Source organism: Bemisia tabaci, chromosome 5 (assembly GCF_918797505.1).
Source record: "Bemisia tabaci chromosome 5, PGI_BMITA_v3".
Lineage (NCBI taxonomy): Eukaryota > Metazoa > Arthropoda > Insecta > Hemiptera > Aleyrodidae > Bemisia > Bemisia tabaci.
This window is the reverse complement of record NC_092797.1, coordinates 15,015,933-15,125,022: the sequence shown is the minus strand read 5'-3', so window position 1 is coordinate 15,125,022 and position 109,090 is coordinate 15,015,933. Positions and strand designations below refer to the sequence as shown.

The 109,090-nt window shown below is 36.6% G+C and overlaps 8 protein-coding genes across 11 annotated transcripts; 3 read left to right on the top strand and 5 right to left on the bottom strand.

The window, feature by feature from the left end:
* Positions 1–1,427: 1,427 nt before the first annotated feature.
* On the bottom strand, positions 1,428–15,005 carry Ets97D (DNA-binding protein Ets97D). 3 transcript variants are annotated; one of them, XM_019058864.2, is made up of 11 exons: positions 14,747–15,004; positions 13,596–13,769; positions 12,763–12,860; positions 11,817–11,913; positions 10,688–10,811; positions 8,713–8,863; positions 7,570–7,698; positions 6,779–6,991; positions 4,173–4,346; positions 2,999–3,222; positions 1,428–2,340 (listed from the first exon to the last, which is right to left on the bottom strand). In XM_019058864.2, the coding sequence occupies exons 2-11, from the start codon at positions 13,631–13,633 to the stop codon at positions 2,188–2,190; spliced, it is 1,401 nt and encodes a 466-aa protein (XP_018914409.2). In that variant the 5' UTR covers positions 13,634–13,769; positions 14,747–15,004; the 3' UTR covers positions 1,428–2,187. The 3 variants fall into 3 exon arrangements, with proteins under 3 accessions (XP_018914409.2, XP_072156420.1, XP_072156421.1); XM_072300319.1 differs by lacking the exon at positions 14,747–15,004 and adding an exon at positions 14,443–14,692; XM_072300320.1 differs by lacking the exon at positions 7,570–7,698 and having other exon boundaries at positions 14,747–15,005.
* A 3,224-nt stretch (positions 15,006–18,229) lies between these two features.
* SmD1 (small ribonucleoprotein particle protein SmD1) lies at positions 18,230–23,394 on the bottom strand. The gene is made up of 4 exons (XM_019058890.2): positions 23,230–23,394; positions 21,759–21,835; positions 20,185–20,385; positions 18,230–18,904 (listed from the first exon to the last, which is right to left on the bottom strand). Exons 1-4 carry the CDS (start codon positions 23,241–23,243, stop codon positions 18,825–18,827), a joined length of 372 nt encoding a protein of 123 aa, XP_018914435.1. The 5' UTR covers positions 23,244–23,394; the 3' UTR covers positions 18,230–18,824.
* A 1,860-nt stretch (positions 23,395–25,254) lies between these two features.
* Positions 25,255–49,221, bottom strand: LOC109042119 (uncharacterized). Of its 2 annotated transcripts, none has more exons than XM_072300316.1 (14): positions 48,987–49,221; positions 46,446–46,726; positions 45,457–45,516; positions 44,815–44,856; positions 43,394–43,672; positions 42,537–42,762; positions 40,882–41,385; positions 37,511–39,927; positions 36,721–36,804; positions 35,314–35,838; positions 34,166–34,317; positions 33,570–33,765; positions 32,741–32,860; positions 25,255–28,031 (listed from the first exon to the last, which is right to left on the bottom strand). In XM_072300316.1, the coding sequence occupies exons 2-14, from the start codon at positions 46,608–46,610 to the stop codon at positions 27,738–27,740; spliced, it is 5,064 nt and encodes a 1,687-aa protein (XP_072156417.1). In that variant the 5' UTR covers positions 46,611–46,726; positions 48,987–49,221; the 3' UTR covers positions 25,255–27,737. The 2 variants fall into 2 exon arrangements, with proteins under 2 accessions (XP_072156417.1, XP_072156418.1); XM_072300317.1 differs by having other exon boundaries at positions 40,882–41,175.
* A 420-nt stretch (positions 49,222–49,641) lies between these two features.
* On the top strand, positions 49,642–65,305 carry LOC109042115 (uncharacterized). The gene is made up of 5 exons (XM_019058679.2): positions 49,642–50,185; positions 51,767–51,876; positions 53,773–53,887; positions 55,796–55,872; positions 56,409–65,305. The coding sequence occupies exons 2-5, from the start codon at positions 51,819–51,821 to the stop codon at positions 61,088–61,090; spliced, it is 4,932 nt and encodes a 1,643-aa protein (XP_018914224.2). The 5' UTR covers positions 49,642–50,185; positions 51,767–51,818; the 3' UTR covers positions 61,091–65,305.
* Positions 65,306–67,805: 2,500 nt separating this feature from the next.
* On the bottom strand, positions 67,806–70,432 carry RpL24-like (ribosomal protein L24-like). Its single transcript, XM_019058683.2, has 3 exons — positions 70,207–70,432; positions 68,912–69,248; positions 67,806–68,040 (listed from the first exon to the last, which is right to left on the bottom strand). Exons 1-3 carry the CDS (start codon positions 70,285–70,287, stop codon positions 67,946–67,948), a joined length of 513 nt encoding a protein of 170 aa, XP_018914228.1. The 5' UTR covers positions 70,288–70,432; the 3' UTR covers positions 67,806–67,945.
* Positions 70,433–70,558: 126 nt separating this feature from the next.
* On the top strand, positions 70,559–89,684 carry LOC109042116 (terminal nucleotidyltransferase 4B). Its single transcript, XM_019058681.2, has 6 exons — positions 70,559–71,033; positions 72,762–72,932; positions 73,554–73,674; positions 75,192–75,428; positions 76,902–77,048; positions 78,521–89,684. Exons 1-6 carry the CDS (start codon positions 70,711–70,713, stop codon positions 79,226–79,228), a joined length of 1,707 nt encoding a protein of 568 aa, XP_018914226.1. The 5' UTR covers positions 70,559–70,710; the 3' UTR covers positions 79,229–89,684.
* An 894-nt stretch (positions 89,685–90,578) lies between these two features.
* On the bottom strand, positions 90,579–99,591 carry YL-1 (Vacuolar protein sorting-associated protein YL-1). Its single transcript, XM_019058682.2, has 8 exons — positions 99,286–99,591; positions 98,062–98,179; positions 97,354–97,456; positions 96,488–96,667; positions 95,305–95,446; positions 94,645–94,860; positions 93,823–93,946; positions 90,579–92,328 (listed from the first exon to the last, which is right to left on the bottom strand). Exons 1-8 carry the CDS (start codon positions 99,417–99,419, stop codon positions 92,242–92,244), a joined length of 1,104 nt encoding a protein of 367 aa, XP_018914227.2. The 5' UTR covers positions 99,420–99,591; the 3' UTR covers positions 90,579–92,241.
* Positions 99,592–99,713: 122 nt separating this feature from the next.
* LOC109042190 (uncharacterized) lies at positions 99,714–107,799 on the top strand. Its single transcript, XM_019058817.2, has 7 exons — positions 99,714–99,807; positions 101,313–101,722; positions 101,886–102,137; positions 103,327–103,629; positions 104,355–104,455; positions 105,062–105,320; positions 105,647–107,799. Exons 2-7 carry the CDS (start codon positions 101,407–101,409, stop codon positions 105,934–105,936), a joined length of 1,521 nt encoding a protein of 506 aa, XP_018914362.2. The 5' UTR covers positions 99,714–99,807; positions 101,313–101,406; the 3' UTR covers positions 105,937–107,799.
* The last annotated feature ends 1,291 nt before the right edge of the window (positions 107,800–109,090 follow it).

Below are 109,090 nucleotides of genomic sequence, written 5' to 3'. Positions count from 1 at the left end.
CATAGGGACTGCATCCTTCAAGGGAATGGAGAGGAGGGGAGGGGGATGTGGTTATCCACTTGAATGTTTTAAATTCTCTGCCAGGAAAGTGATTCAGTGGCAAATTTTTGGTATTTATGTTCCACGAATGTTATACTTCCAAGAAAAGATCACTTAAGGTCACCAGTCATCTCATGTTACTCTTAATTTCACTTATTCACCTCGTCCCATAAGGTCCTGTGTAAAAACTCACAACCTGATGCACTCACACACTCACAGATGAGTTCCGAATGTTTAGGTATGGTCAGTCTAGGGGGTATTGGTTATCACTTATCGGGGATTCACGGTCATTCACCTGGTAGGTTTTTTGTTTACAAGATTGAGAAATGCAGCGTTGCCAAAAGAGGGACCCGTTCCGTACAAGTCTTACTATGATCAAAACCAAAAAATATCCGGTAAAATTACTTCCACTTTTTAAAGGAAACTTTTGAGCGGCGTTAAAAAATTTCAAAACATTTCAAATAACACTTTGGAGCACTATTAAAATAAATGCTACTGCATCAATTGACAACTGCGCAGTTTGCCTCCCCTACCCAAACATTATTCTCGAAAATCACTTCCCTTTCCGGTAGTTTATGCCTGAAAAGGTGTTAAAGTAATCAAAAAGGGATTGTTTGAAGATTAAAAAATCAATTTATGACTGACATGAGATTTGTTGCTTTCGGAAAATACTAATCTGATGAGTCAGCTGTCCCCTGTTGCTTTTCCTCGGGCCAGATGGTGGTGTGGGGGGGGGGGGGGGAGGATTTTGAACAATCAAGGCGGCGGATTTCGATTGATTTTTTTCCTAATCTCATTTCTTGTAAACCTAAATAACAAAAAAAAAAAAAAAAATCACTAGCAATTATATTCTAGAGATGGAAAATTGTGATCGCCCCCCCCCCCCCCCTCCAGGAAAAACAGTAAATCTCTCCATGCCTTTCCTACCCTTCAAACTGTTCCGTGGTGTTAACATTCGAAAATGACTCATATCGATGGCCAAGTGCAATACAACGTATTTCCGTTTGTGATGTCGCAGACTTCCTGTCAAACTTTACTTTTTCTTTGGGAAACTAGTCAACGTAATTTCTTGAAAACTTAATAGATTTTTCTTCTCTATTATAGCGGAATGTTGTGTGTAAATTTCGAGCAATATCTACTATAAGGTGTCTGTTTTCTCTCCGAAAAAATGAAAGAGAAGTGGAAATTTTGCAACATTGCAATTGTGATATCTTATTATTAATAATATTGTCATGAGAATGATGGAGATACATGATTTGCATCTGGTCCATCAATGTTCTTCATCACCATCCAATAAGAACAATAGAAGCTTGTCATACATGAAAATAAATATAAAAGGATATTAAAAACAGGACCGCAAAATTGAGACAAACAAAGGAAAGAGAGACTTATCAACCAAAAAAAAATTTATTTCAGGTAAAAAAATATTACATGGGTACAGAAAATATGAAATTATTCTCGGAAAATGTTTTAAGAAAGGGAAACGTAAAAAAATAATTTCCTCAAGATCAACTGAATAACAACGTGGCCACTGGCCACTTTATTTATATAGAAGTTAAGTGATACCTTCATTGTGAGAATTTAAAAGACTGGTGAAATATCTCACTAAAAATGAAAAAAATCCGCCATGTTCCTCTTCAAGTTATCAGTAACAAAAAACTTTTTAAACATCAAATTTTCTTCAAATTGTCATTAATCTACTTTAAATGATCTAAATGATTCAGTAAAAACAGCCAAAGTCTTTTTATTTGTTGGAAAAAAAAGTTGTGAAAGAACAGTAAGTCTGCACTTGTCTGCCAGGCAACAGTATCTTCTGCTGTCATGAGCCAATTGACACTTTTTTCTGCGAACTTCCAATTGAAAATTTCCGTACTTGCTTTCCTGTTATATTTATAGTTCTCTCACCACACTATGTCATATGTATTGTCAAAAATTACTTTCATAAGTTTCCATAATGTTTCATCCAGTCATTTTGTACTTAATAATACCTACATATAAGACTTAGGTAAGAGTGGAGACAGATCTAGACCTGAGCAAACAATTGCTTACAAGGGCATGGAGCGAGGAGACTACATAAGTGCAATCTAATTGAAAGTTAACATGAGAAAGCACGATTTCAATTACATACTTCATCATCATGAAATATTTTCAGAGATCCATCAAATCTTCTGGACTGTAATTTATTACTTTACCATGTTGTGCTGCACATTCTGTCACAAGATTCCTTAATTCTTTTGCATCGTATCCAATAATATCCTTCAAGTTACAGACAAACTTATAAACAAACCTTTTTGACTGAACCTGAAAAATTCAAACAGAGACATGAGCAAAATCAAAGTTAGAAAGTTACCAGAACATGGAATTTTAAATTCATTTACAAAATCTAGCATTGACAAAATATGGGTCCTTTTTTGGGACAATACAGTACGTAAGAAAAGTAAACATTGATTTTAGCATTTCAGAGCATTTTCAACAGAAAAAATAAAATGGTAGCAGAGACTTAAAACACTGCCAACATGTTACATTGTTTGGAAGTTTCATCATAGAATTGTATTTGCATAGATCGAATAAGGTATTGTACAGACCTATTAGGTACATCCTGAGTTTCAAAAAAACTTTCAAGTTTGAGAAGAGACAATAAGGGCATCTATGCATTGCCACAATGATGGTAAAGGAAGAGCGAAAACTTTTCAACTTCTTGAAAGCCCCTAATACTTCAGAACTCAAAAATGTACGAATAAGATTCATTATTCCTGTTTCAAATTTCTAGAGATGATGCTTATTTAAAAGACCTGTAAAATTTTCCCCGACAACAGTAAAATTTCATACATTTTTAGAGACATTTTAACTCACCTAATTTTTTCATGATGAACACATTCCATAAAAAAAACTATCGTTTTTCCTTAAAAAAATATAATTAATAGTGTAAAGTCAGTTTATCCTTTGATTTAATGCTCACCTTTGATATCATGTCACCTTCATAGTAATAACGCAAAGCACGGCTCAATTTTTCATAGTTCATAGTTGGCTTATGCTTCTTTTGTCCCCACAGCCTTGCAACTTCCTCTGGATTCACAAATCTGAATTCACCTTTTGCACCGCGCCATCGAATGATATCCACATGCTTCCAGTCAGTTAATAATTCCAGTAAAAATTGCCATAGTTGTATCTGACCGTTATTGCCTTTAAACAAGAGCAATCATAAATTTTCAGTGCTCATATTTTATTGAGGATTCTTCAACATTTTTTGCAAATTCAAAAAATATTTACTGCTACTCATTGGGTAATTACTCTTATTCAAATGCAAAACAATTGCAATACTTGTATGCGGCTACTTGCACGAAAAGAGACCTTGAATCTCAGGAGCAAAGTTTTCGGAATACCTAGCAGTTTTCGTTAAGTTGAAGCAAAATAACCATCAAGCAGTAACCCGAAGAATATATTACGTGAGGATTCCTCCATTTTTATCCTGGCAAAGGTCATAAAGCCCAATTCACACTATCAAACATTTCATCCGACTCTTGGATGTAACTTGTTGAATGAAAAGTTAGATAGTGTGATATTGACGAGAAAAAACGACAATTTGATGAAAAATTGGATGGAAACTTGAATTTGACGTCACATTCAACTTTTCAAAAATTAAAAAAAAAAAAAAATGGAACGAAATCTTCCAACCAACATGAGCCGAAGCTGTATCTTCACGAACCGCAGGCTGATAACGATATCACACTGCAACAGTAATTGAATCGAATTGTTTTGCATCCAACTTTCCATCCAACTTTTCGTTCAATTATGTCGGATGAAAAGTTTCATAGTGTGAATTGGGCTTAAGATTGCATTGCACTGCACTGCATTTTATTTGAACAATAATTTTAAGCCCCTGACAAATTAGATCTAAAGTTGCAACAAAACAAATATAAATTGATCTTGATTTAGGTCACCCACTTTTTGGTTTGGTTGTTCAACTTTTGGTTATTAAAGGCAGTCCCGGTAATTACACACACAGCTGATTATTGAACAGCGCATTTTTGAGCTTATTCCCAAACTTCTCGTACTCTAGACACGGCATACCAAAAAATAAGTATAGCTTTACTGATTTTACTACAACTATATAAAATAAAGGCTATAGCTACCTGAACGGTTTGGAGAGGGAAGACTGAATGCTTCTTCCGCTTTCTGAAGAACTATTCGAGGTTTGGAGAGCACTGGAGGTCTTGAATTTATGATGTCATTATCTAATGGTTTCTTTGCACAAGTTTTCTTGGCTCTTGCAACAGGTTTAAGTTCAGGTATTGCGTGTGTGACAGCTATTCAAAAATATGATAAAACAAGACTTAGAGTGATAATTGAAAAATCATATGGTTTCATAGGTTTTGCACAGTTTCCTCAGTCAGGTTTCTCTATTCTCCCCTTATTTTCCAACAAGTATAATTGGGAGACATACGTTTGAACTGCAAATTTTGGTTTGCCACACGTATAGAAAGATCCATAAATGAAAGGCCATCCTCCCACTGAGGATACTTTCCTAAGAGAGGGCGATGGCATACTACTTAAATTAAATCAATGTGGATGAATGCAGATTGATGACGTCAAAAAGTTGTTCTTACAGCTGAGATTCACTGAGAAAGTGTTCAAACCTAGGTTACACTCTGGACTAGAAACTAAGACTAGACTATGATGAAGGGGAGCTATGTGATTGGAGGGCTATGTTGATCAGAGGATCCACAGTCTTATTCCAAACCCTTCATGAGGCCAAATAATCAATTAACTAGAGGCACTTTCTCGCAAGGCAACGACCAGTTGATTATTCTGCTTCACAGAGGGCTAGTAACCAGTTGCCTTATCAACATGGCTGACCAATCATATAGGTTCATTCCATATTATGTGGTTTAATCTTAACCACCAAACAAACAAATAATTTCAATAATCAGCTTGCTGGCATGGAATACAGTTTAAGGGTTGAAATGCAGGTAGATTGGCTCATTTGAACGACTAAGGCTTGCCAAAGACAATCAACCCCTAAACTGACTGAGCCGTTCACTTGACTCCGCCCCTTACACACCACTTTCCTTGGCAAGGATTATAGACAGAGTGTTGGTGATTTTACAACGTACTTCAAAATGCAGTGTAAAATTGTCATTTTTGGAAATAAAATGCTCATTCACACAGAATTTCTCCTCAAACAGAAATGATGTTGGAAAGACCGCTTGCCTCGATTTTGTTTTAAAAACATCTTCGGTCTTGAAAGCAGAAAGTCTAGAGGTTAAGCTGCTCTGATAATGGGCCCAATTAGACCCAAAATGCGTCTGCGGTTGCCTACTTGATTGGTCATAACTAATGTTATACCATACAGCATTTCTCTCTAAGAGAAAATTATGCTCAGGGGAGCTTTTTTCCTCTAAAAATGAGAATATCAGTTTTCTACTGAATTCTAATGTAGGTTGGCAAAATCACCACCACTCTGTCTAAACATCTTATGCGACTTAGCACAATCTGTTTGTAGATTATATGTATTATGAACGGCTCAAGCTTAGATCAAGATTCAAAGGAAATTGAACTCGTAACTTGTTGGCATGTCTTACATACTTGCTTTTATGGCACAAAAAAAAACTTGAAATAAAAAAAAGCGTTAGCTGCTAATATCGTTCCGACTCATTTATCGGAGAATTGAGCGTTTCGTATCGGCCCCTCTGCAATTATGAGATTAGTCCAAAGATCCTGTAGGAACTTAAATTAATGACTCAGGTGGTGCTTTTGAGCCAACTTTCAAAGAATTAAAGGCATTTTTTCAAAATCTACAGTCCATGACCAAAGTGCTGTCCTCGCTGTATGACGCGTAACCCTTCAATTTTTAGTTTAGTCCAAAGACCTCATAGGAACTTAAATTAATGAACCAGGTGGTTCTCTTATGTCAACTTTCGAAGAATTAAAGGCATTTTTTTTTAAAATTTACACTCCTTGAAAATGAGCTGTTTGTGTCATGTCGCGGAGCAAAGTGCCCTACTTTTGGGCCTTGTAATCCCTTGAATTTTGAGTTTGGCCCAAAGATCTTTTAGGAACTTAAATTAATGACCCAGGTGATGTGTTTGATGCCCACTTTTAAAGAAGTAAAGGCATTTTTCAAAATTTACAGTCCCTCGAAATGAGCTTTCCGTGTGATTTTGCTGAAAATGGACCTCTAACCTAATTTGACCCTAGCCCCCCAAATTTTAGCGTACCCCAAAATCGTTTGACGTGCATAAGGAGACCATAGATATGGTGTTCTGTGCCAATTTTGAATGAAATCGAACAGATAGATTCTGAGATCGCTGTACACAGATTTGGGGGACATCGGACGGACGGACACACATTTTTTCAAGTATGGTTATTTTGACTCCTGGGACCTTAAAACGTCCAGAAATGATAAAATTTCAACTTCTTTTTTTTTCCTTGGAGGATGACAATACTTCCTCTCTACCCTAGGGAAGCGAGAAAGTAAAAATTAGCCAAATGACTGAGGAAACTCTAGATAAGGATAAAAAATATTTCATTTCCCACATTTGCACTAAATCGTTGCAAGTTTGCCATTGGTTATTAGTTTCTCCCATCAGCTTACTATCAGTTGACATCATTTTATTTGTGTTGGCTTCATACAACCAATATGGCACCACAGAAACACCTTTGTCTCAGGTTCAAGAGCCTGACACGGCTTGCAACACTCTGGATTGAAATAAAAGAAATCCAAGCATCTGGTGCTTACCGACTAGTTTGCATTTACGCAATAGTTCCAGATGAGTCCAAAACAGATCACCAGGATCATTAGGAACTCTCTTATGAAACTCTGATACGTTCATCTTGCACAGGTCTTGACCATTTATGTTCCAGTCTCTCATATCAATGCCTGACAAATTGAATTTCCTCATCGCCCATTGCAACCAGAATCCAACATGCAAAGGATTCCATAGGTTCGGATCTGAAAGAGATAATCATGAATTCAACAAGAGTAGATGAAGAATCATTCAAACTTTCATAGAGTTCAGTCTGCTAAAATGATGAGAAATTCAGCCAATGCAGAAGTCACAGTTGACAAGCTTATTGTGGAATTTCACTCGAAAAAGATAAGATAGAAATTTGAAATGAATGCTGTAGGAAAACGTCCTGTTCTTTCTTTACTTTTAATATTTACATCAAGATCAATTCACACAGGTTAGTTATTTCTGTGAACAAATTTTGAGGTCCTACTACGCAGTAACAGCAAGACGTTTAAATGTAATGCATTTCTGAGATCAGTTCGGGATGATGAAAAAATGGATAAATCAACTGATGAACCTCCATCTGCAAACCCCAAAGACAGAGGAGGATAAATATTTCTAATAAGCCCTCATTCTGATGTTGGATACTCACAAGCTAAATTTTTCCTGAGAAGTTATAGGGAGAAAGACTATTATGAATTATTACAAAAAAGAGAATAAATGGATAAATAAATAAATAAATACATGAACACTTCAGAAAGTCATGTTCGTAAAATGACAAGATATTCAGGATACCCACCTTCAGGTATGTTCAATTCCATCCTTTCTCTTTTAAACTGTGGATCTACTACCCAGCGAACAACTTCTTGATCTTTATCCTCCACGCCTTCTAAATCTGAATTGCTTGCTTCATCTACGTCATCAGATCCTATGAGAACCACAAAAATCAACAGTCCAACAACATAATTGGATTAAATTTTGCAATCATGAACTGCGATATGTGGCTTAGATTGGAAACAACATATGTGCTATTGGTTCCTCAAAGCACTTAAAAGTTTTTACAGTTGAACTAAAAATTGAAGTTCCTTTTGAAGCAAAATGTAGTCCAATTCATATTCTTGAGATGATTTGTGATTAAGAAGAGTTCTGGAGTCTGGTTACCATTGAATGAGCATTCAGAGTGTTTCAAAAAATATGTGGAAGAGCTAACTGAACTTGGAACTTTTTAGTCGAAAAAACAAAAAGGTGATAATCCTCAAGCATGAGGACATTACGTCAAATGCAATAAAAGCTTAGAAAGTGTTACTCTCAGACTTGAGTAGGAAGAAAGTTTTACACAAAGGTAGACTGGCCGCAGGGAAGAACAGAAAAATTCCCGGTGGGCAGATGGGTTTGAGGAGATGCGTGTGAAGGGAGGTGGGGGGGCTGTCACCAGCACATTCGGCTTCAGTACAATGTGATACATGGGTATAATAAATAACTAAGTGATGTTTAGAGCAAAGATAGTTTTTTTACAGTTCCAAATTTTCTCCTGAATTTTGATATATCCTGTCTCTCCGACAATTTCTTAACTAGTAACGTCTCCTTGACTGTACAAGATTTTACAATACACAATATCCTAACTTTTTCCTGACCTTCCAAGGGTAATGGACAGAAAATTATTTTCAGAGGACAAGTTTACTGCAAGATTTAAGTGAAATGGTGCAAACCATGGTTTCGGCTGGGCACACAAATTAAAGGTTTGACAGCAAAATTTCCTGTACTTTAACTTTTTTCTGGGTTCTCTCCAACTTCTCTGGAGCTTGTCGCCTTATTGCGATCTAAAAATATACTTTGGGTAATCATTGAATGATGTTTGAAAGTATATAAGTGTCAGCTAGAATTTTTAAATAGTATGATAAAAAATCTAAAAACATATTATTCCCAATTAAAAGTGACTGACCGTTATCCATGTTCAAATATTCTTCAGCAGGCTTCAAAACATCTATTATATTTATTTTTTTTACTTCATCCTCAAGTTTTAATTCAACATGCATTTGTACCATTCCGTCTCCTTCGACACCTTGCTCCACTAAATTCTTTTCATCATCTAGCTGTGAACATGATATAGAAAGTAAGTTACAAGCATGATGCAGTTTAAGTGTTTTCAAGAGAATAAATACATTAAATAAATAGATAAATAAATAAATACAGTAAATAAATACATCAATACAGTATTTGAAGCATTGGCGATGAAAAAAATTTAAAATTTTTTAGAGCCTAAAACATTCGATTACAAGTTGATTACCAGAAATACCTCTCAGATGGAATTCTTTCATTTGCTTTTGCCACCGGTTCTATAAAATTATTGTGTCCATCCCGTCAGAAAGATACCCGCACACACCTTATGGGAAATGGCTCTCTCTACAATCTGATGAAACTTGGATATGTTGCTCAGCTAGTCATACTGATCAAAAGTTCTCTGGGCCGAAAGAGATCCCACGAGCGGTTTTCGAGGTATTCGCCGTTTTATGTGCGTAATTTGAGGTTTTGCAGGCTGGACCATTGTGCTGTGCTTCTTGTGCCCTTCCCTTTCAGTCCACTCCGGCCGCTCTCCGCTTCCCCACCACCCATACCAGAGGCTCGGACTCTGACGCTCACAAGGCTTTGCTCATCGTTGCCGAGTCGGTTGGTCTTAATCACCGTGAGCGTCAGAGTCCGAGTGGCAGGGAAGCGGAGAGCGGCCATAGTGGACTGAAGGGGAAGGGCACAAGAAGCAACGTACAATGGTCCGGCCAGTGAAACCTCAATTTACACACATAAAACGGCGAATATTTCGAAAACTGCTTGTGGGATTTCTTTCGGCCGATGAGAACTTTTGATCGGAATGACTAGCTGAGCAACATATCCAAGTTTCGTCAGATTGTAGAGAGAGCCATTTCCCATAAGATCTGTGCAGGGTCCTTTCAAACACACATTAAAAAATATTTTGTCCATCTTTCAGAATTTTAAAGCTTGCAAGTACAAAATAAGAAAAATCAAGTAAATTGAAGTACCTCAAGCACTTATACAAACCATGGTAAATACTCTTACAGATCCTATCAAAAATGAGGTATTCATGGTGCAACAAGTAAGGTGCAAGCAATGGGCCTGTTGCTAACTTTTGCTAGAGCAAAAATAAGAGTTGTTCCTTACAGATAATGTCTCAAAAATCATGATGAGCATGTCGGCAAACTCTGAAACGCACTCCTAACTTCACTATCTACGTAAGAAATTAGCGTTTCTTTAAGATTCCCGCTTCAAAAAGGATACTATAGCACAAGGATACATGGCCAACGCTTCCGCGCGCAAGTTGAGGAGAGCACGAGATCAATCAAGGCGGATATCTAACAACACGAGAAAAATGTGAATGTAAACATGCCGATTGTTATCGGGTGGTTAGAATCATCGTCCCGTCACAAGTGTTTTGGCAGATTGGCGTCGGCTATATTGAATATTGCGTAGTATTCTTGTGAGCAGGGGTTGGATGGAATTACTCCTCTAACAAAGTGTTCACCTGTGCTGTGGTATCGTTTTTAAAGCAGGAAGCTCAAAAAAACTCATATTTCTTGCGCAAATTGTGAAGTAAGGGGTGCATTTCAGACTTTGCTGATGCGCTCATTATGATTTTTGAGACACTTTGTGTGAGTAACGACTCTTATTTTTGCTCTAGCAAAAGTTTGCAACAGGCCCATTGAAGTTGAAGCATGTCAGGGTTAATTGCTGTAAAAAAATGGAGATTTATGAAGAGATCGGACATAACTTTCAATTTCTCTTCAAAACTTTGACATTTGATGAGGCTTTAAATTAATTTTTTAGTGGGTTGCTTTGCTCTGAATTAACTTGGATTTGAATTGGAGGAAATGGATTTCCTTCATTTCGAAAATTTTTCAACTTACTTGCTGATTATCTAGAAGCCAAATTCCACAGTCAGAGAGGCTCACACTGACTTTTTCTTCCACTAATCTCCTCAATTTATACAATGGTTCTTCAATGTCTAAATGCACGACAATAAACGATTCCCTGAAAGCCGTAAATCAAAAATTGAAAATAAATAAGCATGAAAATCATATTTCAGACTCATGTTTGTGGCAGGTGCATTAAAATCTGAAAGAGCCACCTATTGCAGTGCTCCACTTGGTTTTGAAAAATTCGAATTTTTGACACCCCCCCCCCCCTTTCCAAAGGGGAGTAGGCACTTAAGTGGGAAGTGGGAGAGTTTCGGGATGACACTTTTGGACCATTCTTATTGAAATGTAGTTCAAAACAAAATGTTGAGGTGAAAAAAGTTGAATTATTGCTTTCAACCTCAAGAGAACGACATTTCAAGCAAAACTGGCAAATATTATATATGTACTTTAAATTCAGGTCTTTTTGGTCCACATCGGTCATTTACAATGATCACCCCATTTTGAAAAGAAAAAAGTGTTGGATATCCAAGGATTAAATGTTGCAAAACTGCTTATACAGTAATCATACAAAGATCAAAGGGGAGAGCAGCCACATTACGAAAAGTAAGTTTAAATATTGTATCTTAGGGTCAATCTTGCATTAATTATTATTAGTTGTGGGAAAAAATAATCTTAATGCCATTTGAAAGTAATACTAGAATAGAGCAATTACATAAAATCTTTTCCATTATAGAAAAATTGTTAACATCGTCTGATAGAGACTAATCTTTACCATTTTTACTCAATTCCGTTCTGCAGAAAAGTTTGCTTCAGGAACTGAGAGTGGTCTTCCTGAAAACATTTTGTTGATTCACATTTATTTAGGCGGATGGTGACATAACCCAAAGATCTACATTCACTTATCATCTGCATTTAAGACATTTGTCAAAGTTGACAACTGTGGTATTTAGAAAACTTTCTCCGACGTCTTGACGCCTTGTTATGACACTGATGTTGGATGGCTTGGCTCATCATTCATTCTAGTCCCATCCATTTGAATACGCACATCTACTAGGGTGCATATTGCTTGGTGGAAACTCTCAAAATAAAATTGCAAACGATGTACTGAAAAACTTACTCTGATGTTGGCTCTTCTTCAATTTGTGACTCATTAGTGTAATCACAACTTGTGTCCAATCTGCCACTGTTCGTGTCACTTTCTTCCATTTCTTCCGCTGAAAAATAAAATATGAAGCGCATTTAATAGAAAAAGATGAACTTCCACGTGTAGCCTGGTTCATTGCCTCCTAAGAATTCTTCATTAAATAATAAACATGCCGTCATTTTTCAATTAATGAGCTCCTTGGTACTCATCAAAATATCACCGATTTCTACATAAATTTTGAAACAGACCTCTATCTTTTCAGTTTTTTTTCCCAAGTTAAAAATTTTTCCGCAACTCTGTTCCAATTGCATGAAACCTTTTCAATAGAATGAATCAAGCAAGAGGAAAAATTGTTTTTAGGAAATTCTCAGTTTTCCTATACAATGACGTAACATTTTTTCCTCAGATTTTCCTGACTGGACAATATTCAGACAGTAGGTAGACGCATCCTATTAAAATTTTTCAGTTCTTATAGGATGCATGTTGATGCTGATCAAAGAGTAAGCGAGATGAGGATTTTTTGACAAGAGTTTTTCTACTGAATATTTATTTCAAATGACATATACCTCTTACACCTTCAGTTATAAGTACATACATATTTTATAGTTCGCATGAAAATTCTGTAAGAGATTTTAAATCTTTTTAGAAGTTAAAAGTCTTAATAAGAATAAGAGCCCCTTTGTTTCAGCATTTTTTGTGTCATCATTACTTTTAACTGTTCCATGACTTTAGGGCATACAATAGTCTTCTGTAAGCACGGATCACTACGTTGTTTTTGGAACATTATATTTTTTTACATACATTTTTTTTTTTTTTTTCTAAATGCACAAAATGTCATTGAAGAATACTGTTCAGCCAGAGAGGAAATAAAAAGAGATAAACAACCAACAACTTCAACTGAAGCAGACTCAATACTCACACTCTATTTTCATTCGTTTGGAGGAATCCGATGTAGAGGGAAGGTCATCATTTTTGGAGGCACTTGATGAATGCTGGTCTTTCAGGGTGACAGACCCACTGAAAAAAAAAATGAATGGTACCATTAACTCTTATTCATACTTATTTTTCAATTTATATGACTTGTACAAAATATTGAGATCAATTTAGATTCCTTGGACATCAACTTGCCAGCTGTATGACATGAAATGGCAATCAGGATGAAACTGAGAGTATGTGGGTCTCAATGGTGGTTTGGTGCTTTCTCTAGCATTGATGGGTCTCAAGCAAAGGAATGGGTCAATTAATTTTAAAATCCACCCTTGCAGTGCATGACAAAATTAATTTGTACAGAAGTCAGATTAATGAGTTTCAATCACTACAAAGTCCATACTAACTCAAACAAACTTAGTTGCTGTTAGCTCTCAAATGCTTATGGCAATATCGACAGTGAAACTACCATACTACGTATCTCATTTGCGGTGTTTAAAAATCTCCGCTTCCATTTCATTTTCTTTGAGAGCAAATCAATGTCATTCCGCATTCTTTTCACTGAGTTGCACAGAGTAGAACAATCTTGTAAGTTCTCAAGAATTGATGTTGATTAGTTTTCCATTTACAAAAATAAAGTGTGACAGGAAGTCTACAACGTCGCAAACCGAGATACATGGTACAGTAGTTTCAGCGTCAATATAAGCTTGGCAGCAAAATAATTCAGTTCACTTCAGGTAGAAGAGACTATTGATGATTTGATGATAATTGATGGGTTACAGATAAAAAGTTATTCTGTGATTTAGTAAGTTCTAAGGCTGTTACCCTGGAGTCCGTTTCCTTAGAATGTTAACCTCAGTCATTGGAATTTTATGCTCAGCAATGGCGTCAGATAGTGATCACATAGCTCTCCAAAATGCAGGAATGATGCCCTTGTTTCTCTGTTTGCAGTCACAGAAATTGCTTCAATTCATGAAAGTGAAAAACCAACTCCCAATTCTGTAAAACAAACAATGACAGAAGATCACAATTAAAGAAACACATGAAACTCATCAAGTAAAATCACATGAACTGAAAATCCATGTAGCAGGTTCATGCGTACACCTCCAGAAAATGTCCTTCGTCATAAAATGCTCTGGGTGCAACATTATGCTCTCAATGTGACGCCTTAAATTGAAAGAAAATTTTCTAACTCTACTTTATCCCTCCCTCTTTCAACCCTGGTAAAAACAAAAATCTGCTTGAGCACACAGCAATTAAATTCAAAATAATAGCTGCTACACAGTCAACCATAATTATAGGGTGATGTAAGTTCGGGTCTGTTATAGGATGCTAAAAATTTAGGTTCCAATTTGGCTCATTCTCACCTTGTAACGATCTGTTAATCAGAGAGATCTTCAAACTAGAGAGGTGCTGATGGACATCCCAAAAAGTACCGATGTAGAGCCTTCTGCAGAGAAAGCCTGCCACACTTCTTAGGACTAGCACGCTTTTCCAGACTCAGATTTTATCGTTTTACTAACTACACATCTTTTTGATCCTATGACACGTGCTGGCTGGCTGGCGTTGTAAATTTATGCAATACTCTGTCATCTCAGTTTATGTCAATTGTGCGCAATTTATTGCGTGTTTCGTGTCAGGATAAACGCCACGAGTGAGGATTTTTCTTTACCTACGGCCCACTTTCAGTTTCATTCCTAGTGCACAAAAATGTTAAACTGTGTGAGGAGGTCAACTCAGAGGGGAAGACAGTCACGAGTATACAGCATTGTCGTCTAATTCACTGGTTCCTCGTTTGTGAAAAGGGCATTCCATCAATTTGTCTTTCTGTTTGCAAAGAAGATAGCGGTATGGTGCAAAGATCCTTGCTCAGCTGGTTAAAATTCACTTGAGGAATCCAAATGCCCCTCGAAGAAAGCTCGAAATGCTTCCTTGAGACTAGTTAAAAATAAAGTAGGACTAAAAGTTACACTCACCGCGAAATAATAGGAACTGAAGGCCGACAGGAAGTAAAAGCACTTGTTCTTCAGTAAGGGATACTCTGGGTGCCAAATCTATGAAGGTGGAAATTTTTCAAAATTAGAGATGTACTAAAACCAGTTGAGTGAATGGTAGTGTTTTTTTCAAAATTTACCCTTTACTGCTGAATGAGCAGCTTCGGAAGAAAGCTGCTTCTTGGATTTCCTTCTGGATTTGCAATGTTGTCTTGTTCTAACCTAAAAAATTTTGTTGTCATTAGTAGGGGAGGGGGGGGCGAGGGGGAAGGGGGAAGTAAACAAACCAACGTGAAAGTTGAAAGTGTTTTCATGTACTTATGGTACTTTTGACGTTTTGAACCTTAAGTCTTTACTCTTCATAATTGCTTTCCTGTATTAATTAAATATTTTGTAAATATAGTTCCTAAAGATAATCTTCTCGTAAGTCACTACTGATGAAAAGCGATTTCAATGATCGAATCAACGATCCAATTAAAAGATGAGTTCGGAATCTGAAAGTATACTGGAGCAGGTTTGTAACAAGCTGTAGAAGTAAATCTTTTTGTGAACGTTTCCCATCAGTGCTACGCACAGACCATAACTGTAATGCTGTTAAACTGCAAACCCCAAATTTCTATTATTATAAATTACAAACCAAAAAGTTACAACTTTTCAATTTTCTGTGAAATAGCGGATTTTCCATTAAGTACTTAACGTCGCCTATGAGCAGCTGATTGGCTGACTCTAAGACTTTAAGATTTTAACCCCTCGTAACCTGAGAGAGCTACTTTAATTTTTTGCGGTTGAAGGCTGCAATACGCACCAAATAGTCGAAACACCAACCTTTTGAATCTTTGATCTTGGAATGATCATTTCGAAAAGTCATATTTATGCTTCTGTTGCGCTAGATTGAGATGTAAGCCTTGCCAAGAGGCTGGAGGGGTCTCTCTCAGTCACTTGGACCCCAAAAGTAAGGTGAAGGAAGACAGAGAATGTGTTAAGCATGGCAAAATCGATAACCAACTTAGAAAGTTTGTATCCTTCCTGTTTTTCATTTCTCACACTGGAAATGTTACTATTATCTTTCTCCATGATGTAGAGCCCTTGAGAACATCAAGTTGAAATTTTGCAGTCTATCAATGTTAGTTTTTTCCATATTTCAACAACTTTCCTTCACAGCTCCTTCAAAACGCATCTATTTATCTCTCATTTTTGAGAAAACTCAAAGAGAAGATGTCTTGCAATTGTATAAATGCTAGACTCAATTTTACATCACAGTCACTATCAATACTATTGATGAAAACGAGGCAGAAAACAGAGAAGCAAGCTGTATGTTGACTCAAGGCAAGTGTTCGATAACAGTACCTAATAGGATCTAGCAGTCACTAAGATTTTTGGAGCAATGAGTGCCAAAGGCTTGAAAGGAAATCGACGGTGCAAGTCGGCAATCACATAACTCGTTTGCGGTGTCTGAAAATCTCCGCAACTATGTTATTTTTTTAAAGGAGAACAAATGGACATGATTCCTTGAAGTTTTTGCAGAATTTTCCTCGCACATAGACGAAAAATCACGGCAGTTTTAAAGAATTACCGTTGAGTAGTTTTCCGTTTTAAAAATAAAGTATGACAGGAAGTCTGCGACGTCGCAAATTGAGTTATGTGATTGCTGACTTTCACCGTCGAAATGTGATTGGACCAGTAGCAAGAGGCTTCCTCCTCCCCTTCCTCCTAACAAAAATATTGTCTGCAGCACAATATCACATAAACTCTGTCAATCATCTTTCAAACAGAAAATATGCAAGTATTTTGCTTTCCCAGTCTCAAAAGTTGATGTTCTATTATATCCAGGATGGCAAAATTATCCTTCCTGTTTCCTCTATTTCCAGATCCAACTAGCCAATGATTTCATCGAAACTTGTCTTTTTCGGGTTGAAACAATCGAAAAAAGGTTGAAGTCGCAAGAACTCTTACAGACAGACAGGTAAGAATGTGGAAAGAAGCTTCCGTGCAAATATTCATCCAGTCTTTTAGGGCCAAGTCGCTGACATAGGAAAGAGCTTTCCCCTTAAAAGTGTCAAGTGAGTAGCCGGTAACAAGATTGGGTAGAGCATGAAAGGCAACATACCTTATCAGATTAATGGGAGCTTTAAAGATAGAACTCTTTTTGAAGGCAGAGTCCTCGCCAGCCAAAATTTGGTCCGGTTTATCAAGGGGTCTGTGCGCTAATTATCCCCTACTTGTTTCTTCCTAGTGGGTTCCTTCCCATCAAAATCAAATGTAAGTATGAATCTATCATTTAGTTGTAAATTAAACAGCGAGAGAGGGATACGTCAGTGTAGTCTTTTGCATGCCCTCCTCTCTTCTGCTCAAGAAATTCGCTTGTTGTCAAGTAGTCCCTTTTACATAATTATTTCAGTAAGGATTCTGGAATAAGAATTTTTTTCCTACAAGTACGCCAAATTAACATCAAAATTTTTTCAGGGAAGAATACGAAAAAGAATTGGACACTTTACGGCAGCAACTGGCAGAGAGTCAAAATGTTCTACGGAGTCTTTATCAACCTAATCGACAGTCATTTTACCTGGCAGCAATCATCTTGTTAATGTTCATAGCAGTTTATGCTGTTCTGTAAACTGTTCCTTAAACCGACAGATCCTTGTAAATATTGTAAATCATAAAATTAATTTGATTTAATTATAAAGTGAAACCAACAATGACCCCTCTGCTTCTGTTCTGAATCAAGAAAATTTCCTGAAACATACCTATAAAAACAAAGAGAGGTATGGTATTCCCTTAAACCTTTTTTCCTGAAAGCTTTGTCTGGCTAGCATGACAATCCTCTTATCACAGTGCATTGGCAACACAGAATTAATTTTGTTAATGGATCGGATCGAAGTATTATTCTGATCCAGATTCAGACTCTGTATTTTTTTCCCACCTAATCCTGAGATTTCGTGGGGTGCAAATTGAGGTAAATGCTGCAATTGTACAGAACCTGTAAAGACACGTTACTTGGCTGGTCTAATACTACACTCCTGTGATTGGTCCATTCTAATGCAGGTTGCATTGTTGTACTACCACACTTATGACACCATTTGTGTCAAATCTGAACAATCAGTCGGAACCAAAAAAATTCAAATCCAAATCATAGCCTTTGCAAAAAGTGAATTTGGCTCCTAAGGAATTGTAAATGGCTCCCAAAAATTGGGCTTTCCGGCCAGGGTAGCTATTAAATTTTTTTTTTTTTTAAAAAAAATGCAGAACGCTAATCTCTTTAAAGATTCAAAAAGAAGCTGCAAAATTTAGAAAACATAGTAATAACGTTGGCCAAATTTCCAGCGCTATCTTTCTTCTGCAACTTTCAGTTTCCCAGTGATTTTCGAAAGTTTGACTGGAATCGCAACCTTTGTACCCTGTGCCTAAGGGTATATTAAGATAATTTTTTTTGAGAGGGTAATATTATGAAAAAAAAAAGCCCAACAATTTTGCAATGGATCCATGACTTTTATTTTTTTACTATAGTAAGAAACAAAAATGGTTAATCTATTTTCTGGCAAGTCAGAATGTAACATTCTTTGTGGATAGGGTAGGACTGGTTATGAGTATGACAAAAGTGAGGTCTTCTCCTAGGTTATAAAAGGGACAAGTAGAGTCGAACACAAAAGAAGACAGGATAAGTACATACAAATGTGGACCGATTTTAAGTGTCGGAGCGTTTTTATTTAGAAAACTTGAAGTCACTACTTGGCTCTGAGAGGGTAATGTATAAAAAGATCACAAAAAATTCAAAAAAATAAATTGAGGAATCAGATGAGAATAGCTCAGAAGTGGGTGATGAAGCTAAACCAAAAAATAAAAATTCTCAAAACCTCATACGATTTTAGTTTACTTCTTGGTAGTGAGGATGAGAGATTAAAGCCGGATTACTTGCAGTGGATGCATCCATGAAGCGTCTTGCAATCCAAGCGCTGAAAATTACTTTCCGCTGAACATGCCTCAGCTTACACAGAGAAAAAGATGCAAGACACAGATGAACTTTAAGAGACTGTACATAATTGAAACTTAGGATCGTTTCATATTATCGTCGACCTCTTCCTCTGCCACGACCACCTCTTGCTCCTCGAGTTCCACGACCTCTGCCTCGTCCTCGAGCAGCTCCTGAAAATTTTTACAACCATTGAATTTAGAAAAACTGCACCGGAAGAGAACAACTTGTCTACAACTCATACATGAAAAACGAATACATTCATGAAAAAACGCTCATGGAATTGGTCTATACCACTCAAAGTTTGAAGTTCCGTTACAAACTCTTAACAATACTCTCTTAACAGTGCTGTCAAAAGACCCAGTATGAAAGACCACAGAATTCAGACCGGGCTAATTTATGTTTGTAATTAAAATGATATTTTTGAAGAACTGAACATAAAGTTTGAAAATCAAACTTTCTATGTGCCAGTTTTGAGAAAAGCAGGGCTGTAGTGTGAATTTATCAGTATTTTTACTTGCATTATCCAGTATAATGTTGGTGATAGAAAAGAGCTTTTCCCTCCTCCCAGCACACCGGCTGAGAAGATAAGGCAGACAGTTTCAAAACAAATAGATCCGCACACCTGACACAGCAGCAGTGCCTTGTCTAGGTAGAAAATTCTCTTTCCAGCCTTGCATTTTTCGTAATTTACACAGAGGAAGTTCAATTTTAAAGCTTATTTTGCTCAGAAAGCTAAAAAGAGAATATTGAGAAATAACAAAATTTAACCATCGTCGAATCCCTTGGTTTTCCATGCAGCATCATTTAATTTTAAAATACTAATAAGTTAAAGATCTACGTTTTTCCACCACACTGAAAAGCAAATTTGAAGGAACATTTCAACACTCAACGATACAGATTAAACGAAGAGCTCTAATGGGGCACTAGACAAAGTATGAAGTGAAGCACTACATTCATGTTAGATCTTCAAAATGTTAAGAAGAAAATGATTCATACAATGGAAGTATGGCAATCAATTCCGAAGAAAGATTAAAGTATTTATACATTATTAAAATCATTTACACGGCAAAAATACAGTAGGTGTCCTATTTGATCACTGTTCCAAGAACATGTTGGTGCCTCGCTTAGGGGTTGATTTTCAAACTTCTTCTTGTGCGAATCTCTTTCTACTTATGTATGATTTTGGGAAGTAAACTTATGATGTGAAGTTTCAATTCACATTCTTTCTAGTGGCCCACTACCTTGGGAGGAAAATATCCAGATTAAAAATATTGAGATGATAGGGTGCGCATGAGCGCAAAAATACCACAGCGCATTTCCCAAGAAAAGAAAACAAATTTGGAGAAATTTCAATAAATTTTTTGAAATAACTCAACTGAAAAATGGCCCTCAAAAGGATAAGGTCATTTTTCACAAATATGGTCTCATAGACAGAATTAAAATTACTCACCAGGACCTCGACCTTCTCTCTTCTTCCCTTTACCACGAGGTGTGTCATCAATAAGAAGTGTCTCCAGAGGTAGAGCATCGGGCAGAATGAAATACCTAATGTTATTTCCTCTTATCGTAATTGTGTCTAATCTAACTTCTGGTCTGTTTTTGATAGTCATTTTCACACCTTTTAAGTGAGTATTCATGGCAACATCCACACCTGAAATTCAGTCATTAATTGAAAAAGAGAAATTGATACAAAAATAGAAAACAACACAACGAAGAGCGTCTATAAAACTAAGTCTTGAAATAACTTCTTTTCTCTAGATATCCCCTTAAATTTTAATACTGTCAAATTGGCAATACAGACATTAGCAAACCAACCTGATCTTGGGTCTTGTCAAGAGGGTGATGAACATTTTATGAGAGGGTCACTTAAGGAATAAATTTTCTGGCATATTTCTTCAGTAACAATAAGGCTGCAAAAGGTTGAAACATGCTGCTGAGGAGCTCAAGCTACGAAGATAAGCTGTAAATTAGCTTTTAAATGATGAATACATTTTTGGTATCTGACCAAATTATCAGCAAAGGATAATATGTCTTACCAGTGGTTTTTAGGACTAAAGATTTGTTGAAAATGGACCTGTTTTGAATTTTAACCACAGATATTTTATAGCAGCCTTAGGTTCATGTCAAACATTATCTTTCACTGGAATCTCTTCAACCATGTATCGCAAAAAGGGGATTACCATTTGCACTTCATTTTGCAATTAAGAACTACAATTCTGCCATGCTAAGGAAAAACGCTGTATGAGCCTTCAGGCGTTGCCAAATATCCTTTGATAAAATGCATAATTCTTGGTAAACCTATGAATATTTTTCTTCTAATTTTTCGTATAATTTTTTTTGCAATTTCACCTAAAGTTCCTCAAAATTTCAAGGAAAAATATTCATAACTTGCCTCAAAAATAATCATTTTGTCGAGGGAAACTTGTTAACTTTCAGATGTTCTTACGGCGTTCTTCCTTGGTAGCATTCATGACTCATCGGTGTAAACACTCATGTGCATAGGGAAACTAATAGTGGGTACGAATAAAATTTTCCTACACTGAGCTGGAAACAGTACTTGATTCCAAATTGCAAAATGTAGTCCATATTCAAATTTTGATTCAAGAGGCAACCCCCAAGAGTTGGATGAGTCAAAAAGTAATGATTACTAACTGACCAAGAGACCTCCAAAATTTTGTTTTGATTTCTGCATGCACTCAGTAGTTAGGGGAGAAAGCTTCCAGAACTTTCCCAGCACTTTTTGTAAGTGTGACAGTTTGTTCTTTTGATTGATCGCTGGCTGCAATTTTGCCTCTCATTAGCAACCAAGGCTTGACCAGATGATAGCCCCACTGAGCGTAGGTACATGAATTGATCAACTACGCATGATGGATAAATGTAAACAAGTTCCACCTTATCTTACATTAGTTTTAAGGATATATACTTCTCCTGCAAGCAAGCTAAGTACTAATCATTCTATTGTTTAGTGCTGTAAAACTGACATACTGAATACTGAAATGACTTAATATCTGAAGAGGATTTTACCTGCTATAGTCCCTCGCACTTGAGTACCATTTTTCAACTCCATGCAGACAGATTCATGACTTAGTTTCATTAAAAACCTGGAAATAAGCAAAACAAAGGATTAAATAGGCTTCCATCAAACTGTGTCCAAGATATTAACCATGTTGTTTACATCAAGAGTTTCATATTTTTTGAGGAGAACAACTGGAAATTTCAGATTTCACCGTTGCCTACGAGAATGGAGAGGCCGTAACTAGTCAGTTTTGTGACGTCAAGCTAGTAGATATTTACCGAAAACAACAAGCATCTCCGGGTCATCAGTGCATCGATGAGTGAGGCAGTCGCTGCGTGGACCAATCAGAGTCGCTCTCGATCGGCCGAAGTTGCGCGAGCGGCCCGTTTGAATCTGAGTGGAGTAACGATTTTCGGTATTACGCATTCATTTCCTCGATATTTAGACAATGTCACAAATGAACTAGTTAGTTTTCTAAAGTGAAATTTCATCCTCTTTCTAAACGGTTCTTATGAAATTTTGCGTCAGATCAACCCTGAAAGAGATATCGGCGAGAAATCATCGCGCGGCAAGCGTTCTCCCATAAGAACGCGTGTTAAACCGCGGCCGAGTTTCATCTACTAGTGTGACGTCACAGAATCGTAGTTACGGCCTCTCCATTCTCGTAGGCAACGATTTCACTAAGATCTCTACTCAGTGTGCGGTACAAATCTGTAAAATATGAACGCTTAGTTACTGTTTTGAAAGTAATTAAGTAAAGTAAAGTGAAAAAAAGTGTTAACCCTTTTAAGATTACCTCACAGCCTGAGATTTGCTGCTTTGAGCTTCCTAGATGCATTCCAGTTGTATCTAGATTTCTGTTCTGACACTTGCCACATTCTCAGTCATCGCAATTTCATTTCTTCTACTTTTGCTCTACTGGTAGGGGCTCTCCTTTGACCATCATCGAGACCTCTAACTGTCCATTTTCTAAGCACATGATCCATCCATACAGATGCCACTACTGCTGGCCACACCAACAATGATATTGCTGATTTACTTGCACCAAGTGCCACCGCAGTTAAACCTAACCTAACATTTCAGCACTCATCTTTTCCGTAGATGTGAACATGGCGATTGATGCAAGACAAATACTTCTTGGACTGTGATAATGCGAACAACTCTTCCAACTACCATGGAGACTTTTCCTTTGCAAAGCAATGCAAGTTTGCCATGTTGACATCAATCATCTATACCGGCGCGATCTTAGTAGGTTTTGTGAATTATATTGTAATGAAGGAGGCATCCTTTAAAATGTAGAACAACTGCCGATGTCATCCATAATATGAGAGGTACTTAAAAGTAGTTGGTTAAGAGAGAGATGATTTAGATATTCAAAAAGTTTCGACAAGGAGAGCTTCCCTTGCTTCGCACAATCAAATGTTTGGGTAAGACAGCAGAGAACAACCATTGGATTGATAAGGAATCAAAGCTAATTACCTGACTAACTTCATGACGCTTTTGTTTCTTTATGGAACTAAGATAACAGCTGCACTAGAATTAAACTCAAAAAAATTTAATTAACATGAAACCACGCTGCGTTTGTTTACAACTTTTCTGCTTTTCTGGTCGATCGTATCGTAAGCTCAAGGCGGATAAAGAATGGTGGTCGCATTTCGATTTTGGCTGCCATCTTGAAGCGCTGTGACGTCAAGAGGGTACGGTTTTTGCCATGCAATTCGAGGTTGACCCGGCTCCCCCGGCCTCGGCCGGCCCATGTACCCAATACCGTGTGACGTCCAGAGGGTACGAAATGCGACCACCATTCTTTATCCGCCTTGTCGTAAGCTGTCGTTCTTGCCGGGAGAGAGAGAGAGGATGAGCTTCTTCTCTTCTCTCACTTCCTCAATACTTCAACAGCCAATCAGAGACGACTTTTGAAATAATGTGCTGTTTCCCAATTATTCCTCTTTTCGAACAAAAGGAATTTTAACGGCAAATTCTGAACCAGAAACTTTGATTGGTCCAGAGCGGTTCATTCCATTTATTCCTCGTTGAACCAAACGTAGCGGGAATTTCAAATCATTCCGGATATCCTGTTACCACGTGGTTTCCGTTTCCGGTAAAACAGTGTTGTCAGTTTTACCGACGTTCGTTGGGTAAAATTGACAACACTGTTTTACCGGAAACGGAAACCACGTGGTAACAGGATATCCGGAATGATTTGAAATTCCCGCTAATTTTGGTTCAACGCGGAATAAATGGAATGAACCGCTCTGGACCAATCAAAGCCTCTGGTTCAGGATTTGCCGTTAAAATTCCTTTTGCTCGATAAAAGGAATAATTCACCATTAGCGGGAAAATCCATGGACGTTTAAAACTAGAACTAGAAACCAATGCCATTTGCTTTTTACAGGAAATTGTGGGATTTACCTATCAATGACGCTGTTCCCGATACATTTCACATTCTGAGTGTTTAAATTGATTGATTGAGCAGCCTGTGCCTTCACTGCTGCGAGTTGATTATTGAAAAGATAAATCTAGACTCTATGTCGCCGCTTAGTTGTGTGACACGATCGACTAGAAGTGAAGTGTATTTCCTGATGAAGAGTTGTGCTTTACTGCGCTATGAAATTTATTCAAAAAATTATTTGGTTCATGACCTGGCATGTGACAAGCATGCAATTTATATAATTTTCGATATGTGGCTCACGTTTGATAGCACTGAGAGAGTGCGTTAATCTAAGCTTTAATAAAAAAAAGAGTGCCTCTCTTGGATCCTGTCATGTCTCTGTTTCTGCTTGTAGTACACCTTACCTTCCCCTCTGAGGCCTAAATCACACAGTTCAATTTTTCATCCAACTTTTCCTCCAATTCTGTTGAATGAAAATTGTTTTTTATCTGAGTTACACACACACTTAAAAAAAAAGTAAACATTTTCATAGATAATAAAGTATAGAGAGAAGTTGAATGAAGAGTTGAAACGTGTGAATTAGGCTTACCTTCTGAAATAGCATCGACTTCGTTTTTTTAATGGATTGGATATAAAGCGATTTTGCTGAACGGATGTATATTATTAGTGACCAGTACTTTGTAGAGAAAATTTGCGAATACTTCTTCCTTTTTTTTAAAGAAAAAACAAAAATTTCTTCATTCACTCGGAGATATTCTTAGAGAATTTCAACGAAAAATTTTCGTCAGTTTCCTTTTGCAAAAATAAAAAAGCTTTAAGCAATGCAATAGAAATACTTATTCTTTTACTCCAACCATCCACATTAAAGTTCAAAATTGATGATTCTCCTTTTCAATGATAAAGAACAATTAACAAGAGATTGATTGGAAGCCTCCTTTCATTGCATTACTTAAATAATTTCCTTGCTTCTCTAGCATTCAAGAATGTGACCACTGTCCTTCTTCATTTCAGTGCTGTAAAAGGAATTTCAATAATTTTAGAACACTTTTTTTTTTTTTTTTTCTTTGACAAAAGGATGATGGGTTCAGAAAAAAAAAGAAAAACAGATTAAATAATTTTATAATAATTTACTTGCAATTCCTCTACCAAGTTGAATGATTAAAATTGAAAAACATCAAAAATACAACAATATTAACTACAAACTAACATCTTACAACCATGATTAAAATTTTGAATGAGATGCAAATATAACGAAAAAGTAGCATCCATTTTGAAGAAACCGATAACTCACTAAACACCAAAAACACTTTGCGTATATCTAACTTTCAATCATAGCGATAAATAGGAGTAAATTTTTAAAACTAAGCCTTGAGTGTGACTTGGAAAATGCACAAAATAGAGAACTACAAGAAGGATAGTCTGTATGATTTGTGGGCTGAGCAGCATAAGGATAATTCAATCAATAGTTGATTTTAAGTTCTAACTGTGATGGGAAAGGTGGAAAGAAACTTATCAAGCACAATTCAAATCCTATTAATAATGATAAAAGATAAGCTATTAATGAGGGGGGGGGGGTGATTACAGAATAATAGTGGGATCATAAACAGGGTATTGGAGAAGAAAGAAAAAGAAAAAACCCCCCTACATGTCTGTTAGTCATTTGTTGATACGAGAATCAAGAAAATTTGGATGGCAATGCTTGACAGAGGCCTACTTTGATTTAATGCTTGAACAGTTGTTTCATTTTTTTCAAATCTTTTTAATAATTTATAAGTTTAAAAAATCACTAAAACTTTTAAGCTAAACATCTCATTAGGTAAGTCAGCAATTCTTTGTATTCTGTTTTCTGTATTTCTGAGCTGCTGCTGTCCATTATGATGGTTGAGAGTTGACCATGAGCGCAGATGCATAGATTAGTTGGCTGAAGATGAAAGACAAAATTAAACAACCGCCAACTTATCAAATACAAGTTTTCGCAGACCTACGTACTTCTCTAGAAATCAGAAAAGTTGATCATAATTTGCAGGGACAAAAATTCGAAGTTTTTGTACTCTGATTACCTGTCAATTATCTGCAGAGGTGATTATTTTTATGGGCAAGTCCTTCATAATGTTTCTTGATTGGGTAAATCAGTTTCATTAATTAAATTTATTTGATAAGAGAGCACCTTGCAAAAAAACTTCTGGGATTGCAAATGATTTGAGGTTGATTTTCTCCTATGATGAGTTCATAAAATGTAAAATTTACAGTCGATGTAATGAAACATCAGATAGCCATAATAATTAAATGCTAAGTTCATTTAAAAGAAGATGTAAGAGCCTACCGAGTCATAAAAGAGAAAGGATCTGCAGAAAAAGTACACTTGACTGTATAAAGTAAATCCTGTATAGAAATATAACTCTAGTGCTAGAAACAGCGAAGACTCTAGAAAATAATACTTTTCACTTGGACTAATTTCAACGATTCATTTTCAGTTTCTAAACCAGGTAGTATCATCTGAACAGTGAGGGTTAGGACATCTAACATACTGAATTAAGAGTAGAAATCCATGGGTGCGAAAATATTTTACATTATAAACTAACAGTGAGCAACTTAAGGCATACACCTAATCTATCTTGACATCCTGTTAATAGTTGCAGCTTGCAGTTAGGGTGAATGACAAGGGTATCACTGATAGCCAAAGCATAAAACAAAATAAGAACACTAAATATCATGGACACTACTACTAGGTTGAGCTCAGAATTAAACATATTACAAAACAGGATAAGCATTTAGGTAGCTTAATGATAATTAAATCATATAGTCTCGATAAGAATCAATAGAAACAGTTGATTTTAACTTCAATTTTATTCACAGAATTCCTCGATACGAAAGCAGCCCTTTGACTGGACCTTGACAAAGTGTAAATTGAGACCCTTAAAAGGAGGAAATACAATTTCAAACAATGAACAGGGATAAAAGAATTAATACATGAGACAGAACTTGAAATGAACTCTTCGGCGAAATTAACCTCCGATATATTACTTGTGCGACTTACTTGAGTGACACAAACATAATATAAAAACAACAAATTCATAGACATCAGAATACTTCGATACTTAGAATGAGCAGAGTCCTGGAGAAACATTCGACATGGATTTGTTCTCTTCCATGGGTCGTTCATTGATTTACGACTCTTCGATGGGGTTTTAATGAAATAACACAATACACTCATTTGTAATTCATGATATATCGTCTTGGTTTGAACCAATCAATAATGCAATTTGTCACAAATTGATGTTGAAGCCACTGATCAGTCTGTTATCAGAGAAAAAAATGGAAACTATGAAAATTGATCATGGAATTTTGACTGGTACCTGACAACTTCTTTTAGAATGACTGGTGAAGCACCTTATTACGATTAAATTATTATAGCAGACCAAGAGCCACTTTCAAAAATGAGGATGCTCTGTATTCTGTAAAAATGCACATAGCTCAACATCTTTTAAATGCATAAGGGATAAAATCTTATATCTTACACCTAGGGAACTTGAGTTCTACATTTAGGAATCTAAAGCAGTCTATGAGTAAAAATATCAAACGAAAAGAAAAACAACTAGGGAAGGAGAGAGGAAAGAGAAGAGAAGGAGTAGCCCGAACTATTTGTCAGGATGTCAACCACGTCTGACATATCTTCATTGTTCTGCATCAGCAGATTTTTTAATTTTTCTTCATCCTTGAATCCAATATCCAGAAGAAAGTTGATTTTATCCTGTAAGCTCTGCTCTGGTTGCTCAATTTCGGATGTGTCGGCTCTCTCATCTGCCACAGCATCCTCGAGTGCGGGGGGATTTGAAGAGGGCGTGCTTTCAAGTGTTGAATCTTGAGTAGCAAAGGCTGCATCAGATACCTGGCGAAAAAACATGAATTAAGACATACTTTCATACTATGGTGTGGCAAAACCTCACATACTATAATAATTTCAGTGGGAATGATGGAGGTACACTATTCATTGTTTCACACAGAAAACGTTTAAACCTGGCAAGATATTGTCTTTTAAAAAAGTGTGCATGGTGGCGATGGCGTAAGCCATATCAAGCATTCAAATACACGGTGCGTTTTAAACAATTTTAATGCGGTCAACATACCACCCGCGATTTTTTTGCGGAAATGTCAACTAGAAGGCCTACTGATTGAGGAACAACAAACCGCGAAATCTGTGATGGGGCCGTTTTTGAGAAAATGCGATTTTTCGCTTTTTTGGCGGGAATTTCGGGTCAAGGCGCTGAAAAAGTCAAGTTAGGCTGTTTTTGTAGTTCGTAAATGCATATCCTATACATTTTGAGTCAATCAAGTGCCAGTAGATAGCTATTCGTGCATATTGCCCAAAATTCATATCCTTAAATCCACGACTTTTGGGTTTTTGGGGGGTTAGTCAAGGAGAAATCCGAAAAAAAGAGGGTTAACCGGGAACAAATTGCTTAACAAACTTTCCCTACGTAAACTTCTTCAGTAGGTCCTATTGAACAACATACCAAAAGTTTACCACGGTTCGCTCCCGGAACACCCCCCCAAATTGCCTAAATTTCAAAATGGCGGCCATAATAATAATAATAATAATAATAATTTATTTTATTTGTAAATGCACATTTATAACGGCGAAAACAAATATGTCAAAATTAGTTAGGATAAAAGAAAAAAAATAAATAAAAAAGAAGGGAAAAGAGATTACAGAACTTAAGCTAAATAATCTGCTACACTATACAAACACTTGGCAATAAAAAATTGTTTTAGTACACTTAGAAAATTTGGGTCCCTGTATTTGGATTTCAGGTTTGCGGGAAGTTTTTCAAAAAATATTCGGCCGCGCCTTAGAGAGTGGCTGTTCCTTGTTGCGTTAGTCATGGCCTGGAATCTAGTGTTTATTTTATTATTACTGAGATTTGTAGGAGCTATGGAGCTATTCATATCGACTATAAAATTCGAAATGGACCTATAAATTACGAGGGAGGGAACGGATAGAATTTTGAGATCAATGAAATGATTTTTGCAGGACTCTCTTGGCGCTAATTTTAACATGGTTCTTAGAGCCTTCTTTTGGATGATGAAGACTTTTTCCAGGAGAGCAATTTTACAATTAGACCAAATAGTTACGCAATAGTTAATGTGGGACATAAATAGGGAGTGGTAAACTAACATAAGTACACTAATATCACAATATTTACAATATTTACAATAAGGCCTCTGGGAGTTCGATTTTTTTAAAAATACGCATACAGTGTCATGTGAGGTGTCAATTCCTATGTAATTTTGGTCGTAGATTTCAAATATGAAGTAAAAAAGTCCCTTGATCAAAAGTGGGTACCCCAAATCCAAGATGGCAGCCAATTTTGAAAGTCAAGAGGGTGGATTTTTAAAAAGTTCGCGTGATAAGGCAAGTGAGGTATCATTTCTTATGTAATTTTGGTCGTAGATTTCATTTATGAAGTCATAAAAGCCCTCAAGTCAAAGGGATTGCTCCAAATGCAAAGATGGCGGCCAGCTTTGAAAGGCAGGAGGGTGAATTTTTGAAATGTTTACGTGACATCCCTAGTAAAATAGAATCAACCTGACGTTTCATAAACTACCCTGAGTCAAACTAATTCAGGCTGATATCAATCTGACTCAGGGTAGTTTATGAAACATACCCTGACGTCAGGTTGATTCTATTTTACTAGGGATGTCACGTAAACATTTCAAAAATTCACCCTCCTGCCTTTCAAAGCTGGCCGCCATCTTTGCATTTGGAGCAATCCCTTTGACTTGAGGGCTTTTATGACTTCATAAATGAAATCTACGACCAAAATTACATAAGAAATGATACCTCACTTGCCTTATCACGCGAACTTTTTAAAAATCCACCCTCTTGACTTTCAAAATTGGCTGCCATCTTGGATTTGGGGTACCCACTTTTGATCAAGGGACTTTTTTACTTCATATTTGAAATCTACGACCAAAATTACATAGGAATTGACACCTCACATGACACTGTATGCGTATTTTTAAAAAAATCGAACTCCCAGAGGCCTTATTATGGCCGCCATTTTGAAATTTAGGCAATTTGGGGGGGTGTTCCGGGAGCGAACCGTGGTAAACTTTTGGTATGTTGTTCAATAGGACCTACTGAAGAAGTTTACGTAGGGAAAGTTTGTTAAGCAATTTGTTCCGGGTTAACCCTCTTTTTTTCGGATTTCTCCTTGACTAACCCCCCAAAAACCCAAAAGTCGTGGATTTAAGGATATGAATTTTGGGCAATATGCACGAATAGCTATCTACTGGCACTTGATTGACTCAAAATGTATAGGATATGCATTTACGAACTACAAAAACAGCCTAACTTGACTTTATCAGCGCCTTGACCCGAAATTCCCGCCAAAAAAGCGAAAAATCGCATTTTCTCAAAAACGGCCCCATCACAGATTTCGCGGTTTGTTGTTCCTCAATCAGTAGGCCTTCTAGTTGACATTTCCGCAAAAAAATCGCGGGTGGTATGTTGACCGCATTAAAATTGTTTAAAACGCACCGTGAATAATTATGACAAAAGAAACCAAAAAAAACCTGAGTTAACAAATTGTGAGTATCAAAACTGAGGACAAAACAACACAAATTGTATGAAATCAAAACAAAACATTCAAATTCTCAAAATTATGTAACTAAAAAAAGGGCCTTATTACTACATTTTTTTGTGAGTTCAAGTGTGTTATTTCGATTTCATAGAAACTATTATGTTTTTGCCTCATTCAAATATAGTTTTTTTTACTCAAGTTAATCGTGCGCATGGAAGTTAAACATCCTTTTTACATGGCCAGGCACATGACTTCAAACTCATAACAGTACCACCAACTCGAAGGATGACAATTAAATCAATGCAGCATCATATTGACATATATTTTGACTGCACTTTGCAATTTGGAACTATGAATTCCGGCTCATCTGAAAAAACACTTATGTGCATAGGGGAACTAATGGCACATACGTTGTTTTTAGATCGGACCATATTTTAAAGTTCCAAATTGCAAAATACAGTCCATTTGTTTACTTATTGTTTGTGAACTGATTTGTCTCTTTCAACAACTCTTTTGATGCAGATCTGAAAACCGAACATAGACAGACAGCTTGGATAGTTTAATAAAAATATATTTTGGTTTGCATATTTTCTTAATTTCAAGTTGAGCTAAAGGTGATGATGAAATGAGTAATATCGTATCTCCGGAAGTTTTCATAAACATTTTATATTTTATGGATGCCTGCTGTCTCTCGGTGGGAGGTCGCTTCCTGCACAGCATGGGTTAGGGATCTTGCACAATTTAAGCCGTGGGTGCCAGCAGCAGCGTAGACACTGATTATCATTGACATGGTGCGATTATCGACTGACAGCACGATAATAATCCACCATTACCGGGTGATGGAAATGCGGGAATGGAGAGGGATGATTAGCACCTCTATCAGGTAAATTAGGAAAACGACAACCAAGAGTAAAAGATGATGAGAAGGAAAGGATAGAGTAAGCAGATGACGAGAATGAAGCAAAAGAGAAAGAAGATGAGTGTGAAGAAGAAGAGAAGGACAACTATGATGACATCTACACTGTTACTTCGGAGCGGCTTGAGCAGTTGTCAAGATCGAAGGGAATTTCGAGGATTTCAGGACCATGGACGATGATGTCGAAATAAGCATGAACGAAAAACTGACAGAATTTAGTGACACTCAACCCCTGTCCCAACAAGCAAAAGACGAAAATGAGAAAGACAAAGACAACAAGGCCACCCCTCTCACACACTGCTACCAACCTCATTAGCTGCATTGATGGCTGTCAGTTGTTAAAAACCTTTCTCCTGCTTTGTTTGCCCACCTTAGCGCAATTGAAAACAAAGTTATCCGCAATATTAGGCGGGCTGACAGGAATCAAATGACTCTCTTTAAATTTGTATAGGAATGACAAGTAAATGTTCTCAAGAGGGTCAATAAGTGATTACTCATTGGTCCTAGATTGATTTTATTTTGTTACCCCGATATTTCTCACATTTTGTAGTCATTCTGAGATCAATATCACTTTTAATGAAATTCCGCTTTAAATAAAGTAAGATTGACCGCCTTTGGACTTCATTATACATAGGTTTCACTGTAAGTTAGCCCTAAGTTTTGGATATTGATCAGGGTACAGAAGCGCTAAGCCATAATGCTGAACTGAGGAATTAAAGGTTGGTCAAAAATCATGCCTTATACCATAGCCGATTAACTACAGGCATTTCTAACATCTTTTTGGGGAGTTTCAGGCAGCTAATGACAAAACCTGATAAGAGCCTGTCAATTCTCAGCTGAGTTTAACTAATTATTGCTGCAGACCACATTAAAATCAATTACAGCGGCAACTTTTAAACATACTCTTGTCCGGATAAAACTGATTTCTGGATTTTTTTATTTACTACAGTGATAACCATTAAACAGATTTTCATTGTGTTCTGTAATCGAGATGTTATTTTAAGCCAAGCAATACCCTTTTTCTGCTCTCTATCTTCATTTACATCATCGATAGAAAAGAAGAAAAAAAATACAAGCTGATCACAACAAATTACTTACATTTGGTGCTGCGTATATAAGCTCATAGATAGTCACATCTCCTTCTATTTTCAGTTGAGTGATTCCTTCTGGATTTGTTCGATGCTTGTAGTACAGTAATGGGACCTTGTTCAATTTGATCTGCAAAAAAGCCAAAAATGTACATTATTCACAACTTATTGGTCAATTGGAACTTTATTGGCTCTTTAAATCCTACTACATTAAAAACGTGTACATCACCCCCAGAAAGAACATCACCAGCGGACAGTTTATATCGTGCTTCATCACTGTGAGCAACGGAACTGTAACTGTTCTGTAACTGTAACTGTTAGAATTCATTTTAAGTAAGGATACACGACATCTAGTGTTGCTAGAATCGTGCAACTTAGTCATTCATCTTCCTCGGATAAACATCCACTTAACTTTGCATGAAATATTCAGAGAATTTACCTCATAAAATTAGGAGGCAAACATACAAAAATAAAAGCTTCTGATTGACAAAGAACTTTACCAAAAGATGCACAATATTTTCAGGTTCAAATGCATTTGTGGCCCTTTGCCAAACGGTCCTTATTCATGTATTGTAGGTTCACGAGTATAAAACTTGCAGTTTCTTACCCCCATCACATGTTTCCGTGATCTATCGGTTGCGTTACTATCTCACATTTTATGGCTTGTAAATTAGTCACCTTTCAATTCCTAAGTTACAACTATTGGTGATATTTTGTCTCCACATATAGAATAGTGCACTAGTTTGGATGATCCTAAAAAAGTAAGAATTTTCTCATCCTGACATTCTATTGAGCGTTGCAAACTTGACATGCATCAAATGAGAATCGAGGAAGCTTACATTGTATCCTTCTGACTGACATTCAATTTGCAGTATAAATTCAACGCCAGGAGTAAATAGGAAAGGTCCATCACGTTCTTCAATTCCCCACCATCCACAGTGTCTGGTGTTCCGAACAAATACTCCCTCTTTCAATCGGGGATTTAGATGCAACGCTATGTCTTCCTGGGAGCCACAATTGAGATTAATAGCAAACCTAGAAAAGAAATGATGATAAAATCAACATAAAAACAAAATGCATACATGTTGCTTACTTCATGGAGAATTTTCATTTATTTTACAGAGAAGGAAAAAAAGGAGCAAATTAGGAACATTGCTCTTTAAATTTGTACCAGCTCTCAAGCAAAAATTGATGGAGATTCTGGGAAAATGTAAAGACGTGTTTGAAAACTTATAAAAATACTTACAGGCTACCTAAGGAAAAAATCTGTTTAAGGATCGACTGTAAATATAGCCCTAAGTTTGGCTGCATAGTTACTGCATAAAATATTAAAAATAGAGAAGATCAGTACTATACCTCACAAGCTTTCAGTGAAAATAAATAAAACCTCTAAACTATGAAGACTATAAAACAAAACTATGAAATTCATCATTACCTGTTTGGATTGTTCTCAGACGGTGCACCTCTCAAAATTAATTTTGAGCCAGGAAGAAAACCTTTTGACAGTGGTAGTAATTTTGGGACAGGAGTTTTCTTCCCTTTTACACCAAATATTTCATAACAAGAGCCATCTTCAAGTTCCTCATCCTTGTGATAAACAAAAGAAGTAAGTTAATGACAAAAAGTCTACAGACATCATAGAATGAATCAGGCTATTTTACTCATTACTTAATTAATAAAAGGAATGTGACATACATCTTCCTTCACTGCTTAAAGAAATGTAACTTGATAGTGAAGTTTCAGTACTTCTATGAACATTTTATTTTATTATGAGAGAGCCATTGCACAGATTAGTCTGAAAAATTCAGATCGTTTTCTGACAAATGTAAGGAAAAGTTATGAGAAATTAAAAAAAAAGAATGACAAGATGATTCTCCTGTAAACAAATAAAATGAGAGTAAAGAGTACTAAAACAGAGCAATCAAGATGCATACCTCCGTGCAAAAGATTACAAGATAAGACAGCACAAAGACAGACTTTATAAGAGTAATGCTGAGTTAGTTCAAACTATAATTTTTTTATTTAGCCTGCTGACCTATTGAAAGGAAGTTCATGTAATGTAACTTTTAGATAATTTTTACTTTTGGATTAATGGAAAAGAATGATTAAAATTTAGATTAAACAAAGATTCCCACCATCAAGGCTACACTCCCATCAGACAAACGCATTTGTGTTGATGACCACTTGTTTTGGCAAGAAAATCATCACATTTAGCCAGCTTGCCTACCAAACAGCCCTTTTCAGGGCTACCACACTATAAGCACTCGCATACAACATGCTTAATGACCCTACAAAAAGCTAATGCTTTACAGCAAATCTTGGTGACGATCAACTTTCACAAGAGCACAAGAGCTTAACTTCATCTCATTGCAATTGCAATTGCAAGTCACACTTTCTTACTGACAGGGTTTAAAGAGGATAGGTTTAATGGTTATAGCAAACTGTCACAAAAAAGGAGAGTAAAAAGGATGAGTGAGGATACATTAGGATTGACCCTGTGAGCATTATGGAGATCAGGAAAAAAATGTAAACATCAAAATCAAAAAAGAGGAAAAATGAGCAAACTTAGAAAAAAAAACTTACCAAATGCGTTTCATCTGGGCTGTTATCACAGATCATCACATTTTGACGTTTTGACATTTTGACCGACCAGTGATTGGTCTTGGGGAAATGACGTACAAGTTGGATAAACAGAGGAGTTGGCAGAGAACTAGCAGCTCCTTCTTGGTCTCCAAAAACAACTTCAGCAACAAGAGGTGGCATGAATTGAAACTTCGTCGGTAATACTTTCAAGTTTCTGCGCTCACAGTGAACTATGACCCCAAAGTCAATCTTCTGTGCTCTAATTAAGGTTCCAGGGAACCCAGCTGCATCATCCACTGATAATATTTTCACTCTGCTGAAAGAATCTTTCCCCTCTTTTGCTTCCTGAATATTTTCATGCAGAGCGCAAATGTCACCTGACTGAAGATTAAGTGGTGAAACGTTTTGCCATCCTTCAGAAGACATGTAGGCTCTCAGTTCACTGTGAAAACTGTGCGACTCTCCTAATTTACTGACTGGTATCACAAAGTACCTTTGGAAAGAGCTTCGAGTGATGATGTGAACCTGTAAAGAGAAGAATTTTATTCCAACGAGAGAGCCGTGAGCAGCTTGAGATAGGACGACAATAATGAGGTACTTTGTCTTCGACATGCACCTTTGATTGATTTCAAAATACTTCTGTTCTGGAGGCCTTCAAAATAACTGAACAGGACAAGGAATCTTTGAACAGGACTGGTGCAGCAATTGGTGCATGAACTTGTTACGTTTTCTAGATAATTTTACCTAAATCAAGACTTTTCTTTCCTAGGCTTGACTCAAAGAACAGAATGGTACAGAAAAAATATTTGGCAGTGCTTAAAACGAGAAAAAAAAAATTGAACGATTATCAATATTATTAGGTGATTGTAAATTTTTCGGGTTTCCCTTGTTTGCCTGGCGAGTTATTCAGCAGCAATGGCTGATGGCGATAGGACTGTACTCTAGCGTCGTGCCTCGCGTCATGTTCATGATGACATGTTGATGCCATCTAGGATTTTGCAGAACACTAAGTTAGTGTACTGATTGTGTATGATCTACTGATGAAGTCTAAAAATACTCAAACCGGTTTAGATCTCTCAGCAAGATCCCAGCTTAGTATTTCTGTGTATCTGCTTGAGCTGAACACTCTCCCTCCCCTCAATTTTCTATAAAAACTCATTAGAGTTCATTTTGTGACTCTGATACTAATTTTTGGATCTTCTGGTTTTGATTCCTCCCCAGAATGGTGAGGACTCAGTACAATTCTACCATTCTGTCACTTGCAGTGCTTAAATAAAATGAATAAACTAAAGCATTTGCACAGATGAAAATACCTAATGCTTGTGAACTTGGGAACAGTCCCTTGCATAAGTTTTCAGTACTGATACTGAGACTTATAGAATATCAATATACTATAGATTTTTTTACCTGAATTGGTTCCTTTTTGATGAAAGCGGACAAAAATTCAGGAAGAATTTGTGAGGAATGAGCTCCAAAGCTATCTTTTTTTCCCTGGTAAAAATAAAATAAAATGATTATTGTAGATCTTCTTAATTTTATATACATATAATTAAAAGTGCAATTTGAAATATTTATAGCTAACTCCATCAAGTTAAACTTAAAAAATAGTTGGTATGGTTCCAGTGCAGTTGTAGCTAACATTTTAGACATCTCATAATCCTTACCGACTTCATGCTAAAGGGTTTTATTTCAAGCTTTTGAGCATATCATGATACATGTGTTTCAGCACTCATTTCATTTATTTTGGTTTCTTTAATTTTTCCTCTTGAAAAAGGCATTGCCTAACTTTCTAATTTAGTAAATTTGAAGTCAATTTTAATAAATACTAGCCTTGATCACTGATTTCTTTTGGTGCTTTGTTACTTATTATTTTTGTGGCTTACACCCTTCACACACACATTTATTGAATGCTCTGAGAGTGTTGAGTGACTTAAGACAGTTATGACATGCATTATTCTCTTTTCATAGCAAAATGGGAAAAAAAATCCATTTTGAGAAGTAAAAAAAGGTGTATGGAATGCCTTAGGAAGAGAAGTCACAAGTTAGCCATGGATTCCATCATGAAAGAATGCAAAAAATGGATTAGATTTAGTAATATGATTGTTACTGCATTGATGATTTGAAATATGATGCATTACTGCATTTTCACTTAAATAAAAAAAAAGTTGAGGCGTTAAATACAAATAAGTACGCTTACAGCCCGACTTGGTGCAAAAACTCCCTTTACATTGGTGGCCGCTGAATTGAGTGTGGTAAGAAGCCGCTCAGGAATTAAACCTGTGATGTTCAAACGAGGTGGAGGTTTCGGACTCCTTTCTGGTGATGACACTTCAATTCCACATGGAGCAGATGGGGCTGATGCTTCAGGTGTGGTGGATGAAAGGTCAGGCACTACTGATTGATTTTGTTGAAGTGTTTTGTTGCGGTTATTTTTTGCGACATAATCAGTCATCGACATTCCTTCATCAACAGGATCAGTGGCTTTGGTCATGGCAGCAACATTGTGAGGCAAACTTAAAGCAAAAGAGCCAGAAACATTGGAGGCTACTTGACTGTTCCCTGGCACAGGTATCTGTGTTAGATTTTTACTTTCAGAAACTGATGGTTGTCCTAAGACTGGCTGAGAGGAGTTTGGAAAGTTAATCACAGGATTTGGGACTGGAGGTACGACAGCAGTTAAATTGTTATGAGAGGTGTTCAAAGGAACATTTGATGGAGGGTAGCAGCTAGGGTAGACTGATGGATATCCCATAACTGGGGTCGTGTAAGTACCGGTCAGGTCACGTTTCAGTGCAGAGCAATTTTTCATTGGATCTCCTTTGCTCAAAAAGGCGTTGAGCTGTGGGTTCGTGTAATATGGATTTGTGTACAGAGCATTATACCCAGGCTGGAAGTAGAAATGTTTCTCTTGAGGAATTGGAGGTGGAATAACAATTGGTGGAGGAGGTGGGGCTAAAGTTGGTTTTGGAATCAGATTTTGCGCACTATGAGAACTTTGGAAACTCTGCGAACAAGAGAAGTTCTTTGGCAGGGGCATATGCGGAACATACTGGTATCCACTGGGGTTCAGAAAATCCAGGTAATACGGAGCACCTCCAAAAGCATAAGAGGAGGAATTATTCAAAGCCCCTCCCCCAGGATGGATTTGCTGAGGAGGGTACATTACATTCTTGTTTGTGTTCAAAAATGACAAATTTGCTGAATCTATGCCTGTAGACGTATTTTCTTTGGCAACTCCTTGAGATGCACCAAAAGGAGAAGTACCACAAGAGAAAAGTATTTTGGATGATTCGTTTGAAAGTCCTGAATTGCTGGTTTGCGATGCACGAGTTGACGATGACACTAAGTCATTCCATTTACTCATATTTGCCTTATTTACTGGCTCAACTGGAGCAGCAGTTTTTAAATTTCCTCTTGAGTCCTGAGAGCAATTGGTTTTGTTTGGTGCTGTCAGACAGGAGATACCTTTATGCAAGGGATCTTCTACAGTATTTATGGAAGAGGCAAATGATGTTTCTTTGCCGAGTTTAGGGGGCATTTCTTCAGTTTTCGATTCTTCTTCTACAGAATGAGTGGCAGAGGTAGGTTCATGAGCAATCTCTACGTGTGTCTTCCCACTAGATTTACCAGTTTCTTCACATTCCTCATAATCTGAGGAAGAATCATCATCTGATGAGTTCAATGATTTCAGCAAGAATTGTTCCTCTAACTTTGTGCATCCATTGGAGGTAGATTTTTCCCCTGCAGACGATTTTCCTTTTGGATGTGGAGCATTAGAATTGACTTTCACTCCGGTTTGAGTCTGACCTTCATTTGTGTCTTTCTTCAGAGAATGTCGTTCTTTTGCAGGATTTTTGCATATACGGAGCATCATGTCCATGAGCGTCTCCAAATCTGGCTCTTTCTTGCGTTTTCTTTCCTTCAGCACATCAGAATGCGGCGGTTCTCTGGAAAGTAACATCTCTGACACGGTCATTTTGGTTCCAACGTTTTCACTGCGCTGATCTGCATTAGCCTTGCTACCATCATTATTTTCATCAAGTTTCTCATCAGTGCTAGAGCTGGCCACTGATGAGCTTGCCACAGGTTTCAATTGATGGCCAGAGTTGAAGGGATTTTCGACACTGTTTCTGACCTTCTTGGGCTGCTTTGTTTCATTTAATGCTTCTTTCAATGCTGATAAAGCTTTGTGAGCTTCACTTATTTTAGGATTAACATTATTGTCCATGATACATGAGGAATCATTCAATAAATTCTTTCTGTCCGTTTCCTTCACAGTCTTTTTTCCATTTGCTGGATCTAAGGAGTGATTGATTAATTGCCAACCTATTAATTCTGCTTCCAAAACTTTCCAACGGTCTTCTTCGTTTTTACATGAATTTTGAAGAGTTTTAAACTTCTCCTCCAGTTCCCTCCAATACTTTTTCGATTTATCTGATTGTTTCTTGTCTTTTGAGGAATGATGAATATCTTCTTCATCTGCCATGGATACATTCTCATCATGTTTCTTGTCTTTTGACCTGCTTTTCTTATTAAAGGGAAAAGCACGACTATTTGGAATTGTGGATTTTAATCCTTTCAAGTCATTCTGTTTCAACTGCAAAGGTATGTTATCTGAAATAAAAATAGAGATAAATTACATTAATTACACATAAGAAATGAACGTTTAAAAAAAAAAGAAGAAAAAATCATTACAACACACACAGTGCACATGAACACACCTATGCCTACACAAAAGATGAGACAATAAATATGTGTCCTTCGCTGTAAGCCTTCTTTAAACTCTCCACGAGTGAACTTAATGAAGTGAAAAATTCATTTCTATTACTTCAGAAAAAGCAAAAAATTATTTTTGAAATTCTAAGTAAAGCAACCAAAGTCATATTTACTATGTTTAGAGATGCAAAGAATTCATTTTAAATACAACAGTAGAATTATCAACAAAGGCAGTTGGATGCAGAAGTTGTGTTGTTGGTCGTATAATGGGAGAACATTTTTGTGTTTCATGTATACCTGTTTTTCACCTGATTTCCAAAATCAAATATATTGAATTTGAAGGGTTGATAAAAAAGTCTTCATGGGTGTCCACTGTCCATTCACAAAGTACAGTATTGATTTTAGTCTTTTTTGTACCCTTTCAAGCACTGTTGCCATTCTGAGGATGTTGCAAATGCAACACTGAACTATTTTGACAATTCTTGATGTAAAAGAAAAGTATATGGGAGAAGTGTATTCAAAATGGGCATTATTGAAAATATAACTCAATACCTTCAAGATTAGATCGTAAAATAAGAAGTGAATTTCTGACTTTACCAATGTGCTTCACTTGATTTTTGAGCCATTTTCCGTAAGAAGCAGCTCTTCTTTCCACTTCAGCCACAGTTTGCAACAGACCTTACATCGATTATTTTCACATTAAAGCTACCCTTCAAAGGGATCCCTTGCCCTAAAGTATTTACACATGCTTCCATTAAGGACCAAAAATTACCTTCCAGTTTCATATTGATGGGCTCTTGATTATTGAGATACATTGATCAAAATGAAGAGTTGTTAAGCAAAATCATGTACCTTTGAATGTTACAGGTATCTCGGGGAAGAAGCATGGAGGAAGCTCAACATCAACGGCCTTTCCATCCGTGGGCATTTCTTTTGCAAGCTCCTCTCCATTTACGAAACTCAAGTCAGTGTCAGAAATCTCGTCAAAGGAGGAATTGAAACCAACGATCACAATATCATCAGATTCTTCCTGACCGTCGCGGTTGTCACTATCGCTGGAGGATTGGGAAAGATCACTACATTTGGTCTTAAGACGCTCAGTATCTTTCTTCTTGGAGTTGGTCAGTGTTTCATTGATAGCCCATCCTGAGGAAAAATCAAACAAAGCTTGGTTTTCCTTGGCAGAAAATGGTGAGCGGTTATCATATTTAGAGAGAGACTCCTTTTTGCGTTTTGCTACGGAGTGCAATTTGGTTTTCTTTTCTTCATTTAGATTCATCCGTTTTTGGCTCTGTGCAATGTAATCAAGGCATAAACTTTCATTGTCAAAACTTTTTGGATGTGTCATGTTGTGAGCTGGAAAAGGAAGGAAAAAAATAACAGCTAGCATTAGTCCGGGCTTATGGTACTTCTAGATTAGAAACACATGTTTTTCCTGAGATACCTCTGAGACTGCACAGGAGATAGAAGGTCAAAATTTAAAATATTAGAGGAATAATAGAGAAATGTTCATCCTTCAAATATTATCTGCTGTTATTGCTAGATGTGCTTTCCTTGAGACCTGCTGCTCGACTGACCTGATGCTCCTGATGTCTGCTCTTGTATCCCTGCAGCCTGATCGCTGAAATTTTGTGTTTGTCGGGTAGACATAGATGACATGGGTTAAAAGGCAGAGTGTAATTGGTTAGCTACGTCTTATCGCTGCTTTGTTGTGCCTATGTCAGGTGGAACTCATGAAAAGCTAACAGAGCCTCGTAAGTTTCCGACAGTATGTTGCCCATTCCACCTAACAAAGGCACAATAGAGCAGCGATAGGACAAAGCCGACCAATCACACTCCGCCTTTTAACCTGTCATCTATGTCTACCAGACAAACACAAAATTTCAACAATCAAGCTGCTGGAGGGGGGGGGGGGGGGGAGCGACCTATCAGGAAATACCATGCAAGTAAGACAACATTTAAGCCAGAGAAGAAAACAAATCAGCTGAGACTTCTGTCTTTTGCAAAATTTTTTTGATGAGAACAAGAAAATACAATAATTGCAGTTTGAGGGCTAAAATGCTGAAGAAGAGGAATACAGAAAAATTGAATTTTTACAGAGTATTGGTGAGAAAACAATTGCGAACAATGCGAGGCATATTTCTCATAAGTGTTTGCTTTTTTGAGGTTCTCCACTAAGAATTCTTTCAGGTGGATTGCTAAGGAAGTTCTGCACAGCCCAATTGCCGCATTGTGAATGAATCTGGACTGCGAGTTTCTTTCTAAGTTCATATTATATCATTAGACTTGATTGTAAAAGCATAAGTGCTTACATTCTTATGAATTTCATCAAAATTGTTCATACATCTTGGAATCATCAGAAGTATATTTCAACCGGTTCAAAACATATAAGAAATTTTGAAGTCTCAATGCTAAATTTTCAACGATGAAGGGTGTAAAAAAGGAGAAAAAGTAGTTAAAAAATTTCAGAGGTACTGCTTGAGTCTCCAAAAATTTTGATACTGTACCTTTCAATGTTTCATTGATTTTTGTTTGCTTGTCTTTCATTGTTTTGGATGTACTGGCACTCCCGAGTAGTTTGGTTTTCTCTTTCTTTTCACATCTCCTCTTTTCTTTGTTTTTCTTCAGTTTTTTTGGCTCGTCTCCTCTTATGGCTTTCTCCAAAGCAAGATGAAATTCTTTAGTGAAGCTTTCTAGGTGGGTGGACATATTTTTCATGATGTCTGCTTTAAACTGGAATAAGATACAAATGTACATTATGTCAAGAAATGAACACTGGCAGAAATTTCAGTATTCTTGAACAAGGAATGAGTGTGGCTACTCAAGCTTATTTTTAGTGTATTTTCTAAGGAAATACACTATTATAATCTCCCCTGATACCAGACCTATGCCGGAGACCTTCATAAGAGTACCAAATTAAGGCAGTAGAATATAAACATGACAGACATTCAGATTCTTCTTCCCATGATATTTACATATTCAGTGATCCAGACCACCCGTATCAGGCTTTTTCCTTAGTAATTACAGGTCAGATGAGGACAAGGAAGTACTTTTTGTACTCTTCACTCTCAATTCTATAAGTTCATTGCTATAAGGTTAATGGGAATGCAGATCCAATTTGACAACTATGTACAATATGCTCCTTTAATAATGTAATTTTTGTCGCTCTTTCATCCTGCCATTCAAAGTGATTCAGTTTTATGAAGTTTTCTGAGAAATGTACTCTTCGAGCATGCAACTTAAAGCTGGAAAATTGAACCAGTAGTTTCCATGACTTATTTCGTATGACAGTAAGTAAAATGTTTGATAGGTACCCAAAAGAAGTATTAGACTTTTTGGAAACAGCTAGAAATACAGAAATTACCTTATCCATCTCTCTTGAAAACCACAAAGGGGCTCCACCTGAGTTGACAAGATTGTCATCACTGATTTCACCAGAATTTTCATTTAGTGACATGTTGGTGAAAGCACTACCAATGTTAATTGAAGCTGCGTGCTCTATTGACAATTTATGTTTATGTGATGCTTTCATAGGTTGAGGGCTGTCATTGAAACAAAAGTCAATTCGATCCTTAGGCAACCCTTTATCATGAATGACCAAAGGACGAACTTTGCCTTCCGACAGGTGCGGAAGCGGGCATACCTGAAATATTTTTAAAAAAATTAGGAAAATTCATGCGCAAGGCTCATTGGACTGCAGGTGTAAAAAACAAATGAGTTTTTTCTAGCATCTACAGCTTTGTTTCCAACGGACATTTTCCCGCGATTTATCATAGCAAAAAGTTGGAAAAAATATTGTCCAGCTCAATATTAGTTGCAATACCAAGAAGGATCCTTGCGGAGCTTCAAGATCAACCAAAAGAGGAGGTAGAAGAGAATGTAAATTGGATGATATTTTGTTGTTCACTCAATTGTTCAAAAAGGTTTTAATAAAATAATTTGTTTAATTTTTAATTTCTTTAATTTAATTCCGTTTAAATAATTGATTTTTACTAATCTATCTCCACATGCAAACTAGTCGCTGAACCATGAGAGCCCTGCCCCATGAGACAGTGACTGCAAAAAATCGCCGAAGTTTCTATCCCGCAGTTCCATGCTGCCACATACCTCATGAAAACGCATCATCATGGAGACAAGGCCTTCATAGCTGCTTTGATTATGTCACTCATCCAGTGAAAGATCTAATGAGTTCAATGAAATGATGAAACTGAGTGATTTTCCTTAAATACTTTGTTCCATGGCAAATTTTCTTTTATATTTAAAGAATATAGTTTCTCTAAGAGTGAAATTTGAGAGGCTGAAATTATCAACAATCATGCAATGTCCGAAAACCCTTTCATGAGACTTGGGGACAATTCCTCATTTCCTCCATGAATTTGGAGAAGGAAGAGGCCTCATTACAGATGATGCTCGGGTAAAATAATTAAAGGAACAAAATAAAAGAACAATTACAAAAAAAGACTCCTGACTAGAATGAATCCAGTATGATTAAAAAAATTGAATGTAAATAAGATGATTTATTGTAGCATTTTTATGGTTTTTAATTTTCATGGTTTATCAGACTTTACTGACTCAAGATATGATGCTTCACACTCATCATTACTTAAATTCATTGCGACAGAAAGTAGTGCATAACAATGGAGACACCTGCTTCAAAGAGAAATCCCTGTTCAGAACTAAAAATCATAGCCCATAACAAGTGCAACCAGTGCTCACTGCTTCTTAATTTTAACTTTTGGGGAAAAGTATCAATTTAAAAGCAAGAATAATTAGCAGTTTACTTACTTTCAGGTATTCCGCAAACTCAGTTTCACTTTGCACTGGAATCTGTAAAGAAGGAAAAGAAAATTGAGATAAGATTTATACAGTGGATATGCTTCATGAGTGAGGACTTTTTTTGAATTATACAGTTACTGAGTTCCGAAATTCCACAGGAAAACTTGAAAGTTAATTCCGATTGAAACATTCCAATTGCATTCCAATTGGAACAGCAGCAACCACACAAACCTTTGGTTCATGGTAGCTGGATATGTAGGTAGTTTTAAAAAAAATGTAAAATTTGTAATGAAATGTATCAAATGATAAATTAATTCGTACGGAACTTGAACCTTGTAACAATTTTTTTAATGAATTCTTTCAAGTCCAAATTCAGCAGTCAATACTAGGTACTAGTGAGATTGCACAAGTTCCATGTTATGGCAGTTCTAGGTTGACCCATCTGATTCGCAGACCTATGTATTCAAAATCAAATGGATTATTTTTACATATCCCGAGTTGTTGTGCTGTGAGTGGTTTCTGGAAAGTTCTATTTTTTACTGATTAAACAGTCTATTATTCCATAACTACCACTTTTGCAGTAGAACACAGGGATTACCTAGAGAAAGAGCAACAAGAGTAGAAAAAGTTTAAAGTGAGGAAGTTCTTTACCTGATCATTATCCGTGTCAAAGTAACTGATAGTATAATCATCCTCGGTATATTTTGCCGTCTGAAAAAAATAATAATAATGATTCAGTTTTTCAAAATCCTCACACTGCATCATGTGTAGCTCTTGATGGGAAAAGAGACTTCAGTGCTAAAAAATGCTGAATTGAGATTTTGGTAGCACTGTTTAAATTTAAACTTGCTCTACACAGATACTGCATGTCATCAGCAGGCCAATTATTGAAATTTCGTGTTTGTCTGGCGGACATAGGTTAAACAGCGGAGCGTGATTGGTCCGCTATGTCTTGTCTTTGTCAGGTGCAATGGACGACATGCCGTTGGGAATTTTTTTTTTTTTGTACCAATTTCAAATGGCCTTTTCGCTAATCCCACGCTTATTACCCTAACCCCAGATGACCATTGCCTGAGATCATTAAACTCAGATCACCTGGCCGGGAATCGAACCCGGGACCTCTTAGTTAAAGGGCCAGCCCTACAACCACTACACCGCAGCAGGCCGAAAAACTAAAGAGGAGCCTTAGCTTGTCTTGAATTCCACCTGACAAAGGCACAACAAAGCAGCGATAGGACATAGCCAACCAATCATGATCCACCGTTTAACCTACGTCAGCCCGACAATCACAAAATTTCAATAATTGGCCCGCAGTTAATCCTTGTGAAACTTCAAGTTAGCAATGGGTTCTAACTTGTAGAGTTCAAGCAATACAAGTTACAGCACCCCCCAGAGTGTGACAGAAGATACACCATCTTACTTCTTAGCTGTACTTACAACCCTGAATCAAAGACATCTGATCTTCTGCAATATTTTGGGAGTGTGCAAATTACTTCGTATGAACTCCAATTCCATTTTACCTACCCGAACCTAATTGCCCCCATTAGAAGTTGAGAAGATGGTTCAGCAAACAACACTATCAAATACTTATGTGACACACTTCTGTATCAGTAAAGGTAGTGATAATCAAAGATATATACCTCTGGGAAACTCCGAATGAAATTCAGAAGTTGCTGATAGCTATTATGTTCATTCGGATGAACAAACACGGTTCTTTCGCAAGTCAGTAGTTCTTCAGATTTGAAGTCCTTATGGATTATAAGGATGGGAACTGGTATCCATCTCTCGGTGTTATTGACTTCCATATTTTTCAACAGAGCAAAGGAGAGTAATGCGTGAGGCAACAGAGACGGACTAGAAGTGGGAACAGATTCATTCAGCCAGTCAGAAAAAAGAGAGCAGCTGTCATCTTAACAGGCTAGTTCAATCGTCGACATCGGCAGAAGTCGAATTCGAAAAAAGGGCAGTCGTCGACTCGAAGCGAACGGGTCGAATGGTTCCGCGAACTGCCGCGAATGTCATGAACATTCGCCGGGGCGAGTTCGGACGAGTTTGTTATTGTTTCTCATTAAACTAACCCCTTTTGAGGACATTAGTAATAGTGATAGTACATCTACCTATTTAATAGTCAAGAATGTCTAATATTTTTCACTGAATAAATTTTCGCATGTCGTCGGATAAATTATTTTTTTGGCAGTGTGTCTGTTAGTAGTAATTTCTTGCCTAGCCACTGCTGTTCATTGTCGGAACGGTGGGAAGTTAATCGAAGCTGTTCAATCCGGAAGTGTTTTTGAGTCAGTTTAAATTAATTAATTAATTTCTTTTTCAGTCTGAGCCCTAATTGAGTGGACATTCTACGACTTTCGTGTAGGTAGGTGGAAAAATCCACTTTTTGAGGAAAAAGTAGTCTTTCAGCAGTTCATAGATTATCTCCACTCGCTACCACGCCAAAGGAGCATATCATTGCGTCTGATCATTGAAGGTTTCTTGAGAACCAAGTTGATGAAAAATGCAGATGAAACTGTAGCTTTTCTTGTTCTTGAAAAACTTTAATGGCAGATTTTCTCATACAGCGAGGGAAACGTCTCTGCTCCATGGTCATAGTCGCCATGACTGAAGATTTCTTCGATGGTAAAGTTCCTTATGACCTTTAATACGCTTTAATATCACAGGTCTTTACATCTACTTCATTGTAAGTTGCTTTCAAGCCTCTACTTTGACAACTTTATTCTTGATGTGGAAGCCAACGTTTTGTTACCCACAGGAGTTACTTGGAAATAAATACATTCATGTAGGATACCTAGAATTTACTACCGACACAGTTTCCTTTGCTTCAATCTGCTTTTGCGCAGTTCCTCATACTGTAACGTGACAAGACTGAGTCATAGAAGGGTGCCTCGGCTCCCTACTAAAGAGAGACAGGGTGCTGAAAACACGAACACAAAAAGATAAGAGGATGAAACACTAAGTATACTTGACTGCAAAAGTGAAAGAGCCGGCTGAGGCCCAGCCTCAAAGAAGTACAACTGGAACTTCTCACACTAGTCCTAATCGGAACATTTTAATTCAAACATGGAAAAAGTTATGACATAGGTACCTATCGAGCATTCTTTTTGCACATCGCGGTAGGACATGATACTTTCAAAGACGAGAAAAATCAAGTTTATTTTCCATGAAATTAAAAAAAAAATTAGGCATTTTCACCGCGACTTGTTTCTGAAAACACAGAAATGAGACATTGATTTTTACACGCAACTTCATAAGAGTTTTTCACTTTCATTGAAGAAATTTGAAGTTCATTTTATAAATCCTTCCATTTTAAGGGGATGCATAATGAAGGTGACATCACTTAACCACAATCCTATCTGCAGTTGCATCATTTCAGATGTTCTTAAATTTTTTACTATTTTGAAGCATAACGGATCAGTACATGAAGAAAAATTGCATGTAATGCACCGATTCTGAGATGCTATCAATCCATATTCCTTGCACAATGGAAATTTTTCTAGGTTCACCATTGATGTGTATGTCTAATCACATTAAAAGATAAAAATAAATAAAAAAAGCCACTTAGCGCCCCAGCTGGGTCTTATTAGAAAAGATATTAAAAAAACTTAAATTCCCTCCAAGTATCAGAATGGAAAAATCCTGAAGACCTTTCTCTTCAAATCATGGTGCAAAATTAAGAGGAGAACGTTTCTCCAAAGTTCATTTTCAATTAAGTCTATTATTGGACATAGCCTTTCTCTGATGAAGAAAAGGAAGACATTAATGGTGACGCTAGGCTTTTATTGCTCATCAGTCGAGGTCAAATTAAAAATCGAGACCTGTTTACTTAGGTATCTACTTTAAGGGTCAGAAACAAAGCATAAATTTAGTTTAATTTACAACCATTGATGGAATTTCCTGATCCATTATGGCTCTCGTTCTGCTAAGAGAGCTACTTAAACTTAGAGGTCTTTAGTGTCGTCCACGGCAAAGACAAGCAGCCTATACATAATGCTCCATTTGCAACAAACGATAAAATGAAAAGTAAAATAAAATGAAAATGCACAATGGTGAACTAGGTTCGATTGGTTCGGTGCGTTCGGGCATCGACGTATGACCGTTCGCGAATCGACCTCTGACCGTTCGCCACGAATCGACCATTGCCGATGTCGACCTTTGCTACTCGTTCGCTAAGCAGAATTTCAGAAGTCTCTTCACATAATCTTCACGAAGTTCACGAAGAGCCCAAGTCACCACTCACATGAGTCTCTTGGGTTACACAACACAAAGCTCAACATCAAATAACATCGCAACTTCACAATTACTTCAATTTCGGCAAAAGAAATTTTGAAGTCGTCTCTGTTTTACACTGTGAAATACGACGCAGTTGAGAACAAAAGTGCATGGCCGCAACTTTGCTCCTATGCTCCTAATCAGTGGTTACGCGAAAAACAAAGAAAGCATTGATTTGACAACGTTGAAAAAAGGAACACTATACTATTGCATCATCAAGATGGAAGAATGGTATTGGATGCTTCTACCTGCCTGCTAATTTTACCGTAAAGTATAGACCATAGCAAAATTAAGGGGTCGTATTCTGCCATTTTTATCGTGACGTAAAAGGATACAGGCCATACTGACCAATGAAATGAGAGTAAATCACGATGGTATGATGCTACTTCCCAGCAATGCTTGGTCCAATATTACCACAGTTTTGGTAAAACCTTCAGTTGTTTGTTGTGACAACGCAGTGGAGTCATCTTGTAGGTACTGGTACCCAGACTCTCTCCATTATAGTCTCCATTCTTTACTCTGTATTGGAAACATTGACGTATAATACAATCTAGACCGCGCGTTACGAAATTCAAGCGAGACGATAGGCAACCCAGCAACACACAGCAAGTGTACCGGCGAGACAATGGTGGAATTCGTGGAAATGCCAGTCTTGCCAGTGCCGTTGCCTGATACGGGTACACTTAGCTCGTATATCCGGCGGTATCAACTAGGCTGAAGGCGCGTCTTTACCCCCCTAGCTGTCTTACCTTCCCCGCCCAAAGTCGGGCCCAATGCGCGGTCTAGATTGTATTATACGTCAATGATTGGAAATGGAGTAAAAATGGACATTACGGCTTGATCCTGAAATAAATGTCCATGTTGGTCTACGAATTCTGTGTTTAGAATAATTGCGCCCTGCGTTTTTAAGTGAATTTAACGTTAAGTATGTTTGTTGTGGGAGAGTTCACAGAGTAATTCACGCGTTTATGCTACCAATTCTGTTTACAATATTGTAATAGACTGGCTTATCAGCGCTTCGTAATTTGCGGTCGTTCGGTTGCTACAGGCCAGCTATTCGGCCTGTGATGCTGTTTTAGTGGAATTATTGCTGTCACAGGTAATACAATGAAACTCCATTATCATGTAGTCGTCTGCTTATGCCTTTTATCCGTAATTTCCTCGCACTCCACGTCGGGTTAACTCCATGTTCAAGTCTGTTTATCGTCGCGCAAGCTTTCACTGTCGGCTATGTCTGGCGTTCCAAATTTGCAGACGATTGTAGTTTGCTCGCTCTCTGTCCTTACCATTGTCGCCTAGACTTGTACAGCCTTAACTGTTAGCACTTTTGCATTTTTAGTTTAAATATTCTGAAATCAAGTCTCACCAGTGAAAGAGGTATGTTCAAGTGTTGACGATCATTTGAATTTGTTTTTTTACGAACACTAAATTATCAATCTTTCTAACTCATCACGACATCGCTATTTCGTATTTGATAACTCATCTAATTAAAGTAAATACTAATGTGCCATTGATCTACTATGTAGCCACTCAAAACACTATCTGTTCGGTGAGTTGAATCCTAGTCTTCCTAGTGAGAATCATTTCAAACCATAAATTAGTTTTGGCTTCTAGATGTAGTGCTCACAGCCATTGCGAATTCGTGCGTGAGAGCAGGGTTACATTCTTTTCCATTGAAATATTCCAGAGCATAGTGGTTAACAAGCTCATCACCTCATCACGTAACGAAGAAATGTATGCACTGGCAGCTGTAAAGTTGCCTCAGTGTTGATCGTCTGAAATGAAGTTAATTTCAAATATTCATAATTTTACTAGTGCAATTGTTTATCAATCACATTTAATCCATCCCACGGCGCTTTAATTTTTTTTTGGGATGACCATAACCCCAAAGATGTAGTGCCAGCAGCAGAAATGAAAAGTCCAATTTCCAAGCGGTTGAAAGTATTGCAGCCAAAATTGAATGATCCTGATATTCAAGAAAAAGTGGGAATCATCTCATGTGTCTGAATGATTTCAACTGTCAGAGGGCAAATGGACCGAGTTAAACAGAAAGGAACCAAGCCACATCAGCTATTGCCAAATTTAATTGAACAATTCAATTATTTACACGAAAACGGTAGTGCGGATTTTCGTGCAAATTTCAGTGAATTTTCTCCATAGTACAAAGCAAATTCCCTGTCATTTTCACAGAAATCCGCACAAACGTTCTTTCATAAAAAATTGAATTGCCCAGTTAATTTTGGCAACAGCTGATGTGGCTTGGTTCCTTTCTGTTAAACACGGTCCAAATTATTTACTTTTTGGGATTGATATGAGTTAAGGAATTTTGTACTCTCTGATTTTGATATAACAGTTTCAAAATTTTGCTTGGAACCTTGAATTGTATAAACAGAATCCACACTCAACCCTCCAAGGGAGCCCCGGGGTTTTGGGATGATGAAATTTGCTCTCTATGGCATCGACTCCTCATTCAGATCCGCAATCCCCAACATTGTTGGACCTATTATAACATGAAAGGACAGCCTGTTAAGTACGGGTGGTCTGGATCATTTTGTACCTACATCCTTTCTAGAAACTGATCAAAGCACTCTGCTAATTTCTGTAATAAACGGTTCATTCAGATTGTGAGAGAAGTTATAATCTCGATGAACATCTTATTATGTTTCTTAATGTGTTCTAGATATCCTTGGAAGTATGAAATTCTCTCTGATGATGGCGTAGCCTTTTCCAACATGTGTGATCAGTCGGAAATAACTTACGCACCCAGCGAAATAGTGTGGGTAAAACTGGGTAAGTCGAGTGTTTAACTCTCTTCAAGGATCATAGTTCATTGATTGTTCCTACTGTATGGAATACCTGAATTTTCTATGGTATTAAAAAACCAGTATCCTTCTTGGATGGCCAGTATTTCTCAATCAAAGCTGTTTTTTGTTTTCTCACTTTATTAAAAGAAAACTGAACAAGGTTTTTTCAGTTATGTTTCACAAGATAATATTATTGATAGAATTTTAAAAGAATCCCAAAAGTCAAAACAATAAAGTGATTCATTTTGTCTTGAAATCTCTGAAATTAGTATGGCTATTAGGATGTTAATTTTAGATTCTGTCCATATTCGGATGTCTTGAAATTGGTATCGCTGCAAAAACAAGTTAGATTTTGGTTGTTACTTGCCTAGTTAAGTCTCAATATTGGTTAATCCACGATTGCGATTCAACTTGTATTTTTTATTACTTATCCACTAAGTATCTAGTGTTGCTCCCAGGTTAATTTCTGAAAAATCAACTTGAATTTTAAGAAAGTTATCCTTTCCTGTCAAGCTTACATGCTGGAAAGGTGAAACTGATAGTGAGAGTCATTAAACGTTGCTGTACGGTTGTAATTTCATAAATTTGAGTTAGTTTAATCCAAATTTGTTCTAAATTTTTTCAAATTGTTTAGACTAACTGATTACTGTTGCATCTTCGATCCTTGCTGATTGCTGAGTTGCAAGTGTCTTGCAATTTTCAGAGCACCACTCAGCATCAAACTGAGTTCCCATTTTCAGCGCTTAAAAAAGGCAACTTCTGAAATAAAAGCATTTTACCGTTAGAATGTAAAAGTAGAATTCTGGAGTATACCTACTTATACTTGCAAGTTGTTCGAATCGACCTTGTAGTTATCATGCTTTACCAAGTATTTTTACTGTTGGAATATAGTAATTAAAGGTAACTGATCAAAATGAGATTTACCTCCGGAAGTTTCCCCCAATCACGTCATCGTTTTCCTGTTATCATGAAGGGCGAAGTTTTACCACATGCCATGTGACTTATCAGACCTACATGTGACTATGTCTGTTTCTATTGGGAAGTTCCTTTACCCCTGTCGTAGACCTCGCTTAATCCTGGAGGTACCCAACAATCAAGGGGGGGATCTGCAATCTCCGGAATGGTAAACACACATCCATGCATCTTATGAGTAATAACAAATGTGAATGAAGGAATTACAAAGCATGGTACTTAAATGACACTTCAATTCTTTCAAATTATCAACTGGACCCAAAGTTAAAAAAACGAAATTTGAACGGTTAAATTGAATCACCTTAAATTTCGTTTTTTGAACTTTGGGGACTTGAAAACGCAATGTTGAACTAATTTTGAACTAACCAAGATAATGTTGAGGCAAAGAAAAGGGAAATTGGCTCAAATCGCGGGAAAATCGTATGACCTTTAAACTGATGTATTTGGGGGTCCGAAACCTCTCTTAAAATTCGTTTGAAGTCATACCTGTGATTTTTACTTAAAAGTGGTTACAATTTGGTAAATTTGCCCGTTTTTTTTTTCTCTACCATAATTTGAACCGGAGTTATGATTTGTTGAAAATAAGTCAAATTTGACCTTTGACCTGCCATAACTGGGTCTAAAATTAAGATATTGATCTGCGGTTTCCGCCAAAATTCTTAGTTTTTTTATGTTCTTTCCAATGATGTATCACAAGAGAGGGGTTGCTATTTGAAAAAAAAGTTGGGGGCCCCCTGCGCCCCCTAAGGGAGGGACAAAAATTTTAACCCCCTAGAAAATGGTCCTCTCAAGATTGAAACATTCCCAAAGTTTTGTTTTTCTATCTCTTTACCATTCAAAAGTTATGAGGGGGGGGGGGGCGTTTAAGGACTTTTGGGACATCCTGTATGATAGCACATTCTTGTTTCAGGACCTGTCTGGTGGCCAGGAGAGGTACAAGACTACAATTCTTTACCGGAGGAAATTACTAGCAACCTAAGAAAACAGCCTATAGCTGTTGTAAAATTCTTCCAAGAAGACAGCTAGTAAGTTCTAATTTTGTCAGCTAGTAAATTTAACTCTTGCATTGAAGCGTCTTCACATCCTTCATTTAATTGTGACGAAGATACATATTTTGTGGTACTCAACCTCTTACTCTGTCTAGATACACCAGTGACAGTAGATATGGTATAAAATAATGCAATAGTGTAGAATATGTTTTCAAAACACTGCTTGCTCGCCCCTTTGATACTTCCAGGGGCTGAGATTTTTCTTCAGATTACAGAATGTTTGAATTAGCAAAGTTGTAAATTCTAAAGAGAGGAGCAGTTTTGAGGAATATTTTGAAATAAAAAGAATTTTAAATAAGCTCTATAATCGAATCTCTTAGTTCAGAAACGACCCAACTCGGGTTTCTTATGCTGTTCATTTTTTGCACTCCTTATCTAGCTGTTATGCAGTTTTTATCGTTCCTTTAAAAGTTTAATTTTTTCCCAGATGGGTCATTCTCGAACTGAGAGATGCAATTGGAAGTAGAGTGGCCCTTTGCTGGATCATTCGTAGAGGTGTCGTCAGCTAAGTTGACGGTTGTTTACTTTCGGTTTGCAAGCGCCAACGACGAATTTGGTTCTCTGAACAAAGCGGCGTTCGCCACTATCCACATCGAAAACATCAGTCTCATGATGGTATCGTAAAAAAACTACTTATCAGTTATGATTTGCGACTTTTTTGTGGTTGTGATTTCTGTGTGGCTAAAAATTAAAGTGTTACAAGGTTTGAAAGTATTTAAAAACTTATCTAAGCTTGTGCTCTTGCTTCTGACAGAGCCAGATGTTTTCATGTGGATAGTAGTGACGCGAAAATGCCTGCAAACTGAAAGTAAACAACCGTCAACTTAGCTGACGACACCTCTAGTACAGTTGCCAATCGTTCTCTAATTGGAAATCATATGCCCTGTCTGAATGAGCTATGTCCTCTTCAATTGCATTGAAGTATCATTCGTACAACTTCTTTAATATTCAACACTTTGAGATTCTTAATTTTGCCCTGGTCTAAAGACTAAAGTTTACTAGTTGTGTTCAGAGGCAAAATCTGACCAAATGTGGAACGGTGCAGATATGAATTAAAGTTCAATCATTCCCTTCGCTGATCTCACTAACTTGCATCTAAGTAGCAAAGGCCACTGAAACCTTTTCAATTACTTGAGCATCCAGTTTAGCTTGTAAAAAATACAGATCGTTTGACCCTAATTTAAGGCTGCAGAGCAGTACAGCTGCACCATTTCAATTTTTTCTAGGCTGATAAAGTTCCAAAAAATTTTTGAATAGGAGAGACAAATACATGAGATTTCTTTAAAGATGGAGACTTCCTGATTTTTCCCCTGCAGGCCAGCTCTTCCTTTGTTTTATTGAGTTTTTCAAATTATAGAGCTACATATCAGGAGCTTGTTATACGTTTAAAGGTCAACTTCTATGTGATTTTTTTTTAAATAGGGCAGAAAATGTTCCTCAAATAAAAATTGCCCATGGTAATTTAGAATTCAGACAAGATCCTGATTACTTTGGGTTATTTTCTTAATTAATCCATCCGCTGTTTTATTGATTATTGTTAAGTTATGTTAGCAATTACTTTATTGGCTAAGGAGAACCAAGCAAAATTTTCAGAAAAAAATTAGTTCAAGATAGTTTTGAGCCTTTGTGTAAAAGTGGCATATTTTCCGTCACCCATAATTCAAAGTCCGTAAAATTTTTTTTCCCATTTACAACAATTAAAGCTAAAATTTGTTACTTACATGGAGCTCTCTGTAAGTAATTGTAACCCTACTTTTCTTCTTTTCAAGACCTTGTCAGTGTCACTTAGTTCTCCCTTGCTGAGCGCAGCCTAATATTAATAAGCACTTGTTAAGTACTCCCATATCGTCATTAATAAACTCTTTCTTTTATTTCTCTTTTCAGTGAGTATATAAAGAATCTGAACCATATTTATAGGTACAATTGCCTCAAGAAGAATGAATTCATTCAGAAGGGACTTGGTAAGCAAATTTTTCTCTGCTTCACCATCTTTTTTTTTTATTTTTATTTTATTACAGTCATTCGCTGATTTTAATTCTCGTAGGTTTCACATAGCAGCAAAATGTAACATTGAGTTGTACGAAGTTCTTTGTCTACCTGTTTTTTAGCTTACCTCCTCACACAGAAGTTTTGTACTTTTTTTTTGCTGATGGCTTTTTTTTGCATTTTTGTCCAAATTCATCCATGATTTTGGAGAAGACGAGCTATCTTTATGTTGATGGAAAACGCCATTCCCTCTTTTAAAATATTTCTTTGCAATTTTTCTGTTTTTTTCTGCAGTCTAGTAGTTTCTTTACCTCTGATTCAATAGATCTATTGCCGCAAGTTCTAAAATATTTTTGTTCTTCTTCTGGATTAAATTCTCTTTAAACATTGTTTGAGTTTGTGAGGTGAGTTGTGAACCTTTTAAACTCGCAAACAAACAGCACAGAACTGCTTGCATGTTTTATTTTCATTATATTTTGTGTGTATTTAGAAACTATCCATCGTTTTTCAGATCTGTGCCGTACCAAGTCGCGAGATGCACCTTCCAACATGAAGATGTTTCCAGAGGACATCGTGACTGCAGAAAAACGCACTGGAGGTAACCCCAACATCTTACAAAGTGAAGAGTTTGCTCCGAGTGCAAAGAAAAGCTACCAGGAGTTGTTCGCAACGCCTAAGAAGCCAAAAGATGGAAAAGAAGGAAGTGGATCCGGAAGGAGAGGGCGGCCATCAGAAGGGAAAGCGAATTCTAAGGCATCGCCCATGACCCCTGTCCAATCCCCATCCGTCCGCTCAATCACTCACCCTCGCTTTATCGGGCGTTCTACCACTCCCAACCATGAAAGCCGTGTACGGCAACAGCCACCTCCTGACTCCGATGATGCTCCTCCTCGAAACGTTTACAAGTGTCACTCCTGTGATTTTACAACCATCAGACTTAATGTCATTGTTTTACATAACAAATCACACACAGGCTCCAATGCTGATTTTAGCCCCAAGGATAAAGATATTCTCACGAAAAAATTCACTCCCAAATTGAGAGTAAACTCTACCCCAAAGATGAAAGCTGTTGGAGAAGCCATGAAAAGGAAAAGCGTCAACGAGAGTCCAAGCACACCAAAAAGAGCTCACCTAAGTCCTGTGACCACCAAAAAAGAAAATGAAAAACAATCACCAAGTAGTACTTCTGAACCTAAAGCGACACCTGAAGTTACATCTGAAGCTAAGTCTGTGCCAAAGAAAAGAGGTGCAAAACCAACGAAAATGGAGAAAGTCACCAAAGTGATGAAGGAAAATGAAACCATTCGGAATGATCTATTGAAAGACTGGGATGAAGAGGATGAAACAGCGGAAGAAGAAGAGAAATCAAAGCAACATGAGGACAAAAGTTGTGTAGAAACTGAAGAAAGTACATCCGTGGACTCTGAAATTCAAAACAAAGATCAAGAAGTAGACGAAAAATTGGAAGAGAAAGCCCCTGAAAAGTCATGCTTTGATTTTGACGAATCCGAAGATATTGTGAGCCACAAAAAACCAATAGCCTTCTCCAGGAAGACTTCAGCCGTAGGCTCAGATGGGGTGGGGTCCGTCTCCGAGAAGAAACCTGATGAAGAAGTGGACAAATTCAGTATGGAAGTTGACAACCTTTTGAAAGAAACTGCCTTACCAGAATTACCAGAGTTAAAACTACCCTCAAAACTTTCTCTCAAGATGGATCAAAATCCTGAGCCGAGCAGAGAGGATCCTGAAGTTACCAGTGCAATAGTGTTTGATTCCAGCTGTAAAATTGATAAAGCAGCCTCAGAGGAAAGTGAAAAATCCACAACTGAGGCTGGGCAGCAGAACGGTGTGAGCAGTTCTTTACACGATGAGCCGAAGCAAATGAAAAATGAAAAAAAAGCCAAGTCTCCGCTGCGGAGAAAATCTCTCGTTATCGACTATGATCCAAACCCTTGTGAAGAACAGTTAAATGAGTCAAAATCAGAATCATCAGTGCAAGATGCAGATAGCAGAGACAAGGCAGAGGTATCCCCAAATGCACCAGAACCTACTGTAGAGTCTCACTCAGAGCCAATGAAACAGGAAATATCTGAATCAAAAGCAGTCCCGGTCTTGTCAGTTCAGTCCATGGATGCGACTACATCTTTTGAAACTGTAGAAAATGTTGCAAAAGAACAATCTGTTTCCACTCCTGTAAAACCAGAATCACAGTCCTTAAAAGCTGATCAAGCAGATGCAGTAAGCTCCAGCTCAGATCATGTCACCGCAGAGCTTGTCCCTAAAATAAAAAAAGAAGTGTCGTCTCCAGAAATTTCTAGTCATGATGTGAAGGTTAGCTCAGAAGTAGTGAGGGGTTCTGGAAGACGAGGTCGACCTCCTTCATCACGTTCAGTTGTAGCAAAACGTGTCGCACCACCCACTGCAACACTAAGCCATCGCCGTAGATCAGCATCCAAAAAAGTTGACGATCCAGCCCCAGTAGTCGTGACTGATCAGGAAATTTTTATCAACTCTGTGGGCAATATCGGTAAAGAGTTTGTTATTGAAGATCCGAGCCCTGTCGAATCATCATCCATATCTGCTGCAGGTATTTCAGCTTCTGATACATCCCAAAATTCAGTGATAGTTGTCTCTGAGCCGAGTGTAGGAGAAACTATTGTTATTGGAGATGATAAACTGTTGAACCCAATTCAACAAGAAAATACCTATTCAGACCAGAATGTTTGTAATTTAGATTTTGATATCAGTTCAATGCCTATTGTCATTGATAATAATGAGTATGCACCCAGTTCCTCTGGTTACGAAAAAGTGGAAACAGTGGAAACAGTGCACACGCTAATGAGTCCTGCTGCCATCGAAATTGCAGCAAGTATAGGTCCCGGGACTGTAGGAAGTGGAGCTCCCGTAGTTGTAGGAAGTGGAGCTCCTGTAGTTGTAGGAAGTGGAGCTCCTATCAAAGTTGAGCCAAAAGAAAGTACAGTGAAAAGTTCTCCAAGTTTCTTGGAAAAAGCTTTAATCAGCAAAGAGCCTAACTTGCTTACTCTGAAACCTGGAGTTTCGTCTGGTTCCAAGAAAACCACTGTCACCAAAGAAAAAGGAAGTGCATCGAAACTGGTAATGCCAGTGCAAACTTCCAGTGGAGTCGCAAAAATGCGAACAGTTAAGTTAGCCACAGGATCAAAACTTTTCACTCCCAACTCTAAATCACCAAACCAGTTCCTCCTTCTAAAGACGTCAAGTGGACAGCAACTTCTGAAATCATCTCAGCTTGTCCAACAGCCAGACGGTAAGATGATAATTTTAACTCAAAATCCTTCTTCCCGGTCGGGGTTGGTTGTCAAGAGTATTTCCAAAGGAGAACAACTGGCTGGAGGTAAATTCACCACTTCAAGAATAATAACTACCAAAAGTGTTGGAGGGATTAGAGATGAAAGCTCTTCCAGTGGTAAGCAAACACCAAATATTTTAAGTAAGGTCAGCGGAGAAGGCTCAAAAAGCAAACTAATGACTAAAATGTCAACAGAAGCTCTAGTTGGAGTAAAACAAAAAATTTCCGGCCAAGTTCCTGGTGTGACTGTCAGTTCCAGTAGTGCATCACCAGCTCATGCATCAGTAGCTGGTAAAGTGATACTTCCTGGTAAACAAGGTATATCCAAAGTATTTCTCTCTAAAGCTGGTGCAGGTCCTGGCACAAAGTTTGTTATGCAGAGTTCTCCCACCAAGATCAATTTACCACCTGCGCTGAGGCAGAAACTGATTGTTTCAAGTGGAGGTACTGGAAATATTTTGGTTTCACCAGGAGTGGCGAATCCTTCTTCAACTAGCTCTGCCCCAGTTTCAGTCAGTAAGGTTGTTGTGTCTCAATTGGGCTCATCAGGTTTACCAACTGTTGCAAAAGTTTTGAAAGTTCAGAAACAGGGCCCAAATATTTTGCAAAAACCCATTCGAAAATCAACTAAAACCTTGGTGCCTGCAGTAGGAGCTGCGCCAAGTAAAGTTGTTGCATCCGTCATGCCAAGCTTACTACCTAAACCGCTAGCTGCAACATCTGAGCCCATCTCCATGCCTTCATCGTCTGTGGAAGCTGTGGCCGACACTTCAAGCACTGTCACGCCAAATGTTGTTTATGTAGCCATGGATAACAACACTTACCAGGCTGTTGACAGTTCATCACTGCTCACTTACGATGCATCTCAACAGCAAGGACAAACCTTGTATATCAATCCTGGGACAACACCTCTTGAAAATATTCTGTTGACCATCGATGAGAAAGGTAATGTTAACTTGGCTCCCCAGACTCCGCAATTCACAACTGAAGTAACTCCAACACAAGATATCCTAGCAAAAGCCTTGGCAGACACCCAGGTCCTTCAAACTGAAGCCTCAATTGCTGATGCTGCAGGTAGAGTTGCCTACATCGAACCTTTACCATACCCTGCGCCTCCTCTTGCCAGCAACGTACAAGAGACTTCACTAACGCTTAATCAACCAATAATGACCCCACTTGAACAGCCTTCATCAGCAACACCAATTGCCACTAACTTTATGCTAACAGATCAGTCTGATCCGACGAAATCATCCTCACAAGATATGTTCATTACACAGCTTCCTGGTGTGTCCTCCAACATGGCGTTTCAACTTGTTGATGATACTCTGATTGCAGCATCCGTCGCAAATCAGGTCACATCCTCTAACTCAGTGGAAACAAATATTGACGAAGACTTGCTGAAAATCAACAAGCCTTTGAAAACCAAGTACACCAAGATTGAAAATACTTGCACTGAATCAAATAGTTTTCTTGGAGATAAAACTGAACTGGATTCTGCAAAATTCATCATCTCTGAAACGCCTGTTTCTACCACTACTTCTCTGTCTGGCTTTGAAGGACATACTCATCTATCTAAAGAGTTACCAGACACACTAAATGTTAGTGACGTGCAAAGCGAACTCATTATCACGAGTGATTCGTCAGTCTTTAACAGTGATCAGTGTGACAGTTTGAAGGAGGAAGTGCAGGAAAGTAACTGTACTGTAGAGGCAGAAATTTCAAATGGACTGAGTTCAGACTGTGGAGTCCATGATTCAGTACCGATAGTAACCAAAGACGTGACTTTTTCTTGTCAAGAATCTGTTAAGACTACTAATGAATTATTGGAGTCTCAAGCAACAACCCACCATGTAACTGAGCCGTAATGCATCTCCCATCTCAGATTATTCAGTTGATTTTTTTCTCATTTTATTACTTTACTTTCACAGTTGAGCTGTGACATTCGTTTTACTTCCCTCGGTGTTTAGTATTACAAAATCTGCTATTCCCTGTTCGTTTAAGATTGAAATGAACATAAAATAAGGGATTTTGAACAAGGGAGGTTGAAAGAACACTTTCATGATTCTAATAGAGATCATGCTGTCTCCTTTGCTCTAAAACCTGTCAGAAATATTCTACTTTAAAAGACTATTTTATATTAATGTTCCTCTCAAGGACTAATTCTTGGTGTATTTTTCTTTTTATTTTGTTGGTTTTTGTGTAACTTTCAGCACTGTTTTATTTCAGATGATTATTATAAACACTGCAAGGGAATTTTGAGATCTGTTTTTGACCAAGATTTTAGAAAGGAAATTAGATTGATTATTCCATCAATTTTTTTTTTCTTTTTGTGGTAGTGTTAAACTTGTGGAGGGCTACATAGAACTGTATTTAGCAAGGTCATTCAACTTAATTTTTTCTTTTGGATTGTATTTCTTGTATAACTGACATCACTTTTTTCTTGGTCTTATTCTTAGGGCAGTAAGTTCAACCTAGCTATCTTCAAAAATATGTCTCCAGTTGAAGGAGTTAAATTTTTTCTCAAAAAAAGGGCAAGATTCTTGATATCTAGTCCTCCCAAGGATGTAACTGGATTCATGTTGTGAGCATAAACTGCTCAGCTGGTTTAATTGAAAACTAAACCCCCTGAAATTTGCTAGTCGATTTACCAGTCAAGTTAGAGAAGTACCACTTTGTTTATTACTCACTCAAAAAGTGAGATGTTAAGCAGGGGCGGGTGTTCGTTATTGCGAAAGTAACATTTCAACTTTGAGATTAATGTCTATTCAAGTGCCTAACACAAACTTTTTGTACATCCCTTTGAAAAATGTTTGTTGCAATGGGTTGAAGTAATAGAAACTAGAGGTTAGAACCGCATTACTGTTTCAAGTATAGGTAATCTCTTTTTATTACACAATAATTATGAGGCCAGTAGCTTATCAGCAGTAGCTGACAGGTCACTTCTGATTTCATGGTTTTTCAATGAACGACTAGACGAGTTACGAATTTAAGCATTGTGATGTATGCTTCCTCTTCTGAATTTCATGTAGAACACAATTTGCACAACAGAAATAATTGATAATAAATCCTAACCAGGGTGAAAACGTCTTTTATCCTGCAATTATTGGCTTTTTATTCATTCATTTAAACGAGAGTTTACTTGAATCAAATCGCACACTTTAGGGTTTGGCAGGCTTCTCGGTCAAGCAGTGTTCCCTCCCCACCCTGTGTTATTCAAAGTGTAAACAACAAGCAGTGGCTGAGCCAAAGTACCAAAAGTTAGGCTGTTATATTCTCATACTGCAGAGACTGTCACAGTACATAATGTTTAGCAAGAAATTGAACCTAATCAGTTATTTATTTTTTTCTTTTTTTGTAAGGGAAACTCGAATTAATGCATTATAAAACTTTAATATCTCGGTTAGGAATTACTTTCAGTAATATTTGTTGTACAAATTAAGCTCTACATGAAATTTTGACAAAAAAAACATGTAGCAAAATGCTTAAATTTGCACCTTGTCTAGTGGTCCATTACAACGAAAAGAAACATTCTTCATTAAAAATAGATAAATAAGTCACATTTTTTCAATAAAAAATTAATTTTATTAAGTATAGAATACCCTTTGGTTATAAGCCATAAATCTAGGAATTTTCAATATCCATTATCACCCAAAAGTTCTACCAGAATACTTTATTGTGGCCTTGGAAACATTGTTTTCTACTTATGATTATGGTAGATGTGGCCAAAGCCAGGATTGAAAGAGAGGGTACATTTTTTTCTAAGGAGATTGATCCTCCCCACCCAAAATGAAAAAATGGGATTTTTTTTCATCATGATTTATGTGAAATAAGTCCAACGTTTTGCCAAAAACTTTTGTGACTTACCTAGTAGTTTTTGCAAGATTTTTCCCCAGAAGAGAGGAGCAGAAAAATGCCTCAAGAATTTTAAATTGCCCCTTTTACTTTAACTACGTTGGTTTAAATATCATTTGTAAATATGTAAGTGTAAATATCTCTGCCTCAAAAAACTAGACAAATTACAGCCATGTAAGCTAGAAAATTTTCTTTAAAAAAATAAGACTTAAGAATTGGTCATCCATTTTTTTTGTATAGTAAACTTACTCCATTTTATGTATTTTATTCCTTACGTTGACTGCAATGATGATGAAATAAAGGTGAATCTTCAGTAGCTTATAGGAAGAAATTCCCCCGCGCAGGAGATGCCAATCCTGCGTTTTGATATTTTGCAATACATCAATAGAGTCTGAACAGCACAATACGAATCCATGAGCTAATATGAAAATTGGAGGAGTTCTTGTCAAAGCGGAGAGTTATACTTTGTAACTAGAACTACCTTTTTCCTTGGCACCCAACAGATGAGCAATATATTCTTTAAAGCTCAGAAAATTGATTACGGAATTAAGAAGGTAATCAATTTCTTTCCTTTATTTTTGAACTTTCCAAGCTCCATACATTTTGGAGGTATGCTGATAGGATGTATGGCTCTCAAAATTTATTGTATTTGTCATGATGTTGAAATAATTGCTGATTTTGGAGTCAGATTTTAGCAGCGCAATGCGGAAGTTTTTTTAAACCACTGCTGAAGATTCACCTCAAGGACAAGGAGAAAACCCTTTGAATAATCCAGCAACTTTGAAGTAAGGTGTTTTTAGAAGATGGATGGAAGTCTTTTCACCCTGTGTCATGTCACTTGTTTCTCTTTCATGCAGTTTTGTCTTGAGAGAGTATCTTTTAAGTGTATTCAGCATTCCTAACTCACGATTCAACTTGGAAAACAGCGAACTCATGACCAAATTAAGAGGTGATTTTTTTAACTTGATTGCTACGTTTTGCCTCTTACTTCTAACAATGTAACTGTATTCTTTTTGGAGAGCATTTGATTGCCTATTTAACATTAGACCATCATTGCTGGGCAAAATGGCTGATCCAAATGTCACATGAATCAAATCGAATTGTGGAGGTGGTGACAGGTGATAGGGTCGTCGACTTCAACAGGATAAAGCTTCCTGTGCCTCTCTTGTGACTATCCTTGTAGGATATGTAAGATTTGATGTCCACACATCAATGTTTAAATCTTTCAAAACTAACAGTTTGGACAGAGCTTGTTAGAAAGATTGTAAGCATGGAAATATTATGAGATTCTAATATATCAGTTCAGGGTGATCAAAAGCAGTGATGCCACTTCGAAGTAAGCCAAAAAATTTGGAGTTCTCCTGACCTTTGTGTGTATCATCCTACAATTTTGGAGTGAGGCTAAATGTACTATTAATCAACCCTTTTTGTGAAACTTGCATGATGGAGGTGACCATTCTTTTGTAATTTTTGTATAAATTCCAACACATTTTAATTTTCTGTAAAATGTCTCAAAATGTTTATTTTTACTACCTTCTTTATTACTCTCTATTATTGAAGTAATTTTAAGTGGTTAAGCCTGCAGTAGAGTGTCAGTTTGATTCTTCTGCAATATAATTGTGTGAGGTATCCCAGTTTTCTCGGAACTTTTTCATTGTCATGCTTGCCTCGGTTGTTTCTTTATATTCGCACCCCTATCAGGATTTATTTTTCTTTTAATGAGTTTGCTTGTATCTACCTTTAATAAGGAAGCTGATTGAGAAATCCATGTCTCAAAAAATTGGACTGAGTTTATCAGAAATGCGCCAAATCGCATTTTGGTAAAACAAAAAAATGATTCTGGAGTAGTGCGGAATGCCAGTACTTGCACATGGTCATCTATTAAAAACTCCAAGTCGAGAAAAAATATTCTCAAAGTGAAAACAGTCATCTGACTGTTTTCTTTTTGTTTCTGAACATTGAATTGATGGAGGAACAAAACTTCTAACCTCTTTTTTCTCGGTCGATATAATGTGACGTCGTGTGTTTCTGTCAATCTCGGTTCAACTGTAGGAAAGAGATCTGAAATTTTCTTCAGAAGAAATAATTTTATACGAATCAATACTGAGGATAGACCTGGTTTATTGAGACAATTTTCAAGAAAATATTCATTTTCAATGGTTCTAGGATCGTTTATTTTTGTATCTCACATTTGTTAATTAATTTGTAATTATAACATGTCCTCGTTATTTTGCGTGTTCTTTTGTTTTTTTTTACTCCTTTAAATCCTACTACAAGGGCTTTTTCCTCTGTAATTAATGAAGTTGGTATCATAAGGAAAAAAGATGTGAAAAAACCATTCGTACCCAATTAATAGACTAATTTCAACTATAGATTTCTTGTATTATACGAGGGGTATTCGTAAAGTAAGTTAATATTTGTCATACCTTCTAAATCAATGAAGATAATTTAAATCTGTAAAAAGTGTTTAAATTGCCATACTCTCAGCTTTTAATAAAGCTTCAGTTTTTTAAATTTGGTTCTCTGAGTGCCGAGTAACATCAGTTTTCCCACACCAGTGTCTCGCCATTGCGTGTCCAAAATTTGCGCATGTCGTTTGGGGTGCACAGTGAGTGTTACTTATTAATTTCTTAGAAGAAGGCACAACTATTGATGCTGACAGAAACTGTGATGTCATGGAAAGGCTCAAATGTATGGATGTACAAAAGTGGTCGCAATAATAAGATTGACAGTTTTCCACTAATTAAATTAAAAGGCTCATGTCTTGGTATGTAAAATGTGTTCAACGAGATAGGAATTACTTGGGAAAGTAAGCTAAAGTCTTCTCAAACATGAAACTACTCAATTTTGAACAAAAAATCGCGTTTTGAAAATTTTGCAGAATGAAGTCGCATGCTACCGTCTTGCAACCTCCCGGGTGCGCGTAAATTTTGGACTTGCGGTGGCGAGAGACGGGTGTGGGAAAACTGATGTTACTCCGCACTTAGGAGACCGAATTCCAAAAACTGAAGCGTTTTAAAAAGCTGAGAGTATGGCGATTTAAACGCTTTTAACACTTTTAAATTATCGATATTAGCTTAGAAGATATGATGCATATTAACTTTCTTTACGAATACCCCTCATAGAACAAGGTATGTACATCCTGCTTGAAAATAGCAAGTTCAGGAAAAAAATTGTCCACCGCACACTAATTTTTCCAAGTCAAACACTTCATTTTTCTTTAGTTGGCTAAAAGTTGAAGTCCGTTTGAACTTGCAATTTTAGCAAAACCCTAGTGTGTAGTTGACACTTAATGATGTTAATTTCATATTTTTAAACCGAAAAATTTCTAAAAATCTGTGGTAATTTTACTATGCCCCTTACATTATTAATACAAAATAAAATTCTACACGGTTAATGAACCACTAGACAAGGTACGAAATTAAGCATTCTAATACATGTTGCTTGAACAAAATTTCATGTAAAACACGCTTCACGGAACAAAAATTACTGAAATTAATTTGTAATCAAGGTATTTCATGTTTCTTGATGCATTAATTCAAACCTCCTGCTCATGAAAACACAATGATATACTTCAGTCAAATCGCGCACTACACATTCTCCTGATTGTTTCTGCGGCATAAAAGTATAAGAACCTTGATCTTGGCGCTTCGGTTCAGCTATGGCACGTTGTTTACACTTTGGACAACACAGGATGGGGAAGAAACGTTGCCCAATCGGACTTGCATAAAGTATTGAGTTTCTTGTGACCAAACAAATCAAATTTCCCGTGACCAATGTAAAAAGAAAAGGTTAACGTCTATGTTAGGAGTTGATTTCAGTAATTTTTGATGCATGAATCGTGTTCTACATGCAATTCTGGTCAAGGAACGTGAATGTGAATGCTTAAATTTGTTTCTTGTCTGGCGGTCCACTGTTATTAACCTACTCGGGAGAGACCAATTTGAGTGTTTTTCGTCATGCATCTGAGCAGAACAATTTTGAAGACATGCTCTCTATCCAAAATAAGAAATAATCTTATTAAGATCAGGAAATCAAGATTTCCTTGTAAACAGGGGCCCACAAGCTCATGATTTTTTTTTTTTTTAAAAAATCTACACTTTTCTCTTTCGGAAAAGCTTGGCTGATTTAGTTGTCCTATCCCAACTTTCCCTGCATTAAGATTATGTAAGGGGGCAAGAAATGGTTAGCATCACATTTTCAGAAGAACAATTTTATGGTTTCATGGTTGGTAATATTTCAATTTTCTATTTATCTCTTACTTTTATCGCTCCACATTAAAACTGCAATACATATAGCCAGTGTAAGTGTGCTATCACATAACTCGGTTTGCGACGTCGCAGACTCTCTACCATACTTAATTTTTTAAACGGAAAACTACTCAACGGCAATTCTTTTAAACTGCTGTGATGTTTCTTCTCAGTGCGAAGAAAATTCTGCAAAAACTTCAAGGAATGATATTAATTTGTTCTTCTCTAAAAATATAACATAGAGACGGAGATTTCCAGACACCATAAACGAGATATGTGATTGCCGACTTACGTTGTCGATATATGATCTATAAAGCTGATCATTAATTCCTGCCAAAACTTCACATATGAAAGTTTTAAAATAAGAGATACCATGATAACAAGTTCGCATTTAACCTCACAGACTTGTTCTGACTCATGTTAGAAGAAGGAATCAAAAAAGATGAGAAGCTGCAAAAAGTTTATAAATGCTGAACCATTGAATTCCAGTCTATTTATTATTTTTGAAAACAGAAATATTTCATGGAGTTTTGATGAAATAACAAATAACACCCACTGATGGATGATAAGCCGTTTCTTTAAGTTTTTGAAAGCAGAGATTTTCTTCTTTGCAAGTAGTTAGATGCTAATGTGTGCTTCGAGCATTTCTTCATCTTCTGACTCGTGTATCTCCTCAACAATTGCTTCTTCTAATTTTTCTCTTTCTTTAAGACCTGAAAAAGAAAGGACATTGTCTTATAAAATGACAAGGGAAAATACAAAGATTGCCCTGAAAGTAAGTTCAACAATTTATATTACATCTTGTATTACATCATGAAAGTTGGACTCTTGTGCAACCCGCTGTGAAACGCTGAGAAGAGGCAGCAGTGGCCGCCCGAAATGATCATTAATAAATTTTCTAAATAGAAAATTATTCGTGCTCAAGTTTTCTGTGAATTTACTGCCTAGGCTTTTAGATTCCAAGGGGAATTACCTCTTAATTGAATGCAAAAAATGATCACACGATATACAGCACTTCATTGTTTCCCTCACAGAAGAGCGTAACTACAATTCAATGTTGCCATATTTCCCCTTGCAATTAGGGTTTTTCCTTAGAGTCTTGGGCTTTTGTAACTGAAAGTTTCACTGATTTGTGTTTTGATTCGGTACTAAAGTCAAAAAAATGTTGGACAAAAATTGCGCAGGTGCATTATTGAAAAAAAATGAATGGTAACAGTCAATTTGGCATCTTTGGAATAAAGTTATGTTCCTTCATCCGCAAAATGGCGAATTGTGAAATAAATCTTGAGGCCAAGGTAATTTGTAAGTGATGAACTTTCCGATTATATTTTTATTCTCCCAAGTCTCGAGAGGAAGTAGGGAGAATCTCAAATTTCCGACAAAATTGAGGGGTTATCCATAAAATAAATCACATTTTTCTTGGAGGTAAATGAGAAATTTGGCTCAGTGGTAAAACTGCCCGAATACGAGTAACATTCAAGATTTTGGAACTCCTTGCACCCCTGCCATTTAACCTATAGTTTATAGGATTTTTCATTGAAGTAAGTATTAAGCTTGCATATTACTGCGTAATTACAAACATACCTGCAGCAGGTGAGCGGATCAGGTTCAAATTCTTTTGAACTTCACGAATGTCTTTCAGCTTTTCAACTTCTATTCCTTTCCTTAGCCTTTGCATGACAAAAGTGTCAGATCGTTTTTGCTTAATTTCTTCGACTCTTTTCATGGCTTCAAGTGTCTTTAGCCATAATTCTCTGTCATACTTTACAGGAACATTTCTCCTCTGGGCGAATTCAAAGGCTGGGTCTACAGTAAGTTCTTTCCCATGAGCTTTGCGATACGCTTTGGTCCACCTTGTTTTACGAGGGTTCTTCTTTTGCTTAAATAGTTTGTGACATCTAGAGCGGCAGAATTTGAACACCTGAAAGAACGAAAAAAAAAAACCTTATACAACCTATCACAGGAAGGTAAGTGTAAGGAACATTGCTGACTGTGCTAACTTATTAAAGCACATAATAAGGTTGAGGATGATTTGAAGGCTGCCAATTTTTGTGAACTTCACTTCGGAAATGAAAATCAACTTTTGACATTTCAATACGATTGTGTACCAACGTTTTTCTTGTTCAAGAAGAATATGCCACTGCTAAAAGCTGGGGAATGAAAGGAATCAGCAAATGTTACGTCAGTCTGAATGCATAAATCATCTGTTGGCTCATGGGTTACCACCTAAATTAATATTGAATGGTGCTGATTAAGGAAGTCTTCCGAACGACATGGCTGAAGCTGTATCTTTCGAAACAAGCTGATGAGAATACTAGAATGCCAATATCCAGTATTACAACAGTAGCACACGGCAAGGGTAATTGAATACAATTTTTTGGCGTCCAACTTCCCATTCAATATTTTGACCACTTTTGATGGATGAGAATGGTGACCATCTGAACTAGACTTAAGTGAACTATAAAGTACCATGGCACTTTCCCTGGTAGATAGGACTATAATGAGTTACCAAAGTTGTCTTTCATCAAGGATTTGAATTTAGCTACGGCCATTTATTGAAGGTATTTGCAAAGAATATATCCTTGTCTAATAATTAAGTGCCTTCATTTATTACTCAGGTAAAGGTCTCGCTATGTGAGGTGAAACTAAAACACTATAATTCTTGGGACCGCCATGCTTTTCCGGCTTTTCCTTGACACATCAGCACACGCTTTGTGGTTCTCAACCAGTAGGTCTAAATATCACTTATCGACAGCCAAAGAATAGATTCTTAGCAGGTCGATGAACGTATCAGAGAACTGAAATTTTAAAAATACCCACAAAAACATATTGGAGTTAAATATAAGTGAGTTTAGATAAAGCTTCATGGTTCTCCTTACCTTGCAATCATTTCTCACAAACTGAATACCGTGACCAGGGTAAATTCGACACGAACAGAAATAACACGTCTCAATTCGCATTTTTTATCAGGGTATATTAAAACACGAGGGAGCAAACATGAAATTGAATAGATTTATTAATCGCAGGGGAAAAACTTACGAAATATCGTCAAATAAAAACAACGTGCTCAGTCAATGGCTGACGAAGAAAAGGAAGAAGAAGAAAAGAAAAATAAGAAAAATGTAGGGCTATAAACAAAAGATGGCGACCTTTGCAGCCATTTTGTCCGTCGTTTGGTCATTTGATGACGTCATTGGATACGACTCCTTCCCCTTCCTCATCATATTTTCCCACAGTTTCCTCCATGGTCCTTGGGACAATAAGAGGCGTGGATTCGCGGTACGCGTAAGTAACGAAATTTTAACGAGTGTTAATCCGTGAATGGCAATTATTATTTATACTTGTGCTGCGTGCATTTTCATCATTAATGTTTGTGAAACTTAATGGATCCAAAAATCGGTTGGCTTCAACCTGAGCAGGAAGGACCAGCTAAATTATTTTGGACCAGGATTTGGGACGCCCACTCGACCGATAACCCGAAAGTTGTTCCGGAAAATGGACTGCACAAATCTCAGGAGTTGAACTCATTAGACAGTGGTGATAACAATCTTAAACGGACCCCTGACAACAATAAAAATAATTCACTCTACTGTAACCGTGCCAGCACTTACGCAATGAACAACCATCACGCTTCGTACATTGGCAAATATGGGGGTTGTCCTTGGCGGTCTTATCATCGGAAATATGATCCGAGGGGTATCATCGGGTACGTAACTGCCTATAAATTTCGTCTGGTTTATGTATTTTCAGAAAATTCATTTGCATTTTACCACGTAACTCCATCCTCTGCAAGGGTGGTTTTGCTCGTACCTATGCTGTATGACCCCAACCTTCGACAGTTTAGTTCCGGGGCTTCTGATAAACTTTTACGACCATTCGCTTGTTATTTGTCACTCTTCGCCCTAAACTGCAAGATAAACACCTTAAGTCCAAAGAAATTCTCACTAATTCACATTTTCAGCATACTTGTTTGTACTTTATTTGAACCTAACCTAGCACCTAATTCTGCTCATCGCTTTGATTAGCGTGAGAGCGGATGGTGACAAAATTTAAATCTGTCATGTGCCCATTCAAATTCTGTCTGATCGCATCAATTTTTAAGTTTAAATTTGAATCAAGTGGTTCAACATTCTGTCATATTACCATCTATGATGTTCTCACTGTTCTAACCTTCAATTTGTACCCGAGTCTAAACAAATTCATGCAATACCCTCAAATTGATGTCAGCTCTCAATATCGCTGTATTTAAAAGCAATTAACAACTTTGAATCATCCTATTGGGGAAACTATTGAGTGACTTTCTTGCCACAAAGAGGTGTGCGTGTGAATTTGAATGTGATACTTTCAGCAGCCTTAAACGAAATCCGAACGCCACCTTTTTCTCAATCATTCATAATTCCTCATCAAGATCTCTCTGGGACATTAACAGTTGCATAGGTACTTTAGATGCTGAAAATAAATAGTAAGCAAAGTTGAAGAAGAGAGGTTTCATTGTTGCGATGTTGCATTCAAATAATTTTTTTCTTGAATTTTAGTCTGGTTAGAGCTGCCAATCGTGATTTGAAAGCCGTGTGTAAATGAGAATGAAATTATGTATTTCTTTTTGCCTTTCATCTTAAAATGACTCGGAAATTAGCCATTGAAATGTGTCATCATTCTAACTAGTAGAATGAAAATGTCCAGTTATGCACCTATAGCCGAGAGCCGTCCATCACGATAGCAATTTTGCCTCCTTGAGGTCAGAGATTGAAAGCTGACCCTTAAATGTTTTCTTGCAGCAGAACTAACTTCATCATGAGTTATTCCAACCCTCTTTGTCTAATCTCAACCACATGGTTTGCATTCAACCTAAGAAATGTGTGGGTGACAGATACTTCATCGCCAGGCTGAAGTTCACTTCTCTCTATTAAATAGCCAGAAGAGGCAACTCCCCTCACTCTTTGATTTTGCTTTTTATCAAGGTTTAGCCAAGTTTAGTTTGTATGTTTTTTTGAGTTTCTAAACTACCGTAATTTAGTTAATCATTAAGGCATCTAAGTATATGGTAGATTGATAGTACAGTATGCTTTTTTTAAAGCTTCTATAAGTCATCAAATCTTTAAAAAAAAAGCTGGAATGGTCATTGGGTCAAATGGTCATTTTGTTACATAATCAGTCCTTATTGAAAGAGAAACTGAAATAACTTGTTCTAATAAATGAAGTTTATCAAGTGTCCCACAGAAAAGGAAGCCCTGCATTTGGTGAGGACTAACAGTTGTATTGAAATCTTGCTTCTTGTTGGATCGTATTTGATAGAGAATGCCTCTAAAATTGAAGGTTCATTTCTCTAGCACAGAAGTAAGCTAATTATAGATGTTGGTTTGGTTCTTTTTCTTTCTCTTCCTTATTATTATTTTTGAGCTTTGTACAAAAGATTTATTTGAACTCTTTCCAGGTTACACCATGAAGTAGAAGACTTCTACAATTACATGTCGCCAACTGAGGAGGAGCACAAAATTCGTTTTCGAACTGTGAAAAAAGTAGAAAAAATTATCAAAGATCTATGGCCCAAAGCCAAAGTTGAAGTCTTTGGAAGCTTCCGAACTGGCCTTTATCTTCCTACTAGGTAAAGATGTCTTCATCTCAGTAACTTTTGTATACCTTTTTGCCTTTCTTCAAATTTTTTTTAAAATGTAACCTTAAATGATATACTCTTTATTGAAACCTCATTTTACTTTCCATTTTATAAAAATCTAAAGAATATCATATTCCATTTTGATGTAAAGAGAGAAATTCTCTCCGCAAGAATCTTGTGAAGTTTTTTTTTACACCTCTGTATGCAGGAAAAAATTTCATCAAGAAAACTTATCGCAAAGACATTTGAACAAGTTGTTTCTGAAAGGGAGCATTTTTATTTTTAGATGAGCCCTTAAGCACTTGCATTAAGTATGGTGTACCCAAGACTTCCAAATATGGGCTTGTTATCTCTGAGAAACAGCTTGTTCATTTTTTGCCTCCCACAATAAGAACTAAATACTAACGCAAAGCACAAAGGACTAAAGTTTTCTCTGCCAGAGGGAGACCAGCTGGTTTTATTTGTAATGAGGCTCTAGACAAAGTGCAACTTGAGTCACTGCCTTCTCTGTTCTCTCTACAAAATTTTATGTGGGAATTGATCCATATACCATGAACATGTGGTACGAAATTAGATATGTTAACACTAAAAACTTTTTTCTCATTTTTACAGTGATATTGACCTGGTAGTCATCGGAGATTGGAAAGCTCTACCTTTGCACACACTCGAAGATGCTCTACTAGAAAATCGTATCTGTGATCCGGACTGTGTCAAAGTTCTTGACAAAGCATCAGTTAGTATTCCATCTTTGAACTGTATAGACAGAATTCTCATTTGTTTTTGTATTTTCATTTATTCTGATAATTTTGCGGATTGTGTTGAGAAACCTGCAGAATTGCAGAAACTTCTCGACTATGCAATCCCCGTAACGATGGGTCACATGCAAAAATGGGAAGACTTGGAAAACAGAATTTACATTGCTTGTGGGTGGTTGTTGAAAAGTTTGCAATTTCTCCTTTCAAAATCTGCCAACATTGATTGTAATTTAGACCCTCTTCACTGTCTGCATTGCGTTCTGAACAAACTGCCTTCGACCTCAGACCATGCGCAAAGCATAAGTGTTTCTGGTGACTGAAAAATCAACAACAATTTTGGAACATTTGCAGTTTTCCTCATGTCAGAAAGTGCCTGATTTTGGTGTTCAGTAAACGTTTTTCAACTTTCTGCTCTCTGTCTCCCAAAAAATTAAGGAATCCTGTAGACTGGTCTCAGGACAAGCCCCAGTTTTGCATTGTAACTTGTCTTGAGGAGGGAGGGGGGAGTTGTTCTGTGGCACAGTATCTTAAAATGGCCCCACAAAGAGCACTGTGCCATGACGTCATTGGATAAAACTTAGCCCTCCGATTTTTCCAATTAGTCTCCCCATCTTAAAAACCCCCTTTTCTTCAAAGACTTCTAGTGATGACTTTTTCACCTCTTTAAACACTGATTACTGCTGTTTTGTGCATTAACAATTTTCACCGTGTTTGTGCCATAATAGACGATTGTAAACTACATAATTTTTCACTATTCCAAGCCAGCCACCTTCCCAATTTCAAAACCTGTTTTTGGAGTCTTTTTATTTTTGCACTCAACCAGATGTGCCCTGGGTAGCATGGTCAAGAAGTTTCTGCATCTTTAAAAATAATTATTTTAATCTTAGTAAATAGTGTCTTCTAAATTAGCCAACTGAGTTCAGAAGTTCTCACACCAAAATTATTAGCTTCTAAAGTAGTCAATACATTACTGTAAGTCTGTGACCCCGAGGTGAAAGGTATCCAGGCTCTCATGATCATGACATATCGTTGATCAGAGTGTCTAGGTCACATTGAGATGAAAAATTGATCATATTTTCAATTTAATGTATACCCGAGAGCATTTCCAGCTCAGAAACTGACAAAGAACTGCCAAATTTTCCAGAAGTCAAGCAATGATCCAAGCTCTAATATTGTGGGTTGCTGAAGCTCAACTTCAAAAATGGATTTTTGCACCTCATTGAGAGCTGTACTTCTTTGAAGTCATTTCCAAGCAATGTTTTTGATCATGCAGAAGACCAATGAATCCATTTGTAATTTGTTTATTTTTAATGGGGAAAAGGGGTAAAATTTTCTTTAAAAATGGAATTTTTTGGACGGCCAATATTGCGTTGGAATCTATTTTCAAAGCCTCTAAAACATTTTGCTTCAATTTTTCTGGTGTTCCTTGGTTTTGTCTGTACAGTTCCAATTTCTATAATTGTTGTATTACCCCTCATCATTCTTTTTTTTCCAGGTCCCCATAGTCAAATTTACCGATAGAATTTCTGATGTAAAAGTAGACATCAGTTTTAATATGAGTAACGGTGTCCGATCGGCGGAATTGATAAAGGAATTCTGCCTTCAGTTCCCTGTTCTACCTAAACTTGTTCTGGTTCTCAAGCAATTTCTCCTTCAGCGTGATCTTAATGAAGTCTTCTATGGAGGCATCTCATCATATTCTCTTATCTTAATGTGCATTAGTTTTCTACAGGTAAGTTTTTTCGACAACTATGTAGACCTAATAATAGGAGGAATCGCAAAATTCTTCCATGACTTAAACCACTGTTCTTTACTGCAATTGGATGCTCTCCTTGAAGGAGAGTCAGACATGATATCTCCGGCAATGTTGAATGACCCATCTTCAATGTACGCTTTCTCAAGCTCTAAGTATTGGGTCTTGTTTTAATTTTTTGGTTTTGTTCGATTTCTTACATCTTCTTGAACTCTTTAACAAAGGGTGTTTTGTTCGTTTTGAAAATTAGATTTCTGACTTTTCTCAGTAACTGATGAACATAAGAAATTCAATAAAATTTACATTCAACATAATATATTCATTTTAAAAATTTGCAACAGCATGCCACAGAGAAGAGTAGTTTAGTTTTAAAAAGTAACCCTGTGCTGTAGAGGGTCATGTCTTTAATTATTTAGTGTACAGTCCAATTTCTATTTTTCCCCCAACTTTTTGGCAAATTTTCTATCGCTCCTCCTGCTTCAATTGCTGTTTTTAGCTGATGTGCATTTTCCTCAGTTTGTTTGAGTCTCTGTATATCGACACATTGACCACAGATTTTGTAGGATGTGCCTAGAATCTGTTATTAGACGGGCAAGGGCATTCGCTAATATACACAAACTTCATGCAGTAGTAGCACCAAAATTTTTCTTACAGCTGCCATCCATATTAAAGTTAAATAGAAACAGGGATGAGTTCTGTAGAAACCCAACTCATTTCTGGATCCCATGGCACAAATAGTTGAAAGGCAGAAGTAGTCGGAGGTTTTTAACCCTCCTGCAGACTGCTCTCAGGTCATGTGATCTCCACATAGAGTCGCACCAAGCAAAACAAGCCTGTTCACATGAAAACTTGGGGAAAACCCTGTATCTGCTCCAAGCTGAGCAAATTTTACTCAGCTGAGTACTCCATTGAAGCTAGTACAGCCTTTGGGAAGAAAATAGCCCTGAAATGGCTTGCAAACGCCAATTTTAGAATTCAAACAGACAGGTTCTGTTTTAAATCTTCTAACATTGATAAGACTTCTTTTGCATTAATGCGTTCATTGGCGCTCCAACCAAGGAAGACTCATATCGGAGAAAACAAAAGCTGTCTAGTCTTAAAATGACGCTTATCAGTTGGAAATGCAGATAGTGATGCTGCTTACTTTTTAAGTGAGTACACTTCCTCTGAAGAAAGAAAATATTTATTATTATATAATGCCAGTTTCATACTAAAACTCTTTTGCTTTACTTAACTTACCTGAAGTTCGCAAGCTACCTCAGCTGATCACTCTCCTCTCTTAGTCTGGTAGTGATTAGAGCTCAAAATTTTCGACTCAAATTGAAATTTTTAATTTTTTAGCTTTGTTCTCCCTGGAAAATAGTGTGGACCCAGCACTATTTTACCACCTCGTTACTTAATTGCATATTTGTCAAATTTTTAATTGTTTTACTTTCCTATCTTATTTTTCAGTTACATCAAAGACAGCATGCCTACAGTCCGAATGTTAACCTTGGAGTGCTCCTTATCGAATTTTTTGAGCTGTACGGCATGAAATTCAACTACATGCGAACTGCAATTAGAGTGAAAGATGGTGGAAGTTATGTCTCTAAAGAAGAAGTAAGTTTATCATAGTTATATCATCCAGTGGGGCTGTTGCGCACTTGGATAGTGTTTAGCAAACCAGTCATGTCTCCATTAGGTCTTTTTAAAAAGAGTATATCCGTCAAGTAGAAAAGTTTTATTACATTCAGCCATGAGGAAGCAGGGATTTGGATAATTCTATATAACAAACCCTGCATAACAGACCATTAAAATTGAAATTGTCATTCGGGGGGCCTTGAGTGAGTAAAACGTTTTTCTTTTGACATTTTTGCAGATGTGACCTCATAGCTGAGCTACGTTCAAGCAGGAGAGGCTTTAAGCAAATGGGTCATATCTGCAGGAGTTTTAAAAGCACTTTAAGAATTTTTTTTTTTTTTTTAAACTAAGAACCCTACACAGAACAGGGTGCTCGGTGGCTCCTGGTAGATGTTGATGAAACTTTAATAGATGATAATAAAGTTCATCATTAGCACAAATCCAAAAAATTAGCTCATTCTAACGTGTAGAAGCTGAGGTATTCGAGTTTAAACACGGGCCATTTTCTGAGAGACAGGTTCAAATGTGCGGGCTCCTCGTTGCCCTTCCTCGTACTTGAACACTTCAGACTTCAACCAGGATTGTCAGGAATGCCCCTCTCTTCTCCAGGTAGCTGCTTGGGCAGTGCGAAATGGAGTCCTCTATCCCTCGCACCTCTCCTCTGAAACAGTGAGTAGCTGAAACAGAATCAGCAGGTGTGAGGAGAAGGAGAGCATATAGCCTTTGCACCGTTCAAAGGTGTAAGCACCTACCTGTGTGTGAGGTCTGATCGGAAACACCGAACAACCAGAGGAGAGGGGATTTGTAAGTCTTCTGTCATGCTGTGATTTGACAGAAAATCCAGAGTTCAATATCAAATATTTGTGCTTCTACTCGTTAGATAGAGCTAATTTTTCGGCTTTGTGCAAATGATGAACATTATGTCAATCTATTAAAATTTTATCAAAATCTACAGGGAGCCACTGAGCCCCCTGTTCTATGCAGGGTTCTTTCGCATGCTCTGGTTAAGTGAGATTTTTTCTCAAATTAAGGTGGCCAGTGCCGAAACGAATTACTTGGCATTTTGCTCAAGTCTGATGAAACCGCTGGACTAGAAGCTTGTCCAATTTGTCAAAGATTCCTCTGTGTACTTTAATTTGTATTTTTAATTATCTGGTTCTTTAATACCGTCAAATTTCAAGAAATTGCCTTGAAACATAAATTGGTTTGATCTTGTATTATTTAAGTTGCTTTGAACAAGATAAGCACTATGAGTATTTAGTGGTAGTCTAAAGAGCTTTTGAATGTAGGGTAAATCAGTGAAATACCCTTTCACAATCAGCGGGTAACTTTATTGAAGTAACCTCAAAACTCAGAAAAGTTCCATAGTTTATGAAAAACAGGAATGAAAACTAAAATTGATGGTATGCTTTCGTCTCTAATGCTTTTTTTTCTCTCTCTATGAATGATAGATTCAGCCGGACATGATAGATGGGCACAGACCTTCAATGCTGTGCATTGAGGATCCTCTTACGCCAGGTAATGATATCGGAAGAGGTTCCTATGGTGTCATGCACGTTAAGCAGGCTTTCTCATACGCATACATTACTCTTGTCCAGGCAGTCAACCCTTTCAATGGTTTCATCTGCAATGCCAATAAAAATAGTATTTTAGGACGTATCATCCGAGTCACGGACAAAGTAATTGATTACCGTGCATGGATCAGTCGAACATTTCCTTTGTCAAGTTACTCTAATTCGGTAAGCTCAGATGATAGTGATAGTTCAGTCTCGACGCTTTCCAGTGATTCCGACTATGAATTAAGTAATGATCACCACCCCAACGACAGGAGTTCAAAATACAACAATCACCATCATAATTTACCGGACCGCAACGCTTCTAATTCTGTGAATTGGAAGAACTCTCCGCAGAAATTTTCAAATCATCTTCAAGACAAAATGGTGTTCCATAATCAATTTCATGTTGGCAATAATTTTAAGCATCATAATGATTGTAATGTTAGCAATAACAATAATAGTAAACATTTTACAAATCTTCAAAATAATACTTTCCGAAATGGTCTCTCTTCTAGTAAGAAACGCTTCTCATTGAGTGGGATGCCCAATCGACCGAAACAAAGGTATCAAAATGGAATTTTAAGTTTTGAAAATATCCGGTAATGATGCTGAACTGAAGGCTTCCAAGGATGTCCTTTCAAATTGTTGGCCTCTTATTAGTCCTTTTTGCATTGTGATATAATTTAAAATGAATATACATCAACTCCTCTCGGGGTTAATTTAAGGTTTGTTTTTTTTATTATTGTAATTATTAGTTTATTTTCATTTTAATTGTTGTGTAAATAGGTGTACAAAGTTTTGATTGAAGAACCGATTTTGACTCGACCTCGTTTTAATACCCATTTTTTTCATCTTTTCTGTTTTTCGAAGGCCTTTATCTTTTGGGTTTTTCTTTCCTCTCCCTGTAGGTATAACGCTGTATTCGGTTTTTTTGTTTTATATCCCCAATATTTTTATATCAAATGTGTCCGCTAAGTCCCATATGGTGGCAGTTAGGTAAATGGGCACAAACAGAGATCAAGGTGCACTTTGAAATGTTTGCAACCTTAATGCTTCAAACTTTTACCATCATTTCAGGAAATCGATGTCAGGAATTTAACTTTTTCTCTGTGAAAGCTGAACCCTTGTTTATTAGAGGTCCTTTATTAAACCCGACAATCAATCCAACTTACAGTCTATCCAAGAAGTCTAATCCATTCTTCCTTACATTATATTCTTGCCTTCAGTTACAATATCTTGGGTTTTCTTTTCTTAAAAATGGATTTTTCATCCAATAGCTTTACCTAGGGTGTGAGTGTCCACTGCCACTAAAGGCTTAAGAAGTCATCGACTAGTCCAAAGTTCTGACTTTGTCAATGGTAGCTTAAAATTGCTTAGCAGGTTTGGTCGATTTTGAAAATATGCATTTTCTTGCTTGTTACACCTTTTATTTTTAGTTAAAGGCCTCATCCTTTGATCGTATTGTATCAGGAGAACGGTTGCCCTCAGCTTCTGGACGACTGATCCAGTTTGTACCCGTTCTTACATTTAGAGGGCAATTTTCTTAATCCCCACCAAAAAAGTATTGAAATTTGAAAAAATAATTCACAATAAATCGAAGTTTCGAGATTGGAAGAAAGCAGTTTTGAAGAAACGCAAATCCAAGCAATGCAACATGTGTTCATCCATGTGTCCAAAAGTGGAAAAAAATAATCGTTCCAATCATGGTGGGGATAATTATGGCGAACTAGGTATCCTTCTGTCTGCCTGTTTGAAGCCCATCAAATTAAAGAACATAGTATGGAATCAAAAACTGAATGGTGATTATTTTGTTTGAATCCATACTTCCCTTCCCCCCTTCCTTATATCATTATAATTAGTGAAGAAACAGTCCATGTTTTGTGTCTTGAGCATTCTTCCAAGACCTTATTTCCACACTGCCAGTACTCTTTATTTATGTATCCTTTATTTATTTATTTATTTATTTTTTGTTTCATCTTTCCTTTCTTCCGAAACTTTTTTCCTCTTTATACTTCCAGAATGTGCCAGTGATCCTGCCAAAATTGACAGTGTGTGTATCGGTTATCTTGCTATGTCATAGAGGTAGCATTCTGGGCAGTTCCAGGCCCTTCCCATGTGTTTAATTCTATGTTGCATATCATGTGACGTAAGACTGTTGGGAAAGTTGCTAAGATTTAATCGATCGGTACTTTTTTAATCAGCAGCAGTCCTCTAAATTTTCAAGCTCAGCATTCATTCTTGTTCAATTATGTGAAGGAAGAGTTAAAGCTTGATCAAATTTGCATCTTGTAGGTACTTCTTGTATTCATCGGATTGTCGGTGATACTACCATTTTTATGAATTTTGAAAGGAGGGGATGTTGTTAGGGACACCTGGCTCCCTTTTAACGTTTCCTTCTAATTGTTGGTTTTTATGTTTCCTTTGTAATGCACATACCAGGTTGTCAATGTTTATAGAACAAATTTAATTTGTCATCTAGGTGAAACTTCTGAATTTTGTGAAGTAACGTCACAGAAAGAAAGGCATTTCAGTGGTGTGACCATGAAATCATGTATCTTCATCTCGGTGTTTCAAAATTTCTTCGTTCAAAATTTCAGTCCTAGTTTTTCACCGAGAGAACTAATGGATCCTTTGGTCTGAAATCTTCATAAAATAATCTCAAATTTACCCAAAAATTTGCACTAAAACATTTAGCAGTCATCCTCCGAAGAAATAGGAAATCTGCAATGCTGCAAACTGTGTTATGTGGTTTTGTAGTTTCATCATAGAAATCGTGTAACTGGTGAGGGCTATTATTAGGCTGATAGTGAAGTGGCCATGTATGTTTTCTAATACCAATCATGTTTTTGGATTGATCTCTTCTTGGAAAACTCACTGCATAGCGTCTAGGCATATCATATCATTGTGACTTAAATCAGAATTCTGCAATAGTGTAAAGTGTCAGTCATTGTAAATTAAACCCTAGGAATTAGAACCTGCATTGACTTTTTTGTCGTAAAAAGAACCAGAGCCAACAACGTGGAACAAAGCTCCAAACCCTCATGTATACTCTTGCCCATGCTGATGTTAACATCAACATAGATCAAATGAGCTTTACAGCTTGTGAGAAACAATTTATTATGGTGAAGTGAAATTAATCATTACAACTCCTAGGTAATACAATAAACTCTAGTTTTGAGAAAACAAATTTGGTTACCCTCTTCCCCTGTTCCATGGATGAGAAGCGTACAGACCTGAAATTTGACATAATTTCTCTGAAAAAATTGCCAATGAAACTGTTGATCAAAGGAAGAATCATAACTGGCATTGACAGCCCTCATGTCTGTTTTTTTTTCTTGACCATTTCATCATATGAAAAACATAATTATTTCGCAAAAATCAAGGTTATAATGTGAATCATCTGAAGAAACTAATCATTTGTATGTAGATCATTTGCAAGGCTTAGATTTACCTGTAGCTGTAATTTGTGGCCTTGTGTGGCAAAACTGATGATCTTACAAGGGAAGGTCCTGTAGAGGCCTGCCTAAATTTTGATCAAGTATGGCCAAAAGTCTCTTTATACAAAACAATGAGACCCGTATGTCATCGTTTTTTTGGACAGGCCGGTAAAGGGCGAAAAACTCTAAAAAAAAATAGCATAGAAAGCAGCTTTTTGAAATGGTAAAATAATGTAGTCCGCGTTTCAGTGCTGAAACAGTGTAGTGGTTCACATTGTTACGCTCTGACCAAGAGGTCCACTGTCCCATTCCCAGCGTTCTGACCTAGGCTTGATCGTTTTTTATTGCTCTGATTGATTTTCTCTTACTTTCTTCCAACTGCGTATCTAATTAACCTTTTTTTTTTTAATACCTACACAGTTACTTTTGATCATTTTAGAACTAATAATGATGCTGTCTATGAAAAAATGGGGGAAAGTGTATCTTCATCAAATAACCATTGTGTTGTCACTGTCTATACTTCTGTAGCTATGTTTACGGATTGAACCAGCAAGTGATCCATCAGAGCGATAAAGAGAGAGAGAGAGAGGGGGAAAAATATGGAAGAACGTTTTATTTCAAACACTTGGAATGCTACACAGTGCTTATTTGATAAATAATGGTCAATTTTTTATGTGGATGGACATTTTTTATTGTACAAGTATGTGCAAATGAAGTTATGCATGCAGCTGGAAGTAAGTAAGAAAAAAATCGAGCAAAACAATCACAGAAACTGTTAAAAATTATGTTAGAACATCGGGAATCAAATCAGTCATGATGATCAGAGCGTAACAGTCAAAGCTACTTATCTACTTCAGCGCTGAAATGTATACAGCAATATTTTGCCACTTCAGCAAGCGGCTCTCTTTGCCAATTTTTTCAAAAAAAAATTGAGTTTCCTGAATCCCAGTGAAAACTACGAAAAAAGGGTCTTTTAATTTTGTGTGAAGAAACTTCTGGGTATGCTTGAATCAAAATCTAGGTGGAACACTCTGTGACCTTCCCTCGTCGACCAACATCATGAAGGGAACAATGATTGTCAAATATATCGCAAGCAATGGGGAAAAAATATTTTCTCCTTTGTTTTCTCCAAAAATTAATCTTCATTTACACCTCTATAGCTCTGAGTTCAAAATGTACATCTGATCTTTTTTAATGGTATTTTTTTCAAAATTAGTCCTCAAAATCTTTCAGGAGCATTCTATTTTTCTGTGCAAGTAGGTCTAATTCTTTCTCAGTGTATCTTTGGAAAAAAATGATTCGTAAAGTTGCAGTGAAAGAGTAACTTTCGTCGCATATTTTCAACAATGTCTCTTATTGTTTTGCTGGTAATACTACATTTTTTACTCACCTGAGCTGATTATTAGGCTGCAAGAAAATATTTTTACAAGTACCATCTCCCCCAGTTAATGGCTGTTAGCCTCTCATTACATTTGGCTCATTGTCTCATTCAAAATTCCAAGTTGATGAAGCAATAAATCATTTTAAATTTGTTTAAATTTACAAAAGAATGAGTGGTACCTATCTGAAAATAGTTTGTATGAGATTAAGTCATGAAATGCATGGAAAAAAAAAAAAAAAAAACAATCATAACTCAACTCTATCACTGTGTAGAAATGTTGACTCATTCATTTAGTCGTGGCGGAGTGATGATATTGCCCTAAAGTTATTTCTTGTTCAAGCTTTTTCTCTACCTCCTCTGAAATTGCATTTTTCTGGTTTAAATTTGACTAAAAATTATAATTCAGTTGCCATTATCCTGTCCACGTACAGGGCATCTCATTTTATCGCTCTTGAAGTCATTTTAAACATTGTGATCTAATACATTTTTAAGGACGCCAAACTTTTTTGTTCAAAAGAACGCTGGAAAAGCCAGCCGTGGAAAACACCAACAGAGTTTGTGTCTTTCATGAAGGCCTAAACTTTATTTTAAATGTAGTTTTAAAAAAATACACCATTGCATTTTACTGTGTTAAACTTGGAGCCAGGACCTTAATTTAGTGTTTCTTTCTCCCTACGAAGTTAGCTCCTACCATTGAATCCTTCCCTCTTCAAACCACCACCACCCTCGTCGATTTTTTTCTCAGTAGCCGGTGATTTCCTTCTTCCCAATTTTCCCCTGGATCTATTCCTGCAACTTACGAAGAAACAGTCTCCTCTTTTAACGTTGCTTTTCAGCTTTAATGTCAAATTTTATTTTTATTTTTATTCTAAGACATGAAAGTTTTGAAAGGTGCTTTCTCCTGTCTTATCCTTTTTTTGGCTGATTCCGATTCAGTTCTTAAGCATCCAATTTCAAATTCAACTCCGTGTAAAGTATTGATCATGGTATGTATCTTAATGCTCTGTTACTAGAAGCAGACTTGTGTTATTTTCAGCCCTCTACCCCTTGAGGTTAAAAATTGAGGTCAAAGAATTATTTTCTAATTTAGTTGTTGTTCATAATGACTGTACATTTTTCATTTCATTAAGTGAGTCATGAATTGATATTCTTGTCATTCTTCACTCTTGTGGTGAGCCTGTGTCTCTTACCATTTTGCTCGTTCTACTTTGATTTTTTCCACTCATATGGTAAACTCATTTTCCGTCTTTTTCTCTCATAATTGGAATTTTTTAAAAAAAACCTTGAGTAATGTTTACCATTGGCTCCTAGCCGTAAAAAGAAAATGTTTAGTTTTACGATGTCATTAAAAGCCTGATCAATGATCCTCTTGGTGATTGAATTTGATTATTTTTGTCCAGTTCAATTGTAATTTATTTATTTTCAATAAATCCTATGGATAAAAAGTCTTAATTGCGGAACTTTACTTATTTAGGGAATAAAATGTTGATCCTTTTCAATGTGTAGAATACCTACAAAATAAAGGAAAATGCTAAATACATCATAACAATTTCAGAGACTGATTCCAAATCACACCGGTTCCAATAAGAAAATCAAGCCATCAAAATTTTTTATGGATTAATCATCGAAAATTTCTCCAATAAACAAGTGGAATTTTGTTTTCAGATATTTGAATCAGTACTTCCAGCCTCAACATCTTATGTAGAGATCTCGAGTTACTTTAGCTCACATGTACCTGAGATAAATTTGTCTATAACAGCATATACACGGTGAAACTGAAAAAAGCGCATCTTGGACTGCTATGCTGCAGACTTCCTTTCATACTTTATTTTCTTGATGGAAATATGCTTACTACCATTTCTTGAAAACTTCCATGATTTTTTTTTCCTGCGTGAAGAATATTCCATGGAAAGTTTAAGCAATACTATCGTTTCATTCCCCTCTAATAAAATGAAATAGGAATGGAAATTTTAAAACACCGCAAACAGGCTATGCGTTCTGGCAGTTTCACTAAGGTCATGCATGATGCCATTACAAAACCTAAGTATTTATATTCCCCTTGCCCCCACTAAAAGTAATGCCCTTTTATTTTTCCTGCTAACAAGCATAGGTCTTAATTTCTATGTGTTTCCAAGAATTCTCATATAGTTTCCATTATAATGTCCCATAATGAAGTTTCCAAACTACAAAAAATCAATCTCGAAGCATTTAATTATTGTTAAACGCAATGGCCCTAGGCCAGAAGTATTTTTGGTTTTTTTCCTGGCAGTTTTTATCTGTCAAGAAGATGCAGTTAGTAAAAAAAATCCCCACCCTCATCCACAGTGAGAATGTTTAGAATTTATTCAAGCGAAATCTTCCTAATCTCGTAAGGTATTACATGTGTTTGGAAAAACCTGTCGATTTTTAAACGTTTTAGATGTCTTTCTTGAAAATCTGATCTGTATGTTTCAGTTAAAAGAAATCACTTTAGGAGAAGGAAAATACTCAAGCTAATTTTTAATGCAAAAGTTGAATCCAATAGGTCAGATCAGCAAAATTCTATTTAAAAGCCAGTAATTAGTGAGACAAATTGATCATAATATCAATTTTTTTTGGGGGGGGGGGGGTGTAGGTAATTATGCTGTCAATGTTTTCTTCAACCTTGAACCTATGGGAAACAACTAGTCAGTCTATGTATCCTCTTTGGGTTGAAGTGAATCATTCTTTTTTGATGTGTACGAATTCCTTTTGCAACAATCTAAGCTGTAAAGACTTGTTGTGATCGCAGGGCTTATGCTCAAATCCTTCCCACCTGTATCGATCGTAGTTAAGTTGGAACAAGTCTTTTTTCCCTGTCACTTGTCAGCAGGAAGTTATTCACTTCCTTTTGCTTCGTTAATAGCTTACAATAAAAGGGTGCTCTGTAGGAAGAACTGAAAGCACGGAGAGCCATTCTGGCTGAACTCAGCTGATTTTTAAAGTTGTTAGGATAAGGAAAAAAAACTTTCTGTAAAGAATCAATGTTCACCCTGCATGCCTCCTAGGAATTGAACTTGTCTAAGATTTAACTTTTATTGAACTACATTTTGTCAAATCTTTTAAAAAAAGCTTTGCAAATGGTTTATCATTTAAGGCATCTAATTTATGATCTTTATCTAATAAAAAACCATTCTGAACTTTTTTAATTCTATATTTTTAATTTATAGTGGACAGGCTGCTGTTCTCTATGTAGATGACCAGTGGCATGTCAGCCCTAGTAGCAGCGTTATATAAAAATTATTAAAAAAAAAAATCGTCATTAAGTAAGTTGTAAATAATCTGTAAATAAAAATTAAATGATGTTCACATAAAATTTAAGGCCTAGTTTCCATTTTTATCTGCTTGATTAAATCCTCTTTACGTAAAAAGTAGGTAATAATTAAGTAAAAGGAAGAGAACAGGAGGAGTGAATGTCATAATTTCGTTATGATAGATAAATAAAATTTTTGTAAAAAGTACATGAAAATTACTTAAATATTAAGTAATACGTACCTAATTTTTTTTTTTTTTTTTTTTTTTTTTTTTTTTTTTTTTTTTACTACTTCAAATAGCCCTCAAGGGCTAATCCTACGCTTTAAGTCCCATCCCCCCTCCGTCCCTACTGAACCAGTCCCAGGCAACAATTGTTTGAGACCATCAAACTCGGGTCGCCTGGCCGGGAATCGAACCCAGGACCTCCCGATCATAGAGCAAGCGCTACAACCACTACACCATAGGAGGCCGACGAAAAGGTACGTATTATTTTGATAATATTTTAGGCCTAGTTACCATTTTCATCTTCTTCATAATTTCTTGTGTAGGTAAAAAATTTGTAATGAATAAATAAAAAGGAAAAGAATAGGAAGAGTTAATGTCATAAATTATTTTTTTCATGTTTTATTCACCTAAAAGTTATTCGGAAAAGACGTAATTTTTTGCTAATATTTCAATTGGCATCCATCTAAAAAACATATGAACATATAAAAAAATTCTTAAACTTTATATTTTTTCACCCGGATAAATTTTTTCATTTTTTCAGGTCATATTTACATGAAATTTATTTGGAAATTGCGTAATTTTTACGCTAAAATTTCAATTAATATTAATTTAAAATGTGTATGAATATTACGTAAATTTTTTTAAAAATTTAAAAGTAATTCCGTACATAAATTTCTTTTTTTCCTATTTTCATTATCTAAAAATTATATGCAAATTAAGTAATCCTTATGCTAATGTTTCAATTAATATTGATTTAAAAATATTATGAATATTATACAAAAAAACTTTAAAATTTATATCTTTTTGCTTACATAAATTATTCCTTTTTTGTATCTTTTTTTTAAATAACATTTACGGTTTTTTTAGTGTCAATAATTCTTCAACACATTCTTATATAAATATTATGTTTTTTTTATATAATTAACCACTTTATACATTCTTTACATTAACTTTATGTAATTTTTATATAACGCTGCTACTAGGGAGGTGACGACCCAATTTCTAAGTCGCATGTCCTGTTAAATGGAATGTGGTATAAGTCGTTTTATTGTAATTGGTAGGGTTTTGTGTTGATTCCTTGAATGAAATTCTGTCTTTCCCCTTTCCACATGTACAGCTATTGTCAGTGAAGGTATTACTTATAAAGCCGCTCTTCTCCAGTCCCATATGATACAAACTTGACTCTGTCTGTGCAAGACAAATCAGGACTGACTACTTGATGAACATATTTTATTTTTTATTGCTTTAATAAAGAATTAAATGTTAGCTAATTTCTAATGTAACAGACTGCTGGCAAAAGAATCATGGAGTTGTAATTTTCTCCCCAATTTGATGTGGACATTTTAGGCATCTTGAAGCAAAGTCCATTTTGCTGATGATGAGCCCCATCAGCTATTATTCTTAGATGATCTAGGGCTCATCAGCAAAATGGACTTCGGTCAAAGATGCATCAATTCGTAGAAAAGGATCAGTGTTAAGTCTTGTTTTGTGAATCCACGAACGGTTGAAAAATGTAACTGATTCTTAGTTATTGCCCCTCAGTGACATTTTATGAGGTTAAATAAATATTTTGCTCAGACCAACATCGAGAGCAAGTGGAAGACCCATATAAGTTCTATCTAATCGGTATAAAAATTACCTGCTGTTGTGACACATTTGTGGAAGACATGCCTCTGGCTTAGAAATCTACACTAAAACATGATATTTTGAGGAAACTCTCAGAGCTGTAGTAGTAGTCGTTTCTTTAACAGCTGTATCCTAAGGAAGGCCCTGTATTGTGATCAAAGAGGCCTTTCACATATTATCATTAAAATGACAACTTTTATAAGCCTCGAGTAAAATTCGACAGAATAACTCTGGTGATAGATTTCGGCAAGGGATTACAATGATTTGATACTGTTAAGTTCAAAACATTAAATGCAATTTTCAGAATTTTGATAAACCTAAAGGTAGGTTTAAAAAAATTTAAACAGACCCACCTCTAAAATTTTCCAAATTCGCGATGTATTTTCTTTTATACTTCACGTTTTTTGTAGTGACTAATCATTGGAATTTTTCGGAAGAATCTATTTCCCAAGTTGTACTGCTGAATTATCCTAGAGGCTCATAAAAATTGTCCTTTTAATCGCTATTTTAAGTAAAGCCCACTTTAATTACAATGTAGATGCGTAGGCTGTATGTGTCCCTGTGTGCATAAAGGATAGGCCTAAGAGAAAAGAGCTGCTTTAGGAACAATGAACTATGAATACAGCCCTTGTTACTCTTTGTAGTCACGAACTCAGTCTTACTCCACTTATGAGGGGAGGGTAACCTTTTTTCTAACTCTAATCACGGAAATCAGTTGAAATGTGTATCAGCCACCTCTGGAGTTTTTACTTCTTGGTACTAGCATCCAAGTGAGTGTCGTATCTCAAATTTTGCCTTGACTATTTTTATTTTCCTTTTGGAATTTTCTTGTTAAGACTTGATTTTTCTTTCACTTTTTAAACTTGTTTTTGTTAATGAACTAAGATGACTGTAAAATATTTTAATCAGCTCAGCAAGTTGACAAATTATGTAGTTTCGTGCAGAATAGTGATCAGTAGTACTGTATCACAACCTTCTAAAGCATTTGAAGACTGTACCCATGTTTTTTCCGGCAACATTGTCGGCATTGTCGCACTTTAAGTTCTCCATCTGTCTACTTTCCTAATTTGTATTTAAAATGTGTTATCAGTCAATAAAGTGATTCTTGCGTACCATCCATCTGTCATTTGTTTAATGAAAAATGCACCTTCCAAGTTTAATAAATAGAGAATCTTCTTTATTTTTATACATAAATATAAATAAAATAATAAGAAGACAAAGCCTAATATTAGTGGCGTCTAAATCTTACACCTCTCCTGCCAGATGCATCGCGGCTAATCAATGCGCTCATGCGCCATTACAGGTGGCCAATCCATCGTTGAGCACAAAAATGTGGGGCGCTGGTTGGCCAAGGTGCATCTGGCGAGAAACCTGCTTGAGCTGGACGTCACACATTCGTGAGCGCCCTTCCCAAGGTTTACGATGATTTAGGATGATTTATGGGAATGCAACTAGACAACGTTGAAATTTGACGTAGCGGAAGCTTCATGCGGCATTCGACTTGTTGGGGGTTGACTTCATAAGTATGGTTCAAATACTGTACAGAACAGGAATCGTGCCGGGTTCACACAATTTTGAGTGGAAATCAAGGCCAAAAATTAGCATTTAAGAGTAAAAAATAGACTCTAATGAGTACCAGTGCAAGACTGAGGGAGTGTTCAGCTCAGGCAAATGCTTGCTATTGCTGATGAACAACTCGCAGGACAAAACAAGAAAAAACCGACTTTTTTTTCTCTAATGGACACATCAGTTTATACAAATTTTGCAATGGCTCTTTTCAGGACTGACAGATAATATTTGAGGACAACAAGTGTCAGGTAACTATATGTAATCTAAAACAGGTCTTTGCAAGGGGGGGGGGGGGGGTCTTTGTGGGTTATACAGGTCTAAAATGGTGATTTGAAGAGATTGATGTTCATTGAAGACCGTATGTATGGATAACTTAGTGCTAAGTTTCAATCAGAAATCTGAACTGAAGTTAAGACAAGCCATGAGTGAAATCAAAACAAACTTTTAACGAGAACAAATCTTTATTGATCTCAATACAAACTTCACATGTTGACAATCAAAACAGCATCAGGAATACCGGTCTTATGAGCCATGGGTTTTTGTTTTGGACCAAAAACCGAAGAGGGTCAGAGCCACAAGGGCTGGATTGCATTGCAGTGCTGCAAGTTATTACTCGACAATTCAGTAATTCATTCAAGAGCAGGCGCAAAGTTTCTTACAAATTTTGTGTGGAAATTTTCTGAGTAGTACGACCAAAGTTTCTGATATTTAAAATATGAAACGTACACCCATTTTAAGGGATCCCTCATATTAGAAATTTGACACTTTCACCCTTTCTGGTTTTAGCATCTGACTTTAACTCAATCTTAGTCTCAGTTCATGTTAACTACAGTGCATTGGTGATTTAAACCTCATTAATTCAAATTAAAGGTCTGTTACCTGAGAAATCTCTTAATTTTTTGAAAAGAACCAAAGTACTTTGCTGCCCACGGTAATTCAAAGAGTTGGAGATGGTTCAGCCCTTGGATATTCCAAAATTGAGCAAAAATTCTAGCCATGATTTAAACTAAGTAAGTATGATGGTTGCTCTATGGTTAAAAGCGAGGTGGCTTATTCTCTCTGTAATCTGAAGTCAACTGAATCAGCTGGTGTAAATGTACACATGTGCAAGCTTTGCTAAGGGTGTAAGCAAGGCAACAAGGTCAAATTCCACCGTGAAAAGCTTGATCAGATGATTAGAAATCAGTGTTACATGCCAGTGAGTACCCAGTAAAAGAATCATGGACGGTTGAAAACTTGTTCCATTTTGCGACAAAGGAAGAAATAATTCTCCTCTCATTAACATTACCTCAATAATTTAAATTAAAAGTTTTCCATTTGAACTTTCTTAGCTGAAAAGCTTGATAATCCAAGCAACTTCCTAGTCTCCCTTGAATTTTAAATCATTGACAAGGCGCTGTATCATCATCTAATATCATTCAGAATGATTACCATTCAGCTGACTTGCGCACTATGCGACACTCTCAAAAATCGCAGTCATAAATAATTATGAACACATTTTCAGCAACGAAAAAAAATGAAATACTAAAAATGTGTCTAGTGATTCTTAAATACTAGCTTGACTGCCCGTGCAGTTAACTTTCAATCCTGGTAATGGATACATTACTGCAGGGACAGTCAAGGCAGCATCCAGGGATCTTCAAGCACATGCTTAACAGCCTAGGCTGCTATCATAGCATTTCATTGTTTTCTGTACAGGTGTAGGAGCAAATGGAATTTTTTTTAAAAAATTAATCACTTTTGTTTGTTGGCTTCCGTAATATTAGCAATTTTTTGAACCTAAAAAAGTCATTTTGAATTATTTGTATTATTATTTGTAGTTGAGAATAATTTACTTAAATTATTACAATAGTAATTTGGCAATATTATTCGCTATTTGCTTCTTTTGAAAAATTCACTATTCATACAGCTCTAACAAATCAGTGCCTTAATGCTGGTATACAATCACATTATGAACTATGTTAGACACTTGTAAGCTCCAAACAGTTCTTTCGAATTTTTATTTTCAACCTCAAACTTTGATATTAATTCCACTCAAACACACAAAATCAATGTGAGCTGTTTTCAAGAGGTTGTCAAAAATACCTGTAGGCAGATGATCAAATTTAGCTTGACGTAGCTGCATCAGGAGTAGTTAAATTTACTAGTAGACTGCCGCTATTGTTTTCATGCCACTCCAACCACTCGGCAACCTGAAATTTTTAAATATATTAAATTATGAAATTTAATAAATGAAGAGGGCTACAGTGGACAGTAGGTTGCAGTAAGAGCAAAAAAAACGAGCAAATGGGGGATTTAACGACTGTAACAACATTCACGAGATCGGCTTCAAATGAGAGAAACTAAGAGTGCAGCAAATACATAATTTTACGTTTCAGAGCGAACATGAGGTAGGTATAGCAGAGAATTAGAGTCTTAAAGTTTTGACCTTTGTCCAGAACAATGAGCGATCTAGACAGAAAGAATGATGCACCCTTTCTGGAAAAATTCGATTTACAAACAGGATCTTATCCTCAAATCCATCACACAGGCAATGCCATATATACCTCCATGAGAGATCACATGTTAAAGATCCGAAAAATTGAGTTTCCAGCCCCAATGGAGATGTTGCATGTGTGAGGAATTTGCGATTTGACTATTGATCCTTATGTAAAAGCTCGGAAGAAACACGATGGTGCCACTGGTTTTCTCTGAAATCAACTTCCAAGTTCAAAAAAAGCTCTCAAGTTGAGGCCAAAATGGAGGGGATATCCCACGCTATCCTCAGAGTCCACATCTACATCAAGACAAACTCTCCGTGCAAGGCAAAACTCTCCAAAGCAAATACATTGACAGGGCTGCCACTTTATTTGGGGACTCTAAAACTGAAAACACAGCAACCCTGCTAATGTATTTGCTCCCTATCTTTGCATGGAGAGTTTGTCTTGATGTAGAGGTGGACTCTCAGGATAGCGTGGGATATCCCCTCTATTTTGGCCTCAACTTGAGAGCTTTTTTTGAGCTTGTGAGTTGATTTCAGAGAAAACCAGTGGCACCATCGTGTTTCTCGCAAACTTTAACATAAGAAGCAATAGTCAAATCGCAAATTCCTCACACATGCAACATCTCCATTTTCTATAAATTAGCATATTAAAAGCCTTGGTTTTAAAGCTTCAAAGAAAGAAAAGAGAGAGTGATTGCTAGTATTTGTGCACAACAACAGCACAGCGTTATCTCCATCTCATCTCTTTGGATAAATCTTCAGTTGCAATTGGACCGTAGCAGCGCAGTTACTTGCAAACAGAAAGTAAACAACTGCCAACTTATCCGACAGGAGTTCTACCTTTCTTTGTTCAGGAGATATTGAATACAAAGTTGTTGACTATGACTCTGGTGCCTCTCCATAATTTTTAGAGGAGTCTGAAATTTTAGGAAAAGGTGTTTTACATCAAGCATGATCCATAGATACGCTTAATTTTTAAAGAAATCCAAGGAGGGGAGAAGAAAAATGAGGTGTTCTGAATTAGGCTCTTTGATTAGCACCTAATTCCTTCATAAAATGTGCAATCATTAGTGAAGCTAGAGAAATTTGAAGACTCAGAAAAAGCTTTAGTTTGAGAAAAGAACTCTGCACATGAGGGAATTCTCGTAACCCTGAAAGAGACTACCCTGTTACCCAACTAACTCTTCACTAAGGAAATAGCTACCTCTTTAATATCCCTGTTGCCGTTTGTTTCCAAGTATTTGGCATACAGTTCCCTAATGATTTTGAAAGACTGAGCGGTGTCATACGGAACATTTGTGACAGGATCCACATATTTGGCTGGCATTCTGAAAAATTAATTTAAAAAAATCTATCAGATGGAAATACAAGGGCTATCCGTAAAGTAAGTTAACATTTGTCATATCTTCTAAACTAATATAGATAATTTAGATCTGTAAAAAATTTTTAAATTTCTATACTTTCAGCTTTCTAAAAAGCTTCGGTTTTTTAAACTCTGTCTTCTGAGTGCCGAGCAACATTAGTTTTCCCACACCCCTCTCTCACCACCGCATGTCCATTTACGCGCGCTGGGGTGGTTGCAGGATGGTAATATGCGGCTTCATCCTGCAAATTTTCAAAATGCGATTTTTTGTTTACAATTTAAAAATTCCATGTTTGAAAAGACCTTACTTTACTTTTCCACGTAATCTCCATCTCGTTGGACGCATTTTACATACCGTGACAAGAGCTTTTTTATTCCATCAGCGTAAAACTGGCGATTCTGTTTTTGTAACCACTTTTGTACAGCTTCTTTCAGCCCATCGTCGTCCGCGGAACTTTTTTGGCCAAAACCCTTTTATAGCTCAAGAAATAGGCGGTAATTCGCTCGGGGCGAGATCCTGGGAATAAAGGAAATGGGGGGAAAGGTCCCCTTTAAAAAACATGCTCAAAATATAAAGTCTGCAAGGTTCTGCCATCGCTGGAGGCCATCAGTGAACCATTATAAAGATTACAATGACACAAAAAACCCAAAAAGCTAACTTACCCAGTTATTGGACATAATCTGGGGAAAATATGGTTGTGAGGCTTTTGCGACTGTTGAAAATGTTTGTAAAAACTGTCATGGAATGTTAAGGCATCAGTGAATATTAAGAAAGTTCTCTCATAACAACTTTTCCTTTTCTTTTTTGGAGACTTGTCTTGTTCGCAAGAAGAGGAGTCAGCCTTTGATTCTTCACTTTTTGTTTCTTCCTTCACAGGCCTACAAAATAGAAAATTGGATTAGATGTATAAGAAAACAATGTCACAGGACTTTTGGAGAGAAAAGAGAATTGCTTGAATGATCGTATTGGTCAGGCTGGCTAGGCTGTTGGTGTAGCTCATTTGATCAAATCTTTGATTTTTTTTAAAATCAATGTATTCCTGACAAAGATGCTTATGGATTAAAATGACTGTAAAATAGGTGTGGTGTGATGTCAGACGCCAGAACTTAGCTTGTCCCGCACGACATTGCTACTCATTTCTTAACAAGAATCATAGTTCGGACCGTGAAGTTCAATTTTTAGTCATTTTGAGATAAGTGCAGCCAGGGACTAAGCGATCTGTATTGACCTTCATATTGATTGCTTTAGGAGTGATCAATTGAGCACTTCAACCTAAAATCTGTATAAATTAAAGAAATGCATTCTGATTTTTGAGTACTTACACATCTTCATCAACACAAATGGTTTCTTCTTCTAATGCTACATCAGGCATAGTTGTTGAAAGATAACGAATGACAGGCCCAGTGAAAATTTTTTTGATCCCCCTGTTTTTTTTCTTTTCGATTTCCATCATTTGGTACTTTTCTGTGGGGAAAACAGACGGTGAGATGATTTAAAAAAATTGACAAACCTACCTATTTTAAATACACCATTGTATTTAACAGATTTATCTCATGATTCAATGATAAAGCTTTAACTTTAAGCTCCAAATTTATAGGAAAGACAATTAAAATGCGTGCAGCCCATGATAGCATCATTTGATGAGCCCTCAGACAAGGTACAAATTTAAGCATTCTGAGTAATGTCGCCTCTTCAAAATTCAACACAAAACATGATTTGCGAAACGTAAATCACTGACATTGACTCCTAACCACCATAATAACGTTTTTATACAGCACTGGCTACAATAAATTTGACTTTCAAGCTCAAGATAAAATCAGAGTCTACGAGAAACAAAGTGTGTACTACAACCGTTTTGGCAGACTCTCTAATTGAGCTGAGTTCCTTCCTACCCTGTGTTGTTCAAAGTGTAAACAACACACAACAGCTGAGCCAAAGCACTGAAATTGAGGGTGCCATATTTTCATACCACAGAGACTATCACGGTAACATTCAGTGTGCAATTTAAGTCAAGTAAATTATATTCTTTTTTATTCATGACCGGCAAGTTTGGATTAATTAATCTGAATTTAAAAGCTTTAATGCTACACTACTGGCGGCTACACTATTTATATTGCTCAGTAATTACTTTCAAAAATTTTTGTTGCTCAAATCCTGTTCTAAGCGAAATTTTGATGAAAAAACAGATCAAAGTGCTTTAATTCATATGAAGTCTGTTGGTCCATTCAGCAAAAAAGACATTTTCTCCACTAGATTTAAGTTCTGATGCCCCATGAAAACAGAATTACCTATCCAGGATGTCTACACTGCAAAGGAATAGATAGAAATAAAGGAACAGGATTAACATAATTCCTGATTGGAGACTGTTAAAAACACATTTGTTTGCTATCCTATGCTGACACACATTTTAGCTCCAAAATGGGAGACTAATTCCCAGGAATTATTTGTTCACAACAATAATACACTTTTCTCTTCTATTTTTTTTAGTGGCACAATAAAAGTTACCTAAAGATCTTAAATTTTCTATTTCCGTCAATTTGGCTTCTTCTAATAGTTCTTCTTGCGTTAATTTAACTTCCACAGTATATTTCCTTGAAATTTTCCGCTTCAGATCAGATCTTTCACGGACTCTCTGCTGTGTTTTGGCGGAGGCAACTGCCGTAGAGTGTCGGATAGATTTCCTTTCTGCAATCAAGCAAAAAAAAAAAGACGATGCTTGATGATAATATGTAATCAAACACCTGTGTAAATTTTCTATGGGGAGATCCCACAAAACAGAGTAAGCTTCTAAATGTACAGGAATATTACTTCTACTGAAATACTGTAACTTTAACTCTGTGATTACGATAATGATACTATAATTCTGACTACATTGATCTGTATTAGAACGGAATTCAATATTTCCCATGAATCATTTAGGTTCAATTAGAGGAGCTTAAGAAAAAATCTTTATTGGAAATACTTGTTACTATTACTGTTCTATTCTCAGTACCTATCTTTCCGGTTAGATAATAATATCCTTTTATTCTCGATTTTATTGCTTGCATCAGGATAGATTCGCCAATGCCATTTTATTCATGTTATAGTGCTTTTCGAGGGAATAGCTAAAAGTTGAACACTTTTTTAAATCTTCTTTATTGCATTCAATTAGTACATTTTTGGGAAGATGGTTGAGAGGCTGAAACATACATTGATGAGGAAAGAAAAGCACAGTTGTGTTCAATGACTTTACATTTGTTCCATAAAAAAATTCTTTAATGCATTAAAAATAAAAACCTCAGCATATTGTCGGTTTGTTTCCTTGATCTGCCTTTCTGGTGAAAGGAGTTAAAAGTTAAGAGGCTCACAGATAAAACTAGCAAATTTCTTACCCAAAATATCACTTGAAGATGGATAATGTAATTTCTTCCTATCTGTTTTTGCCTGTGGAGGTTTTGGTGTTTTATCTACTGTTTTCTTCACGACTTTCGGTTCCTGAAAGTAAAAAAAAAAGTAAAAAGGGAGGTGCTAACAAGGGCAAAAATTGGCCCTACAAATTCGGTTACAATAGGTTAAACAGTAGCAGGGTTTGAATTTTTTATTTTCTACTAGGACCATACAAATGATGTGACCACAAAACAGCTTATATTTGAACAACATTTTGCAATAAGGAAATTCTATTTCTGGCTCATTTAAGAAACAACTTAAACGCGATTAGTTTATCTGTGCAGATAGGTGCTTTTATGCATAGGCCAGAGAGAGTAGTTCTTTATGGCAAAATGTAGGTAAGGTGCCATTTGGAGTTGGAGTACATGATGTGAGGATCATCACGTCAAAAATTAGTCGAAACTTTTTGTTTTGTAAGGAAAACAAAATTTCAATTTTTTTTAAAAAAACGAAATTTCAAATTTTTAGGAAAACGAAATTACTAATTTTTTTAGAAACATCAAATTTCAAAAAAAAATGTTAGAAAAACAATTTCAAATATTTTTAAAACCAAAAAATTTTTTTAGAAAAACAAAATCGAATTTTTCTTTCAATATGAAAAAAGCCAGTTCCATATTTTAGGATTAGAAATTGTTAAAAAGGGAAGAACTTACTTTGTAGACCATTTTCTTTCTTTTCTTGCTCTCCTCTGTTTCTTGATCAGAGACTGGTTCATCATTTTCATCAATACTGAAGTCAGAATCAACATCATCCTCTACTTCCTCTTCAGACCTGAAAGAGATTGATTCTTTATATTGCAGTTATGTAGTATCTCCATGTAAAAAAAATAACCTCTACTTTGTATGAGGAGAAGGACCTAGTTTTTTTACAGTCAGCATTTGCTTTATAGAGACAGAGGACAGTTACATGCAGAGCAGTTTAATCATAGAAATATCACCGATTCTTCAATTGAGGCAAGTCAGCAGTCAGGTGGAGAATAAAGTTCATAAATGTTACATGATGAAAATAGGAGATCTTTGATATACTTATATTTCCGTTTGCAGTGTCAAAAAGCTTACCTGGCAAATCACAACATCTGCAAATGCTAATTAATCAAAAAACTAACACTTTATCTCAATTCTCAACCTGTCAGTCTCATCAAAATGTGCCAAGAGCTTCTAAGCCCCCACAGGTGTGCAGGGTTCTTTCAGAGACATGACCCTCATTAATTTTCTTGCTCTTTTTATTAAGTTTATCTCATGGCGTACGATAGAGTTGCTAAATACTGGAGCGCCAGTGAAGTCACTTTTTAAGGCTGATTTGTCCACTGCTTCGGAGACTAGTGTGCAGTGACTGATGGGAGCTCAATGGAAAGCTGTTGAAAAATGCTGTTTAGTTCACACTCAATTCGCACATTCGGCAAGCATACAGCTCGGAATGCACATTTCAAGGATTGACTTCAGCAGAGCTCCGGTGAGTAAACACTTTATTGAACTCAGTGGTTCATCTGCAATATTACAGTTGTTGCAGAATGCTCTCTTTTCAATGAACCGGTCTGAACATGTATGAAAAACTTTCTGGTAGCCTTCCTACATACACTTTGAAACAGCAGGTTGACCGATCAAGAAGTTTCAACACCCCTACCCACACAGTTGAAGAAAAACTCTGCGGAAATTATTAAGAAACCTTCATGGTCAGGAAAGAAAATCTTTTCTACACTCCTGAGACCCGATGTCTGGTTTGTCATTGGTTGTTTCGGCTATAAAGTTGAAATTCAGATTGATTGGGTCTGGCCGTGTTTGATGACACACGGGGTGGTGCATACCTCCGCAACCTTCCGTTTTAGTTCAGATGGACCTTCACCACAGAGCTAACTTGAAATGAGTAAGAGTACTTACTTGTAATCATTATCGTCTTCAACCTCATCGAACCCACCGTAGGTGGTTTTGTAAAATTCATCCTCTTCTTCTTCATTCAGGAGCTTTGCTAAGCGATTGCCAGCATTGGACCTTCTTTCGCGGCTTGAAGCCATCACCAAACTTTAGGTATTTCTGAACACACGAAACTTAATGATGCACTGCAGAGGATGCAGTTTTGGATGGAATTAAAGGAGAATACTTCAGAAAATATGAGAATGGTATGCGAAAAAAAAATTAAAAAGTTATTCAAAATTTCGAAACAAACCTCGCTGCTTGTCAATAAACAATTTTTTGTAAACAGTCACGAAAAAAATGACGTCAAGTTGGGTCAAGCGTTCTGCTGCTTTTCTGCTTACGTCACACCACAGACTGCAGCACCATCGTTTTCTTCGCCCATACATTTTTTTAAAACCTCCAACAACAACAACAACAACAAAACAGGTTTTGTGTTTTGTCGTTTGTCCTGTCTGTTCTCTGTTGTGATTTTGAAAATTTCAAATAGTAAGTATCTACTTACGTTACTTACATGACTTTTTACTCTAATTTTGAATTTGAACTTATGCTAAAAGTTTGTAGGGTTGTCACTCCTCCTTTGGAAATGAAGAATTAGAAGTTTCTGCCAAATGTTTCATTTCAAACTGCGCATCATATCGTGTCGACTCTTGATGCTGAACCAAATTTTAAGTAGTTACCCACTCAAAGTTCAAACATTGCTGTTCATACACCTGTTCTTTTCTTTTACATCACTTGCAGATAGGAATTTCGCCTATAAGCATTTGAATTGTGTGCTGTCATACCTCAATTACCTTTATTTTTGGTGTAGGATTGATGTCGCGTAAGAAACAACGTCTACTGTTTCAAAATTTTGGCTCTATTGAACCATTACACAGGGGTGCAGAAACTTCCAAGGGTTACCCCAAAATAAACTTAGGTTCCCCTATTTTAAGTTTTTGCCGAATTTTGCCCGTCACATAAAGTAACGCGGGCGACAGTTGGGTTCCCTCAAAACAATGCAGTCTAAAGTTTGGTTCCCCAAATACAGCACGTTTGAATGTTTTGTTCCCCCTAAAACAGTGTGCTTGACAGTTAGGTTCCCTCAAAGAAGCTTACTCAACAGTCAAGTTCCCCCTAAACCCCTAAAAAAAAACCCCCCAAGGTTCCTCCATTTTTCTCGTCCTCTTGTGGGTTCCCCCATTTCACGCGCACGGCCGGTAGCATGGTTGGGAAGTCTCTGCACCCCTGCTATTACAGGTCAAGTTTCCAGTCTTTGGTATGGAAAAGTGCTGTTCCAAGAAGGCGAATTCCCTTCTTAGCCTTTATTTTTAACATCTATCAAAGAATACGATACGCCTCCGATCAGGATCGTATCATTTGTATCCTACCTGTATTGGGTTGATAATGGGTGTTGCAGGGGTCGATGAAGTTTCCTGCTTCCGACAATATCGCAAGAGCCTACTAAGTGCTTCCACCGAAAGGGATTACCTTTTTCCTCCTTCTTTTTGGTAGATTGGTGGGAAGAAAATTCTTAAGTAGAAGCAAAAAGGGCTTAATGAAAGCTCACTTTACATCCATTCTATCCATTTCTATGCAGGACGTTGCCAAAGAAAAAATAAAATTTAAAGGTTGTCTTCTTTTTCGCGAGCTTGGCTTGTGTGATCAGGAATATTAAGTATGTTACAGCAGCTTTCATTTCAACAGGTTTTCAACGCGCATCTCTTGATTTGGATTGCTGAGTTTGCATTCAACTCATATGATTATTATTTTACCTAAGGGAAATCTGAAAAAATCATGACTCCATTTATTAGTAAAGCCTTTACGAAATGAGTACTGATTTTTTAAAAATCAGCGGACTGCGCAAGGAATACTGAGAAATACAGTGCCGGCTGAATTTTGTAATCATTTGATATGACGTTCCCCACAACCTCCTGAGCACAATGAGATCTAAATCGAACATGGTATTTGCCAATTGACAGCTTTTAATTGTTGAAAATGTCTTTTAATTCCAGTCTAGCAATGGTCCACTACTCTTATCTAGAACATTCAGAAAAGTAGGTGTGTTAATCGAAGGAGATTAATCAAATTGTCAAATCTTGCACTAAGATGGCTGACCAGTGTGCTGGAATAACATCCTCAGGCGTTGGGTCACAAACCACAGCTACTGGATCATCTTCTGCCCAATGTGCCACAGCATCAAGTGCAGAAGTTAGCAGTCCTCAAACAACCGCAACCACTGATATACCCTCTACTCAATGTGCCACAACATCAAGTACAGCTGCCAACAGCCCTCAGACAACCACAACCACTGATATACCCTCTGCTCAATGTGCTGCAACATCAAGTACAGCGGTCAACAGCCCTCGAACAACCACAGACGCATCCTCTGCCCAGTCTGCTGGAGCATCTAGTAATGTCTCGGGTAAGCTTTTTTTTTAAGTTATCGGCAACTTTTAGTGATGAGATTTTCTTTTTTCCAAAAGTTCCTTGGTCTGACTTTTAGTATTTCCTTTACTTTTGGTAACATAAGATTTAATGACAACTCCTACTCTAGGATTTACTAATAGAGGTTTTTCTGATTTCAGATCGTGATTGTGCGGTTTGTCTGGAGACAATGGTTCAGCCAACTGAGTTACCGTGTAAACATGTCTTCTGTTTCTTGTGCGTGAAAGGAATCGCCCAAAAAACCAGATGCTGTGCGCTCTGCAGGAGAGAAATTCCTTTAAATTATTTTGATAGTCCTCATCTCTTAAGTGACCCTGATTCTGAGAAAGTGAAGGGGAAAACATGCTCTGATGATGAGGATAGACCACTCTGGTATTACAAAGGGAGAAGTGGTGAGTATTTCATAATTTTATCCTGACCTGATGAGGAAGAGTTTTAGTTTTAATAAATGAAGAATTCGCTTTTCACTTCACCAGTGTAGTAGTACCCAGTTCATTTGGTCTTTTCTGTAACCGGTTTAAAAACCTAACATTCCTTAATAAAATTTTAAGCTTAAAGAACTTCCTGTTGAACCTGGGTTTTCTGTGCCTCTCGTGATACAAGCACGTCTCTCTTTTAATAAAATGTTGCCGATGACCTTGAACTTAAATTCAGCGGTTTCCTTGACCAACCCAGCATAGCGCTGAATCCTTCATAAAATTCAAGAGGAGGAAGCAGATAAAAAGAAAAAAACCTTGCAGAGGATTGATCGGCTGTCCCAGCTCAATGCTAAATGTTTTGATTGAACGAACATTTGTAACTTCTCACTCTTGAAATCTTGTAAGTGTACAATTTCACAAAACAAATGAGACCTAATTTAATGAAGCCATTGCTGGACCTCAGGAAAAACAATAAGCAAGATGCAATTTCAGGTCTAGTGAATCGTTTTTTATCGAATAACTGTTTTTTTTTTGTTTTTTTTTTTTTTTGAAAAACCTTTTAAAATTTCTGCATAGAGCATTGGTGAATGAGAGGATCTCTAATTAGTAAGTAGCACTGAGAGTGCTCTCTGAAGTTATGGATACCATAAAACTCGCTTCAGGCTGTATAAAAATTAGATAGAGTCGGTGATTTTCCTGTGTGCAATAAATTCTGCATACAACTGACATCCTTGTTCCAAATTTATTGCACAGGGCAAAATCACCAACTCTGTCTTAATAGCGCGTGCTAGAAACTGCAATCTGTTTGTGTCTGAAGTTTACTTAATTCTCAAAGACACATTGAAAATTGTTTACTTCAAAATTTTTCTACAAGATTGTAACATGAAAAGTGTGATACTAATTTTTAAGAATCAAGAGTTTTTATATTACACAAAAAAAAACGTGCCCTAAAAGTTTCTCAACATTTTACAGGTACATCCTCTATTCTACACTCATGCTTTTTTATCAATTTTGGCCTGTATGTCCACAACTGTATCTAGAACACCACATTCAGATGCTGTTTAAACTTATTAATATGAAAAGAAAACTAGACTGTAGTGCATTTTGATTTCAGTTGTTCCCCTCACTGTCATCATTAAAGAAGAGGTCTAATTTTTTTTAGGTTGGTGGCAGTACGATGATCGCACCAGACAAGAACTCGAAAACGCTTATTCAAAAAAAGAACAGTTTTGTGAAGTTTTAATAGCAGGATACCTGTATGTTATCGACTTCGGATGCATGACTCAGTACCGAAAAGATGACCCAATTCGCCGAAGATCGGTTAAAAGAGAGACACAGCCAATCAAAGTCAAAGGTGTTGCCGGAGTCCCTTTACCAAACCAAAGTGATAAGACATCCAATTCATCTGGATGTCCTCAGCCAAATGCAAGCGCCAGTCACACAGGTCGCGCAATGCACCATTCTGGTGAGTACCACGTAATAAAGTTGTCACATTGATCCTCCCCCGGATCCGCCTTTGACCATCGTCGATCTCATGTAAACAAAATGACAACATGGTCTCTGTATGGCTTGTACTTACTTAATATTGAACTATTGATAGAAATGTTCCAACGAGAAAAACGCTCTTATCACTTCTTATCGGTTTGCGTGCTCTTATCAATGAAAAAATAAATAGAAAGTACACCAAAATATGCATTAGGTGTTGCTATACTTTAGGTAATGCATGTTTTGGTGTACTTTCTATCTATTTCTTCAAAAATTTTCAGTTCTCTCAATTGGTTGATACAAACACATCCTTGGCTGAGAAAATGGTGAGATGCTAAAGATCCTTTTCATAATCTATTGTCAGTGAATATTGTTCATGAAACAATTGGCTGGCCAGGCTACTTGGCTCGACAAAAGTGACAATATTTTTATCTAGTCAAGAGTTATTATGACGCACAAAAAAAATGGTAAAAACGTCAGAATGTCTGTTGGATGAAAGTTAATTTTGAAACAAAGTAAAGACTATATTACGGGTCCCTGACTTGTACTTTTTCTTATCCCAGTTAATTGTCTCCAAAGCAAGATTTTGCATTAGAATATAAAAAAATCCCCATAAGCAATCAGTAGATTCTTTTGAAACCTCTCTGTTCAATACCCATTTTGTCTGCATAGTATGGTCACTCCTTTTTTTATTCCCCTCTCTAGATGCAGATAACCCTGGACCATCTTGTTCTATTCTACTTCTGGACTTTAGACCATCACATGCTGGACCTTCAGCAAGCAGCAGATCACAATCAAAGAAGAAGGTATATTGTCCATTTATATAGTGAACAGAATATTCAGAAAACTATAAGATTTCAACTCTTGGAAAGTAAAAAAAAATTGGCGTCGAACACGGATTGAAGATATGATTTTTCTAAACAGAAGTAGCAGAAGTACACAATTTCACCATGAAAATTCGCGAAATTCTGACAGTTTGAACACAAGAGAAAATGAGACTTGTGCTTTTTAACAATGGTGTTTTTTTTTACAATAATATTTAAATAATTGATAGTGTGTCCTCTGTGCTGGCTTGCTACAAGCGTTTTGCATCCTTTTTGAAGATCCGTCAAATCTATTGCATTTTTTCACTCTCGCTTTCCTGTAAACTAGCATCATCTCTCTGAACTCTTTAAGTGGAATGGCAGTAAAAACTCGCCGTAAGTTCAAGACCCGGCTCCTAGTGTGCACTCATTGTTTTGTTTAGATTTTGTGTCAGTGTTATCCCATACTTCACAAAATAACGAATCACAAATTACTATTCCTTTTCTTTCTTCGCCCATTTTTGGAGTTTTTTTTTTTAGAAACTTCTTCCTTGCAGTATTCGTTTTGTTTCATTTTATCTAATTTTTGTACAAATTTTATTTAATCAGGATTCTCAAGGAGGGTGTGCAACGGTAGGAGAAGTTATAATCCTAACCAGTGATAGTGATGAGAGTGATTCTGATGATTCCTTGGAAATGAGTGATGATGATCTCAGTGAACTTGATGACGACGACATAGGAGGAGATTATTATGATGATGACATGGAGGATGATGATGATGACGGTGTAGACTTAGAAGATGGAGAAAGTAGTAGTGAAGATGATCCTGATGTTGTTTGGAGTCTTCACTTTTACGGTGGTCCACAAGGTACGCATTACTTAAATCCTTAATATGTCCGTAAGATTAAGTAGAAAAGGCTAATATTTCAAAAATCCCTTTACAATTTTTGTACTTCAAAATTGCAGCAGCTTTAAAATGCCTTTGGACTTCAAAGGCTAATATGGACAGGTTTGATTTGATTCTTGAGTGTGGCCTTTCCTGTTCTCTTTTCCCCTGATGAAATACACTCTCATCTAAATTATGTTAGTATTAGTCAATTATTTCCGATGAGTAGTAGCCCCCTTACAGCCTTTATTCTGATGTGTGAACTATACATCTTATTAGTTTTGTGAACTGAGAATTTCTTTTTCTAGGTGTGAGAAAACGGAAAGCTCCTGCCGCAAGTGCATCTTCATCCACGAAAAAAAATCAAAGCAGCATAGATTACAAAACAGCATTGAGACTGATGAAAGCTGAACACACCCATCTAAGAGAGTCTATCAAATTGAAACACACGCGAGCGCTCATGGAGAAGAAAAAACCTAAAGACGTACAGTTATTGAAAAAGCAAAACTCCCTCACATTGGAGAAACTCAAGAGAAAACACTTGAAAGAATTGATGAAATTAAAAATGCAGTACAAAATGCGAAACCAGAAAAAATGAAAAAATTACTAAAGATGTCAGTGGAGGATTGTGTGCAGTAAATTGTCGGATTCTCAACCATTCAGTTTTTATAGGCTTCAAAAGCTCCTCTACCTCAAGATTTCCAGACGAGTAATTTTCTAGATTGTCCTACCTTTAAGGAATTTCCTTGGCGTTATTTTTTTCAAATTTTTCTATAGTATCATGAATTTTTTCCGGGCCTCTCTTTCCGGAAAATGTATCTATCTGGTTCAGACCGTATGATTTTTGCCATGAGCATAACAATGGCTTAGGAACAATACTGCCGTGCTAAGGAAACACACTGTATGAACATTCGAGAGTTACCAAATTCACCCGAATAAAAAATGTATTTCGGAAGAAAGTTCTCCTTATTTTTCCTTGAAATTTTAAGATGTTGCAGATTCAATTGCAAAAAAAATCATCAGAAAAATTTGAAGAAAAAATATTTAAAACTTCCTCCATAAATTCGTTTTTTTTTATCAAAGGAAGTTTGGCAATGCTTCAAGGTTCACACAGCGTTTTTCCTCAGCACGGCAGAATACCCCTCATCTATAAATTGACGATTTTGCAGGATGAAGAAAAAATTTCGTCATTTTTTTTATTTTAAACTTTTTAAACACTACAGCACTCTCATGCAGGATTTAAAAAAACTTAAAACATCAGCTTGCATATTTTATACTGTAGAATGCAGCAAAGTTGCTACTCATTTTTGCCAATATTGTCAGTTTGACGGTATTGCTCTTTAGCCTTGATAAGTTTCTATTACTATTTGAGAGTGTTATATTATCCTTGAGGTTTTCTAAGCCCTCAAGAACATGGTAGGTTTGGGTTTGATAGTTACCAAATTGGGACATTTTTATTATTTAAAGCCAAGGAAGGCATCACATTGTGGTTAGCACCACAGTTAACAGAATAAGAAGCATCACAGGATCAAGATCAAGTGAACCTTGATTTTAGTCAACAAATTATTTTTTTTTCTTTGGCTGTGAACATTTTTGCAATTTATAGAAGCTTCTGTTTTATTCCTTTGAATTACGATTTTTTTGATACACACAAAGGCACATTTCTTTAACTTTATTCAGTCTACAGAAACAGAAGCGCTCAATAGGATGTAGGTTCAAAACCCCTCAATCTTTTCCAGTCCAACATGTTTAATAATATAAAAATATAAGAATTTTTTTTCTTGAATTGTAGATGTATATAAAATACTGAAGTGCATACTGATATAGTCAACATTTAAAGATTGGAAATTAAAAACCTGGTAAGCTCCACCAAGTGTTATATAGATCAGGGGTGTAGAAACCTTTCGAGGCAGGTAGCAACTGATCGTATGTAAAATTTGAAAAGCCCTGAAAGAGGGTCTCCAAAATAGAAAGGCAAGCATTTTAATTGTGTATTTTCCACTAACTGACTGTGAAAATCATGTGTTTTTTGCAAAACCATGGCAATTTGTACTTAAACAGCAATATAAAAGTCATCTCTCCCTAATTTTGTAGGAAAAGGAATTTTCAAGATAGGAAGACCAAAAATTTTCTGCATCCATGGCCAAGATCATGCAACTGTTCCTTTCATTTACCCAGAATTCAGTGGCCTGACAGCAAATATTCTTGTAATGTGTATATGATTAAAATTTAGAAGATTTTTCCTAATAATAAGTCCTCAAACTAAGGGTATTAAGACTCTTACATGGTTAAAAACACGGACAATCTTAGCAACACTTTGTAACGCTTACCAGGCTCTGAATTTCCACCATTATTTTTTTTTTGTCGAATTCTTTTTCTCCAGTTAAACATTTTTCGTTGAATGAAGCTTGTTTATTTTTATGTGTGATTTTCAATAAGTAAATACATCCTTTTTCATGAATCTTGTGTTCATCATATTTCTATGAAAATGAAATGGTATGCACGCTCCCTGGCAGAGACCCCTGCCCTGCAAAAATTACCTGGAGACTTGGAATTTTCGGAGATTCCTCATCTCCTTTCGCTTGAAGAAACATGTTTTGTCTTTGTTGTTTCAGTATTTCTACAAACATTTCATTTTCTCCTGAAAGAACTGTGGAACGAAAATAGTATGAAACTTTTCTGAGTCAATTTGTACAAGCATATAGAAAAATCACTAGAAATGAAGAGAAAATTCATGTGACTGTTTTCCTGAACCAAAATTTATGAAGAGAAATACTGAAAGAACAGAATCAAGATGCGTTTCTTTGTGCATGCGACAATGTCTTGTTAGACTTATAAGAAGTATAGGGTCTGTGCAGTAGAGAGGGACCTTGCTATCGTTTGGTGCCTTGGGCTAGTACCATTTTCAGGCTAAATTGTCTGGGGTTCTTTGAATTTGACTAACACTGGCAAAAAGGAGCGTTTCAATGAGCAAAAACGGTGTACTTTTTTTTGTTAAAAATGTACTGAAAATTAACTATTCAATAATTACAAACAATATCAATACACTTGATAAGCAGAAGCAATTTAATGAAAAACTTTCTCATTAAGAAAGGTCTTGTTAAAGTTAAATGACATTGCATCCATTACAAGAGGCACAGATCGTAATTTGATGGTTAAAAACTTCAAAAGAAAAAAGAAGAGTCCAAGCACCTTTTGAGGAGCATGTTGAATCACTCTCTCCATGTATCAAAGAGCAAACTTTCTATTGATGTAAGAGGAAGAGACATCTTTTAGAAAACTTAATTGATCCTATAATGCATATAAAGCCAGTAATGGCAGCTCATTCCACATAAAATTCAGCACAATTAAATAGCTCATTAGGAAAAGCGTAAGATTCACATTCATGACAAAGACTTGGAACAGTTTCTTAAAATGATTTATAATAAATGTTAACCGTTTGAACGATCGTTTAGAGCAAATCTTTAAATCATGCTCCGGTGATACTCACTCATTGAAATATCTTTTTTATACTTTTGAATACTGAAAATATTCAAGTTTCATTTTGCAAAGAATTAATGTTAAATAATAAAATTAATACATAAGTCTCCATCACAAGTTTTTCATTCAAAATGGTAAATAATTTTCATGCACAAGAATGAATCATATATTTCAAGGAAAAATGATGTCTTTTGAAGTTCCTAGGGCAAAGAACAAGCAAATACATTCTTATATGAGAAAAAATCATTCAACTTCAGGAAAATGTTTTCCTG

Excerpts from the sequence above, each read along its gene's own strand:
- RpL24-like (XM_019058683.2), bottom strand. The coding sequence starts at position 70,287 with ATGCGAATTGAGACGTGTTATTTCTGTTCGTGTCGAATTTACCCTGGT. Across the intron at positions 69,249-70,206 it reads TTGTGAGAAATGATTGCAAG|GTGTTCAAATTCTGCCGCTC; the intron begins GTAAGGAGAACC and ends TCGTTCTTTCAG. Across the intron at positions 68,041-68,911 it reads GATCCGCTCACCTGCTGCAG|GTCTTAAAGAAAGAGAAAAA; the intron begins GTATGTTTGTAA and ends TTTCTTTTTCAG.
- LOC109042116 (XM_019058681.2), top strand. The coding sequence starts at position 70,711 with ATGGATCCAAAAATCGGTTGGCTTCAACCTGAGCAGGAAGGACCAGCT. Across the intron at positions 72,933-73,553 it reads GGCCTTTATCTTCCTACTAG|TGATATTGACCTGGTAGTCA; the intron begins GTAAAGATGTCT and ends TCATTTTTACAG. Across the intron at positions 73,675-75,191 it reads AAGTTCTTGACAAAGCATCA|GTCCCCATAGTCAAATTTAC; the intron begins GTTAGTATTCCA and ends TTTTTTTTCCAG.
- Ets97D (XM_019058864.2), bottom strand. The coding sequence starts at position 13,633 with ATGACTGAGGTTAACATTCTAAGGAAACGGACTCCAGG. Across the intron at positions 7,699-8,712 it reads ATATTTGAACATGGATAACG|GATCTGATGACGTAGATGAA; the intron begins GTCAGTCACTTT and ends TGGTTCTCATAG. Across the intron at positions 4,347-6,778 it reads GCGTAAATGCAAACTAGTCG|CTGTCACACACGCAATACCT; the intron begins GTAAGCACCAGA and ends ATTTTTGAATAG.
- LOC109042190 (XM_019058817.2), top strand. The coding sequence starts at position 101,407 with ATGGCTGACCAGTGTGCTGGAATAACATCCTCAGGCGTTGGGTCACAA. Across the intron at positions 103,630-104,354 it reads TCGCGCAATGCACCATTCTG|ATGCAGATAACCCTGGACCA; the intron begins GTGAGTACCACG and ends TCCCCTCTCTAG. Across the intron at positions 104,456-105,061 it reads GATCACAATCAAAGAAGAAG|GATTCTCAAGGAGGGTGTGC; the intron begins GTATATTGTCCA and ends TTATTTAATCAG.
- LOC109042119 (XM_072300316.1), bottom strand. The coding sequence starts at position 46,610 with ATGGAAGTCAATAACACCGAGAGATGGATACCAGTTCCCATCCTTATA. Across the intron at positions 45,517-46,445 it reads TCATTCGGAGTTTCCCAGAG|ACGGCAAAATATACCGAGGA; the intron begins GTATATATCTTT and ends TATTTTTTTCAG. Across the intron at positions 33,766-34,165 it reads TCTGAGAACAATCCAAACAG|GTTTGCTATTAATCTCAATT; the intron begins GTAATGATGAAT and ends TTTCTTTTCTAG.
- YL-1 (XM_019058682.2), bottom strand. The coding sequence starts at position 99,419 with ATGGCTTCAAGCCGCGAAAGAAGGTCCAATGCTGGCAATCGCTTAGCA. Across the intron at positions 95,447-96,487 it reads AGAAAATTTAAGATCTTTAG|AAAAGTACCAAATGATGGAA; the intron begins GTAACTTTTATT and ends TTTTCCCCACAG. Across the intron at positions 92,329-93,822 it reads GCAACAGGGATATTAAAGAG|GTTGCCGAGTGGTTGGAGTG; the intron begins GTAGCTATTTCC and ends TAAAAATTTCAG.
- SmD1 (XM_019058890.2), bottom strand. Across the intron at positions 20,386-21,758 it reads AGTGCGAGGGACTATAGCAG|GTGTGGATGTTGCCATGAAT; the intron begins GTAAAATCCTCT and ends ACTGAATTTCAG. Across the intron at positions 18,905-20,184 it reads GAGAGAAGGTCGAGGTCCTG|GAGCTGCTCGAGGACGAGGC; the intron begins GTGAGTAATTTT and ends AAAAATTTTCAG.
- LOC109042115 (XM_019058679.2), top strand. The coding sequence starts at position 51,819 with ATGTGTGATCAGTCGGAAATAACTTACGCACCCAGCGAAATAGTGTGG. Across the intron at positions 51,877-53,772 it reads AATAGTGTGGGTAAAACTGG|GACCTGTCTGGTGGCCAGGA; the intron begins GTAAGTCGAGTG and ends TTCTTGTTTCAG. Across the intron at positions 55,873-56,408 it reads ATTCATTCAGAAGGGACTTG|ATCTGTGCCGTACCAAGTCG; the intron begins GTAAGCAAATTT and ends ATCGTTTTTCAG.